We start from the raw sequence: 139,896 nt of genomic DNA, 5'->3' as shown, positions 1-139,896 counted from the left end.
ATAGTCTTTTGAATAAAATGTCATTTAGTTTTAGTCATAATTTAGTCACCTGAAAGGTTTTAGTTTTAGTCTAATTTTAGTTGACTAAATATCATATGTTTTTAGGCGACTAAATCTACAGTTGATTTAGTCAACTAAAATGTATTTAGGCAGGCCTTGATGGCATCATAATAATGCTGAAAATAGCATTTTTCAGCAGGCATCGGCTATTTTCAGCAGGCAACACTTGAGAGCAACCAAACATAAAATGACTCTCTTCTCCACTAGTCCCTCCCTAACGTTTTAGTCAAGTTTTTATTTTGTTGACGAAATTGTCAATATATATATATGTCTATATATATATATATATATATATATATATATATACATATATATATATATATATATATATATATATATATATATATATATATATATATATATATGTCTTAGTTTTAGTCACCACAGCTTAGTTTTTATTTAGTTTTTATTTAGTCTTCGTCAGTGAAAAAAACACAGTCGACAAACATTTTTCGTCATAGTTTTAGTCGACGAAATCAACACTGGTCACATTGTCAGCTTCACTCATGGTGTCAACTCCTGAAGAGGATGCCATCGTTAAAGGGCTCTTCAGCAGCCAATCAAAGACCTTCCTATCAGGTGACCGGTAGTATGAACTTCCTGCTTCAGAGGGTGTTCCACCACTCACTGCAACAGAAAGACAACAGACACCAAGACATTTTACAATGAGAATAGAAATACACCATGTGAAAACTCTTGGGTGGAAAACAGTGGTGTAAAGTAACTAAGTACTGTACTTAAAGCTATACTGTGTAAGTTGCTAAACTAGTGGTCAGTAGCGGTATTGCTTTTTTCACCCAGAGTCGTCGCGGACCACCGCAGCGGACCACCGGAGCGGCGCCGCAAACCACCGCGACCGATACGAATCCATGGAGGTGTAGAACGCATGGTAGAACGTAATTTTCTGGCCAGGATTTGGGGATTAAGAGGTTAAGAATCCTTCACCATGGTAAACACTGTAGCTGAGCGAGGCTACTTCCTGAAGACACGGCAGATAAGCTGTGATTGGCCGGTAGTGTATCATGTGTGTATGATCCGCGATGTGATTGGCCAACGTATACACAACGTATACAGATGACGCAGATGACGTTAAAACCGGACTCCGGCCAGGATCATAGAAAACATATAAAGAGAAGGCTTTAGAAGCTGAAAATAACGGAGTGGGTGTTCTAAAACTTTAGCGATTTAACAGTTAGGACAATTTTAAGATTTGTTTTATAAAAAAAGTTACATGGTATAACTTTAAGTACACTTTTGAGTTATTTGTACTTTACATGAGTAATTACAGTTTCCAATACTTTTACTACTACTCCACTACATCTACATTTGATGCTGTAATTATTACAAAACACACATAAACCACTTCAGCCAAAATGTATATTTAATATACATTTTGGCCATTTGAAAATAGCCGGTCTACAAGCTCACAATGCGTAGCTTCCACCCAAAAGTTCATCATCTCTTCAGGACAGCCTACTGATCATTCTCCCCAAGGTTCATGAAAATACAACACACACATGCACACGCACACGCGCGCACGCACACGCACACACACACACACACACACACACACACACACACACACACACACACACACACACACACACACACACACACACACCCACACACACACACACACACACACACACACAACTGATACTCACTACTAGGAGGATATATGTTTATGCTGTTCCTTCTCTTGACAGCTGGCAGGGTTGTTTTTTCTTGATCCTTCACTGCAAACTCCAACATCCTGTCTATCAGCTCCTGCTCTCTCTTCTTCCATTCTTCTTCTCGTCTGTTCCATTCTTCAGCAGTTGGCTTGTCTCCCACCTTCAGGTGTCCTGTGTCTCTGACAGACCTGTCTTCTCTTGAGTCTGAAGGTCTAAAGTGTCCTCTGTTCATCGTCACCATGGCTTGGGCTTTCTCCATCAGCTCCGTCACTTCTGAAATGTCCCTCTTGACACCATCTAGAACATGGTACCTGTAGCCGCATTTCTCCAGGAGCCACCTCAGAGGTTCTCCTTCAGACTCAATGTACTCCTCAACAAGTCTCTCTCCCAGCCAGTATCCCCACATGAACAGAACCAGAGAGTGTCTCCAGACTCGGTCCCCCAGCAGCTCCATGTGTTCCTCCACTGATCTCCTGTCAGCTTCAGAGAAACTGGACTTGACATCAACAGTCACCAGGACAGCATGGGGTCCAGGAGAACACAGAGTCACACCGTGTAGAAGGACGTCTTTGATCTTCTGTGATGGAGGTGTAGTCGAACAGTTTGGACAATTGACCACACTCACATTTCTGCCAGCAACTCGTCTCTCTTGTCTGACACATTCTGTCAGTTTAGTCTGGGTTTTAAACTCCTGCAATATAAGGTTTCCTGTATGTTAGTCAAAATAACCAAAACATTTGTAATATTCTGTCTGACTCCTGTTATCCTATCCTACTCTATAATACCCTTTCCTATCATGTCCTCTCCTATAGGCCTAGAACTCTCGCTCTTTCTCTCTCTCTCTCTCTCTCTCTCTCTCTCTCTCTCTCTCTCTCTCTGTAGAGATCAATATATGTGAAGCAGCCAAGCAGGTTAATAATCTCTATTAGAGCTACTAGAGCTACTCTATGGAGGTAAACAGAAAATCTACCAGTGACAGTTAGCTAACACACCTCACAGTGCAACAGATACTTTCACGTTATCAGAAAACATTTAGATTGATCTCTTTACTGTTTACTTTGAGCTCATTCATTAAAGAGGGGTCTTCAACGTTTTCAGGCCAAGGACCCCTTAGTTGAGAGAGAGATGAAGCAGGGACCCCCACAACCTTTTCAGAGATTCCATAGTTTCATTGTTTGACAGCACAATCGTATTTTGGATTCATGTCAATTTGTGTTTTCAGATATTTAAGCACTTGAACCGTCAATACTTAATATACTTGACGACACTTGACCTTTCACTCGGTACTTAGTCTGCTCTTTTTCCCCAAAAATAGCCGATCTACAAGCTTGTAGATCGACTATTTTTGGCTAAAGTTCTCGGAATATGGACACTAGGGTTCAAGTAGTTAATATAACAAAGAAGAAAAGAGTTTATATCACTCAAAGATTTGGAGGACCCCCTGTAGTAACTCTGAGGACCCCCTGTTGAAGACCCTTGCATTATAACATCACATTCATATCATATTACTTTACGGTTTACTTTGAGCTCATTCATTATAACATCACATTCATATCATATTACTCACCTTGTATTGGGTGTATGTAAACACATCCTGCTGCAAAACGAGGTTTCCAGCTCTGCTCCTGTCGGCCTGCTTTCCACCAGTCAGCATCAGCCTAATGTCTGCTAGACTCTGATGTTCTCCTGACACACAGGAGAGAAGGGAGAGACTTCAGCGAAAATAGAGCAGATCTACAAGCTCACAAGATGTTGTGTGTGAGCTTGTAGTCCGCTATTTTCGGAAAAGAGATTTGGTTTAATTAACTAATAAATGAATAGGTTTCTTAAACATCACCTTCAAACAGAGCTTTCAGAGCAGTTCTTCGTCTGTGTGTCTTGGTCATGAATGTGTGCACATGCTCCTCTATGTTCCTCTTCCTCTCTGACATCTTCTCTTCTCCATCGTCTTCGTAGTGTCCACCTGTGTTTCGTGACACCATCTCCTCTATTGTCTCCAGAAGCTGTGCGACATGAGTGACATCTCTGTTGAAGACATCATACCTGTTGCCACATTTGTCAACAAGCCAGCGGAGGTTTTCTCCTTCAGCCTCAATGTGCTGCTCAATGCTTCTGTCTCCCAGAAAGTCTCCAAGGGTGACTCCACACTCTCTCTGGCAGAAGTGTCATGTGTTCCTCTACTGCCACTCTCTGTGCTTTGGTGAATGCTCTATTAACAGGAACCGTCAGAAGAACAGCATGTGGTCCAGGAGGACAGAGAGAAACACTATTCTGGATCTCCAGTTTGTCCATGTCTGAGGTGTCCTGTCGTGGACTGTTGTACCACCAGCCTGGTGAGTCCACCACTGTCACGTGTCTCCCTGCTACTTCACCATGTCTCACCTCACACTGCACTGACCTCTGACCTGCCTGACTAACTTTAAAACCACTTCCTGTTAGAATGGTGTTTCCTGCTGAACTCTTCCCAGAGTCCTCCTCTCCCAACAACACAATCCTGATGTCAGTCAGTCCTGTCAGAGAAAACATTGATTACTCTCACTTTGATACTTTTTTATATAAACACTTATGATTGAACTAGCTATTTTAAAAACAAATAGTTTTCTAATGTAATTAGAGATAAACGTACTCATAAATATGCAAATTAGAGGCCACCATTACAGAAAACGGTTTAGTACTCAAAGGGGTCCATACGCATCCCCTTTATTTTATTTTCTACCTGTCTGTATTTTTGCCATCCTTAGGACATCTAACATATAGATCTAGACGATCCCATGTACAATTCCTGGGAAAAGTATACATTTGGTCCCTGATAACCAAAAATATATTGAAGTCAATGGATTGACATTACATTAATAGACTATGGGGAATTTTGCCTTTCATAACTCACTCCCGGAATGGGTTACAGCCACAGAACTGGTACTGACTTAAGCTTTCACTTCAGAACACTTCTGGGGTCATCCAACCTTTAGATATTTGATATTAATTTGATTGCAGGTGTTCATGCTGCATGGTGACGCACGCATGCACGCACGCACGCACGCACGCACGCACGCACGCACGCACACACTTAATGAAATATTCTTTCTTAAAGTAAAACAAAACATACCAACAGCTTTTGGAAGTCCAGTTGATTGTTTCAGAGCGTCTGCCCTCCTTTGTTCTGCTTTCCTTCTGATAGTTCTCTCCATCTCCTTCAGTTCCTCTGAGACGTGTTCTTCTGTCTCATAGTGACCATTAGTCACCATCTGCTCTACCTTCTGCAACAGCTCTGTTACCTGACTACTATCTTCTCTGTCACTAATGTTAAGAACATGGAAGTGGCCTTCACATTTCTCAGTAAGATATCTTAATTGAGGGTCAGATCTAATGAGATCAGGTCTCATGTTGTTTTTATCAGCTACAGTGAACACCACAATAGTGTGTTTCCACACTCTGTCACTGAGGAGAAATCTCACATGCTCATCTGCTGACATCCATGTTCCTACATCTGGGGCGTCCAGTCTTATCACTAGGACAAAGGCATGGGGACTTGGAGGACACAGACTCACACTCTGTTGGATTTCTAACTGGATCAGTTTTGGGGTCAGATCTAGGGGATGAGAAGAACACCATCCTGGAGTGTCGACTACAGTGACCTGTCTCCCTGACACTAACTCTTGTCTCATGACACTCTTGAGTGTTCTTTTGTTTGTTTTAAAAACATCTTTGCCCAGGATGAGGTTTCCTACTGAACTCTTTCCACTGCCTCCACCTACACCTCTTCCCCCGATCAGAACAATTCTCAGTTCTGACGGGTCGCTGTTCTTCCCTGGTTGGAAACATAAATATAATATTCATAAAGATCACAGCTGTGACTAAAGCAGTATCTGTTTGTTGGTTTCATGTGTTTTAATAGAACTCACTTCTGATGGAGGCTGAGGTTCCCATGGACATCCTGTCTACAGCTGTTGTTAGAACTGTAAAACAGTAACATTACATTAAGTCACAATAATCTGCCGTAATTATTGTTTTGTTGTCATTACTATTATACTATATATTATACATCATGATACAAAGATGCAAAACATTTTATTATTGCTGTCTTATTTACACTATTCCAAGTTGCGTCAGCTCAAGAAGATTACATTACTTCTAACGACGCAATACAATTGTCAACTTGATATTAACCTAATATCAATATCATTATATAAATAATAACATAATGGTTTACCCTGGGCCTGGGACATTATTGCGACCGTCAGGGAGCAGTTTACTATGAAAACCTCCACCGGCCGTCCGTCCGTCCGTCCGTCCGTCCGTCACACGTCACACCTTTGTTTGTGTACGGTGTGATGTCATATATCTTCAGTATGACATCACACCACATGTGTACACAAACCTTTGTGTACGTTGCTGTGGCAACAGTCTGTTGTTGCTGGTCTGTTAGTGTACGTTAGCAACCACCTTAGCAACCATGGTTTTACCCTAGCAACCAACTGTTTACCCTAGCAACCAACTGTTTACCATAGCAACCATGTTTTTTTACCCTAGCAACCAACTGGGCATAAAAGGGATTCTGTTAGGGATCTCCATATATGGGCATAAAAGGGATTCTGTTAGGGATCTCCATATATGGGCATAAAAGGGATTCTGTTAGGGATCTCCATATATGGGCATAAAAGGGATTCTGTTAGCTGTTAGTGATCTCCATATATGGGCATAAAAGGGATGCTGTTAGGGATCTCCATATATGGGCATAAAAGGGATTCTGTTAGGGATCTCCATATATGGGCATGAAAGGGATTCTGTTAGGGATCTCCATATATGGGCATAAAAGGGATTGTATCCCAGATGATGCCCTGTTAGGAGATCCACACTAACAGAATCCATATATGGTCCTACCGACAGCTGCTATAAGCCAACCCTGGCGATAAGGTCTGAGTCGAAGAAATGCTTCTTTCCTGGCAAGAATTGCCCCTTTATACTGTAGGGCTCGTTTGTGTATTGTATGACATCACGCCACATCATCGGCTGAGGACTGTGTGATGTCATCATATCTCCATATATGGAGACATAAGTTGCTCATGCCCAAATATGGGCTGGTGAGGTCAGACTTAGTGTGATGCGTAGGTTATCTCCATATATGGAGATTCAACTTCAATGAGTAACCATGGCAAACTGTCAACTGCCCTTATGTCTTGATAATTGGTAAAACAAACTTTTGGCCTATTTGTGGAGATAAGCGACCAGCGGTCGCTTATCTCCCGATTAGGGAGTCTTACTGGTTTTATTTATTGCGACCGTCAGGGAGCAGTTTACTATGAAAACCTCCACCGGCCGTCCGTCCGTCCGTCACACGTCACACGTCACACCTTTGTTTGTGTACGGTGTGATGTCATATATCTTCAGTACCAGTAAGACTCCCTAATCGGGAGATAAGCGACCATCAGGTCGCAGCGTGATTTTAGGGCAAAATGTGTAGGAGCAGTGTCCAAAAATGTGGTTCAAAAAATCGGCCTGATGGTGGCGCTATATGGGACATCCATATTGATGAGATGAGTGTAGACATACTGTGTACCGATTTGCGTGATTTTAGGGCAAAATCTGTAGGAGCAGTGTCCAAAAATGTGTTTGAAAAAATCGGCCTGATGGTGGCGCTATATGGGACAGATCCATGTTGATGACATGAGTGTAGACATAGTGTGTACCGATTTGTGTGATTTTAGGGCAAAATCTGTAGGAGCAGTGTCCAAAAATGTGTTTTGCAAGAATCGGCCTCATGGTGGCGCTAGAAGAGGGCCATGTGAGAAATGAGGGGTGGGGTCTCCGCGTTGCCTTGGCGGACGAATAGGTACCGGCCCCGGCTCTCCCGGACCCTCCTAGCCCTAGTTACGGCATTTTATGTGAGCTGCAGTGGAGGGGGTCCTCCACTGGGGGCGCCACCACTTTGGCATCCGTTCTGGAGCACCAGGAGTCGTGGTCCCCGGGAATTCCCTGTGAGCAGCCCCGTTGGGGTGGTCATTTGGTCATTTTTGCACATTTGGTCATTTTTTACATCTGGGGGTCCCCCAGGGACCTGGGGGTCCCTGGAGCTCCTTGGAGGTTGTAGTTTGGCAGCCAAGGAGCGTGTGTGCAAAATTTGGCATGGATCGGGGCAACGGTTGCGGAGATATGAGCAGGGCAATAGTGTGACGTGTGAGGTGTGACAGACAGTCTGACGGACTGACGGACTGACTGACTGACTGACTCACAGTTTGTGGAGGTTTTGATAGTAAGTGCGATCTGACGGTCGCAACCAGTAAGACTCCCTAATCGGGAGATAAGCGACCGTTGGTCGCTTATCTCCACAAATAGGCCAAAAGTTTGTTTTACCAATTATTACACTCTATGTGAACATTTACATCAACAAATCCCAAGTACTATGCAGAACGACCCATTTCAAGTTTTTAATGTACAACAATATTTAGAAAATAGATCTACAAGCTCACAATGCTACGCATTGTCCTCGTCCCTTATATTCCCATAGGTTATATGGAGATCTCAGTGTTTGTCAGTCCTTGTTCATGTATGCCCATATATGGACATCTCTATATCTACTGTAACAGTCCTTGTCCCTTTATGCCCATAGATGGAGATCTCTTAACTGTAAGTCCTTGTCCCTTTTATGCCCATATATGGATATTCCTGATGTCATCAGTATATGAACATATATGGGCTTTCTGATATGCCCATATATGGAGATCTCTTAACTGTAAGCCCTTGTCCCTTTTATGCCCATATATGGATATCCCTGATGTCATCCGTATATGCCCATATATGGGCTTTCTAATATGCCCATATATGGAGATCTCTGTATCTCCATATATGGGTATAAAAGGATACTTCAGGTCTGACATCAGGTTTGTTTATATTGGGTTGCTAGGTTTGACATCACAAACTCCATGGGCCATCTGACCTAGAAATCTATATTTGGGCATAGATGACTCATCGTGACCTCATCATGATTTCAATCGCTATAAAAGGACTCTCAGTGACATACACTCTCCACAGATAAAGCAGTCAACCAGCCTACCAGTCAACCCATTCTTTGATTACTTTGTACAACTAGATTAACTTTTCAATGGCATCCCCACTGGAATTGACCGAAATGTACGACAGACAATGCCGGTCTTATATAGGGGTCATTTGTGTACGGTGTGATGTCATACTGATGTCAGCAGTGTGATGTCATACTGATGCGGAGATATGAGCAGGGCAAAGGTGTGACGTGTGACTCAGGGACGGACGGCCGGTGGAGGTTTTGATACTAAACTGCGACCTTACGGTCGCAACTAAACTGCGACCTTACGGTCGCAATAAGGTCTGAGTCGAGGAATGCTCTCTTCCCTGGTGAGAATTGCCCCTTTATATAGGGCTTGTTTGTGTATTGTATGACATCACGCCACATCATCAGCTGTGGACTCTGTGATGTCAGAGTGATATCAGCTGTGGACTCTGTGATGTCAGAGTGATGCGGAGATATGAGCAGGGCAAAAGTGTGACGTCACACGTGTCACGTCACACGTGTGACTCAGGGACGGACGGCCGGTGGAGGTTTTGATACCAGTAAGACTCCCTAATCGGGAGATAAGCGACCGTTGGTCGCTTATCTCCACAAATAGGCCAAAAGTTTGTTTTACCAATTATTACACTCTATGTGAACATTTACATCAACAAATCCCAAGTACTATGCAGAACGACCCATTTCAAGTTTTTAATGTACAACAATATTTAGAAAATAGGTCTACAAGCTGACAGTCCTCGTCCCTTATATTCCCATAGGTTATATGGAGATCTCAGTGTTTGTCAGTCCTTGTTCATTTATGCCCATATATGGACATCTCTATATCTACTGTAACAGTCCTTGTCCCTTTATGCCCATATATGGAGATCTCTTAACTGTAAGTCCTTGTCCCTTTTATGCCCATATATGGATATTCCTGATGTCATCAGTATATGAACATATATGGGCTTTCTGATATGCCCATATATGGAGATCTCTTAACTGTAAGCCCTTGTCCCTTTTATGCCCATATATGGATATCCCTGATGTCATCCGTATATGCCCATATATGGGCTTTCTAATATGCCCATATATGGAGATCTCTGTATCTCCATATATGGGTATAAAAGGATACTTCAGGTCTGACATCAGGTTTGTTTATATTGGGTTGCTAGGTTTGACATCACAAACTCTATGGGCCATCTGACCTAGAAATCTATATTTGGGCATAGATGACTCATCGTGACCTCATCACACGTCGACCGCACGTGTGACGTGCGGTCGACCGCACGTGTGACCGACGGACGGCCGGTGGAGGTTTTCATACCAGTAAGACTCCCTAATCGGGAGATAAGCGACCGTTGGTCGCTTATCTCCACAAATAGGCCAAAAGTTTGTTTTACCAATTATTACACTCTATGTGAACATTTACATCAACAAATCCCAAGTACTATGCAGAACGACCCATTTCAAGTTTTTAATGTACAACAATATTTAGAAAATAGGTCTACAAGCTGACAGTCCTCGTCCCTTATATTCCCATAGGTTATATGGAGATCTCAGTGTTTGTCAGTCCTTGTTCATTTATGCCCATATATGGACATCTCTATATCTACTGTAACAGTCCTTGTCCCTTTATGCCCATATATGGAGATCTCTTAACTGTAAGTCCTTGTCCCTTTTATGCCCATATATGGATATTCCTGATGTCATCAGTATATGAACATATATGGGCTTTCTGATATGCCCATATATGGAGATCTCTTAACTGTAAGCCCTTGTCCCTTTTATGCCCATATATGGATATCCCTGATGTCATCCGTATATGCCCATATATGGGCTTTCTAATATGCCCATATATGGAGATCTCTGTATCTCCATATATGGGTATAAAAGGATACTTCAGGTCTGACATCAGGTTTGTTTATATTGGGTTGCTAGGTTTGACATCACAAACTCTATGGGCCATCTGACCTAGAAATCTATATTTGGGCATAGATGACTCATCGTGACCTCATCACACGTCGACCGCACGTGTGACGTGCGGTCGACCGCACGTGTGACCGACGGACGGCCGGTGGAGGTTTTCATACTAAACTGCGACCTTACGGTCGCAACTAAACTGCGACCTTACGGTCGCAACTAAACTGCGACCTTATGGTCGCAATGACATCAGTCTGTTGTTGCTGGTCTATTAGTGTACGTTAGCAACCACCTTAGCAACCATGGTTTTACCCTAGCAACCAACTGTTTACCCTAGCAACCAACTGTTTACCATAGCAACCATGTTTTTTTACCCTAGCAACCAACTGGGCATAAAAGGGATTCTGTTAGGGATCTCCATATATGGGCATAAAAGGGATTCTGTTAGGGATCTCCATATATGGGCATAAAAGGGATTCTGTTAGGGATCTCCATATATGGGCATAAAAGGGATTCTGTTAGGGATCTCCATATATGGGCATAAAAGGGATTCTGTTAGCTGTTAGTGATCTCCATATATGGGCATAAAAGGGATGCTGTTAGGGATCTCCATATATGGGCATAAAAGGGATTCTGTTAGGGATCTCCATATATGGGCATGAAAGGGATTATGTTAGGGATCTCCATATATGGGCATAAAAGGGATTGTATCCCAGATGATGCCCTGTTAGGAGATCCACACTAACAGAATCCATATATGGTCCTACCGACAGCTGCTATAAGCCAACCCTGGCGATAAGGTCTGAGTCGAAGAAATGCTTCTTTCCTGGCAAGAATTGCCCCTTTATACTGTAGGGCTCGTTTGTGTATGGGGCTGTTAAGTATGACATCATTTTGTAGGCAGAGGAGAATTTCTGCCCCCAGTTTCCGTGAATCTTTTTACTATTTTTACTATTTACACATTTTTCGTCTCTTTGTTGTTGAAAGGAAAGTGTTAGAATTATACTTTAGTCGTTATTCTTTAGTCGTTGTTTTTTGAAATAGCGAGGGACATAAAATGCTCTGGGGGCAGATTCTCCTCTGCCTACAAAATGATGTCACGGCTTAAAAGCCCCATTGTATGACATCACGCCACATCATCGGCTGAGGACTGTGTGATGTCATCATATCTCCATATATGGAGACATAAGTTGCTCATGCCCAAATATGGGCTGGTGAGGTCAGACTTAGTGTGATGCGTAGGTTATCTCCATATATGGAGATTCAACTTCAATGAGTAACCATGGCAAACTGTCAACTGCCCGTATGTCTTGATAATTGGTAAAACAAACTTTTGGCCTATTTGTGGAGATAAGCGACCAACGGTCGCTTATCTCCCGATTAGGGAGTCTTACTGGTAATAATGAAACATTTACTTGTAATATAGGGCCTGTGTCTAGCTGCTATACTACTTCCTACAACAATGTCAAATGAAAATAACCGATCTTCAACCTCACAATGTGTCGCATCCACAAAGCGGTGCCATGGCATTGGTCCGAAGGTTCATTAGTCTGAATCTGTTAAGAATACTATGCCTAACCCTAACCTCAGTAACCCTAACTAAATTCGGACTAATGAACCTTCGGACTTATGGGCAGTCCCCCCACAAAGCGTTGTGAGCTTGTAGATCGGCTGTTTTTGTTGCACAGAACAACGTTGTACAACAGAGCATGAATTAGGCATTAAAACTCCATCAACATGGTTGTTCAGTTCACTCGATTACACCAGCCAGCGTTACATAAACCATAAGCAATAACACTGTGACAGACTTAACGTCAACTTAATGTTGACGCTTTTGAACCCAAAATATTAGGTTTCATTCATATCAACATTCAAGTACTATAATGACATTTTGAAATAAATAACTTATCCCTCACCCAGTATACGCACGCACGCACACACACAGAGCAATGTGAACTGTGAATACCAGTTCCAGTGCACTGCCACACCTATCCCGGTGAAACATAGGATCTTTTCCGATTGACTACATTTGTTTTTAATTAAGATATTTTAAAAGCATCATCTTATACTAATTTACAATCATACAGTGATCTATTGTACAATGTAACACCACCAAACATGAGTACGATTTTCTGGTCATTACCTCTCTTGTTGTCGTTGTCAGTAGAATGAGCTTTGGTCTATTAAGTTGTTTTGTAGTTGCGCTGGAGTCTCACTCTGTCAGATGCAAGATTACTTTACCTGTTTAGAAAGAAGAGGCGTGATGGGCGGAGAGAGAGAGAGAGAGAGAGAGAGAGAGAGAGAGAGAGAGAGAGAGAGAGAGAGAGAGAGAGAGAGAAAGCAGAACAGAAATTCCACAGAACAGGGAGGGTGTCATTGAAAGACAATACCTAATATTAAAATGTTGCATGCATTTCCCCCAATCCTATGATATATTGATATATGGAACTTCACATAATTAGAACATAGCAGCTAGGAGCTGGCCTGCCAAACCCTCCTGGGTAGGGTTGCACACTTTTTGGTTTCTGCAAAAAGCTCTGCAGAAGACACATCATGATTCACACGGCCGGAATGGTTTACCAGGCTATAAAGGCCCATTCCCACTGGGCCAGATAAACATTCTCCTTTCAACGATGTTAAGATACAGATAAAAAAAAAATGTATCTGTCACAGATATTTTTTATCTGTATCTTACCATCCACTTGAATGGCGGTCGAGTTGGATGCGATTTATTTCATGACAAAAATAGTGTATTTTACAGAGTGGGTGGGGTGCTGAGAGGGTTCCCACCGCAGAGAATAGACTATGCAAAACTACTTTTTTTTAGGTGAGTAGCGAAGTAGTTTTGTTTATTTTGAATACTGAAGTTGAGCCCTCGTAGAGCAGAGAAATTCCTGGTCCTGTCTGTGATATGAGTCAACCGCCTGTCAGAGCGTTAGTGAGAACTCACTGACGCTCGGGAACAGAGCTAGCATACTGTCAGCCAGCAAACATATAGCAAACAAGCAGCCAACATACAGGCAGGCAGAAAACTTATCCTGAGGCACAGCCAGGGCAAGATAGTGAGTTCAGACAAAAACACAAGGAGAGCTTATCTTACTGGACCCGTAAGACTCCCTAATCGGGAGATAAGCGACCGTCACGTCGCATACACAAACTTTAGAAGGCAATCGTAGCCAATCAGGAGGGAATATGGGAAATGTGACATATCCATGTTGATGACATGACTTAAAGATACTGTGTACTGCTTTGAGTGATTTTTGGTCAAAATCTGTAGGAGCAGTGTCCACAAATGTGCTTTGCAAAAATCGGCCTCATGGTGGCGCTAGAAGAGGGTCATGTGAGAAATCAGGGCTGGGGTTTGTGGTTTGCCAGCCAAGGAGTGTGTGTGCAAAGTTTGGCATGGTTAGGGGCAACGGTGGCGGAGATAAGAGTAGGGGCAAAAGTGTGGCGTAAGGTGACAGAGAGGGAGAGACAGCCGGTGGAGGTTTTGATAGTAACTGCGACCTGACAGTCGCAACTATGACTAGTACTGATTACCGTTTCTGCTCTACTATGAAACATTACTGTACATGTTGTAAGTGTAACCTAATAGTCTGTCCATGACCGTCTCTCCACCTGTCTCTCTCAGATGGCTGCTGCTGACTCCACTCAGTGGTGTTACTGTGTTTTACAATTTAGGCATTTGGTAGACGCTTGGCAAATACTTCAATACATCACCATCAATACATCAAATGTATAGAAATAGTAATCTAAGAAAAAACATATAGGTAGACCATGCACCTATTCCGTAAAAACATTACAAAAAAACAAAGAAAAACGCTATCTAAATTACACGTGTACGGTCATTGAGGGTAGACAAGTGCTACGGTAGGTGCTATGGGCTAAGGTGGAGTCTGAAGAGGTGAGTCTTCATACCACGGCGGACGCTAGGGAGTGAGTCTGCTGTTCTAAGAGCAACAGGGAGTTCATGATACAGATTGGGGGCAAAGAGTCTAGGACGAGTGGATCATTGTCTTGGAATTTTTAAGCGAGGGTTCAGTCAGCATCCATGTGCTTTATTGTATTTTAAAAAAGAAGAAAGAATGTCACAGGTATAGAAACCAGAACAATTTGGGATGCAAAAGTTAATTGAACTGATCAGGCCTGGAATTTCAGCTGGTCTCTGGTGTAATCCGTTTTGTTTTATGAGGGCACGAAGGACGAATGCCAGGACAGGAAGGCCATCAAATAAAACAATTATTTTAAAGGCCAATGAAATAATCAATTGAATTTAAGGTTTATGGATGATTTTGTATTTAATATCATCCTTTAAGTCGAACGGGGGAAGAAAAAAAACGTACCACTGCAGTGATTGCTTACCCGTAATTCTTGTCTCTTGGTAACAGCTGTAGCCTACGTGCATCTTGTGAGATATTTACATACTGATTAAAGGCTGGGTGTTGTTATCAGATTTACAGACTGATTAAAGGCTACTAGGCTAGGTGTTTGTATCAGAGGAGTGAAATGTGCTCCAACTGGTTCCTGAGACAGGCTCAGGAGGGGAGGTTTATTTATGACACTCAACTGTTTGGAGCTCCCACTGGCAGAAATATACATCATGGCAATTTTTTTTAAATGTTATCCCACAATTTGTGTAACCAATTTTTCACCCGGTATCTAGCCTGACACTCAGCCTGAATTAACATTTCGTTTCACTTCATTAAACAAAAAAATTAAAGGGGCGTGGCTAGCGATTCAGGGTCTGGAACTAGGCTACCCGGTGTCAGTTGTCTAATGTAATCCTGGGCGCTACACTCCCTCTGCCAACCTGGGGACAGCAACGGACTGACCTCATGCTTCCTTCTATGCATGAGTAGTAATCCAAGCCGCTTCTTTTCACCTGAAATGGGGGGAGGGGGTTCCCCGGCTGGACGTAGTGCGTGGAAGGAACACGTTATTCCAACCAGTTCCGATCCCCTCCATCAGGCGTCCCGGCTGGCCAGGGGGAGGCAGTATACAGACCAGGATGGTGTTTTTTTTAATTTTTTTTATGAGAACCAAAATCACACAATTCCTGGTACGGTAAATTGATGTTTATTTGTCTGCATATAAAGATCTCTAATCTCAGCCACTCCTCATGTGTTCTGCAGAAGGTTTGCAGTAACCTGCTGCTTGAAACGGACCTGCTGGGAAGAGCTGAACAAGGTTCTCCAACTATTACAGCTGCTGTGATGAAGATGTCGCAATCGGTGTCTTTGACGCTTATAATACTCCATCTACAAGCTCAAAATGCTTGACGCATTTTGAGCTTGTAGATCAGCGATTTTCACTATAGGCCTATTTGTGCTGTGCATGACACAATTGTGTGACGAATTGTAGGCTAGCCTATGGTTAATTGATGTGTAGAACTATAACTTTTTTCAATTAAAATATGCACGCACGCACGCACGCACTCGTCTAGGACGAGTGGATCATTGTCTTGGAATTTTTAAGCGAGGGTTCAGTCAGCATCCATGTGCTTTATTGTATTTTAAAAAAGAAGAAAGAATGTCACAGGTATAGAAACCAGAAAAATGTGGGATGCAAAAGTTAATTGAACTGATCAGGCCTGGAATTTCAGCTGGTCTCTGGTGTAATCCGTTTTGTTTTATGAGGGCACGAAGGCCGAATGCCAGGACAGGAAGGCCATCAAATAAAACAATTATTTTAAAGGCCAATGAAATAATCAATTGAATTTAAGGTTTATCGATGATTTTGTATTTAATATCACCCTTTAAGTCAGTGATTGCTTACCCGTAATTCTTGTCTCTTGGTAACAGCTGTAGGCTACATAAGGGTTAAAACGTGGTTGACGTGCATCTTGTGAGATATATATATATTTTTTTAAACAATATGTTTATTTTCTTTTTCTTTCTTTTTTTTAAAGAGACACATAACAAATTCAAATACATGACAATGAAAATAAAAATACAAACTGCAATAAAATAACTTGAATGACACCACATACGAAAAAAAAAAAACATCAACTTACAAAAAATAAAAACAAACAAAAATAGTACATGACACTAACACGACAAAGATATTAAATAATTACTAAAATGAGCACGTATACCATTAACACCCACAGAGTTCTATGCCACAAGGCCGAACCAGTGTCTGCAGAGAGTGCAATTACCCCACTTCCGATTCCTCCATTAAGTGAGAAAGATCATTGCCCTTTATATACTGAATAAAGTTCCCCCATATTTTCTCAAACAGCTCTTGTTTGTTTTTGAGAGTGTATGTGATTCTTTCTAATGGAAGGCACAAAGACAGTTCCTTAAACCACTTACATACTGATTAAAGGCTGGGTGTTGTTATCAGATTTACAGACTGATTAAAGGCTACTAGGCTAGGTGTTTGTATCAGAGGAGTGAAATGTGCTCCAACTGGTTCTTATTCCTGAGACAGGCTGAGGAGGGGAGGTTTATTTATGACCCTCAACTGTTTGGAGCTCCCACTGGCAGAAATATACATCACGGCAAATTTTTTAAAATGTTATCCCACAATTTTTCACCCGGTGTAAGTTGTCTAATGTAATCCTGGGCGCTACACTCCCTCTGCCAACCTGGGGACAGCAACGGACTGACCTCATGCTTCCTTCGATGCCTGAGTAGTAATCCAAGCCGTTTCTTTTCACCTGAAATGGGGGGAGGGGGTTCCCCGGCTGGACGTAGCGCGTGGAAGGAACACGTTATTCCAACCAGTTCCGATCCCCTCCATCAGGCGTCCCGGCTGGCCAGGGGGAGGCAGTATACAGACCAGGATGGTGTTTATTTTTTTATTTTTTATGAGAACCAAAATCACACAATTCCTGGTACGGTAAATTGATGTTTATTTGTCTGCATATAAAGATCTCTAATCTCAGCCACTCCTCATGTGTTCTGCAGAAGGTTTGCAGTAACCTGCTGCTTGAAACGGACCTGCTGGGAAGAGCTGAACAAGGTTCTCCAACTATTACAGCTGCTGTGATGAAGATGTCACAATCGGTGTCTTTGACGCTTATAATACTCCATCTACAAGCTCAAAATGCTTGACGCATTTTGAGCTTGTAGATCAGCGATTTTCACTATAGGCCTATTTGTGCTGTGCATGACACAATTGTGTGACGAATTGTAGGCTAGCCTATGGTTAATTGATGTGTAGAACTATAACTTTTTTCAATTAAAATATGCGCGCCCGCACGCACACACGCACGCAGGGGGAGGCAGTATACAGACCAGGATGGTGTTTTTTTATTTTTTTTTATGAGAGCCAAAATCACACAATTCCTGGTACGGTAAATTGATGTTTATTTGTCTGCATATAAAGATCTCTAATCTCAGCCACTCCTCATGTGTTCTGCAGAAGGTTTGCAGTAACCTGCTGCTTGAAACGGACCTGCTGGGAAGAGCTGAACAAGGTTCTCCAACTATTACAGCTGCTGTGATGAAGATGTCACAATCGGTGTCTTTGACGCTTATAATACTCCATCTACAAGCTCAAAATGCTTGACGCATTTTGAGCTTGTAGATCAGCGATTTTCACTATAGGCCTATTTGTGCTGTGCATGACACAATTGTGTGACGAATTGTAGGCTAGCCTATGGTTAATTGATGTGTAGAACTATAACTTTTTTCAATTAAAATATGCGCGCCCGCACGCACGCACGCACGCAGGGGGAGGCAGTATACAGACCAGGATGGTGTTTTTTTTTTTTTTTTTATGAGAACCAAAATCACACAATTCCTGGTACGGTAAATTGATGTTTATTTGTCTGCATATAAAGATCTCTAATCTCAGCCACTCCTCATGTGTTCTGCAGAAGGTTTGCAGTAACCTGCTGCTTGAAACGGACCTGCTGGGAAGAGCTGAACAAGGTTCTCCAACTATTACAGCTGCTGTGATGAAGATGTCGCAATCGGTGTCTTTGACGCTTATAATACTCCATCTACAAGCTCAAAATGCTTGACGCATTTTGAGCTTGTAGATCAGCGATTTTCACTATAGGCCTATTTGTGCTGTGCATGACACAATTGTGTGACACACACACACACACACACACACACACACACACACACACACACACACACACACACACACACACACACACACACACACACACACACACACACACACACACACACACACACACACACAAACACACACATTTTATCTATTGTTGCAGATCAGATCTTGTCTCTATCTCTTGAATGGCTGACTGTCGGGATATAACATTAGTATCACTGCATTCCTTTAAATGCGGTGATACCAATGAAATCCCAGCAATGTTTCAACACTGTATCACCAACATACCTGTTTACCTGAATGGAAAGCGACTGACAACAAACTAAGTACTGTAGATATACCTTGCCAAACAAAAAACTAGTTCAGGCGGTACAACTTGATCTCCGCTTGTCCTCAAATACCACCTTCCTCTGCAAAGCCAACAACAATCTGTACACTATAATGTACCAGTAAGACGCCTAAGGGTGAAAAGCGACCAGGGCGAGGTCGCGCCATGGGCATAAAGGGGATTTGTTCCCCTGGCATCACAGGGATCTCCTGTGTTGCATAATGACATCAGGGATCTTCATATGGGCATAAAAGGGACAGAGGCGAAAAGCGACCGGCCACGTCACACTGGCCAAGACATGCCATGTCTTGGCCAGTGTGGCACAGAGTCACAGTGATTTGGACATCAGGGATCTCCATATATGGGCATAACAAGTATTTGGTTCTCCTAGCATCACAGGGATCACCATATAAGGCAATAAAAGGGATTTGGTTCCCATGACATCACAGTGATGTCAGAGCATGAGAGTCAATCAACAAAAAAGACAAGCGTTACCCATACGTACATACAGATACGGTCAAGATGTGACGGTATGTGACGGTTCTGATAGTAAACGGCGATAATGTAGAATATTCCTCTGAGTGATGGGGTCTTTGGAAATAATACAAATAAAATAATAATAATAATAAAAAAAAACATCCTTGATGGATGGAATGTTGAATATAGTCCTTTAATGCAGTGGTTCTCAAACATTTCAGGCCATGACCCCCCAAAATAATACTATTTGAAGCATTAGTTGTAAACCTAAATGTCATGCCCAAGGTTATTAGTATAATATAAAAAAATTGAAAATATAGGCTATTTTCAAACTTCTGAAAACATTTGACAAAACTTGGCCAATGTTTGACAAGTGTCCAGTACAGTTGACTGTTGATTACTATTGACACAATAATAGTCTAATTTTCTTTAACGACTTAAACAACTAAATGGTCAATTTAACTTAAATATTTTGTACCTCTTGGTTTGGATGAACTTACCCCCTAACCCTGGGCAAGATGAGTTTTTTTCTTTTCTTTGCTTTTATGCCTTTATTGATGGGGTTATTTTATCATTTTGATATTTGGAATGTATCAATATCATTTCAGTCTAACCACTAAGACCCTCTATACTTAGTAAAACGGATCTTTATAGTACAGTAAAGATTTACATAGGCCTATTTTTGTAACAAAATGATATAAATGGTGCAATAAAGTAATAATGTGACAAGTGTGAAAATCTCTCCTGGAATATAGCCTCAGGCTAAGTCACTGAATATGTGTATTATATTCTAACTAGGATCTTGCCAAGGGTGTGCACAGTATATGAGGGATTGAATGTAGGACTCAGAAGTTGGAGTTCCCGTTGGGCAGATCTTTATGCCCATATGTGGTGTTCCGTGTCAAGGCCTGTATGTGATGCCAGTACTATGACATCAGAGAATAGACAGAGTACAGACGGCAGACCGACAGACATTCCGTAATATGCCCATATATGGTGTTCTGTGTCAGTACTTTGACGTCCGAGTATAGACAGAGTACAGACATACGTACGGCGGACAGACATTCCGTAAATGTATAGCTAGTTAGATGGCCTTATTTGCACCACATAACCGATTGTATCCAAAGTAAAAACACTGTATGTTCCACATGAGTGCAACTTACCTGGAGATGCCTGGTGGATCAGCCAGTTATTACGTTGGGACAAGTCTTGCTTACGCAGTCTGATCCATCTCACATTAGGCTCCATCACCTCAGGTGTGTGTGCTTATGCCAGCTATACCTTGTGATATCAAAAACGCATATTTCTCTGTAGCGCAGGTGTATGATTATTGACTCATTCAGAAGAATGACATGACATCATTTATGATGGTCCCTCGGGAACATCGTGAACTCGGCAACATCTCTCTAACCTCTATTTTCAGGCCAGTTAATCCATTAAAGGAACACTCCACTCAACGTTTTGGTCATCAGTATGCAAGGTTGTCAGTGGTAACGAAGTACATTTACATCGCATGAACGTGCAGTAATTTCCCTAAAATAATTAAAATGCACGTGGCTCCTGCACTTTACAAAAACAAAAGTTAACATTACAATCACACAATCTCTCTCTCTCTCTCTCCCCTATTTTGTTCTGGTTGTGCTAAGGAAAAATGTAAAAGTGGCTTACTCACCCCATTCTCCCTACGAGGTTAAACAAAGAAATCAACGACTAGGGGACATTTCGCATATCGGATGTTTATTGTGTGGGAAACATTAGCTGTCCTTACACATTTAAATTAATGGTGCAACACAATATTTTACCTATACTTAGTACAGCAGTGCCTAAATTAAATATGTTACATCCATGTGTTTCAAGAAAAAACAACAAATAGTATTAAAAAGTAAAACCTTTCTTTGAAATGTAAAGCTCATCGGGCAGTGCGTTCCACCGGCGGCAAGCAGTCGAGTCCTCATCTCTAACAAGGAGGTCATTTTTGCCTTGTCCGGTTGTCGGTCTGTGACTGACCCATCTCCCCAAATAACGACTGGAATCGTTGATTTTGGTGACCCACACGACCTTTCCCTTTAGTGCCACTGTCAGGCCAAAGCAAACTAGCAAACTAGGACGTTTAGGCCTTGGTGGAGGACTGCACTCTACTGGGCGTATTCATGTTCCGCATTGGTCTCATATTAATACACTGAGCCTCACACTGGCCCTATAGGCAGTTATATATGCTATATATACTGTATATACACAAACAGAAAGGTTCTACAGAAGGATTTATACTGTCATACATAGCCTACTTAAAAGAGGTTTAGAAACAGAGAAAGTGCAATTTAGAAATGACGGCGACGACAAACAACCAGGGGCAACAAAGATACACACGTGAACAGTCGGAGGTTGGTGTCATGGCATCATGGGTGTTTTGTGGGCTGTGTGTGCGTGTGTCTGTCGGTCTACACATTTGAGTTTCCTCAGAGTTCAGGAGCACTGCAGAGCGTTAGGTTTAAGTTTCTTAGTAACTAAACCAAACAATGGATTCATACAGGAAAACGGAAAACAAGTGGAACGGTGAATGTTGACCCTTCTGTGTGGGACGTTGTCAGAACGTGATCAGAGGAAGATGTTAGGTGAGAGGAAGACTGCGAACGCATCCGTTTCACGTAACCACTTTAACCGTTATTTTTTCATACTTTGGCTCTTCAAAAATAGCAGATATACAACCTCATAGTGCGGCACCAAGTGCCGCGCTATGAGCTTGTATACTGTATCTGCTATTTTTGAAAACCCTGTGAAAATGTGTGCAAATCTTTGAATATATATATTATTCTTTTAACTCAAATTTTTGCTTCTGGGGGGGGGGGGGTCCCTGGAACAAAATATTTTGAGATGGGGGTCCGCGGTCAAATACATAAAATTCTAGGGGTCCTAGACATTAAAAACTTTGAGCACCACCGATAAAGAAACACATGTTTTTTTTTCAGAAAACCAGTAGGATTTAGAAGACAATATCAACAAGCTAAAACATTTGCCGCAACGTAAGACGCTTTGAGCTTGTAGATCTGCTATTTCCGCGGAAAGCCCCCCACCCCCCCAGAATAGGCATGCTGGGGTTCAAGTGCTTAATTAGAGTTCTCAAATTCTGCCCGAACCCGACCATACTCAAACCCGACCCGACATTTAGGGATGGGTAGGGCTTAAATGTATGCTAATTAGTCGGGCCGGGTAGGGCCTCGGGCTCAATGAAAAAAGAAAATATATTTGATTATTATTTTAGTACAATTACTCTGTAATAAGAGTTCTCAAATTCTTTCCAAACCCGACCATACTCGACCTGACGTTTTCGGGCCGGATAGGGCCTAAAATCTATGCTTTCTAGATCAGGCCTGTTGAGAACTACTATGCTTAATACATAATCTTTTCCAAGGTTACACAGCCGACACGATAGAGTATAAACGGAGCCCGAACAGAGAGAGCGGAGATGGAAAAACTGGCACTCTTTTACAACACAACAATACGTTGACTGCCTTCACAGACCGAGGAGGAGGGGTGGTGGTGGGGGTGGAGGGGGACACACGATGGTCCTGGCGGGCCGGGCCGGGCCGGTCCGGGCCTCACATGGTGACGGTGGCCGCTGAGTCGGACTCTCTGGGCCGGTTGCGGATCACGTGCTCCAGCTGGCCGGCGTCGGACACGTCGTAGCTGGTCTTGTACTTGGCCAGGATCTTCATCAGCGGACGCAGCTTCAGCCACCACTGCTCCTTGGGGATCCTATGGCTGTGAGACGACAGGAGCATGTCATCCATTAAAACAAGGGTCTTCACAACAGGGGGTACGGGAACCCTATGGGGGTCCTCAGAGTTACTACAGGGGGTCCTCCAAATCTTTGTGTGATAGAAACTTTTTGTCTCCTTTTTTATATTGACCACTTGAACCCTAGTGTCCATAATCTGAGAACTTGAGCAAAAAATAGCAAAAATCTTCTATTTTCAGCAGAGGTTTGGTGTAGAGGGGAAAAAGAGCAGACTAAGAACAGAGTAAAAGGTTTAGTCTAATTTCTCTTTTGGGTCTCGAAACGATTAAAAGGATTGTGTAACGCTGGTTTCTTTCCAGATTTAGCCTGAAAAAACATTTATCAGGAGATCAAAAGGGGGAGGTAAGTTTAATTTGTACATATACTGTAGTAGTGTTTGTATTTGCTGTATGGAATACAGTCCCCGGGACTCTTTTTGTGTTGTGATTGTGATTGTTGTGATATGTATTGATGTAGTGATGTGTAGTTATTCAGATTGACCACAAGATGGCAATGACAGCTCTCTGACACCTGACACTTGATACCTACTGTATATATGGTAAATGGTAAATGGTAAATGGTGCATTTATATAGCGCTTTTAATCCAAAGCGCTTTACATAGATTGTGCATTACATTCACCCATTCACACACACATTCATACACCGGTGGCGGAGGAAGCCATGCAAGGCACCAACCTACTCACCGGAGGCAATTAGGGGTTCAGAGTCTTGCCCAAGGACCCTTCGACATTAACTCAGGGGGAGCCCGGATTCGAACTGGGAACCCTTCGGGATTTATACCCTTCGTGCTCTAATACCAGTTTCTCTACCCCTGAGCTATGCCCCCCCTGTATGGGACCCCACCCCAAACCTTTCCAGATCCTAGTTTGTATAGAGACCTGTCGTATGCTGAGCTGTGATGCCACTCTGTCTGCTACCAGTCCTAAATAAATTAACTGAAAGAACCCGACTTTCTTCATTTAGATAAGAAACATTACACTTTTACAGTATGTCTTATTGTGTCACGTGCAGTTTACATTTCTGACTAATACAGTTAGTAAAAAAACAACATTTCAACATGATGATCGCTATACAAAAAACTGTATTTGAATATAAGTGTCTTAAAAAAAGAAGCAACCTTGCACCATTCATACGCTGGCGAAGAGTGTCTAGCGTAATCACTGAAAATCCAGAAATTACAGCAAGAAGTTATCTTGTCAATTGCAATAAATGTGTTAAAATAGTGAAACAACAAAGGAGGTATAATGGGATTTTTTTCCACAGTATGATTTAATGTATGATACCCAGTCATATACCGTAGGTTAATGCAGTGGTTCTCAAGCTGGGGGTCCCTCAGGGAGGTTCCTTAAGGGGGTTCTAAATGGACCCTTGCAGGTCGGTAACTCTGAGAGTATACAAATGAGGGTCCCTTTGGTTCCATTTGTATACTCTCACGAGTTATGGGAATCCTTGAAATCACTTTGAGAACCACAATGAATAACAAACGTTGTATCAGGTAAGAGTACACATTACCAGGCAAAACTACTGTAGACACACAGTCTCTTGCTCACACACACGCTAGGGCTTTCATCAAATATTCGAATATTCAAATGTCAAAGTCACTATTCGATGTTGTTCACCGAAGTCGAATATTCGCTTATTTTTATTGTTTTCTCTTTAAAAAATATATAGTTTAAAAAGCTTGGCTAGTCATAAGAATGAGTTATCAATGCCCCCGGTGAATGAATTCTTTAATGCTCTTTACCAGGGGTTCTCAAATATTTTTAGGCTGTGACCCCCAAAATAAACATATTTGAACTGGGGACCCCCACCCTGACAAGCACTTGGAATTGTAGGTATTACATTTACTGTGACTCGGTTCCGCTGATAAATATTGTGAAAATAGCAGATCTACATGCTCACAACGCCTCGCAACGCGAGGCGTTGTGAGCATGTAGATCGGCTATTTTCACAATGTTCGCCTCTTGCTTACTTAATATTTTGGCCAGTCCTGTCGAATATTCGACTACCGGTATTCTAATAGTTTGAGGTTCAATAATTCGAATACTAAAAATCACTATTCGTGAATGCCCTAACGCACGCATGCACACACGCGCACACACACACATAAATGTACTAGTTGTACAAAGTGATAATGTAACAGTGATACATACACAAAGTCAGTTTCGGGTTTGAGCTGTAGCACAGGCTGGAAGACCAGGGCTCTGCGACGCATTCCCAGTAAGCAGCAGGAGTCCTCAGAGTTGGCGAACACTCTGCCTACACAGGACAACACACACACAGCAGTGAGCGGTGGAATAGTGTGTGCCAGCGGCTACGTCATTGTAGTCCTTAGCGGCCATTTCTTGGGTCAAAACACAGGTGTTTCAATTATTTGATTGCATAGAACTAATGCTATAGTCTAATCAGAACACCTGTGTAAGGCTGTGTTTACCCAAGAAATGGCTCTTAGAACTACATTTGGCACACCCTATATACACATGGGACAATATCTTGGGGATTGTTCATTGGTGCTTTTTTCCCTGTTTTTTTTTAGTTTTTTTTTTAGAAGAGATCATGTAGATATGATATGACCAATCAGGTAGAGGCGTTGGGGTGGCCGTGTCAAGTTTAGATCATCCTGTCATTTTAACCGCAGCGGTTCTCAAAGTGGAGTCCAGGGGCCTTCCGATTTGGAACCTTAAGCCAATCAGAACGGGTACACTGTATTGTGTATTATTATTTTATGCTTTAACTATTGAAAAATAGCAGATCTTTGAAAAATTGTGAACATTGGAATTTTGACCCGATTCCATAAGTGTCTTTTGAATCCTTCTAAGTTTTTTTTGAACAACCTATGTTTCTGTGTCAGTGGTTCTCAAACCTTTCCATGTGAAGGACCCCCAAAATTATATGTATTTGGCCACGGACCCCCGTCTCAAAATATTTTAGTTCCAGGGACCCCCTCAGAAGCAAAATTTGAGTTACAAACGTTCGCTTACAAAAAGACATATATATTCAAAGATTTTCACACATTTTCACGACTTTTCAAAAATAGCAGATCTACAAGCTCGCAGCGTGGCACTCGTGCTGCGCTGTGAGCTTGCATATCTTCTATTTTTCAATAGTTAAAGCAGTCAATAATTCTAACCCTAAATGGGTTAAATAAAGGTCTGTAACTGAGAGTGCACAAATTGAACCAAATGTTGGGTTCCATTTGTGCACTATTATGGAGGGTCCTTGAAATAAGATAAACCACCGTTTTACAGTAATGCAGCCTTTCAGACCAGGAAAATATAACATTTAATCAGAATTAGAATTAGTTTATAGTTGAGGTTTGTTCACATAGTGAGGAATTTGACTGGGTTGCATTGGTCTTACGAGCTAAAGCATGTCCTTATATTATAACATCATCGCAGATTATTTCTAGTCTCATACTGATATATTGCCCAGCTCTAGAGATGGGACGATAAGCGATATTATCGTTTATCATGATAAAAAACACTCACAATAGTTGTATCGTGGAGATTTAATTTATCGTGATATCGGCCTCCGTCATGCACTGGGATCAATTCACTTTTTATTTGCCGAGCTGCATATCTGGTACCATTTAAACCCTCTATAATTGGTAAAAGGTACTTATAATTAAATATACGTACTTGATACAGTCTTTTTTTCACTCCCTATCAAATGTCTTTGCCAAAAAAATAGCAGATCTACAAGCTCACAGCGCAACGCCCAAGGATAATAGAATTTGATTATCGTGATAATATTGTACATCGCAATTTATTTTGTCACAATAATCGCGATATGACATTTTCATATCGTCCCATCCCTAGTCAACACCACCTACAACAAACCAACATTTTCCAGCAGATCTTCACATTAGTGGCTTTAGTTTTTTTGTATTTGTATTAAATAGCTCTATATTCCCATAGCAATTATTGCCATAACGTGTTTGTTCAATAAGTGTTAACATTAAGTTGATCATCTACAACCCAAAATAAGGTTGAAAACCACTGACTTACGGCACCTTTAAATGTTAGGGTATTCTTAGTGAATGCTCTGTGTTTAAATGTTAGGGTATTCTTAGTGAATGCTCCGTGTTTAAATGTTAGGGTATTCTTAGTGAATGCTCTGCGTTTAAATGTTAGGGTATTCTTAGTGAATGCTCTGTGTTTAAATGTTAGGGTATTCTTAGTGAATGCTCTGTGCAGTGAAAGCGTGGCAACAAAGACAGGATGGAAGTGGGGGGTGAGGTGATGTGCGACACAGGACTACGGATGCTTTGTGAACCGATGACACTGAGGGGCCTTTTGCACCGGCAAAGAACCGGTTCGGCTTCTTTCTCCCGCCTATGGGATAAACCAGAGGTGAGCTTTTCCACCGAGAACCGAGTTGGTTCCTAACCGTAAAAGTTGGTTCGCGTCGGGTTCGCAAGAATGAACCAAGGTTCCAAGAAAGTTGCCATCCCATAGGTGGGAGAAAGAACCTAAACCGGTTCTTTGCCGGTGGAAAAGGCCCCTGACAGTGGTCTATTGAGAGTACTGAATAACTGAGGTCAAAGCCACGTCCCCTGGTTCATAAAGAAATGTTCCCAATGAAAAATCTTTGTATAAACATTGCTTAATATAATACACAGGCCTGTCACGATTATTAATTTTTACTGATTAATTGTTACTCAGATAATTGTGATTAATTATTTAATTAAAGTTTTTTGGCTTCAAACATTGGAACATAAATAGAAATAGCATTTCCGTTTGGCTCTTAGGCTCCGTAAACAATAAATTGCACAGGGCAGATTATGACAAATAAATTCAATATACAAAGAAACAACAGACATATTTAATAACACAAATGTATAAATGATTATCACAAAAAGCCCAGGCATTTTACTCATGTTTACCAAGCATCAACTGACACTGGAAACTACAATTAGGGGAGAATCAAAAGTAGATAAACGATACAGGATACCTGCATTCATTTTATAGTTATTTTTGGAACACGGTCCTTATTAAGTGATTTTAAAAAGGTTGATGGGATTTTTGAATGGAAACATTTCTTTGTGACCAAGCAGGGAGCAGGCTCGTTTGGCTACAGTACGGTATTGTTGAATAAAAATGATGAAATAACACAGTTGTCAGGGTTCTAAACACTAATAATGTTGACATGATAATAGTGACATGAAGCAATATAGACAACACAAGGACAAGTGGGATGAAGCTGGTCAAATACGCTCATTTCCTGCTCACCCAATCCAAAACATTTTTGGATCTTTATGTGAAAGATTTTATTTGGAAACATACAGTATATGCTGCCAATCAGGTTTTAGTAATTAGGGTGAGGGCTTTGGGCAGGGGAGAGTGTTTTTTGCAGGTCTTTCAGTCCGAGTGATTCAAAAAGGCAACTGGGTTAAGGCAGCGGAAGCTTGTGATTGGCTGCGCGGAGGTGCCGAAAGTCGGGGGGGCAGAGATACACCTAAATCTAACCTTAACCCTAACCTCAGTAAGACGAACGCTGGGGAATGCTAACCTGGTGAAATGCTTACCTGCCGACGCTGGTGAATGCTAACCTGGTGAATGTTAAACTGGTCGAAAAACCAACTGTGCTTAACCCAGTTGCTTATTTGATACACTCAGACTGAAAGACCTGCAAAAAACACTCTCCCTTTGTCCAAACTTGACCAAAATAACAATAAGAAATAATATTGAAGCACATTTTGAAGCAGCACTAAAAAAGCAAGGAACAGAGCTGAATAAAAAGATGGTCATGGAGTCAGAAAACATAGACAAGTGATTTACCTTCATCTTATGTCATCCATGTTGCACCGAAAATAGACAGGAAAGAACAGGAAAGAGTTCCAACTTTAACTTTTAGCCTTTAGGTAAGATACACTGCAGTCTGGTCTTTAAACAGAATAGTTCATTTGCAATTAGTGAAATTAACCACTTAAACCCATTCGATTTAACCAGAGTTTCTTACTGTATTTGGAATCTTTCCCTCACCTTTCTACACCAAATCTCTTCGCCGAAAATAGCCGATCTACAAGCTCAAAAGACGTCGCTTCGAAACACGTTGCAAACTCATAGATCGACAATTTTTGGTGAATGTTCCCCCAGAAAAGGGATGCTGGGTTCAAGTGGTTAAAAAAGAAGATTGCTAAAGTAAAAACTGTTGTTAAGACTTTGAGGATGATTCCAGTAACATTCACAACATGTTACATTCACATAATAAAAATCCATAACCACTTGATTAAATTAATTAATTCTTAAAGCAAGTGACTCCATGACAGATCCAGTTAAGGATCACACATCACACACCACACATCTGAAGGGAGAATCTACTGTACAAGTCACAGCAACAAGCTTCTATATCCAACACCACTGTTGTTGTTCTACTTGGCAAGCGTACCGTGTCTGTATGTCTCCTGCAGCTTCTTAGAGATCCACTGCATTGCCTTCGCCGAGATCTTGGTCCCGAAGTTACGGTCGAACGGAGAAGGCGCTCCGCCCTTTCAAAACAACCACGCTAATATTAAGTTAAGGCAGTGGGGTCTGGTGGAGACCCACCAGGGGTCGTTGAGGAGGTCCCAGCAAAATGAGTTAAAGCTGCAGTGCCATGATTCTTTTCTCCTCTAAAACATGATGATCAGGTATTATGATTATACTAAGAGGAAGATTCTTTTTCAAAACAAGTGTACAGAAAGTGTTACATTTGTGTTTTTATGTGGCCACACCCACCAGTTCATTACGTATGCCTGGTTGTCATGGTGGGTGGTGACCCAGCTGAAGTTAGCCACACCCACAGTGCTGGGTGAATGGTAAAAAGGGAGGGGATGATTGTATGATGTCATTTAATCTGTGTTTTTCGACTGGGCCTTTTGAGGCCCAGTCTTTCAGCTTTCAGGAAGTAAACACAAATACATGGCTGGGGAAGACAAATCTGCACATTATAACCCCAACCGGTGGCCTATTAGAATAATGTTAACTTCATAGACACATACAAAACAGAAAAAGTACAAAACTATGGCACCACCTCTTTATTATGGCATCAAAGTCAGCTGATGTATATATGGTTATAGTGGTTAAATTTTGAGCTTGTATGTGCTTGACTGCTATTTTCAAACAATATCTGTCTCTGCTTTCTGTGCATGACATTTGCTCTAATTCTCTGTCGTTTAAGAGGTTGCACAGGAAAACCTCAGGGTCAATCTAACTCAGAGAGTGCATAAATGGAACCAGGTGGACCTGTACTAACCTGACCCTGCCAGATGGAGTCAGCATTGAGCACATGCTGACATCCAGCAAGTACTCAATGCTGAGTCAGGTTAGACCTGTACTGGTCCTGGTTTCATTTATACAATCTCTCTGGTTCCATTTCTGTCTGGCTTCAATAATTGTACACAGAGTAAACACTCTGGTATCATGTGTACACTACACACCACTCAGTATTAGGATTGTGTGGTGTGTCGACACTCAGTAATGTGTGTGTGTGCAGAACAGAGCAGACATTAGGGCATTCACCAAATATTCGAATATTCGAATATCAAGGTCACTATTCGACGTTGTTCACCGAAGTAGAATATTCACTTTTTTTTGTTTGTTTTCTCTTTAAAAAAAATATAGTTTATAAAGCTTGGCTAGATAGGAAGTCATAAGAATGAGTTGTCAATGCCCCTGGTGGATGAATTTGTTAATACCAGGGGTTCTCAAACCTTTTTAGGCTGTGACCCCCAAAATAAACATATTTGAACTGGGGACCCCCACTTGACAAGCACTTGGAATTGTAGGTATTACATTTAATGTGACTCGGTTCCGCAGATAAATATTGTGAAAATAGCAGATCTACATGCTCATCGGCTATTTTCACAATGTTCGCCTCTTGCTTACTTAATATTTGACAGTTTGGCCAGTCCTGTCGAATATTTGACTATTCAAATACTTTCAGGTCAAATAATCCGAATACTAAAAGTCACTATTCGTGAATGCCCTAGCAGACATACCTGCTGCATGTGTCCCAGCACATTCTTCCTGCAGTCAAACACTCCCTTGCCTTCCTCAGTGTACAGTTGGTAGATGAAGTCTGTTGTGTAGTTCTCGTTGCTGTTCTCGTTCCTACACAGGACATGCAACATTCATCTTTTAGCGTATTGCTGCTTTCCATTCGCCCTCACAGGCCCGGCATTCTTACATTTTCAGTGTTCAATTAACATGAGTTTCTGTGAAACCAGGGCCTGAAATTCTTTTTTTTTTTTTTTTTCAAAACGTGAGGGGAATTCCCCCCATGTAGGATTCACTTAAGCGGGGAATTACTGTAGGCCTATACACTTTGGGGGGGATACTAGAGATTAAGCTTAACTACAGGTCTTAAATTTACCGTTTTGTGCAATTCGTCGCTCTGCTCCAATTTAAGGGAGTGTGTGTGTGTGTGTGTGAGAGAGTGAAAAAGAAAGAGACAAAGAGAGAGACAGAGATGAAAGGAGGATATTGATTTTAAAGATCAGCTGAATTAAGCTGGATTTTCAAAATCTTGAATGATTTGTAAATATGGTAGCATTACAAACTACAGGACAATCTTATAAGATTCTCTTATAAGATTTTGCACACAGTACAATATCATAAAGATCACTCTCTACAGTATTGGATTAGTGATCACATGCAGAAGCTGTAGCAAATGTAACGACGAACAGAGCCGTTTAAACTTGAGCTGTTGATCGTGATATGCCTGGGAAGACACGTTATAGACAGTCGTGTCTTTCTCACAATCGTGCTGTTCCACTCGGACAGTAGTGATCATCCAAATAATGTTTGAATATTATCGAGACTCACTGTTCCCAACCCCAAATTTACCCGTTAAGTGTGAGTAGGGCTTTAGTTAGGTAGGTACTGTATGAGGTCTAACTCTATCATGCATTTCTGTACCTACAGTACATGTCTCCTGCTGTATTTTCTATGCACTAATTCTTGGAAAGTCAGAATACACGAGAGACAAAGTTCATAACTAGAAGAAGTGCTCTTCCGAGCACAGGTCTCCACCAGCCACACGTCCTGGTGGTGGTATAATAGGCCAATGTAAAAAGGGTGGCATGTGTTCTTCACCAATCTTAGGCCTTTCATGGCGCCACCATGAGGCTGATTTGAACATTTTGTAGTGTAATTTCTTCCTTGGCCTTTTGCGAATGTGCGTGCACAATTTCATTACAATTGCACGCTGTGTTTGATTTGAGGCATTTTGTTTGAAACGGATCAATCCTGCAAAGTTTGGAGGCCAATCTTAGCCAATCAGGATGGAATATTTACAGGACAGATCCGTCTTGATCATATGACTGTAGAGATACTGTGTACTGATTTGTGTTCATTTTGGGTAAAATCTGAAGGAGTAATATCCAAAAATGTGTCTTACATAAGTCGGCCTCCAGGTGGCGCAAGGAAAGGGTTTTTCCTTGGCCTATAGATGCCTTAATGGTCCACGTCACATTGATATAAACCAGCATGCGCACGCTGGTCGGCACCAAATGAACCCCACCGTTCATAGGATGCAATGGATGGCACTCGTGTTTAAAAATGCATTCCATCAAACTTTCAGATGCCGTTTTTCTCCCAGTATGGAGGAAGAATGCTTAGGATTTTTACTGTAAATTCTCACTCTTGAAATATATAATCCTTAGTTTCTGTTGATTGTAAACAATAATAGCGATCAAAACAGTTGTCCTTCAAACCCCACCTCTATTCACCGTCATCAGAACAGAGGGAGCGCTCCTCGTCCTCATGATCACCAGAGCGTCTACTGCTCGCCCAGCTGCAGTCCATGAAGCCTAATTTATGCTCCGTCCTGCGACGGTGTCGCGCGCAGACCTCCAAGCTCAGAGCGGTTGCATTGGTGACGCGATGTGAGTTTGTATATCAGCTACTCTTGACGCGGAATACCGTTGCGCAATGAAGTATATATGTCTCGATAAGGGCGCACCCATGGGAGCACCCCACTAGCACAAAAGAGGACGTTGAATAACCAGTGCTCCCCAAAGCAACAGGTTTGGGGATCTGTTGGGAATTGATTACATGATACAGTCAGCTGTGCATTCAGTCTCAATGTTTGTAAACAAATAATTGGCCTATAGGGAGTGCGCTTACAAAGTTAGAAACTGATCAGTGGAGTTATAGGTAAAACCACAAATCAGACTGTTATAGCGCCACCATGAGGCTGTTTTCAAAAATGTGAAGTGGCATTTCTTCCTCAGCCTAGTGGGAACCTGTGTGCGCGATTTCATGTTAATTGCACTCTGCATTTGTGATTTGAGGCATTTTGTCCAAAATGGACCAATCTTACAAACGTTAAAAGCCAATATCAGCCAATCAGGATGGAATATGGACAATCAGACAGATCCGTGTCGATCACATGACTGTAGAGATGCTGTCTACCGATTTGCGTGATTTTTGGACAAAATCTGTAGGAGTAGTGTACAGAAATGTGTTTTGCAAACATCGGCCTCATGGTGGCGCTAGAACAGGGCCATTTGAAAAATGTGGGGCAGAGGTTCTGCATTGGCATCCAGGGAGTGTGTGTGCTCATTTTGGCAGCGTCCGGACCAACGGCGCCGGAGATTAGCTGTACACAAACTCGGAGGACGCACGGACGCACGGACAGGGGCAAAAACATACTCTCCCCCTGCCTTCGGCTGGTGGAGACAATAATAATAATATGAAAAAATATATAAACTTCACAGAAACAGAGATGGATAGGAACTAAAGAACAAGGCACGTCGTACAACGGTAGCACTGAAAATAGCGATCAGCAAGCTCACAAGTCATCGCCATAGAGCAGTGGTTCTCAACTTGTGGGTCGGGAGGACCCCCAAATTATTTTGGGGGGTCCCCAGATGATTAGCATAATGTGAAATATTGTTTTCTCACTCAACAGTAAACAAACCAACATAAGAGTATAGGTATCTGCACATTTCTGAAAGTGAAAATCAGAAATTATGAAAATAGCAGATCTACATGCTCACAATGCTTCGGCGTTGTAAGCATGTAGATATTTTCACAATATAACCGTGTTGTACAAAATGTAATTCCTCAAGTCTTACAACTCTTAGTGCTCATCAGGGTGGGGGGTCCCCAGTTCAAATATGATTATTTTTGGGGGTCGCGGCCTGAGAAGGTTGAGAACCACTGCAAGAGCAGCGTATTGCGAGATTTCTGTATGATGAAGCATAAATATACAAAGCCAGCGGGGAGGGGAATCATTGTTGCCTGTAGACAGAGGCAGACGCTCTGGACAAGGGGAGACCAGAGCGCATTTGTATGTGTACCGCGCCAGCCAATAACGAGTTCTGCATTCATGTTGGCTCTGACTATATTATTAACATCGGTGGAAATGTGTGCGTCCCCCATTATAAGTGCTACATTTGTGAATCCATTAAAATATGCCGAAATTCAGGACCTGGAAACTCTCTTGCTGTGAGGTGAGTTGGGCTGAGCAGACCATTACCTGAGGACCAGTCCTCTCTGGATGCTGGTCTTCATCTTCTCTGTCAAGTGCTCAACGTTGGCCTGCAGAGATCACAATCACTGTGTTAAGATAAAGGTACCTGTGCATAAGGCATGGAACGTGATTCCGTGGTTATCTCCATAATTGTGACACAAAACCTGAAATGAAATTGTCAAGAATAGAAGGAATACTTTGAAAGAAATATACAAAAGGACCTCTTCTGTACAGGAAGCATAAAACGGTCTCAACCTGGTACAATTTTAACTTTTCACTCGATACAGTCGTCAAATAAAGAATCTACAAGCTCACAACACCTACGTCTTGCATTGCATTGTGAGCTTGTTGGTTGTTAAACTAGAGGCTAGTTTAACGCCAAAGCTCCACTGCAGCCATCCGGTGCCGCGTCAGCGTTGGACAGCGTGAAAAAAATAACCAGGGGGAATTTTGAGGTAGGACTCTGCCACCGAACACAGCGCAATTCAACGCAACGTCGGCAATGGAGCACCCTTCATTGATTAAAAAGGGAACATTCCCTGAATTGACGATGACGCAACGCCCGATGGCTGCAGTGGCGCTTTGCCGTAATGGGTCTTAATTGGCTAGTTAAGCCCATTTATACCTTTAAAACCGGTAAAGCATCTGTGTCATTTTAGATATCGTCATGTATATAGCAACAGGAATATTCCAATTTCTTAAAAAAAAAAAAAAAACAACATTTCATGAAAACTTAGGTTAGGATTTAGAAGGCGTTTTCTTTTAATCGGCCTCAGGTCTAAATGGGCAAGGAGAGTAATTTACCTGCAGGTCTCTGATGTCAAACGGCTCTTCAAAGATGTAGGCAGCATCTGCGCCAGCAGCCAGGCCCCCTACACTGGCCAGGTACCCACAGTATCCCCCCATGGTCTCAATAATGAACACACGCCGCTTGGTACCGCTGGCTGACTGCTTGATACGGTCACAGGTCTGTTATAGGCACACACAGAGGAGTACACGCACGCACACATACAGTAAATACACGCATATGCATTCACACACGCACCCACAAATTAACAACACATATGTACACAAACTACTACATTATGTGACTCTAAAATTATATATATATACGTGTATATATATATATACGTGTATATATATATATATATATATATATATATATATCGTCGTTGTCGTGTGGAAACCTTGTATGTCCAAAACCGTTCGTTTTTATCCTTTAAAAAAAATGTACTAAACTTGTGAAAACAGCCAATCTAAAAGTGGCGTTGTGTGCTTGTAGATCTGCTGTTTTCACTACTTTTGTGCGACAGCCTTGTCTGATGAATCGGGGCTTTACTTCGCGAAAAACGTACAAATTTGAAACTTGGAGATACAAGGTTTCTGCCCGACAGTGACGATATATATGTCAAGAGTATTTCTTTATGGGTGTCTTAGTTATACATATTTAGAAATGTGAAGGGTTTCATTAGTTCATGTTAGGAATATTAGGTTCATATATATCATGTTTGTTACATTGAGACCACCATAACATTACATTTGGTGCATCACGGTTTATATAAATGAAACATGCTCATTTCAAACTTAATAATGCAGCTTTCTCCAGATCCCACTGGAGTCCCCTCCATGAGGATGGGACAACCAGCTGGAAACCATTTGACATCAAGGACAGAACACAAAATTGACTTTGAGCTCAATATGCCATAATTTCATTACAAGCCTAATGTCAGTGAGCTGGAAACAGTGCTGGGCAATATGACTTTAAGTGATCTCACAATGTGTTAGCATCGATTTGCAAAAGCTTTGTTAATTTATTACTTTATTTAATAACTTTAAATAACAGAATTGCAACTTTAAATTCAAATGTTGTGTATTTAATGGGTGACAGAGGGATGTTTTGAATATATATATATATTTTATTTCTTTTAAGGCTACTCGATGTAACTTTTTAGTGAATGTTATTTTGACCAATCTGTACGGTAGAGTATGTTAATACAATATAACTAATACAACTGTGGGGGTTGTATTTGGTCTTACTGCTCTTCTATTGAGACTCTTTGATCCTGTGGTCTGGTAGGACCACAACTAGTTGACCAGTTGCTGCTGCCACAAAGTCAAAATGCATGCTTTTCATTACCGAGTAAGATTGTGTGCTCTATTAGCTCAGTGGTAAAAAACTTGCAGTCTCATATTGGACCTCTAGAAATACTGCCCAGCACTAAGCAGCACTAGGGAAACCACTGCACTGAATAAACAGAAAGCAATCAGCACTTGAGATCACATCATATATATCAAGGTCATGGAATTCATTTCAAGAACATCTCAAGCGGTCAAGCTGTGGCAGCGGCGGCGGTTCGGTCGGAACACCCTTACCTCCACGATGGCATTGAGGGCCGTGTCTGCCCCGATACTAAGGTCAGTGCCGGGAACATTGTTACTAATGGTGGCGGGCAGCATACACATCGGGATGCAAAACTCCTCATACGTAGCCCGAGCCTCATACATCTGCAGCAGACACTCAAAGGCCTGAAGCGGCAGTAACAGCACACACACAGTGAATGGGTTAGAAGGACTGGAGGCTAGCGCTGGGAGAGAGATTCCCAGGTCTCTCCCAGGGTTTCTGGAGCGTACCTCTGCCATTCAGACTACCTCCGGTGTGATAGAGGCTTTAGATTCCCTTTGGCAGAAAGCAGGGAGTGAGGGGAGGATGAGAGGGAGGTGATGGTGGCCAGTGCAGGGAATGAGATGGAAATGTGGAAGAATAGAGCCGAGAAGAGACTGGAAACATCGAAGAGAAGAGAAGAGAAGAGAAGAGAAGAGAAGAGAAGAGAAGAGAACAGAAGAGAAGAGAACAGAAGAGAAGAGGACAGGAGAAAAAAAAGGAAAGCAAAGAAAAATAAAGGAAAACAGAAGAAGAGCGGAAACAATGGAATGCAGATGACCAGGAAGATAAAGGTAGTTAGAGAAAGAATGAAGATGGCCTTAAAGAGAAAGACGTAATGGGGAGAAAAAGGAGATTTTGCTTTAGACTAGGAAGGTGTGAAAGAGAAGAAAAGAGGGCAGGGTACACGGTGTGTTCGTTTTCTGTGAGTGAATGAGTGAGAGTGTGTGCCTGACTGCATGTGTGTGTGTGAGCGTTCGTGCAGGCATTGGCAGTACAATGCCGTGACGCTGTATATGGAGAATGGCCTAGAAAGGATCACTACAATGGCAACATGGTAGAAAGGGTAGACTCTGGGAAGACTTGAACCGTTCACTTCCAAATTCACAGGAGGAGGATTATGATGAAGAAGATGATAGGAAGAAGAAGTTGGTCCAGCCATGACTTGGACTGGTTGTTGTGGGTCATCATATCACAGGTTAGTACATGGTGAATGGTCTGCCTCCTGTTGGTGGGAAGCGGAAGTCCCCTGAGAACAACATCCGAGATGGTCTGGTCTTTTTGCTCCGACTCCGCTTTGCCACAACAACAGACATGGGTGGTGGGGTGCTAACATGAATCTGAGCTTCGGTGGGATGGTCCCTCCAATGAAACCTTCGGGACATACTATCCACAAGTTTCCCCAAGTCCCATCGTGCATCGCGCAGAAGGTGTGCGGCAGTTTCCGGCGTCGCAGCCTAAGCTATGCTCTGTTATGTTTCTATTTACTGTTTCCCTTCTCTTTTTCCTGAAAACTAAAAAAAAAAAAAATTGCTATTGCAAAACCTCTAAACCTGTGATGTGACAGTTATTCTGAATCTGATGGTAAGTATTTTAACCCAAACTATAAATGAATATAATAATAATATGGGCTCTATCAGTCAGCTGCCTAATACAAATAAATAGACATATTGACAAACGTCTGTATTTATTCAGAAATCTGTCACAAAATCATATAAACTAGTACAATATTCTGAGTATGGCATTATATTATTAAAGTGGTATACTAGTATCTACTTTTCTATTTGTTAGCCTGGTTAGTACAAGCTACACTGCAATGCTACACCGCCACACTGTTGAGCACACTCGTCGTGATGTTAATGGAGGTGGGTGCAAGCGTGTTTGCGCATACACGCAGGCAGGCACACGCAGGCACACGCAACACACACACACACACACACACACACACACACACACACACACACACACACACACACACACACACACACACACACACACACACACACACACACACACACACACACACACACACACACACACACACACACACACACACGCGCGCGCGCACACAAACAAAACATCAGGAAGAGGGCACAGGAGGAGCAAACATGACAGCATGACCACATTTGCACATAACAGCATGCCTCCATGTCGTCACTCACCTACCTGACGTTGCACCGAGCGACAGACCAGTGAACTACTGGCACGTCACAGGTAGTATTGTGAGCAGGTGTGTGTGTGTGTGTGTGTGCATGTGCGTGAGTGCGTGCATGCACATGCATGTACTGTATATGTGCTCTCTTGGTAAAGCCACAGGCCCGATCACTTACACTAGTGATGGCGTTCAGTGCCGTGTCAGCGCCAATGCTGAGGTCTGACCCTGGCACATTGTTGGACACTGTGGCAGGAACCATGACCATGGGCACGCACAGCTCCACGTATTTCCCGCGCAAATCCAACAATTCCAGCAGTGAGAGGAAGGCCTACAGGGCAGAGCCAAGGGCTTTTAGTGGCTGGAGAGGGGGTGCACTGGTGGGTGGGTGGAGAGGTGCTACTAGCCAGGGGAGGAAGAGAACGAGGGGGAAGACATGAGAGGAGGGAACCACGCCTCAGGGAAGAGCCAGGTCTATCACAACGGACAGCAGCATGAAACAGACAGGTTGCCACTCCACAATACACCTTATCCTAGGAATGATCATTCTCTCAACATACATCAAGAGATAGATATACATCCAAAGCTGGTGAGTGTCTAAAAACAGGAGGAGAGAGAGCGTGAAATGGTTGGAGAAAAGCAAGCTGTCCTTGTTTTTTCCCAAATTGAGGCCAAATCAGTGCGGCTGAAGCGGTTTCACTTCCAGCATTGTTGGTTGGTTGGTTCACTTTTCATTTCGACAGCTTCAATGGCCCAACACACAGTACGGGATCTACTGTAGGTTAAATCACTGAAAATCTGCTGTAAACTAAATGATCAAACTTAACTCGTTGACTGCTTTGCGCGAGTTTGACAAGTTATAGCCAATGGTCCAGGCTGCCACGTGACGAGTTTGACGAGTTCCTTATTTTGACGCAGCTTATGGGTCAAAGATTATTTCCGGGGTAACTGTTGATGATGTCACTGGACCAAAAACAGTGTCAGCAGTCAATGAGTCAAGTGCATTCCCATTCCTCAGAAACGCCTGTAAAGCATCAGTCATGGTTTACAGACATTTCTGAAATAAATGAAGATTAAATAATGTTGCATGACTGAGCGTACATTAGGAATATGCACGAAGAAGCATGTAAATGTAACATAAAATGGCAGCAAGGTTGTGAAATTAACATATACAGTACCACTGTTCATTTTAATTGCTATACATTCATTAATAACTTAAATTAGCAATGCATAAATAGAACTGACATACAATTTATATTATAGTAACTACTTTCAAACTCACAAACTCATAAAACTCATGAAGCATATATTAAGCTTTAGCACTACTGTGCGACTTATCAAAACAATCGCCAGTCAAATTAACAGGGACAAACTAACGGGTTCAACATACCTCAAATCCACCAATAATTAGCAGCGCGTTTATGTTATGTGCTCGCATTTGCTCAGCGATTTTGTCGGCATGCTTCGCAGGGAGTGTTCTGGAGGACAGGAAGAAAGATATTGCAGGGGTCACTTATGTTGTGAAAAAGTATTTCACAAATTTACTGAAAGATGTGAATGGTTTCCGTCCAAGAACCATCTGTCTGAATGATCAAACATATGAGTAGGGCTGTCACAATCATGAAACTTTACTTGACGATTAATTGTGACATAAAATAATTGTGATTAACTTGCAAATTAATTGTGTTTGCCTTTGCAAATAAAGATTGCACAGGGTAAATACAGTATGACAAATAACTTAAATATACAATAAATACATATCAATAATAAAAAATATATAATGTAGTACTATTATCAAAATAGGCCATATTTGACCATTTTATTAATCTAATTAAATGTACTGTAAATGGACAATCTACAAGTTCACATCTTGTCGCATCGTGATGCGTTGTGAGCTTGAAGGGTTTGCTATTTTTAGTTTCCACTGTTTTTGGAAATGTTTGAAGATATGAACACTATTCCACGTGGAAACGATTCTGACGATTATGCAAAAATAATTTTGTGGGGTCCCCAGATGATTAGATTAATGTCATTTTTTTCCTCACTCAACGGTAAACAACCCAACAGACAGTATAAGTGTATACAGGGTATCTGCACATTTATAACGTGACAATTTAAGATTTTTCAAGATTTAATACCAAATTTAATACAAAACTGGCCAAACTGTTAATTATTAAGTACCTGTAAGCAAGAGGCGAACATTGTGAAAATAGCCGATCTACAGTATATGCTCACAGCGCCTCGTAGTGCAAGGCGTTGTGAGCATGTAGTTTGGCTATTTTCACAATATATCTATCTGCGGAACCGAGTCACATTAAATGTAATACCTACAATTCCAAGTGCTTGTCAGGGTGGGCGTACCCAGTACAAATATGTTTATTTTGGGGGTCACAGCCTAAAAAGGTTTGAGAACCCCTGGATTAAATCATTGCGACCGGGAGATTATGAAGTGATTGTGACAGGCCTTTACCTCTTGGTTCCCAGCAGGGATCCTCCTTGGCCTGTCCATCCGCCAACATCAGACCACTTGATCTCCTTGATCTGAGGGGGGAACAGCAAGCATCAGTGGTTTTATTGACTTTTTCCCCCATTTTAAAATAAAGAACATACAGGGGTATTGTACATAAAAAAACACAAAACAAACAGAGAAACAAAACACAACGTACAACAAAATACAGCAAGACAAAACAACCCTAACATATACCCACTAGAGATGCAATTTATGGCTCTTTGAAGTGAGCCAGAGCCATGGATCTGGCTCACTTAAAAGAGCTGTTCAAAAGACTGGCTCATTTGGCTCATTGTATATTTACATATTTTTAAGAAGCATTCGTTGAAACATGAATCCACGAGGTGGCACCACATTCCTCTGCTGACAGACAGTTGAGATCACAATTTTGTAGTTACCTATTTTATAAAACGTGTGTGTAAATTAAGCTACCTTGACTTGTGTTACTAAAAAAAAAACAAGCAGGCAACAATGAACTCGCTCCTCCCCTTGTTCTCTCTGTCTCACTCACTCACTGTACTCCGTGCAGTCAGTGCTCAGTGGAGTAGCAAGGAGGAGCTTTTGTGTTGAACCTCCCCACCCCCCCAAAGGAACGGCTCCCAACTCTGCGAACCGGATCCCATCGTTTACTTCAAAGAGCCGTTCAAAGATTCGATTTGTTCGTGAACGTCACATCTCTAATACCCACCCACCCACTGGCCCTGGGGGGGAGACGATTGAAAATGTAGTATATAAGATAATAGGGAAAAAAATAGGGGAAAATAAATATGCACACATACACTTACACATATACATGCATACACATACATGTGTATTTCCCTCCTGGCCCCCAAACTGCAGAATAAACTCCCTGCTACAGTTAGAACTACAGACTCACTCCTAGCTTCCGCCGTGGACTGAAGACTCACCTCTTCAGACTCCACCTAAACACATAGCACTACTGTAACACTCCCTTCCCTCGATGACCATAAACGAAGGGTGATTAACTGATTAGGTGCGTGGTCTAGCTATGCTATCGTTTTGTGCAGCGGACCTTTGGTGTGGCCTTTGAAATTTGGCAGTGAAGTCACGATTTAAGGACTTTTAAAACCTGTTTAATACCTCAAAGAATAAAATAAAATAGACCATTACAGCATCAAAAATAATCAACAAACTATATAAAAACTGGTAAAACATTGGCCATTTTTTAAGTTGAAAAAAAAAAAAAGTTAAGAACCAATTAACCAGTCTGCTTGAAAAGTATGCATCTGTAGCAGCTAGTTGACAGTGCAGAGAGACATAATTGCCTTCCTTTGATCCAATACAAGGGGCCATTACTACTTATTGGCATCAGCTGCCAGCTGGACACAGAGTCTGACACAATCACCTCCCCTCTGCAGGGCTCTGTGTCTGTCTCATTTCTCCAAAAGCCCTTGAATATGATTGAAAATGATTAAGGATTACTGTGATTATGGTAAGCTTACGTTTCATATCGCATTCACCTTACCTGTAACTTTCACTACTCCCAGAAAATATTTTTTTTAATATTTTTTTCCCAATCTCCGATCTTATAAAAATGACCATATCGGCGGCCGATCCGATCACGTGATCGGGATCGAGCAACACTAATTCCTATGCATTTGTTGTAATGTTGTATTGTTGATGTACTGACATATTATCTTGCTTATTATATTGATGTATTTACCTGCTTATTGTAAGTCGCTTTGGATTAAAAGTGTCTTCTAAATGCCTAAATTCTCTCAAAGTATGAATGAATGGACCATTGTAAAGCGCTTTGAGTTAGCAACTTGCTTAGAAAAGTGCTATAAAAATGCCATCCATTGAAAATGCCATCCATTATCTCAGAGATATCTTGTTTAATTAGACCCTCAACTTGTTCATTTAATATCTAGCCTCACGTTAATTAACTCATTCGACTCAAGTCATTTGCTGTTTGTGTGTGTGTGTGTGTGTGTGTGTGTGTGTGTGTGTGTGTGTGTGTGTGTGTGTGTGTGTGTGTGTGTGTGTGTGTGTGTGTGTGTGCGTGTGCGTGCGCGCGTGTGTGTGTGCGAGGTGTGAAGTTGCATGTCCAAGGCCCCTGCAGTATAGCATTTATACTCACCATATACTAGTCACCGTGGAAATGGATATTTCCATATCCATTTCCACGTAATCTTGTTAGGGCCAGTTACCCATGAATGCTAGCAGGCCGTAGAATGCCAACCAATCCCGGTGATTGGAGTTTTTTGACACAAGATACCTCCTGTGACGTATGGTAACATGTTATGTAATGTAGGGGACATTTAGAATAGAACCTGAAAGGGCAATGAGAACAAAGGAAAAGGCAGGAGAAACCAGTTTGCCAGGGGTCAGATTACAGTTAATGCAGGCTTTCAGCTGCAGGTAACTTTTTCCCCCCACATTCAAATACTAGTCCAGCGGTTCTCAACCTTTTCTTGATCAGGGCCCACTTGAAAATCTCAGAGCATGCTATTTTAATGATCCATCAATCCATTCAAAAGTGTTCATTCTGTTCAACATAACAGCTCATCTGCTATTCCATAATGTTCTCCCTCAGTCAGTAGTTTAGTGGGAGGGTTTTACTGCCCTCTGTCTGTGTGATGTTGTACTACGATACATTTGAATGTGTGTGTGTGAGTGAGTGCATGCTGTTTGTATGTTAATCTGGGTAGATTAGCCCTGATAGTGTCTCTGGCTCTTTGCCAGCCAGACGGCTAAAAACGATTGACTTTCGTCAGAAGCCAGTTCTTCAGATGGATTATGGACACGTATAGTATATACTTTTATTGTTCTATTTTTACTTATATACACCGGTTTCGGATTACTATTCCAAAAAGTAAACAGAACCGACGCAAAAAAAATAATAATAATCAAGTATATAGTATAATCAAGTATGATATTTTTGTGGATTAATAAGACTGAAATAGGGCTCTGCAATTAACCAAAAATATATAAAAAACGAAATGTTAGGTGAGCCAGAGCTGCCATACATACCTGTCCCTTATAGAATCCCTCAAAGCCATCGCTGACAGCCAGCATCCTGTGGCCCTCGGAGATGCCCACTCTGACGGCAGAGCGGACCGCGGCATTCATGCCCGCTGCGGGCGCGCCCACGTTCAGCACGGCCACGTTGAAGCCGGTCTGAGCAGAGACAACACAGGAAGGCAAGGTTAGCTGTGTGTTAGCTGCCTGTAGTAGGTCTACATGCACAATGACCAAGTCTTAATACATCAGAACAACCCGAGCCACAGCTTTTTTAAGTGGGACCAACAGGGGCCACCAATTGGAAAGGAGAGGACAATGGAGAATTTAAATGTATAATATTACTCTGATTATAACCAATCAGAGTAGCGCAAAGGTGATACGCCCGCCCTACAATTCACCCTTTGTCAAGTCCCACCCGTTGTCCCGCCCCTCTTTGCACCCATTGGTTGCTGACTTGCTGTATCTTGGTGGGACAAAAGTCCTTTAGGGCTCTATTATGAACCAGGTCTTATGCCTTATGCCTTAACTTCTTTGCCTTTTCTTTTTTACTATATAGACATATTTTTTTAATATTTCAAATAGATGATCTGCAAGCTCACAACGTGCAGATGTAGATCAGCATTTGAAGTATTTAAAAATGTTTTTCAAAATAGTAAAAAAAGGCAAAGAAGTTAAGGCATAAGGCATAAGACCTGGTTCATAATAGAGCCCTTTCTCTCCATTCACTACCATTGAAATTCAGTTGCTTCTTATTGTTATTTTGTGTATTCAATTCTCATTTTAAACTTGGTTTCAGTAAAAGGGTGCCTCTCATGTGCAGTATAGTGACTGGGCATGTTTTTAAATGTTTTTATTTCTCCAAAAATGATGTTTTAGCAAATTCAACATAAAAAAAGGCAGAACTAGGGCGGGACAAGGCAGAAAGAGCCTCCTGGTTGGTCAGTCAGGGACCAATTAGAAGGCTCACAAAGGGTGAATTGCATACTGGGTGCTGAGAAAAATGTAAATAGCTGAGCAAGGCTAGACCCTATCTGCTGCCTTTTGTAGCAATGGCAGATAGAGTATCGCTGCGCTAGGCTACAAACCACTTTCAACCGTATTTTGTCATCATTATCAAAATCGTTCAAATTGTTAAAAGGTTGTGAGTGTAAAGCAGATTGCAATGAATAGGGGGCTGCAGCCAGAGGATATGGTTATTTGGAGGTCCTTGGCACAGAAATGTTTGGGAACCCCTGACACATGCCACAGTGTTCACATAATAAATATTTAACTCCAAACATGCGTAATATTATTGTGAAATGTTATTTTGGTCTCCAGAGACAAATATACACACGACATAACTGAAATGGCTGCCATGCCTTGGGTGGGGCTTTCGAGCAGAGGCAGATGGAAGCGTGTGAGAGAAAAGTAATTCAACAGCAGTAGACAGGACACCGATAGCTGGTTTCTGCTCTGTTTGTTGCCACACGCTGGGCCTGCTGTGGTTATTAACTGAGATGGAAGGGAGAGCCAGCAACACAGCACGGAGCCTGGCCAGGTTGCTTCTTACTCCTCGCTGCTCTTGGGTCAACGGTAGCTCCTCCTGAAGCACAGCAGCAGGCTGACAGAGCTTCCAGAAAGGTTGAGCTGTCACCCCATGGTGGGGGCCAGGTGTCACCTCAATGCGGGACACTACATCTGAGCTACTGCTGCTGATTCAGTGCTGAACCAAATAGAACATGTCTTACAGACAGAGCTACTGCTGCTGAACCAAATAGAACATGTCTGACAGACAGAGCTACTGCTGCTGAACCAAATAGAACAAGTCTTACAAACAGAGCTACTGCTGCTGAACCAAATAGAACATGTCTTACAAACAGAGCTACTGCTGCTGAACCAAATAGAACATGTCTTACAAACAGAGCTACTGCTGCTGAACCAAATAGAACATGTCTTACAAACAGTGATCAGCCGGCGCTCGGGTGGCACAGTGGTAAAGTCCCTGCCCACCACCATGGAGGTTGTGGGTTTGAATCCACCGCAGTGCATACAGTATGGCTTTGTCGGGCATCAACCGCGTGAATCAAAACAGCAACGCGGTTTTCGACAATGGAAAAGGGGGGAGCATTTGTTTTCGGTGGATATGACAGAGGCACGCCGGCGTTATATTATAAACACAATCTGATCTAGCAATCACGACATAGGCTATTTATTATAATCACTAATTCACTATGAAGTGTCTTTAATTATAATTAAAGTAAAAATAGTCAAATAACAAACAAGGACAAATTGTTCTGCCCAACCTTATCAAACCAAAATGCCTAAACTATTGTAAATGTAGGCCTATTATAACTATGATAATGGTTCTTAATTAGTCCCAATTATTAAGTATAATACTTGACCTTATAAAGTGTTTATGATTATATATGTTATGAAACATCGCATAGTCGAGCGTTGCGAGTCTGCGACGGTCGCATGAGCCGACTCAGCGCCGTTACCGGCTTATGTGCCGTTATGGACAGAATAGTAAATCTTCATCCCCCCGAATTTCGTCACCTCCACGCTGTCCAGGCGAACACAACGGATCGCTCCCTACCTCCGGTTCAGCAAATCACAAGCTTCCACTGGCGATACTGCGTTGCTGTTTTGCTACACGCGTCTGTACGAACACAACTGTCCCGTGTTCGCGGGAGGGTAGCCGGAGCGGGGAGGATCATATTTATCATTGCATGTATTCCTACGGACTGGGGCGGCACCTGTTGGGCGGGAGGAGTAGGACGAAGGCTCTACGTCCTCTCGGTGGGGGCTGCTCACTGGCAGGTGAGCCAGTAGGATACAACAGCAGGGAAACAACACAGAAGAGTGTGTGGGGAAGAATTAACTGGCAATAAAAAGGGGGCAAAAAATAATCAGCTTTCCTACTGTCCCTTAGTTATGTAAATTAAGCCGGCAACTGCAACACGCTGTGATCTTGTACTGTATCTATTTTTCGAGAATCTTTTGCCTATAATGACGGTAAAGCGGGAAGTGAACTACCTACTCTGTTCTTGAGGAAACAATTCACCCTTTGTCAGCCTTCTGATTGGTCCCTGACTGACCAACCAGCAGGCTCTTTCTGCCTTGTCCCGCCCTGGTTCCGCCTTTTATAAAAAACATGCTGAGTCACTATACAGCCACTGAGCAGCTCCATTTTGCTGAAACCAAGTTTTAAATTAGAATTGAACACACAGAATAACAATACGAAGCAACTGAATTAAAATGGTAGTGAATGGAGTGTCCCACCAAGACACAGCAACCAATGGGTGTGAAGGGGGGCGGGACAACGGGTGGGACTTGACAAAGGGTGAATTGGTGCATTATGTCCCCACCACAAAAGGTTATTTTACAACCACAGCAAGGGATGGTTGTGTGTTACTACCCAAAGAAGGCTGCAGGCCTGAGACCGCTGTCTGCTCATAATATTAGAGGCTGCTGTAGCTGAGCAACGCAAGACACTATTTTGTACTGTCGGAGGAGAAGGGTGTCATTAAAAATGGAACATCCCAGAGAGGATGAGGGGGGTGAGGCTAATGGTATTCTAGTGTCAAATACTGTACACAATTCAAGTCACTGCTGTTCAAAACCGTTCCTTTTCAGGATTCAAATTCATAAGTCTCATGAGACACCCTCTGAGTTTGTAGATCGGCTATTTTTTGCTACTTTTGTGTGACAAAGTAGGGCATAATTTTACGTGTAGGGGACAAATACACAGACAGATATACACACGCACATTCATAATGTCTTTAGGTGTGCCAGTCCCACACAAGTGTCAAATTGTCTGCAGTCTACTTACACTGACAATCTCCGATGAGGGTTTATTGTGGGCCAGAAGCTTGTATGTCTTCAGGTTGTTTTCAAAGCTCCTGCAATAACACAACAAACACATCACATATGCATATTGGGCTTGTATATACAATGAATTAATGGCTATGCATTCAGGCCAAGGATATGAGATTTCATATTGTCTGTGCATATAGAGAATCCTCCATGTTAAACAGGTGATGTTGATCACATATGATTTTCTGAATATTCAATATATGTAAATTAATTGACTAGTAAAAGCTATATAATGTAGTTCACCAGGTCCCCTATCCTCCCCGGCAATCTACAAGCTTCACATGTCATGTCCTTTACAATAGCAATGGCCACAGTATTGCCATGTCTGCATGTAATTGCTTATGGACAACAAGAAAGAAAATGGTACATCATTTAAGCTGGAAGTAGTAACTATTTACATACACATTTATTTAATACACCCATGGGAAATTGAAATTTCCTTTCAAGATAAGATTAATTCCTAAGTAATTCATTGATCTTGTCGTTTTCTTAATAGTGCATCTGAGGGCGCAGCTTAATCATGACTGCGTGCGTGTGCGCACACACACACATGGGTTTGAGTGGTTAATCTCCTTTCTCTTTGCCACTACACACGGCGTCCACAGTAAGCCAAGTCACCCGGGCTGCAACGTTATTATCTTTATCTGACAAGGAACCGATGGCTTCCTGTCTGGTGACGGACTGATCCTTCTGTGACAGCACGTCCTCCACGTCCTCAGAGACCCCCTGGTACCGCTGCTCATTAATCCTACCACCAGGATGCTAATTACACCCACCTTGAGTCCATGTTAGAACTGCACACTCACTTCCAATCTTCCACCGTAATCTGAAGACCTCTTCAGACTCCACCTCAGCCCATAGCACTCTACTCTCCCCACACCCCCTTCATGCCACCTTTTGCTCGATGGATGCTAGCGACTGATGTGGATATGATGACCACGCAGACATACCTTAGTCATTTGTTCTGATGTTTGTTGTTACTTTCATTGACCAAAATGTTAAAAGTAATTTTTTTCCCTCGCGTCATCAGCACCCACACCCTAGGTGGGGTTGGCGAAAGGGCCTTTCTGTGTGGAGTTTGCATGTTCTCCCTGTGTCTCCTAAGGTAGATACCCTCACAAAAACATGCACTAATCCTGGTCTCTATAATGCCTCCCCCTGGCCAGCCGGGGCGCCTGATGGAGGGGAAAGGAATTGGTTGGAATAACGTGTTCCTTCCACGCGCTACGTCCATACCGGAGAAATCCCCCCTGTCAGGTGAAAACAAACAACTTGGACTACTCATGGATAGAAGGAAGCATGAGGTCAGTCCGTTGTCTCCCCAGGCACGACAGAGGAAGAGCAGAGCCCAGGATTACATAGCTTAGGCAATTGGCACTGTGGTGAAAAAATGGTTTACAAAATCGTGGGATAAAAATGAAGGAAAGTGTAATTTCGATAGCATGTTATTTAGACAGATGGTAGGTTCATTGTTTACCTGTGATCCTAGTTTACTGCGGCACTACACTCTCATTGCCGTGAGGATATTGCAAGTGGTCGCCCAAATAAATGGCAAATTTATCACTAAGATTGTAATGACAATATAAATATATTTTTATACAAATGTGTTATTTATTTTTTCTTGAAAACCATGAAGTTAGTTTTCATTGTGAAACCGCTAAATGGGAATTAAAAGTATACTAAATTAGTTCTATTAATGCAAGCCGTAAAACAATCGTTTGATTGATGAAATAAAAAATAAAAAATAAAACATGAAAATGCATGCAGCCTGTTCATCTGATCACTGAACACGGCAGCCAATAGATCACGTGTTAACGGTGGGTCTAACATACAGTAGCTAGGGGAAGAACTATAGACAACTAGTTAAAACCCATTTAGAACGGGTACACATTATTGTGTATTATTAATTTATGCTTTAACAATTGAAAAATAGCAGATATACATTACAAGCTCACAGTGCGGCACCGAGTGCCGCGCTGCGAGCTTGTAGATCTGCTATTTTAGAAAAATCGTGAACATTTGAATTTTGACCCTATTTTGACCCGATTCTATAAGTGTCTTTTGAATCCTTCTAAGGTTTTTTGAAAAACCTACAGTATGTTTCTATGTCAGCAATCTGGCTCGCCATCGTCAAAGAAAAGGTCCTTTTCACTTAACTGGAGCTCAGTTAGTCTGTTCTCGAGAGACTACTATGTCAGTGGTTCTCAAACTTTTTCATGTGAAGGACCACCCAAATGATATGTATTTGGCCACGGACCCCCATCTCAAAATATTTAGTTCCAGGGACGCCCCAGAGGCAAAATTTTAGTTACAAACCTTCGCTTTAAAAATACATATATTCAAAGATTTGCACACATTTCCATGACTTTTTCAAAAATAGCAGATCTACAAGCTCACAGCGCGGCACTCGGTGCCGTGCTGCAAGCTTGTATATCTGCTGTTTTTCAACAGTTAAAGCATTCAATAATTCTAGGCCTAAATGGGTTAAACCAAGAGAACCAGGTGAATGGAATCAACTACCAGGTAAGAGAGAAGACCAGTACTAGACATCATCCAAGGCCCAGTATTGGGCTCCGATGCTATACTGTAACGTGTAACCAGTCATCATACCTTCCACGGAGCTTGACAGCCTCCTCAAACTTCTTCTCGTCCATCGCCTTCTGCACCTCTTGAGTCTACGGAGGAGAGAAAGATCGGGTGAGGAGGGCGTCCGCTGGCCTTGCGGTCCAGGCGCATACCACATAGGCTCTGATGCCTGACATTGTGTTGCTGGTTCGAATTCCGATCCCGACAACTGTGTCGGGTGTCCCATGACCTCTTTTATTTTTGTTATTCTACTTGTTTTTTGTCTTTCTTGTATTGTATTGTAAAAAAAAATGTTTGAAAATCTCTGAGAAATAAAGAGTTAAATAATAATAAGCTGTGTCGATTGATGCAATTGTTTTTTTGGAACATGACACTTTGCTATCTGATCCAACAATACCCAGAATTTATTGTGAAGGCTTGGTTCTTGAAGCAGTTCTCAATGCCACTGCCCTGGGTGGCAAAGGGGACAGAACATTGCAGCACCTTTTTATATCTTGCACACACATGTCACCGTAAAATCTGTGGTGCTTTCAAATTTCCTGTTGTTGATGGACCATGTATTCACTACTACTCCTACCGATGAAGACATGGAAATAAGGTTGATCAACAGTTTGATTATTCATTTAACACATACCCTGCCATTTGACAATACCTTCGTACTCTCATATGCCCCTGTCTCCAAAGACTTCTATGTAATTCATAGTGCACGGATCATGCACACCCATGCCTAGATAATGCACCACGTGTGTCCACATTGCTCACAGCTTTCAAACAAAAAAATCCGAATGGAAATCCGTTCAGGCATTCATGAGTTAGCAGCCATTATGTTTTCCTAAAATGTAAACAAATATGGCTGCCATGTTTGAAAGATGGGGTTGCTATGGGGGTTAAACATGCAATTTCGCGATTGTTATCATGCCTACTACATTTTTTGGGGTCAAAAAATGTTTTTGAAAAAAAAAATCTTTGAAAAAAAAGAAATTCTCTGGACTATCGGGCCTGGCAGGGAAAGACATTGAAATAATCTCGGGACTATCGGGCCTGGCATGCAATGAGTTAATGATCTTCACAGCGTTCATTTTTATTCACTGCAGTTCTACTGGGAGTGTGGGGGGCCACAGTGAAGAAAACACTGATGTAACACTGTTCCCGTGTAGCACAGCAGATTGTGCGAAGTAGCAGTAGGGATTGGGCGACATGACTTCAAATCAATATCACGATTATTTCAAACTTTTGTCTTGATTATGATTAATGAACGATTATATAGATTTTTTGTAAAGATTTGTTTTTGGGCTTTTATGCCTTTGTTAGATAGGACAGTAGACTGACAGGAAATGGGGGGAGAAATGGGGAGTGATATGCCAGAAAGGTCATCCGGATCGGGAATCAAACTATATAGATAGATAGATAGATAGATACCTTTATTATCCCATGGGGGACATTCAGTTGCCCAGAGGTAGCACAGCAGTTAAGGTTACAAGTTAAGGCCACTTTTAACCAAACAGATTCGTGGCCGAATCGGCGGCGGATAGCGGCGGATAGCGTCTGTTGCCGAACGAGAGCTCATCGGTAGGTTTTCGGCAGCGGGTCGGGAACGCTATCGACGGAAAACTGGAAGACTGAACTTGCTCAGTTTTGTAGAGTCGCCCCTGGACGTCGGTGAGTTGTAGCGAGTTGTAATGGACCATTAGTTTGCTACTGCTGCAGCAAAACCAAGCCTAAATAAGCCAGAGACATTTTCCCGTTGCACATTTTAACTAAATATCATATTCACAATCTCAACTCTCAATTTCCTATACTAATCAACTCCAAGGCAACGCTAGTAATAGTGATGTGTGTTGTTTTGGTGTGAGGAGAAGAAAACACCGGACAGGAAGAATCTCCGCTTCTGCTCCGTGGTTGCCAGATTCTGTGAGTTAAACAAGCGACCAGGTCTATGAAAACAAGGCCTAAAGAAGCATCCAGTTTCACCTATTGAGCTCTATTACATTAGCTATTTTCTAAAAGAATGTTGAAAGCCAGGCCAAATAAGCAACTACAATTCCGAAACATGCCCAAACAAAAGTAACCCACAACTAGCAACATTACAGGAAAACAGGATCAAAGTCGCTTGTAACGAGCCGATATGGCAACACAGTGCGCATGCGCAAAACTGTACAGTAATTACAGTCGGCATACAGTCGGCTGGAAAATTCAATGTGCTTAGTTTTTTGCAGTTCTTTGCAGTTCTTTGCAGTCTGTGAACAGTTTGAACAAGTCTCCTGTAGTATTTTCGGTGTGGAGGCACCTTTACAGAGAAGTAAGAAAAAGAAAAAGAGTACTGTAGTGTACAGTCCAAAGAGCAAGCACAAAACAAGATAAATAAAACATAAAGTGTCAAAACCTATTGCAAAAAAACAGAAGAAGAATATATACATAAAGTGACCACGAAACATTCAATGCTCATAAGTGACATGTCACACACACACATAAAAGCTATACTCAAAGCATAACTTAACAAACAGTGCCAAACAAAAACAAAAGTACACATAACATAACATAACATAACATAACATAACATAACATAACACCAGTAAGACTCCCTAATCGGGAGATAAGCGACCGTTGGTCGCTTATCTCCACAAATAGGCCAAAAGTTTGTTTTACCAATTATCAAGACATACGGGCAGTTGACAGTTTGCCATGGTTACTCATTGAAGTTGAATCTCCATATATGGAGACATAAGTTGCTCATACCATAGCAACCATGTTTTTTACAGGGCCTGGGATTGATGACATCAGAAATCTCCATATATGGGCATGAAAGGGATTTTGTTTCTGGAAATATGTCTGTGGGGTGCCACATTTGGAATAAAACACTTACATCACACATCTGGATATCCATACAGCCCATCTAGTTTGCCTGTGTCCATTTATGCCCATATATCTGATGACATTGGGACAATGATCTCCATATATGGGCATAAAACTTATGTTAATTAGTAAAGCCTGGGGATCTCCATATATGGGCATGAGGGGTACCCTAAAAGGGCATCATCTGGGAATAGCAAATATAGTTATCCTAGAAAGTGAAAATCTTACATCAAAGGCCATAACTACCTACCTACCACCATACTGCATTCCTCATTAAACTACCTACCAGTAAGATGCCTATAGGGAGAAAAGCAAAGGGCGAGGTTGCACCATTTCTTGGTCTTCTGGCCAGTGATGTATATCGGACCATTTAACCATAATGGAGACATCTGGTACCCAAAGATATTCACAGATATGGGCTTAATATTGATGACATAAGGGATCTCCATATATGGGCGTAAAAGGGATTTGGTTCCCCTGGCATCACAGGGATCTCCATATATGGGCATAAAATGGATTTGGTTACCCTGGCAACACGGGGATCTCCATATCTCCATATATGGGCATAAAAGGGATTTGGTTCCCCTGGCATCACAGGGATCTCCATATATGGGCATAAAAGGGATTTGGTTCCCCTGACATTACAGTGATGTCAGTGGCTGGTTCTACAGAGGGGATCTCCATTTATGGGCATAAAAGGGAATGTATGTATGATGATGTCAGATATCATAGACGTCATAGGACTTTCACATAACGAATAACTGAGTAAGCATGTAAACCCGTAAAATCTATATTTGGGCATGGCTGATTTATGACCTCATCATGATGACACGAGCAAACACAGCTGAATTGTATAAATGATCAGTGCAGAAACCAACAGAAGTATTTGACCAAGACTCTTCGATTTAAACATCAACAAAGGTGTGACGTTTGTTGATGGTCACAAAGGTGTGACGGACGGACGGACGGACGGACGGACGGACGGCCGGTGGAGGTTTTCATAGTAAACTGCTCCCTGACGGTCGCAATAACATAACATAACATAACAGTCACTGCTAGTCAATGCAGTCATGCAACACAAGTATCACACCGCCATATCAACACCGCAATAATACACAGTACAACCAACACAACCCAATAGTGCAGGGCCAGAAAATAAGTGACCAAAGAATATATATATGTTTTCCTTTTTAAGCAATAATGGGAGCTACAGCAAGAAGCCACAGCAACCCTCTCAGGGAAAAGTATGTTAGATGTATATATATATATATATATATATATATATATATATATATATATATATATCAGTGATTGCGCTAGGATTTTTAACTGCCGGTCACCGTGACCGGCATGATTAAAATTTACCGGACATCTGAAGAATATACCGGACATAATCATTTTAATGCATACATTACAAGCAGGTGCACAAACAGCCAATAGCAACAGTTAAAGTATTAGGCTACTGTAGTTGGGACTGAAAACGAATTGAATGAAAAAGTATAGGCTAAAAAGAAAAAAACGCTTCAATCTTGCATAAGGGAATTAATTATATTGGACTAATCGCGCTGTTCGCGCAGGCTGTCTGCATGTGGCACACGCACACTGCTTTCACAACAACGTCTTTCTGTTGCATCATGTTTCATGCCAACAATACAATACCATGTCTTGACTTCAGAATAATGAAAAGGTTGATAGATTCATCTGGCCAGCAATTAATCCAATACTCACTGTCGAGTGGTGACAGTGCGTCCATGCGCATGTTATGCAACTTTGGGAGAGTTGAAAAGGCTTTGTTCTTCCTACTGTCTCCACTCCATCTCCTCTCCTCATAACTTCAATCAAGTGTATAATGTTTGTTTATGGGTTGATTGCTGACCGTGCGTGCATTCCTTAATTCCCATGGCTTTACATGCTGTGCGTGCATCGCAAACTAACACTGAAATGAGCGAGCGAGAGAGAAAGAGAGAGAGAGAACGGGGGAGCGCGCGGGCGAGCGAGCGAGCGAGCGAGAGAGAGAGAGAGAGAGAAAGAGCGAGAGAGAGAGAGAGAGAGAGAGAGAGAGACAGGCAGCCTGCGCAGAGGAGCAGACAGCGATAATAATAAATGACCATTGGTTTTTCAATCGGTCAGGATGTCCGGGAGGAATTTTATTTTTCGGTCTTGGCCATAAACAATCGGTCAAATCCGGCAATTCCCGGTCTAACGCAATCTCTGATATATATATATATATATATATATTAGCGTTGTGACGGTTTCCGGTTTTACCGGTTTGATCCGGTTTACTTGATGATACCGGTTCAGTTTATGAATACCGACTAAACCGAGTTGGAAAAAAAAGAAAGAAAAGTATCCAATTAAAATATATCTTACAAATGTAAACGTATACTGGCGGTGTCAGGTGTATTTTCCGACAGCATTAAATTCATTCTGTATTGTATTTATTATGTTTGTGTATATACTGAGTGAGTCTATAGTGGAGCGCAGATCTGCTACTGTTGACAGCTCACTGCTCAGACAGCGACCCTGCCTCCTCTCCCCCTGTCCTCTTCATTCAATAACAACTGGATACATGCGCTATTGTTTATAGATGTGGTGGACATTGGACAACGTGTTAGAAGCCACACAGGTCTTCATTGCGTCTTTACAACAATAGCGAAGATTAACGTCGGGGTGAACGTGGTCAAATAACCTTTATTGGCTAAACTACAACACTGAGGAAGCAAGCTAGCCTAGCATGTATGCTATCTGGATACAGTAGCATACATGCTAGCTGTTTGATTGATTATAGCGTTTTCGTGGCGGCGCCGTCCCTTTGGTGGTCCGCTGGGGCCGCGGACCACCACGGCCACCTGTGCCTTGCCCTCCCGTATCCATAGAGGGGCTAGGATCCTCTATAGGATCTGTCTAGGATCAAAACAAAAAAGTAGCCGATCTACAAGCAATCCCAATCCACTGGTTCTCTGTACAGCAGAGCAAACTCAAACACGGCAGAGAGCATTTCCCCCATTCCACAGAAGCAGTAATAGTACAAACAGGAGACATCTCACTGAGAAGATCCATATAGATGTATATAAAATAACAGGTGGCTGTTGATTATGAGGACTCTGTAAAAGTGCTCTACAAGAGTTATAATTTATGGCTAAATCGGCACCATAAATGTGTCCGCTTCTATCTGCGCCCCCAAGTGGTCAACATCCGGTATTACCGGTTCGGTCCGGTTTTTAATTAATTACCGAACCGGTTTAAAAAAAAAATCAAACCGTCACATGACTAATATATATATATATATATATATATATATATATATATATGTGTATTAATCTAAAGAGAAAGTGTGAAAATAGCAGACTACAAGCTCAAAAAGTATCACTACTGTATGTGTCACTACTGTATGTGACACATTGGTTGGATATATATTTTGGGTTAGTTGCCCAGCCCTAAGAAGCAGCCAGCCTTACAACAGAGCCTCTTTGTGCAGGCAGCCTAACATGACATCACTGCTGAGCAGGCCGAGTTCACCCACTCTGGCACATGCTTTGGGTTAATCGTTAACCATAACAATGCATCTCTCTCTCTCTCTCTCTCTCTCTCTCTCTCTCTCTCTCTCTCTGAAGATCATTTTGAACAGGGTGTTGGCTGTCGTCCTCATTGTAACTCTTACTGCCCTGCCCATTTCCTCTAAGAGTCAGCCAGCACATGCAGAGTCATCACTGTGTGTGTGTGTGTGTGTGTGTGTGTGTGTGTGTGTGTGTGTGTGTGTGTGTGTGTGTGCGCGTGTGTGCGTGCGTGCGTGCGTGTGTGTGTGTGCGTGCGTGTGCGTGCGTGTCATGTGTGTACATGTGGTGGATGTGCCTTTTTGCTTGGCATGCGCGTTTCAGATCTACAAGCTCACAATGTGTCCCGACGCGTTGTGAGCTTGTAGATCGGCTATTTTTTGGCAAAGATATGTGTCCGAGGCTGGTGGAAACGGCCAAATGTCGGCAATTTTACAAGGCAGAAAATGCGAAAATAAGATTGATTTAAAATTTTCTTTGTTTTTCGTTTTTGTATATAATTAACAGTTTGAATATAGAAGAGGGTTTTCATTCCATAAGATATCTTTGTTAAGGTCGGTATATGGCAACATTAGTGTAGCAAAGTTGCCTTCTTTGGGAGAGTTTTACTGCTGTTTTAGGAGGCGGAGAATTGAGCTCTTTAGATTTGCATAGCGATTTCACGGGAGCACGATTGGTTTAAGGAATGCATTGTCTCGTATTTCAGCACGCCCATACAGCGTGTTATCTGCTTGTAAACAGTCTACACAGTAACTAACTTCATCTCGCTAATGTTAACGGTTTGCTGAAGACAGTATTTTGGAAGGATGTATTTTTTTTATGTATACATCGTGATCTCAGTCGCTCTCGGACACACAAAGAAAACGTGGAAAATTGAAGCAGCATGTTGAAAACGCTATGTCATCATGAGTCCTTGTGCTGGCATTACAGGCGACACGCTCACTCGTCTGTAGTGAAAATAAAAGATACAGTTTCGCTACTCACCAAAACAAAGACGGATTTGGGGAGTTGAAAGCCTACTTTACTTAGTGGGAACACTCAGAGTTCCCAACATCGCGTCTAAAATACACTTTTTTATCCAGATAACAGAATATTTCACCGGAAGGCAAAATGTGCAATGGACATTTCTATTGACAAGATCTGTAGAGGGCGGTGTGGAGTAACTAAAACCTCCGGTGAAAAAGTTTATTCTCTGGTAAAAAAAAGTGTATTTTAGACGTGAGGTGGGGGTTTCTGAGTGTTCCCACTAAGTAAAGTAGGCTTCCATCACCCTTACGCCGTCTTTGTTTTGTTGAGTAACGAACCGTATTTTATGTTTATTACATGCAGACGAGAGGGTTCGCAGCCGTTCCTGCCTCGCAAAGGCTCATTGGTGACATAGCGTCAAGCGTCTCCTTGTTTCACTGGCTTTTAGCATTAAACTGCTGAGAGACTCTGAACTCACTTACTCAGCGTTTACATTACAAATCATAGTAGGCTTCTGCTTAACACAGTAGCCTACGACCAAGAAGAAGGGAGAAAAAGGAAAGAAAAGCTGCATTCTCTGTCCTGCGGGAAAAACCACAGATCTTCTCGTAATGGACAGCGTATCTCACATCTCAGCCTCTCGTTTGCTGCAGCCCATGAACGTTTCTCCGTTCTGTGTCCGAGCTAGAGTGCCCTAAAAAGTGTGTTTTGCAAGCCCGTCCGCCGCTTCCCACGTTCTTACTACAAAACGTGCTGCAAAAGTGCTCTGTGTTGCTAATGCTCCCAAGAAAGAAAACGTGTAAATCCATTGATCCAAACTGTAGAAGACCGTGCTTCACTGCTTCTGCTTTAGCTGTCTGCTTTATAGTCCAGTAATTTTAGGCCAAAATTAGGCTAAATCTAAAACAAATTGCAATAGTAGCAAACTCAACTGATTTTGTATCCTCAATATGTCCTTAGTGAGAGAAAAAAAGTCCCAAGGGATCCCATCAGGGGAAAGTTTTGAAAACGACCTACCTACCTTCACTTACTATACACTACAGTGTAGTGTATAGTACTATTGCAATTTGTTTTAGGTTTTTTCATAATAATGACTGGACTATTTGCTGTGTACAGCAGATGCTCCGCAAGCTTCGTAGCCGACGTTAAAGAGTACACTGTAAACACTTTCTTTTGTAATAGACTTTTTTTTACACTGTAAAAACTTTTTCTTTTGTAATACACTATTTTAGTGAAAAATAAAAACTACAAAAAGGAGAAAATGACAGGATGAGCATATAAGGAGGGGAGGAGGTAGAAAAGACCACTGGCCACTATTTCTGACATGGCTGCAAGCACTATAGCACAATATATTACCACAGGTCTACTACTAAATAGTAGTTTTAAATAATTGTAGTGGAATAAAAGTACATTTGAAGTTGACAGCTATACCACTGTGGGTGTGGTTTGACTTGGGGGGAGTGATTTAGGGGTGTAGGTAAGTACCTATTGTCCCTCCCATTGTCACACCCACTTCTGGCTACCTAGAGGTGTCAATGTTCCTGGCATTCAAATGGCTTTTTAAGCACTTTGGGGTTTATGGTGCAACAAGTTTAAAATGTCCATAACTTCTTCAAATATGCTCCAATTTCAACAAATGATACATCATATGAAAGCTTAGATTCTGTACTTGGATAATCTGTACAAAAAAGAAAAATGACCAATGCAGACATAAGGAACAAAGTACCAGACCCAGTCACATATTTGGTAGAGAGTGAAAAAAGGACTGTATCAAGTACATACATTATAAGTACCTTTTACCAATTATAGAAGGTTTAAATGGTACCGGATATGCAGCGCGGCAAATAAAAGGTGAATTGATCCCAGTGCATGACGGAGGACGATATCACGATAAATTAAATCTCCACGATACGATTATCATGAGTGTTTTTTATCACGATAAATGATAATATCGTTTATCGTCCCATCCCTTCTACATACACCAGTGGAACTAAGAGAGAGGTGTGAGGTTGCACGTCCAAGGCAACTAACTGGAGTATAAATATCCATTTCCATCGCTCCAGTAATACCGTTAGGGCCAGTTACCCTAGAAAGCCTGCAGACAACAGTGCACTGTGGAGGTGGATCTGCGGTTTAATACAAGTGGATGCTAAGCTAAGCCAGTGGTTCTCAACCTGTGGGGTCAGGACCCCCAGTGGGGTCTCCAAATTATTTTTGGGGGGTCCTCAGATGATTAACTTAATGTGAAACATTGTTTTCTCGCTCAACAGTAAACAAAACCAACATAAAGTTTAAGTGTATAGAGGGTATCTGCACATTTCTAAAGTGACAATGTAAGGACTTTAATACCTTTAGCACCTCTAAAATGACCAATTAAACACTGGCCAAATTGTCAAATATTCAAGGCAGAAATTGTGAAAATAGCCGATCTACATGCTCACAACGCCTCGCAATCAGCTATTTTCACAATAGAACCGTGTTATACAAAATGTAATGCCTCAACTTTTAGTGCTCGTCAGGGTGTGTGTGGGGGGGGGGGGGGGTTAAAATATGATTATTTTAGTTGAGAACCACTGATCTAAGCGGTGATAGGAGTCTTGGTGGAGTGCAGTTGTGTGTGCAGGTGTGGAGTGCGGCACCTACCATCTGAACACACTCCATGAGCGGCAGACGCACAGACTGGTTTCCAGACAGAGACACCACGCATGCTGGAGTGTTGGCGGTCGTCTCCAGGAGCGCCAGCACAGCCTCCACACCCATGCGACTGGCCTAAACACAAACACACGCACGTTTGTATAAATGTACTTGTGAGGACATGTACTTGTGAGGACATCAACATTTTAGTGAAGTGATTTCATGAATGCAACCGTAACCTGAATCTTTTCCTAACTTAAAAATAAGACATGCTTTTTTTTAGTCAAGCCCAGGAAAATGGAGTTTGAAGTTACAATGGGTTTGTATAGGAAAGGGCGTGTCTGGTCAAATGGATATCAACTATCTAAATGCTGAATCAAGCAACTTGAAAACTCTCTTATCTGGGGTGCTCACAAAAGCCAGAGTAGACACCTAACAACCCCAAATATGTTTGAAAGTGAAATATCCCATTAAGATATTTAGTTTAGAGCTAAAAACCTAGCAGAGCCCAAGGGAATCTGGTCAACTGTCCATGATGGAGACAGCTAGCCTCATGAGCTAAGGAATAAATCTCTTAATGAACTTAACCTAGAAGCAGTGGCCGTTCTCCTCTTTAGACTTCCATGACTAACACAGGATTACACACAACCAGCAGACTGCTGCTAATAGTGAGCTAACAACAACAACGTGGTGAGTGGTGTCAACATGAGTGTACCAACCAGGATGCGGTCTATAGTTACTGTATGAGTGTACCAACCAGGATGCGGTCTATAGTTACTGTATGAGTGTACCAACCAGGATGGGGTCTATAGTTACTGTATGAGTGTACCAACCAGGATGGGGTCTATAGTTACTGTATGAGTGTACCAACCAGGATGGGGTCTATAGTTACTGTATGAGTGTACCAACCAGGATGGGGTCTATAGTTACTCTATGAGTGTACCAACCAGGATGGGGTCTATAGTTACTGTATGAGTGTACCAACCAGGATGGGGTCTATAGTTACTGTATGAGTGTACCAACCAGGATGGGGTCTATAGTTACTCTATGAGTGTAACAACCAGGATGGGGTCTATAGTTACTGTATGAGTGTAACAACCAGGATGGGGTCTATAGTTACTGTATGAGTGTACCAACCAGGATGGGGTCTATAGTTACTGTATGAGTGTACCAACCAGGATGGGGTCTATAGTTACTCTATGAGTGTAACAACCAGGATGGGGTCTATAGTTACTGTATGAGTGTAACAACCAGGATGGGGTCTATAGTTACTGTATGAGTGTACCAACCAGGATGGGGTCTATAGTTACTGTATGAGTGTACCAACCAGGATGGGGTCTATAGTTACTGTATGAGTGTAACAACCAGGATGGGGTCTATAGTTACTGTATGAGTGTACCAACCAGGATGGGGTCTATAGTTACTGTATGAGTGTACCAACCAGGATGGGGTCTATAGTTACTGTATGAGTGTACCAACCAGGATGGGGTCTATAGTTACTCTATGAGTGTAACAACCAGGATGGGGTCTATAGTTACTGTATGAGTGTAACAACCAGGATGGAGTCTATAGTTACTCTATGAGTGTAACAACCAGGATGGGGTCTATAGTTACTCTATGAGTGTAACAACCAGGATGGGGTCTATAGTTACTGTATGAGTGTACCAACCAGGATGGGGTCTATAGTTACTGTATGAGTGTAACAACCAGGATGGGGTCTATAGTTACTGTATGAGTGTAACAACCAGGATGGGGTCTATAGTTACTCTATGAGTGTAACAACCAGGATGGGGTCTATAGTTACTGTATGAGTGTAACAACCAGGATGGGGTCTATAGTTACTGTATGAGTGTACCAACCAGGATGGGGTCTATAGTTACTCTATGAGTGTAACAACCAGGATGGGGTCTATAGTTACTGTATGAGTGTAACAACCAGGATGGGGTCTATAGTTACTCTATGAGTGTAACAACCAGGATGGGGTCTATAGTTACTCTATGAGTGTAACAACCAGGATGGGGTCTATAGTTACTGTATGAGTGTACCAACCAGGATGCGGTCGAAAGCAGATGGGGTCCCTCCTCTCTGGACGTGGCCAAGGATTGTCACCCGAGTGTCGAAGCCCAAGCATTTGACTACAAGCTGGGAGAAAAACGATCAGGTCTTAGCAAACGTTATGCTTTTAGGAGACAACACCAGTGTTTTCTTTTTTATTCATGAAAATGCCAACAAAAAATACATGAAAGGATGACTATACTTTTTTAAGCGAAATGATTCTAATGCATCTATTTTAGAATGTAGACAAATACAACCATCCACTCAGCCACAAAATATAAAAGGAAAAGAAAACACACGAAAGCACACACAAACACAGAGACAAGCTAAGGGAGACAGACAGCACTTCTCATGCAAACATTCCTTCTTATCTGGCACTCATGTTAATGGCGTTGCTTTTAGTTTGAATGGAAGTTGTTAAATTGATCCCGAGCCAGTAGAGAGAGATGCCAACTGAACAATAAAATATCCCAGGCACAAAACTAAAATAAACCTCACCCCAGTGTTTAAATCCAGGACAAAAAGTAGTGCCTTCTCATGGTTGATATATATATATATATATACTGTACACTGGGATAATTATTATTCAAATAAAGAGGGATTATTATCTATGATAGATTATCTCTACAGATACAGAACACACAACTTCTTTCCTTTGTCTTACACATGAAGCATTTCTACCTTCTATATTACTATTTTATCCATTGCTACTTTAACCATCAACCTTATTGGACTGTATATTTGATGTTGACTTTGTGCCTTCCTGTTATTTGGCTTCTATCTGTTTCTTTTTCTTTATATTTAGTATGGTTGCCCTAACAGGTCAACCATACAATAGTACTTGTTCAACATCTTTCCGGATAAACTTAATTTTGCCGCTCCGCCCACAGTTTTGTTGGCACTCACTTCAAATCGACCGGCTTCATTGGGACTCGCCTGCTTGTATTTTGCTAAGAGATACGTTATATAATAGTTAATTTATATTAATTTATTTTAGTTTATTCATTTTCTCCATTGACTTGAATGGGAAAATGCAAAAAATAAACTTTTCCCCAAAATATGGAGATGACTGCCATCATAGATGTCTGACATCATAGACCACATGAGACTGACACAGATATGGCCTTAATATTGTTGACATCAGGGATCTCCATATATGGGCATAAAAGGGACAGGGACGGAATGCATTTGCAAGTGTGACTGTCATCACGGCAAACACACTTGCAATTTCACAGAATTGCATCTTTCTAGTCTAACTCTTCCTTGAAACTTCAAAAACGTTGGTTAGCCTACTCACAGCTACGGTACATTGAGCTACATTGAGTTGTGAAAGCTGCCCTTACCAAGCTACAGTGTGACAGAGCATTCCAGAAGGCACAGTGACAAGTGAGTCAAAGCCACACCAGGGCAATGCACTGTACAGTGGAGTACTAGAAGATGCGGGAGGCAGCACACTGACAGTACACTACAGCACAGTAGTAGAAGTGTTGCAGGAGGCAGTCAAGAGCTGTGCCGTTAACAGTGGGGGGCCGCTGCCATTCTTTCCACATCTAAGCAGCTGTACTTACATTCTTAATATATTCACTGGTAATGGGCTTGTTGTTATGATCAATCGCCCCTTCGGCTACAATTATGATATTGAGCCTTTTCATCCCGGCTCGGTTCTACGATAAAAAACAGACAGATTGAGACAGCAGTTTCTCTTTTGGTAACGCAGGGACCTCAGAAGCACGGAGCCCTGGGAGCATGAGAGCTTGTTCATTCGCAATGAAGCCGAAATGTCATGTACAGTATGCACTGTGTAGTCAGCAATATGCCGTCTACCTTGTTATAATGCATAACCATTGCTTCTATTGCATCCGCCAACTCTGATCAGAATGGCGAGAGTTCCTTGTGGCAATATTGGCCTCATATATTATTGAATGAATAAATTGATCATTGTACAGGTGAATGGCATTCATAAAAAGCCATGTCTATGGGGCCCTTGTGGCTCCTAAATCAGACCTTGTCCGTGCTTCTGGCTTCGCCTGTTGAAGAGTTTTCAGTGTACTCACATCCTTCACTAAACTAGAGGTAATAGGCTTGCCGTGCTTGTCAATGGCTCCTTCGGCGACTATGATAATGTTCAGTCTCGTACCCCGGGAGCGGGTCTGCACCACAGAAGGACAAATATGTTCAAGTAAGGCCAGATTTGTAATTAGCTGCGTTTAAGCAACAAGGTATATTAAACCTAGGGTTGGGATCCTTTAGGATTTTAATTTGAACCATTCTGGTACCTTAACGATTCCCTCTAAACGGTTAGATTCCTTATCGGTACTCTTTAATTATTCAAACAATTTGAAAAAATCCACATGATTTTGGCCATGATTACTTATTTCGGGAAACCAACATTCTGTCACATACTAGTGTATAGCATGCGTAGTATTTTAGTGGTTCTTAAAGTGAGGTCCAGGGACCCTCTGGGTTACTTGAAGCGGTTCCAAATGGACCCTTACAGTTCTGGAACTCTGAGAGGAACCAAATCCCATTTGGTTTCATTTAACCCTCTCTGACTTACATAGTTTGAGAACCACACTGGTATTGTAATTGTATAGCAGACGTCAAGTCTACAACCAAGCTCTGACAGTGTGATAAACCGCTTCTGTGAACGTTGATGGAACCGATTTCCGGATCCTCAATGTTGCATCCGGTTCATCTGGTTCTGGATCCCAACCCTAAGCAAGCCATTAAGGGATAATCAAATGCATAATGTCATAATGCATAATGAAAAGCATACTTAACTCTGCAAAGAGCAGTGCAGTTATCTTTCGAAAAATGCACAGCTCAAAGTTGATTATCCTGCTTATGCCATGGCCACTTACTGACTATTGAACTGTAGTGTTTACTCATATTTTGGGGCAATAATTCTCTGTGAATGGTAACTTTGTGTTGGTGCTATCTGTTACAAACCATGGATTAAACATTACATTGTTAAGTGGGAGAAAAAGTATTAAAGCTTGTTTTCACACACAACTTGTTCAATTAAACAAAAGTTATCTTTGATAATAATATTTCCCTATTAAAGTCTATTTTCATTTGTGAGTGTCTGCCCCAGACACAATGACGTAGGCACCGGAAATTAGGCCTGTCCTCTAAAAATGTAATCGACACGTCGTTTTAAGCCAATTGTTTGAGTCGAGCCGTCAAAAATATATAATTTTTTTATCACACCAGTTACTGTGGTGCGGTATGAGAGCGCTGGACTGTGACTGTCATGTAATTCTTATTGAGTCCATACTTAAACTAGACTTAAAAATAAAATCAGTTCACGTGACTTGAAAGTTGCCTTGATCATATGACAGGGAGCTCTTATTTTGAAGTTTACCGCTTGGAGAGGAAATTCGTCGACGTGTTATTATTCTACTTGGAACTAGAGCTGGCCAAGAAGCAGCAGCGCGCGCGATGCGCTTTCACTTTGACTGCCGTGGGTGTGTGCCTGTGTGGTGGTCTCAGGCTGAGGAATAGCGATGGGCGAACTGTTTTCTTTTTATTATCTCGCACCAGATCGGCAACATAGCTCTTTTGATACAGCAGCGCTGTGCTCTGAGAAAATACAACTTGTGGAAAAATACACAACATGCTGTCTAAGAGATGCATTATTCTCTCCTCCGTTGTTCTACTCTGCTCCACAATTCACAATTACGCACGGCTGGACGCAATCTTATCGTCATTAATGTCCAGTTGTCCACCGCTACTATGTCTCAATATGCACGGTAGTTCATGGATCTAATTCACTTTAAAAGGCTTAAAGCAATGTTCATATTACTGTTTTATTGTATTATGTTGACGTGGTTTAAAAGCTTAATGCACCCCTTTCTTTTTTCTTTTTTTTAAATAAACCGATTCGTCGACGCGTCGGATTAACCCCCGCGACTCGAGTCGACTTGATAAATCCTGAGTCGAGGACAGGCCTACCGGAAATGTGTCGGGAAAATGTTACATATACGTTTTGCAGAACATAAATAGCGGTTCTGAGAACTTATTGTGTTCCAAAATATCATTGGGCGCAAGGACCCTGCAGCACTCCCTTTTGAGCGGCACTTAGTTCCATATATAGACAAACGCTATAATGCCATTAGAGAAGTGACGCCAAAAAGACTACTAAAATGTATGTTATGCAGTATATAACACAGTAATTAATCATGCATATTACCAGATTCTCTGCCAGGGGTTTATGATTTTGGTAAATAAGTTCTGAAGAAGGAGATCTCCGTCTTAGCATTTTTTATTTATCAGCATATTAAGATCGCCGTTGTGCACTGTTCGATCGCGCTACAGCTGGTAATAGTTGCTAGGAGACCAAATAACCCGGAAACAAAACATCCGTTCCCCATTCGGTCCCACTTAACTGCCGAAGAAGAAATGCCCTTTCCTCACCGTTCTAGGTTTCGAGGGGGGAAAATGGCCCCGCCAGCATGAATTTGCGCTTTCGTCACACAGAGTACATTTAACAGGGAAGCGAAACCACTGCACGCTCACACACAGCAAGGGTGTAGAAATCACCGCAAGCAATCGGAGACCACGCTCCACGCTGTGTGTACGCACAGGATCGTCCTCCAAAAACAGGTAAAAAAAACAAAATACCTGGCACCTAACTAGAAAAAAAGATAAGATAAGAGATCTTCCCCTAAGGCAGATAATGTGTTACTTTAGAGTGGTGATGAGAAAGGTATGCTGAGAAGGATTGCTAGATATGTGAGCAATCTAGCAATCTGAAATTAATGCAAACCTTATGACCAATGACAAGGGAGTATTCTCAGTGGCCATGGTATAATAAATAACAGTGACAAACACCCAGAGGAAAGTCTCACCGCTTCTAAAAGCATGATTGTCTAACTAAGGACAAATTAACTCTCAAATACCTGGAACGAGCCCGAGTCGTGTTAGATTTTAACCACTTTAACCATTATTTTATGCTTTAACTATTGAAAAATAGCAGATATACAAGCTCACAGCGCGGCAACGAGTGCCGCGCTGCAAGCTTGTAGATCTGCTATTTTTGAAAAATCGTGAAAATGAGTGCAAGTCTTTGAATATCTTTGACCCGATCTTTGACCCGACTTCTAAATCCTTCTTCTAAATCATGTTGTTCTCAAACTTTTTCATGTCAAGGACCCCCAAAATTACAGGTATTTGGCCGCGGACCCCCATCTCAAAATATGTTGTTCCAGGGACCCCCCAGAAGCAAATATTTGAGTTACAAATGTTTGCTTTTAAATAGATATATTCAAAGACTTGCAAAGAAAAATCATGATTTTTCAAAAATAGCACTCGGTGCCGCGCTTTGAGCTTGTATATCTGCTATTTTTCAATAGTTAAAGCAGTCAATAATCCTAGGCCTAAATGGGTTAACAATGGACAAGCAACTATATATATTTTTGTATATCATGCAAGACAAACCGGGCAAGCAGGAAGGCTCGTCTGGGTTGGTTTTGTTTATAGAAGGAGAAAGATGACATTACCGCAGACAGTTTCTGACACATCTTGTCCTCCCAGCCGTCCTCTGGGGGCATTTCGGGAATCAGTACCCAGTCTGCCCCGCACGCCAGGGCACTCACCAAGGCCAGGTAACTATAAACACACACACACACATACACATATACAGTCATGGAGACATGTAGTCGATCTGCAGTAGACTGGCATGTAGTCGATTATTGCCGTGTTTGTGAATGTACTATGAAGTTCCTTCTTACCCACAATGTCTGCCCATGACCTCCAAGACAAACGTCCTCTGGTGACTGCAAAGACACAAACACAAAGTCACACTTATCATTCCATTCCATTTCTCATTCCTTCAGACAACCGGCAGAGGCGGCAATTTGGAAGACTACCCTCCATGGAACAGAGGGCTGCTTGAACGCCGAGTCACGTTATCATTCTCAGTATGCCGTCTGTATTCACTGAATTTCTTTACTGTCCTGATGTGGAGAGATCATATAGCATGGAGAAAGAATATACCACATGTATACTGTGTAATTCTCCGCTGATTGTGGAAATGTCCGTGCTAAATACACAAAAGCCAAGGACACTGGCACACGCTCATAAGTCACAATATGTTTACATTAGATGTTGACATCATGGGAGTAAGAGGCACAGGTCACTTTACGGCTTCTGCATGCTTCTGCTTGCTCATGATATGTTTACATTAGTTGTTTATAACTGACTAGGTTCTAGTCAGAACCTAGCGTCCAAGCGCCGTAAGCGCCAGGACAATGGACAAAACTCTTGTTGTGTACACACCAGTTGATGTGTATATATGTTGATAAAAAAAAATATATATAGGCCTATATATATAATAATAATAATAATAATAATAATATATTATATATATATATATATATATATTAAGGATGGGACTTTAACTGATTCATTGCGATTAATTAATTACAGAAAATTAACGCGATTAAAAGAAAATAACACATTTTAATCGCACTGTAATTAATTAGATTACAATTTTTAATCGCATCCCAGCCCTAATATATATATATATATATATATATATATATATATATATATATATATATATATATATACTGTGTATTAAATAATGGCTTGTTTTGTTATTAACCCTATCAGTGCCAGCTTTCACCACTAGAGGGCGCCCAGTGGCCAAAGAATTCATCATAAAGATACACTGTTACATGCACAAGCCCTGCGCAGCCATGATGCACCAGAACACTTTCCTCTGTTCATTTACAGGAACAGGATGAGGTTAGCTTGAAGTTAGCTATTGGCTACCAAGCATTTTAGAAGACCTATTTTCGGCGATTTAGCCATGATTAAACCTTGCACACCTCATGGATATGCATGGAACAGAGAAAATGAGCTCTAAAGATCCTGGATTGCATTGGAGTGGATGGTAAATATCGGCGGCGCGACGCTCTCGCGGGCCGTGTAAACAGAATATAGTGGGGTTCCAAAAAAAAAGTAACTAGTTCGGGATAGGCACTCAGGACGTTAATACGGCCCAAATTATCCCGAACTAGTTCGGGATAGGCACTGTATGAGTTAAGGCCTTTTTTTCTTATTTCTTTCTTACAATTACTTATTCTGCTACAATGCCTAAGGAGTCGAACAAACATAAATTGTACTCTTATGTACAGTACCTTGACCTTTAGGTTAAAAATTGGCAAAGTGTTCCTTTAAAGCTGGCCTTACACCTGCTGACTTTCAAATGATTTCATGGTCAGTCAAGTCGTAAAAAAATAAAGACGTGTCAAGGCTCGCTCCCGTCGTTGCTCAATCATTAGGTATGAGGTGGTACTGTAGTTTGACCCGGTTTTCACCCCAACATGAGATTTCCGAGAATAGGTTTGATATTCTCGCAAGTCAAATCTTTGGAGGCATCGAACATCTAAAGACTGAAGTCTTTGAAAAAAACATTATAAAATCTTACAGGTTGAGAGGGTAGTCTTTTAAAAATCTTTCCAAAATCTTGTCAAGGTCTTGTAGTGTATGGGAGGCTTACGGGGGCCACAGAGAACACCTTCTGAGTTGGCAGTGCCAGCCTAACGGTCTTCCATGTATTTCTATGGTAAAGACGCACTGGTGCGCTCCTCTTCCCAGCGCCGGCCATCACATTTTCCTCAGCGCCCGCTGTTTTTTGGTGCAGCGCCCTGGGCGCTTCAAGTTGAAAAAGATCACATACTGTAAGCTCACAACAAGACGCGTTGTGAGCTTGTAGATCTGCTATTTTCAGAGCGCAACACCCGAGTGCAACAAAACATAACATGACCGATTTTACTTCTCCACTAGTCCCTCCCCAACATTTTAGTCTAGTTTTTATTTGTTGACGAAATTTGCCGAGATATTTATTCTTAGTTTGAGTCATTATAGCTTAAAATTTCGTCAGCGAGAAAAGGACGTCATCCTCACCTCTGTGCAGTGGTCATGATGGCGTCCACCACCTCTATGATTCTGTGCAGCGCCGAGTCGGTTCCGATTGTCATGTCCGTTCCGCAGAAGTCATTGTCAATGGAGCCCACCATGCCCACGATGTGCAGGGCATCGTACTTCTGAACCGCCTCCTCATCGATCAGACCTGGTTTTAAAGAAAAAAACACCAGTAATACTCAGTGCTTAATTTGAGGGGGAACCGGATCCGGCATCAATGAAAATAGTGCTGTTTGGTATGTGTTCATCCTTCCAAATAGAGACCTTTTTGGCTGCAGCATTTTTCTTTACAAGTTTATATTTTCATGTTTTTGTTCAATTTCTTGTAATTCTTCTAATGTGGTGCTGTGACAGTGACACACAATACATGGTGTCAGAATTCTGTTTAAATAATAAAACTATATATGTTTTTTGTGCCAGTTATTCAGATTGAACGTTCCAAATTGAATTGTAAGAAGTGAATTGTCGCACGCTCGACAGTTCCCGCGCATGATAGATAGACGCACAGAGAAGAAGAAGAGAGGACAGACAGATATGGAGATAGCCAGACAGATGACCAGACAGACAGAGCCATGCTGTGTAGAGCCAAAATGTCATCTCTGTTGGATTTTCACTATATATACAGTACATACAAATACTGCACATTAACTATGTTTATGCAGTGAAATATTTGCCTTTACAAAATGGTGTTTTGTATTTTTTCTTACATTACATTTTGACAATGAGGGATTATATGTCCATGAAAACCAAGTGTGCAAAAACACTTCACTGACAAAAGTATTTCTCACAATGAGGCCTACTATTATAGTGGACTGTGCTTTGTTGCCAACTGTAATATTTACCTGGAGGCTCGCCGTGTTATTAGCGTCATCAGAACCTGAGCAGCTTGACTCTATGAGTCACACAAACACAAACAGCTGAGGTCAGCTCTGTCTGTGTACTGAATGGGAACCGTCTCATTAACAGCAGAGGTTTTGGCTTGGAATGAAAATCTAACCAGATTAAAACCTTTATCCTTTGAGAGATGGTTTAGTTTCGTGAATCTAGTCACGACTAGGGCTGTCACAATATGACATTTTATATGACGATTAATTGTCACTCAAATAATTGCGATTAACGATTTAATTGTGTTTTTGTCGTTGATAATTACATTTCTGTTCGGCTTTAGGCTTTGAAGTTGCACATGGTAGATATGACACATAACCTAAATATACAAAGAAATTACTGACATATTTGACGACGTTCTACTTAAAAAATAACATTAATAGTGGAAATAGCCGATCTACAAGCTCACAACGCGTCGCGATGCGACGCGTTGTGAGCTTGTAGATCTGCTATTTCCACTATTTCTGAAAAATGTTTGTAAATGTATGAACATTTTTCAACATTCACGATTATGACGATTATGACAAAATATTTGCGATTATGTCAAATAATTGCGATTAGACGATTATGTAATAATTGTGACAGCCCTAGTCACGACACAGAACAATAGAAGCCTGGTGGGAAAGGATTACAACGTCCTGTAACAGGAAGACACCACGTTCAATCTCTGACAATCCGTTAAATTGTACATAACAAAGTGCTACGGCTGTCTTGTCATGAGTCATGAAAGTCGCATAGTTTAATCAATTAATGCATCTAAATAAACAGTTTTAAGTTAATCTCTAGACTAGAGACTAGAGAAACAATCATTCTTGGGGCCTCGAGTCACCATACACCCGCCATAGGTGAAGTCGATCGGACGAACGTTTCTTGAAATATGCAAAGGAGAGAGACATACAGTACAGATTTCTTGAGTTTATAGATGGAGGCTCATGTTTTAAGCCACCTGCTTCTATAATAAACTAACTGATGTTTTATGTTGCTTCTAGACTTCAAGAATTCAAGCAGGTTTTTTTGACAAATGATGTCCCACACCAAGGCCTTAAAGGAGTAGTTCACCACCAAAATGACCTTCTTTCTATTGATTACTCACGCCATGAAGACTTGAGTTGAATAATATTTTTAGTTTTGTGTAGCATTCCTAAGACAAAAAATGTACCCCCATTGATTCCGGATGGGGACCCGAATGCATTTGGGCTAAATTCAATATAATCATTTTTTTTGTCTTAGGAATGCGACAAATACAAAAACATATTATTGAACTTAAGTCTCCATGGCGTGACTAATTAATACTGTAGAAAGAAGGTAATTTTGGATGTGAACAACTCCTTTAAATGCAGGCTGGCCCCAGGGTTTTGACCTGACCCCTCCGCTCTTTATTATGTATACAAAAAGTTGCAGGACTTGTCAAGAGGCCAGTTGTGTCTTCTCCGAGTCAGATCATGAGTATGTGTGCCTTACATGCCTTCCTCAAATGGTATAACTTCCAGGACCATAAAGAAGGAATTACTTGATTTCAGACATACAGTAATGTTGATACATTTTCTTTTTCAGGGTCTGATTGTATAGGGTAAGTAGGTGTTTAGCAACTACTGTCAATGGCTCTGTGGCGATGCAGTCACTTGCCCCCTGTTAACATCTGAAACAGTGTGTGGTTGGTAATGGCTCTGATTTTTCATAAGCTTGCAAGCTTTTCTGACACGTCTGTCATAATACAGTATGTCATGTATGGAAGGACGCTTGCACCCGCTGATGCGCTCGCTCGGGTGCTTGCATGACCCTCTGCAATGCTTTGCGATTGAGGTCAGTACAGTTATATAAGCATCCAGGAGCAGTTTTGATGTGAACAAAAAGATGCTTGTCGAGCGTGGAGCTTAACACTTTTCTTGTCTGTGAGAATATTGTATGCATTTGATTTGATCAAGTATTCATGGAAAGTCTGATTTATTTGCTGGCTTAATGGGTTGTCTGTGAAGGAAAATCATAGCCTAAATGGCATTGTGAAAGTCTGCTCTAGAATAAACCAGCAAAGAGACCTGCGCTCCCTTTGGGAGAACTGGTGGCCCAGAAAGCAAAAGTATTTATCAGCCAACCTGGTATCATTCATTGATTGATTGATTGATTGATTGATTGAAGACTTTATTAGAAGGTCAAATAAAAAGGATACCTCAAAAAAGCTTTTGGGCTTGTTTCAATTGGGGTCCATTTTTAACTCATGTAATGTCCAATGAATGCACTGTAATGTCCTCAGGTAACGTCCTCAGGCCGGTGTTATAATGTGTCTTTGGGGACGCGTCGCTCCAGGCGCAGACGCTTCAGAATAGGGCTGTCAGTCACGATATGACATTTTACATGATGATTAATTGTCACTCAAATAATTGGCGATTAACGATTTAATTGTGTATTTGTCGTTGATAATTACATTTCTGTTTGGCTTTTAGGCTTTGAAGTTGCATATGGCAGATATGACACTTAACCTAAATACACAAAAAAATTACTGACATATTTGACAACTTACTACTTAAAAAATAACATTGATAGTGGAAATAGCCGATCTACAAGCTCACATGATGCGACGCGTTGTGAGCTTGTAGATCGGCTATTTCCACTATTTCTGTCATTTTTCAACATTCACGATTATGACGATTATGACAAAATAATTGCGATAATGTCAAATAATCACGATTAGACGATTATGTAATAATTGTGACAGCCCTACTTCAGAATAGCTTTGGCAAACAGAGGCTCTGTCCACAGCCAGGCTGCTTCTTTTTTTCTGGGCTGCCAGCGCTACTACTGCTGTATTTGGTTAACTCATTCTGTGCCAATGACGGTTTTTGACGGGTTTTTTTCAATAGCCCTGGGTGCCAATGACGGTTTTGACGGTTTTTGTGTTTTTTGTATTTTTTTAAATTTCAAAAAATTTCAAAAAAAAATCAAAAAATCCTGGCACAGCTACCTTGGAGCCATTTTGGCATTTGGCACAGAAAGAGTTAGAGGTTGTGCCATAGTTTTGTACTTTTTCTGTTTTGCATATGTCTATCGAGTTAAGATTACTCTAATAGACTCCCAGGTGTGGTTATAATATGCAAATATGTCTTCCCTGTGTATTTTTGGTTTTGTCCTGAAAGCTGAAAGCCAAAGCCAAAAGGCCCAATTGAAATACTCTGCTTTATAAAGTATAATCCTAATACCTGCTGATCATGCTGTATGGGGGGAAACAAATCTTTTAAAAATCATTGATGAAAATATTGTAACTTTAAAGTCTGAGAATTTAAATTGATTGAATTTAGGCATTTAGCTGACAGTCTTAATCCAGTGCAACTTACAGTAAGTAAGTAAAAGAAAAAGGCTAGGAAAACGGGACACACGGCACAAGAGAGGATTTATGCTCTGTCGCATGGTGCCGTCGTTCGCCGATGTACAAACCCACAGCGCGTCAAGATGAGACACATTGTGAGCTTGTAGTCAGCTATTTTCTGTGTATTGTTGCACAACAAAGTACTGATCAGGCTTTAGGAAAATATACAACTACACCAAGTCCTTCATTCAATTTAAAATGACTGTTGCTTGCATTCCTTGATCTCGGTTGTTTACATAAACTATAGCAAAACGTCTATGTTACTGTATTTTTATAGTTTATTCTACTATGTATGTTTGGTTCTGCTGCTGCTCGTTGTTTCCATGTGTATTGACCTGTGTGTTCATCTGCTCTCCTCTGTGGAGTGGACTGTACAATGCTCTGAACTGGCATTTGACATAAAGGGCTCTATTATGATCCAGGTCTTATGCCTTTTTTTTACTATTTTGAAAAACATTTTTAAATACTTCAAATGCTGATCTACATCTGCACGTTGTGAGCTTGCAGATCAGCTATTTGAAATATTAAAAGAAATATGTCTATATAGTAAAAAAAGGCAAAGAAGTTAAGGCATAAGGCATAAGACCTGGATCATAATAGAGCCCTTAAGAGTCAATAGCCCAAGTTATTAGCAGTTTATGATGATGTTTTGGCTGGTTGGCCCGGCCGTGGCTGTCTGTCTGTCGGCAAAACCGAGAAGAATCAGAGGCTTGGGTAGACACAAGCGATAACAGCAACAAAATCATCATCACGTGGCACACTCAGGTTGCCAAAAGTACTTATTGTTGGAGCTCGCAAAACCCCATCCCGTAAGTTTTAACTACACAGACAATAGAACAGGCACAAAATACCTTCTGCGGATGAAGAGAGCATTACTGATCAAACAGAAATTGATGCATTTGCTGAATTTGACAGAGAACTCACTACCGATATGTGTGCTCAGCTAGAGGGCGATTTACCGCTGGCACCGACCCTGGAGGAAGCAGATGCTGCTTTCAACGCCAGCCCGGAACCCCGAAAAAACAAGCTCCCAACACACCGCATCCCGATTAATATGCCAAGAGGAAGAGACCAGGCATTGCAAAAGGAGTTTAAAAACCTCAGTGGTTCTCAACCTTTTCAGGCTGTGACCCCCCAAAATAATCATATTTGAACTGGGGACCCCCGACCCTGATAAGCAACTTGGAATGTAGGAGTTGAGGCATTACATTTTCGGTTTCAGAGATACAGAGAATATTGTGAAAACAGCTGATCTAAGGTTGAGAACCACTGATGTACCTGTCTGCCGGACCTACCTTGACCCAGTAGCTCGGCCAGCAGGCCACTCCACTCCTCCCTGAAGAGGTTGGCTCCGGTCAAACTGCCGTCTCCACCGATCACACAGAGGTTGGTGATGCCATGCTGCACCAGGTTGTGGGCGGCCTTCAGGCGGCCCTCGTGGGACCGGAACTCTTTGCAGCGGGCGCTCCCGATTACTGTGCCACCCTGATGACGGCACGGCCAAAATTCAGATGCAATTATTGCAAAGAAATACTTATAATTTGATTTTTTTTACTGGGCAAAATTCTGATTAGGTTTTAAGGTTATTTAAAAAAAGGCTAGTTCTACGGCCTTGTTCTCCTTAAAGACCGGCTGACACGCCCAGAAGTTTAACATTATGATACAGTAGGTCACGTGGTCTTTCTCCAAACAGTCTGAAAAGGAGACAGGGCCGTATGCATCAGGCAGTAGTGAATGTATACTTCGTCCGTCGTGCGGTGCCGCGCACAACGTGACGCGTATTGTAGCGCCGCACCAAACGGCTATTTTCGAGAGCTAGTGTGTGTGTGTGTGTGTGTGTGTACACACACACACGCACACACACACACACACACACACACACACACACACACACACACACAGTGTATGAGCCGCAGACTTCAGTGCATGCTCCGGTGTTCTAGGGGAAGACAGCAGGAGATGGCTGCTAAAAGGGCTCAGAGATGGGGAGGAGGAGGACGTTGGACCTTCGTTACTATTTCGGACACCTTTTTGGTAGAAGACTTGTACTTTGTACGCGGTTAGGGTGGATTCTATAGCAGATTCTATAATATTTTTACACCTAGAACAGCTTGTTTTAAAATTAGTTTTATGAAGTCGCATTTTCTCCTCCTCGCACAGTTCTGTTGGGGTAGTTTCACAAGATAATGCTCAGCGCTCAACTCCGCCCCCTCCCGTCATATTACCCAATCAAATTAATTTATTTCAGTTATTGTACAGAAAGTACTATTTTCAGTACAGTAACTACAATAAATTAATTTGATTGGGTAATTTAACATGGGGTACATGACATCATCAAAAAAGTATGATAATTTGATAGCCTTAATTAGCTGTTTTGGCCGTGTCAGCCGGTCTTTAAGGATTTCCAACAGCTAGCCTGGCATGGCCAGAATAATATCACTGCATAGATAATCTGGAATCTTTGTATGGAACCTGCATTTTTCTGCCCATATTTGCATAGTGGGCCCTGATTGGTCCCTCACTACTTCGGAGGGAGATAAATCCAATCACAAGAGAGGTGCCAGACCGAATCTGCTGATTACTTTTTTTAATGGCAGATTTGTCTGGTTCCAGGCTATCATTGACCATTTTTTATTTTATTTACCCTTTTAAATAAAACATTACATATTTATTTTGTGGTATGACTATTTTGTCTTTACCATTTTATCTATTGCTGAAAATATTTCATGATCACATGCAGAAAACACAAAATGCAGTGGGACATAAAGTATGTAATCAGCTGTTACAACTTCTAGTAGCTCTTGTTGGCCGGCATATTGGTGCTAATATGATATGATTCACAGGATCATCACTGACACTCACCACTTGTAGCATGCTAGAAACACTTTCCCAAGTGGCTTCCTTTATATTGTCCCCACCATCCACCATACCCTGATATCCCTGTGAAGGAAAGAACAGAACGTAATTGACTTCTCATATACCCTTGCCAAAAAAGGTCAGTATATGGACCTGAAAATGGTTCTATGAACATCGCTTCACATAATACCTTCTAACAAGCAATGTTCAATAGGTAAATCCATTTAGAACCAGAGGTTTGACTATGAAACCCTAGTTGAGGGTAGAAATTGCGATTTACGATATTATCGCGATAATCAAAATACCCCCAACATCCATTATCCTGGAGCGGAACATTTGCCAAGAAATTGCCAATCTACAAGCTCACAATGCGTCGCAGTGAGATCGGCAATTGTTTGGCAAAGAGATTTGATAGAGAGTGAAACAAAGACAATCAAGTACGTTATTTCCAGGTCCGTTTTACCAATTATAGAGGGTTTAAATGTTACCAGCAGTGTTGGGCAAGTTACTGAAAAATAGTAACTAGTTACCGTTACAAGTTACTTCATTTCAAAAGTAACTCAGTTCCTTTACTGATTACTCACACCAAAAAGTAATGCGTTACTGTGAAAAGTAACTTTTCAGTTACTTTTTAGTTTTTAGTTTAGTAGCTAATTTTTAGTAATGACCTGGGGATTGGCCTGGTTAAACTTTATAGCTTGTAACCCAAAAGAGAAATTAGACATTTGCCCTAATAGCAGATCTACAAGCTCACAACGCATCACTTTGTTCTAATTTATGGAATTTCTTAGAAAGTTGGTAAAGCACAATGCCCAGTGCGTCTCAGCGCGGCTCTGTCTGGCATTCGTGTCGTTGTCTCCCCTCCCCTCTGCCTGCTTGTGAGTGACAGAGAGGAAGATTCTGCTCAGCTCTAGATGCATAAAATAACGCAAAAGAACGGAGTAATGCACCGTGTAGTAACGGTAACTGAGTTACTCAATTTAAAAAAGAACACGTTAGAGTACTCGTTCCTGAAAAAAGTAATTAGTTACTAGTAATTAGTTACTTTGTAACGCGTTAGTCCCAACACTGGTCACCGGATATGCAGCTCGGCAAATAAAGGGTGAATTGCACGATGGAGGATAATTTCACGATAGATTTAAATCTCCACGATACGATTATTTTGAGTGTTTTTTTTATCACGATAAGCGATAACGATTATCGTCCCATCCCCAGTTGAGGGGAAAGCAATAATGTGGATGGGACAATACACAGCAACGTGGAATTGGCTCAGCAAAGTGATGTGTCAGCCTAGGGAGGCCACATTATATGTAAACAACACAACACCCCGGAACTGGAAAATCTACAGTAGTAAAATAAATTAGATGGCTCTTTAAGCTTTGGCCAAGGGATGCTGCCCGAGATCAGCCAAAAAACATAGATCGGATCGATCGCAGCGAAAATGACCGATCATGGATATGTGCATTTGTTTGTGTTATATGTGATTGTACTTATTATTTATATATCATATTTCCTCTACAGTATATATATATATACATATAATCAAATATGTGCTATATCGGATCGGTATCTTATCTATATCGGATCGTATTGATGCTGCCATATCGGTAATCTGATCGAAAGTGAAAAATCAAGATCGCAGCACCTCTACTTTGTCCATGAGCAACATCCTGAGCTGCTGATACAGACACAATGCCACGGTACCTGTCCTGCATGGGAGGGGATTGTCGTGCGAGATATACACCTGCTAAAGCCTCATGTCTGTTATGTAAGGTACACAGCTGCCCGGTGGATAAGCACTGAGCACTCTGAACATCCTAGAATGAGCAAGCACTCGTTGACCCCTGGGCATGCTGAATGCTGATGCAGGAAACCACTGTGCACTCCTCACGTGCTGTCAGGGACCACACCCTGCTCACATCTGCATACAGATCATAAGCATGATGGGTTTTGTAAGCCTACACACGGCAAGAGTACACTTATGGCTACACGGAGCTGGATTTTTCATATATCCCGGCTTTTCAGATATCCACATAGAAAAATATCTAGGTCCACACGGAGTTGGGTATTTCATATATCCTGGTTTTTCAGATATCCACATAGAAAGATATCTAGGTCCACACGACAAAGATATCTAGGTCTAACAAGCACACACACAGTAAAGTCTTCAGAGATATCCGGGTACCGTGTCTACACGGATCCAGTGAATCGGATATTTTTCAATGTCTTCACTTATTTATCCGGTTTAAAAAATATCCTGCTTTGTGTGGCTGCAAGCCCCAACAGCACAAAAAAATGTCTAGCTTCAGAAATATCCAGCTCCGTGTAGCCATGGCCTTAACATTGCATGTGTAGCATTAGGAATCATTTGTTGAACTGCTGTCCATGGAAACCACAGTGACCGTGACACCGCATTGATGTTTGCTCAGTCGTTCTCTACCTTCGCTCACCCAACTACAAGCTCAAATTAATTTTCACAATTAAATGCTACCAATAGCAGAGTGTGACACACATCTCTGTTGATGTCCGGCATTTTAATGACTGAGTAAAGCCCTTTGCACACAGGCGCGTTTAACCGCAGAGATAAAACGGACAATATAATTTTTTGAAAAGAAAACAATGATTCTCTATGACCTCATGCACACCGGCTCCGAATTAGCCGTGCGACGAGTGGCTGCCGCCGTGCGTTTTTTTCTCGATCGAACCCAGTTCGATTTGTGCGTCTTGTCGCATGCGGTAAAAAACTCATCACTCCTTTTATGACTCCTTTTTGGATCCGCAGCGCCGATTCCGCACAGCCTTGCACACCAAATCCAATGCGTTTTATTCATGCCGCAAACGAAAAAAACGCAACTGTCCTGTGTGCAAAGGGCTTAAGGACTGTGACAGGAAGGCGTTGAAGTGTTGAGGGGAAGGACACAAAAAGTCATAAATGGACACTGTACTCAGAACTGACACTTTGTGGCAGAACTTACCTCGCGAATGAAGTAAACTTTGGCTCCCACATATATTCCCATTCGAACCACGGCACGCACAGCAGCATTCATCCCTATGCAGGAGAAAATAAACAAGAACAAAAGCAATAAGCAACAAGTGAGTTGGGCAAGTTAAGCAACACACAGATTCCAGAGCAGATCATCTCTTTTTCAGTCATTTTACTCAACCTGGGAAGTCTTGAATTCATGGAGATGTTGTGTTTGTGTTGCATTCCCGCGATTAATGAAAAATCCAAAAATGGCCCTCTTTCATGCATGAGACTGTTCACACCTAAAGTGTTTTAATTTCTAAAGTTTCAGCTAAAATATTGTGTTTTGGAAGTCTCCCTGAGTCCCTGTCTCTCCAGCTCTTAAAAACCTCTTAAGCCCCAGGGGGGTCCAGGGGAAAAATCCACCTAAAATGTATGCCCAAATTGGAACAGTTGTGGACACAAAACTACATTGATTGTGGCTAATTTTGTCCCACCAAATGTCAGCTAACCCCTGAAAATTCACAAATGCAGTGTAAAACATCACATTTCTCTTACCAAATTGTCCTGCTGTGATTATTTAGCTAGGAAAAGAGGATTGAAAAAGACCTCCGCCTATGGAAAATTTGCCTTCTGAATAGTGAATGAGCCTCAAGACCTCATTGAAAACATAAATATTGAATAGAGAAATTCTTCACCAAGGTGTCATCAATTGATAGGCAAAATTGTATGAATATATTCCAAACTATGTAAACTCTACAGATGTTTTAGTGAGAGTAGTGCTGTAATATTAGTAATGTTAAAGTATAGGGTGAAAAATGACAAAAACGAGTAACAATAAGTAGTAATAATACTGTAATATGAGTAATGTATGGATGAAAAGTACAATGGCAGCTGATTACTATACTGTAGGACCACTGTAACAATAATCAACAATGAAATTGTACTTTTATTTGGTCTCTATTGATTTATTGACATTTATTGACAGCTGTTCAGAGGTCAACACCTTTTGCCCCCGCCGGCGGGGGCAATGGGGTTCAAGAGGTTAACTCTTTTGATGCCAATAATAAAAAAGATTTGGTCTGGCCCTGCACAGTTATTCAAATATTTCAGGGCTCACAAGTCGTGAGGAACCAACCAGGGCCCCAGTATGCAAATGTATAGGTATAGGGAGAGCTTATCACCTTCCGCACAACTCTGATTGGGTACAACTAATAGAGTCCATTTGAATCTTTTTGTAACAGCCTCTTGAAAAAAAAAAAAGAGGAACCAACCAAGGCCCCCAGTATATGCAAATGTAGAGCAGTCTTTCGGTTGTGAGGAACCAACCAGGGCCCAGTATGCAAATGTAGGGCAGACCTATCACCTTCTGCGCTACTCTGATTGGTTGTGGGTCTAACTAATAGACTCTGTTTGAATTTTTTTGTACCCGCCCATTGGAAAAACAAATAACACTGAGAAGAAAAGCCCCTTCTCCCCTACAGGGCCGAACCAGAAACCGAACCAGAACTTTCAAGAACCTTTGAAGTTCCGGGACCAAGTTCTGCTTAAGTTTCCATCGAACCAGACCCAACCAGGAAGGTCCAGAATCGATAGCAGCAGCCCTGCTGGCCCCGCCCATGAGTTCCCAGAACTCAAGTTTAGTACTACCTCAAGAGGAGTACCTAAAAAAGCTTCCCAGAACTTTGTCTGAAACCGGGCCGTACGCTATGAAAACAAAACCAGAACAAAAGAATTGGTTCAGGTTCTGGAAAGTTCTGGTTCCAACTTGTGTGGAAAAGGGGCTTAATATGCACGCAGTGATATTGTCTGGCTACACAAGGCTAGGTGTATTGTTGTGCACACACCATACTGTATGTGCAAGTGTGTGCAGTATTTAGGTGCATTGTTGCTATTCCTTTCTTATACTGTCTGCTTGGCCAATGGCCAACCTTTTTCTCTTCTCCACAGAGAAATGTAAATGCTATATTTGGGCAAAATGTGCCTGGCTCCTCTCACAGGCTCTCTAGTCCAATAGATACTCAGTAGCACTGAGATCTTTCACTAACTAAGAAAACATAGTTCTGTGCCTTGAATGCCAATGTGCCAGGCTGGGCTAGTCTAACTTTGATGAGAATAAAGGATAAAGGTTAGTCCACTGGGGGGTGCAGGTTGGAACTTGGCTGACTGAGGGAGAGGAACTGAAAAGGGGTCAAAGAAGGATTTGGTTTCCTAACCATGCCACCACTGCACCACATATTCAGGCCGGGTACACATTTTAGTGTATGGGAGGGGCGCTTACAGTACATGTACAGTATGTAGCAAAAAACATGTTTTTGTAGGCTAATTTCTGATTTAGGCCTAACTATAGGTTAGGCCTAAATGGGTTAAAGAGGTGGTGCCATGATTTCCCCCCTCTAAAACATGATTATCAGGTATTATGATTATACTAGGAGGAAGATTTTTTTCCAAAAAAGTATACAGAAAGAGTTAAAATTGTTTTTTTGTATGTGGCCACACCCCCAGTTCATTAAGTATGCATGGATGGCATGGTGGGTGGTGACCCAGCTGATATAGCCACACCCCACAGTGTTGGGTGAATGGCAATTGGGGAGGAGTTGATTCTGTGACACATTTAGTATCTGTGTTTTTTAACTGACACTTTTGACCACAAGGGGCAGCCTCCAAGAGAAAACAAACAAATACTAAGAGAATACATCATTTCTCAAAAAAAACACATCAGGGGGTCTAATGAAGTACTTTCAACCTCCTAGACACATGGAAAACAGAAAAAGTACAAAACTATGGCACCACCTCTTTAATGAAAGCTAGCTGTATGGTAGCAGACCTGTTGCCAAGCAACAAAAGAGGTATACCGTATGTGTGTTCCTTCAAGGGTGCAGAAAAGAAAGAGGCAAGAGGAGGAGGAATGGTGAGAGAGGACACAGTGTACAACAGCAGTGGTTCTCAACCTTTCTCATGTCAAGGACCCCCATATTAGACTGTATGTATTTTATTTGGCCATCTGAAAAGATGCTGTGCCAGGGACCCCCTTAAAAGATGTGTGTTGTGATTTATGTATGTTGTATTTATTTTATAAGCTGATGTACTTATAGTATATATAGAGTTAAAGGGGTTCAACTGATTTTGATTAATTTGATGCTATTGTATCAGGGTTTCCTGCAGGCTGCAGCACTTTATTGGCCAAGCTAAAATCTGTAGCACCCGGCCGCAAGAGTCTGGTGAAAATTATGCTAAACTCCTCCTAAATGTGCAAAACACACTATACTTTTAACTTGTGTTTGTGTTTGTTTAAGCAGCTTCTCCTTTTATGTTGAGGGCAAAATATAACCAGTAAGGCTCCCTAATCGGGAGATAAGCGACCGTAGGTCACTTATCTCCACAAATAGGGCAAAAATGTGTTTTGCCAAAATCTTCCTGATCCATGTTGATGACATGAGTGTAGACATACTGTGTAGTGATTTTCGTGATTTTAGGGCAAAATCTGTAGGAGCAGTGTCCAAAAATGTGTTTTTAAAAATCGGCCTGGAGGTGGCGCTATATGGGAGAGATTCATGTTGATGGGATGAGTGTAGACATACTGTGTACCGATTTGCGTGATTTTAGGGCAAAAATTGTAGGAGCAGTGTCCAAAAATGTGTTTTGCAAGAATCGGCCTCATGGTGGCGCTAGAAGAGGGCCATGTGAGAAATGAGGGGTGGGGTCTCCGCGCCGGCAAGGCGGACGAATAGGTACCGGCCCCGGCTGTCCCGGTCGCTCCTAGCCGGAGTTACGGCATTTTATGTGAGCTGCAGTGTAGGGGGTCCTCCACTGGGGGCGCCACCACTTTTGCATCCGTTCTGGAGCACCAGGAGTGGGTGGTCCCCGGGAATTCCCCGTGAGCAGCCCCGTTGGGGTGGTCATTTGGTCAGTTTAGCACATTTGGTCATTTTTTACATCTGGGGGTCCCCCAGGGACCTGGGGGTCCCTGGAGCTCCGGGGGTCCTTGGAGGTTGTAGTTTGGCAGCCAAGGAACGTGTGTGCAACATTTGGCATGGATCGGGGCAACGGTTGCGGAGATATGAGCAGGGAAAAAGTGTGACGTGTGAGGTGTGACAGACAGACTGACGGACGGACTGACGGACTGACAGTTTGTGGAGGTTTTGATAGTAAAGTGCGACCTACGGTCGCAATGAGTCAGTAAAGTTAAAAAATGTGTCAGCGAGCGCACCAGAGTAGCCTACCACCTGGTCAAGCCTTTTTCCTGCAGGAAACCCTGTGTATATTAACTCATTTTGCTTGTGATGCCCTGGAACCACTTCAAGGACCCCTGGGGGTTCCCCGGACCACACTTTGAGAAGCACCGGTGTAAAGGCTAGAAAGACTAGTAGGGCTGTCACGATATGACATTTTACATGACGATTAATTGTCACTCAAATAATTGGCGATTAACGATTTAATTGTGTTTTTGTCGTTGATGATTACATTTCTGTTTGGCTTTTAGGCTTTGAAGTTGTACATGGTAGATATGACACATAACCTAAATATGCGACGCGTTGTGAGCTTGTAGATCTGCTATTTCCACTATTTCGGACATTTTTCAACATTCACGATTACGACGATTAAGACAAAATAATTGCGATAATGTCAAATAATCACGATTAGACGATTATGTAATAATTGTGACAGCCCTAAAGACTAGTAGACTAACTTCACTGGAAAGAAAAGACGGAGATAAATGTTGACTAGTTTGCTGTTTGCTCTCATGTAAACCAAAAGTCATAACAATGGCTCCTGCAGGGCCCTCTGAGTGGGGCTGGGATCAGCGACCATACTCATCACCTTCCAATCCGACAGCCTGTGGTCCATGCCATGACTTACATAACCATGAAGCACATGAATGGCCCAGTGTTATTTACATTGAGTGAGGGACAGAGAGAAAGAAAGAGAGAGAGACAGACAGAGAGACAGAGATGACGGTAAGCTACAGGCATCAACTTGTGCAACTAGCTTGCAGATCTAACTCACTGGTTCCAAAACACTGGGTCGGGAGACTCGGGACTCATTTGTGGGTGGTCACGGACCAATTTATTTGGGTCACGACTCACGACTCAAGTAAAAATCCCATTTTCTTTTCCTACATTAGAAAAATATATACATTTAATTGTTAAAAATCATTTTATACATTTTAAAGCAAACAAACAAATGTAAGAAATTCCATAAATAAAAAAATATATAATAGTAGTAGTGAAAATAGACGATCTAGAAGCTTGCAAGCTTGTGCGCTTCTAGATCTGCTATTTTCACAAAGCTTTGGTCCCGGGCCAAACGTCTAATCTCTCTTTTGGGTCTCAACCAGAAAGATGTGGGAACCACGGAATTCTAAGTCATGACAGTGACTTTCCAGGCAGCCCTCATACAAGAGCAAGCAGGGGCGTCACAAGGGGGGGAAAGAGGGACTGAGTTACAAGGGCCCAAGGTGGAGGGAGGGGCCTTAATTATTATTTTATACTTTAGCTATTGAAAAATAGCAGATATACAAGCTCACAGCATGGCACCAAGTGCAGCGCTGCGAGCTTGTAGAGCTGCTATTTTTGAAAAGTCGTGAAAATATGTGCAAATCTTTGAATATATGTATTTTTAAAGCGAATATTTGTAATTCAAATTTTGCTTCTGGGGGGTCCCTGGAACGAAATATTTTGAGATGGGGGTCCGTGGCCAAATAGATATCATTCTGGGGGTCCTCCACATGAAATTGTTTTTCAAAAAACCTTAGAAGGATTTGAAATATTCAAAGACTTAACTACTCTAAAATAGCAGATCTACAAGCTCGATGTGAGCTTGTATATCTGCTATTTTTCAATGGTTAAAGCACCCAGGGCCCAGAATTTGGTGCAACACCCCTGAGAGCAAGTGAAAGAAGTAAGCCAGGTTTACACAAGGCTTTCTGACAGCGACCGGTCAGCCTCCCTCACGCATGCCATGGTTTCACTGGTGTGTTTTGGGGAGAGCTGAATGCACGCTCTCTGTGTGTGTGTGGTGGGCGTGCAATATGTGCATGCATGCGTGAGCGAGCGAGACAGAGAAAAAGGGGGAGAGGCCGTTATAATCTGTCTGCGTTTGTGGGTCTCTCTCTCTCTCTGTGTGTGTGTGTGTGTGTGTGTGTGTGTGTGTGTGTGTGTGTGTGTGTGTGTGTGTGTGTGTGTGTGTGTGTGTGTGTGTGTGTGTGTGTGTACACGTGCTAGTAGCCTTACGGGCACAGCTAAATAATATTGAACTGGCTTTCTAAAGCCACCCACACACGAGATCAATCCATTTCCCCTAATCTGAAGTGGACCATAACGATAATCTGATGAACAATGACAGCATACACGAAACTACAGAAAAGGGACAGTCATGTATTATGCTTGGAAAGTGCCTTTTTGGATAGGGAGAGAGAGAGAGAGAGAGAGAGAGAGATTAAGTTCCTTTTACATAGTGTTTGGAGTGTGTGCGGGTCTCTGTCTTTCCTATAATTATTATCTATATATCCATTTGTCATATCTTAGATTTCTTTATCTTTCAATAAAAATGTAGTATTATCTTGTGTATATTGTACTGCTGTCTTGTGGACGACATGATGCAACATCATTGTGCTGCTTGTACCTGTATGAATGAGTCTCAAATAAAACCAGACTTATTTATTTTTAGTTTTTTGTCTATAGGCTCCAATGCCATAACATTATTTGCTGATGGATAAGGAAGCTAAGGAATTTTCTCTTTGAGTCATACAGCAGGGCGGCTGGGCAGTGGTGGAAAGTAACCAAGTAGATTTACGTACTGTACTTAAGTACAATTTTACAATGAGGTATTTGTACTTACTTGAATATTTCCAATTTCAAGGTCAAGGTCAAGGTAAACTTTATTTGTCCACGAGGGAAATTTGTCTTGGGCTTTCACCCTGCTACAGCCACACACAAAACATCAGTAACAAAAGACAAATAGAAATACATAACACAAACTTCAAGCCAGCAATTTGACGATCTACAAGCTCACAATGTGTTGCAATGTGATGCATTGTGAGCTTGTAGATCTACTATTTTAAAATTATTTTGTAAAGGCCTGTATTTCTATACATCTGAAAACTTGTGAAATGGGACATTCTGTACAACGATTACTTTCTACTTTTAGTAGGCCTACTTTAAGTACATTTACTTAACATGTGACTGAGTAGGTTTTCCATCCACTGCATGCATGGGCAGTGGGCAGAGGGAGCATGCCGCATGCCTCACTTGGGGGTTTCCTTTCTGACGCAATGCACAGGAGAGAATGCAGTTGATCACGTACACACACAGTCATAGGATGATGAGCATCCCTCGTTTAGCTTGCGGCACTCTCATCTTTTGACCGCAACCATACCCTTTATCATGTGTAGCAGCCGTGATGGACCAATCAAACCCTTATTTGTGACCGCCACGTTTTTTTTAATTTATATTAGCAACGATCGTTTATTTCCCTCGATCTGCAACTTCCTGGTTAGCCATTCGCCTGGAATGCAAGCAGGGACTTGATAGGCTGTACAGTCATTTCATGAGTGTATTACAGTATGTAAAATATATCAAACACGAGGCGATCGGGACAGAATGTACACCAACACCTGCAATGCAGGGGAATGGATGAGTCCCGTTGCTCAATGTCACGAAACATCCACTGAATAAATATTATGAACAGCAGAACAGTGTAAAATATCAGATGATCAGGGTACATCATCATCATCATCATGTATCAATTTATGGTAACCTAAATTATTTATTTGGCAAAATTTTAAACAGACAATGTCAAAAAGTCAATGAAAGCCAGGGTACTTCTCACATTATGTTTGTGATTTATGTTGTTAGCCAGAGAGCTAACCGGCAGGATTCCTGCATAATGGAAGATGCTAACGGAACAGCTGAGGACACATTACATAACGGAACTGAACGAGCCTCCACTTGATCAAGTACTCGTATTTTTTTACTTGAGTAAAAGTATCAATATACTGCGATGTAGAAATACTCTAAGTAAATGTACTTGAGTAAAAGTATAACAAGTATTGGCAATGGCATAAAAATGTACTTAAAGTGCCAAAGGTAAAAAATAAAATAAAAAAGGTAGACTACTCGTGAAGAATCTTCCATGTCATGTTTTCAAATATATAACCATCTTTTTAAAATAGCAGATCTAATTTCAAAGGGTCCATTCTATTTTCAAATGGTCCATGTATAATTTTGAAATAATAATTGAAATCTACCACGTAACTAGCAGTAACTAAAGTTTTGAAGTAAATGTAGTGGAGTAAAAATAAATAGCCTACAACATTTCGATCTGTAACGGAGCAAAAGTAAAAGTAGTCAACTGAAAAAATGGAAATAGGCCTACTCAAGTAAAAGTACAAATACCTCTAAATTGTACTCAAGTACATCTAACTTTACACCACTAGTAGATCTACTTTACACCACTGGTTTCCACGGCCCCGTGCACAGACAGATAGATGATAAATAATGCACATCGCAACAAATGCTCATACAATGTCACACAGGCTCAGCTACAACAGGGACTGTCTCAGGGTCACCGGTTGGTTGGTTGGTTGGTTGGTTGGTTGGTTCACAGTCAGTCAGTCGGTCGGTCACACCACCAGGGTACCCACCTTGAGCATCCCCTCCGCTCGTCAGCACGGCGATGGCTTTCCCCGCTCCCGACAGGTTCTCAAAGAAGACCTTCTTGCTCTCCGGCGGCAGCGCCATGATGTTCACAGCTTCTATGATAATAATGTCCCCTTCGATTGAAATATGTACAATGTTGAAGGGCTGGAATCTGCAGCCGCCCCTTCTCTTCTCTTCCCCAGCCTAGTGTGCCTGCCTGACTGTGTCTCACTGTGTGTGTCACTGCTGTTCCGCATGTACTGCGCTGGGTGTTTATTTTTTGCATACAGTGACAATTATTTGACCAAAGAAGGATGGACGTGGCCGTTGGCCAATGAGCTTTCGGCTCACGTGTCCACTTCGCCGTCGCCCACCCAACCGGAGACTGCCCCTGGGGGATGAGTGGGAGGGACGAGCATCGTCTGATCTTCCCAGGATGCCACCACCAGCCTAGCCTTGGAACATACATTGAAATATCATGGATCGACCTCAACGGATCTTCGAGGAGTTTGGCCAATTTGCCACGTACGTCTATAAAAACGTACACATTTCAGAAATAAAGTGCTTACTAAAGGCTCACGGATGTTCCAATATGGTACGCCTAAGCAGAATTACCCGTACCTTCCATATTGTTTAATAAAAAGCATTTTAATTCGATCGGCGGCCATTGTCTGGGATTTCTCTCAACTTTCAATTACGCGACCCGATCGGATTGGAGGTGTACTGCACTCTTATACAGCTAAACTCTTTTTTTAAATGGCGGCTAATCGGATTAAAATGCTTCTTATTAAACAATACAGAAGATACGGGTAATTCTGCTTGAGCAGACCGTATTGGGAATTCTGTGGGCCTTTAGTAAGCTCTTTATTTTTAAAATTTGAACGTTTATGTAGACGTACGTGGCAAATTGGCTAAACTGCTCAACACCAGATTGATGTCGATCCACGACGGTCGTGAGATACGACCATCATGATTCAGGGCTACCACTAGCCGGGCAGGCCCCTGCCCCTTGCGGAACATTCAAACTATACTGTACTCACTGTAAATGCTTTTCTTCTTTTTTTTTTAGACATTTGCAAATGTCTTATTTGAATCAGTGTGTCAAATTTAAATTTCTTTGCAAGATGTTCACCTTATCCTTAGGTTACCTTTTTTGAGCATTTTTAACTATCTTATGGAACGGGAAAATAGTATTACTGCATTTAATTGTCTTAAGTGGGTATTTGTGACAAAGTATTGCATATTTGTTTTCTATTTGAGTTTATTTCAAAAGAGACGATTTCTGTCATCGTCCAACTGTCTCCATCTAGTGGCCTGCAGCATAAACTACAGACGAGAAGCTCTTGAGCACGCAAGGGTCGTGATCGTGAATTCGTGACTCTTGACCATCTGGAGGCTGAGCCTGACTCGTGAAATACAACACGTAAGCAAGCAGAGGTAGCCTAAATTATTTATTTATTTATTGTGTGGATGATTCTTTTATTTATTTATTTGCAAATGTCTTATTTGAATCAGAGTGACACAATTAACTAAGCCAATCTTTTGTAGGCCTACCCACCCATAGAGTATATAAGGGGCCTACCCAACATTCTACCTAGCCGAATCAGGAAAACATGTTTAGTTATTTTGTGACCATGGGGTGGCGCTATGCACTATAAAAAGGCCAAGTTCATGGGCACCTGTGGGAGGTTTTGACCCGGAAGGGCAAAGGTATAAGTTTGCTGTGCCGCGAATTGTTTGTAAATGTTACATTCATTCATTAATGTGACCTGCTTGTGGAACCCAATGATATCTGCATGGTCGGTGAAGTAAATAAATATACCTTTATTGAATGAAGAAGTTGCCTGCATCTTGAACATGGAACACACAGCCAAGTTGAGCGAATGGTATGGTATGACAATAGAATAATAGATCTACCATCGTCGCGAGTCAACCCCGCGGTAGCTCGGTATGAGACCCCTGGCCTACAGTCTATGTATGAGACCGAACTCTTTTAATATCTATGTTTGTGTACCACACCATAGTTTACTGGCTATGAGGCCAGCCAGGTGAAGCTCATTAAGGATGGAGAAGAATCAACAAGCCCTGAGTCTGCAGTGCTCAAAATGTAAGTATAGCCTAGGGTTGCCAACTCCCAGAGATTCAAATGGGGGACACCTCTTGGCCGCCCGCCGAAACTTTTGGGGGGTTTTAGGTGTGTCAAAACCCCTGAAATGTCTCAGAAAACTGCATGTTGGCACAGACAGTTACAACACATTACAAACAACACAACAGGTCTTACACCTCCGTAGAGCATCGCAGCGGAAGTGGATTCCTGGGGTCACTTAATATTCCCCATTCATTTTCGCCATAGACTTTTACAAATATATTTATAACAATTATGTTAAGCCTCGAACCAAGCCATCCAGGATGGAGGTGAATCATGATCATATAACCTTTGATCCTATGTGAAAACATATTTTAATATTACATTATTTGATATACTACATTTAATAACTACCCTTTGTTTAGCGATTTTCAAAATGTTCTTTTCATAGAAAAAAAGGTTATATGATCATGATTCACCTCCATCCTGGATGGCTTGGTTCGAGGCTTAACATAATTGTTATAAATATTTTTGTAAAAGTCTATGGCGAAAATGAATGGGGAATATTAAGTGACCCCAGGAATCCACTTCCGCTGCGATGCACTCTAAGAAAGAATTCTTTGACCGAGTAAATAGCACTATTAGAAAAAGTTATATTTACTCAATAAAATCACTGAATATCATGTATGTGATTGTTTGAGTAGGTCACACCAAACAAAATGAGTAAAAATCCAACTGTTCTTTTTGAGTTAGATGTACATATATTATTTGAGTTAATTTCATGAGAATAAATTAGTATTTGACCAACTGATTTTATTCATGAATTATACTCAATTTGTTTTGGTAATTTTCCTTCATAATATTTGAGTATGGAGTACTTATATGGATCAATTTAAAAAGACCCTTAATTATTATTCATTCCAACTTAATAATCTTTCATCTCTCACAACAACTTAAACAATTGAGTAGATATGACTAAGATTCAAAATTGTACACAAGGGTTCATGGGAAAGTTCTACTGGAACATTCTGTCAACAAACAGCAGCAGCACACATCTTCTTCAACAAGAAACCTGGAGAGTGTTTGCAAATATTGGTAAGTAGATTTACTGTATCTTTGTGCATATAGGCTACACAAATGTATTGGGTATAACTTATGTTCTTTACAAAGGTTTGCAGCTAGTTAAGGTTACAGTGAGGGGAATGTGCAAGCCCTCTAGTCATTGTGACTTTTTGCATTTATTACAAGCTATGCACAGCTGCATACAATGGTGTGTACAATGAAGATAAAATGCACAGGTATAGGCCTACATTATTATCTACATGTCTTCTTTTTGAGCGGTGGTCACACCGTCTCCATAGCGTGGCCGTGTGTGTAGGTATGTTTGTATGTATGTGGGTGGGTGGGTGGGTCTGTATGTAGCCTCAAGCCTGTGGTGTAGTACCTTTTATGACCACACATGTTAAGGGAGGGGCGCTGTTTTCAGGCCAGGCCAGGCCAGGCACACACACACACACACACAGGGGGGAAGGGGGGAGGGGTTGGTGGGTAAGAGGGTGCTGTTGACTAGCCTGGGGGGGGGGGAGGGGGGGGGCGGGGGGTAGGTGACAGAATTCATAGATCTAGAACACATCGAATTCATAGATATAGAACACAGAATATGTACAGTACAGTACAGTTAGGTACAGTAGAGTACAGTATACAGTACAGTTAGGGGTTGGTGGGTAAACCACCGCTCAGTTCACACGGGTGTGATTTTTACTCTCTTCCCCTCATCTCTGTCTTCCAGGTTAGTGCAAAGTTCAGGATGATCACCACACTGAATCTTGAGCCAAAATGTATGACAATGTTGGACTTCTATACCCCCAAACTACTGTCCATGTTCCAGTCCAAGAAGGGCAGTTTGGGCACAAATGAGTATTCTACTTCAGGTATGAAACTTTCATTTACTCTAACTGCTTTAATTATATTTCACCTGGCTAATGACAATAATTACTATATTAATTTATGCTAAACTCATCTTTATCCCCTGCAACTCTCTCTCCTGATTATTCATTTCTAAATGTATGTCTTAATAGCTACTAAGGACAGTCTCCCAGCTTCCGTTGCTAAAACTGGGTTGTGGAAACAATTGTATTGCCAAAGTTTATGTTAGTTATGAAAGTGCAGTCATACTTTTTCTTTATTGTTCAAATAATTATTTTTCTATTCTGCAGAGAGGAGTCCCCAATCAACGAACACGAGAGGTCATCATCCGATGTCTCATCGACCATCTGGATGAAGATAGTGTCAAGATCAAGGACTTTCAAGTTAGTAAAATAAATGTTTTGACGTTTTAATGTCATCGTGGATGAGACCATCACATGCAAAGGAACAGCATAGTGATGTTCAGAGAATGAGGTTGTGACATTGGCTGAATGGCTGTTGCATCCGTTGCATGTCTGGTCCAACTGATTCAAGATTATGCCCAGGGCTGCATGTGTGGAGACAGCTAGGATTGCTCAATGTGTGTCTGTGTGTCTTGTAACATTTAGCCTGAAAGTGAGCTCTAAACAATTATCTTTACAATGTGTGCAGGAAGGAAGCTGCTGGTGCACCTGTCAGAGTAGAAGAGAAGTTGACAGAGGAGGTGATGATGAAGATGAAGATCTACCTGCTGCAGAACCAAGAGGACTCAATGAATGAACCTACTGATGTAGGTATTGTGATTAAGGGCATCACTGCCCTCAACAATCTTGGGGGTCTGCTGCTATCTGTTGGGACTGTTCTATGCCTTTAATCTGAGATACCCCAAGAACCTCAGATATGGTCTTGAGATGTTCCAAAAAGTACTTGTTGAGTTGGATCCTGGACACCTTTCAGCCAAAGTTCAGACTGAAAAAATGTCTGCTTGCCGACTACTGTTCAGCAAGATGCTCTCAGAAAGTGGGTATAACCTACTGAAAGTGGATTTATTGTCAAAACAGCATTTTTGCAATGGTATTTGTTGCTGATAGTAATTAGTTAATGTAAAGTGTTTGTTTCTGGTGCATTCGAGTCATAATGCAAACAGGTCAGTTTAGCATATAGACATTACACGTGTGCATAGTCAATATGTTTAAATGTTGAGCTACTGTAAATGCTTATTTATTATTTCATATTCCAAGTTGTGATTTTCTTTCATGCCAAATGGCCTCTGACTGTCTTCTTTAATGTATTTTGTGGTTATGACTTACTGTTCATTTGATGGGCTCATTGTTCTTATGGTGCATAATGTTTGACAGACTGCTTACTTACAGTATGCACAGTTCAATTAGAGGTACTTATATACAGTATTGTGAACACACACTGCTCTTTAGTAAACAGAACATTTTAAAAGTGTCAGGGATACCCCTTTCCTGATCATTATCTTTAAACATATTCTTTTTGCAGGCATTGTTGCATATCATTTACATACTAAAGTATGTTGAATGTTCATACTTTATGTGGTGTTACACTGGTCAAAATTAGTTGATTAAAAACCTAATTATCTGCATAATTATTTCATGTGTATTCATTTGACATCATGTACTCCTGGAGTAAAAGGTAAAGTAAATGAAAGGGGTAAATGGTACTATATGAATTAAATCAATAAAAGTAAATGAATAGAGTAAATGTGACATATTTGTTTTGTTAAATCATACTCTAATATTCAATTAGATCTACTTAATATTTCAATGTATTTACTTGTAGTCTTTTGTGGCATTGACTGAATAATTTAATTATATCTACTCAATTTCTTTAGGTCATTGTACTCAATTTTAGTTGTTAATAAGTACGTAAAGGTTTTGGTTACTTTTACTCAAATTAATTGAGTATCATCTACCTGATTTCATAACAGTAATATTTACTCAATATTTTTGAGTGTAAAAATGTTTCACCAATAAAATTGAGTAGAGCCTAGTTTTTGTTTTTAGAGTGTGCTCTATTAGGCTACTCTGCATTGTACTTACTGTAACATGATTGCAACAAGTCATATTCATACCATAAGATAAGGAAATGGAATGCTTCAACCATAAACTAGATGTCTATAATAAGACACACTAACCTGAAATTGATCAATTTAGTATTTGAGTCATATGCTGCTACAGAGAAGGGGTGGGGGGGACAATGAATCTGCTGTGAGCTCTTAAAACTTCAAGACATTTACACACAGAGGCAGCTCACCTTCTGCAGGAATCTCTTTCTTTCAAAAGAACGTTGGCTGTTATCATCTCAGCCTTGGATTGTCTTTGCAGTATTTGCATCATTAAGTGTGCCTGCCATGCAATGCAATGGCAAAACACTTATTGTAATCCGCCATACTTATATAAGTAAGTAATGTCGCCACAAATTTCGGCACGTAATAACTGCCGCACATTTTACGCCACCTCCGCAATATATACATCTAAACGTGCGGCTCGGCCGGGAATGGTGTGCTATTACTTTACTTTCCGATCCGCGTTACCGCGGTGACGTAATTTGTAAAAAACTACGCGCAAATACCCCCATTGACTTTGAATGGGGGACTCAGAAAAACACCCAGAAACTTTGGCGCCACATAACTCTGCCATACTTTTGCCTAGCAACGTGATTTAAACTTTAAAATGCCCACACAACTTTGGTCTTTTTCCGGCCAATAGGGATGAGCTGTAATTGATTAAGCCCCGCCCCCTCTGTATTCCTATTGGCTGTTTTTTAAACAGCCACTACTACAGTTCACAGCATGGTACCATCTTGAAACTTGGTGTCTGGACTTAAACGGCCAATAGGGACTTATTACTTAAGCCCCGCCCCTCTTAAGCCCCGCCCCTATCTTCCTATTGGCTTAGCTTTAAACAGCTATATCTTCAGTTTGCAGCATGGTACTGTCTCTAAACTCGCTGTGTGTTCTTACATGGCAAATAGGAATTATCTGTAATTGCTTAAGCCCCGCCCCCTCTGCCTTCCTATTGGCTGGGCTTTAAACAGCCATGTCTCCACTTCCCAACACGTTACTCTTCTCAAACTCGGTGGGTGGTCCCACAGTCCCAACGGCTAACTGCTAATGCTAATGCTAAAAAATGTTAATGCTAACAAATGCTACTGCTAATGCTAACAAATACTAATGCTAACAAATGCTAATGCTAACACATGCTAATGCTATGCTAACACATGCTAATGCTAAAAAATGCTAATGCTAACAAATGCTAATGCTAACACATGCTAACTAACAAATACTAATGCTAACAAATGCCAATGCTAACACATGCTAATGCTATGCTAACACATGCTAATGCTAAAAAATGCTAATGCTAACAAATGCTAATGCTAACACATGCTAACTAACAAATACTAATGCTAACAAATGCCAATGCTAACACATGCTAATGCTATGCTAACACATGCTAATGATAACATATGCTAATGCTAACACATGCTAATGCTAAAAAATGCTGATGCTAATGCTAAGATAAGCTAATGCTAACAAATGCTAATGTTAACACATGCTAATGCTAACTATTGCTATTGCTAACACATGCTAATGCTAACAAAATGCTAACACATGTTAATGCTAACAAATGCTAATGCTAACAAATGCTAATGCTAACATATGCTAATGCTAACAAATGCTAATGCTAACACATGATAATGCTAATGCTAACAAATGCTAATACTAATGCTAACAAATGCTAATGCTAACAATATGCCAACACATGCTAATGCTAACACATGCTAATGCTAACAAATGCTAACATATGCTAATGCTAACAAATGCTAATGCTAATACTAACACATGCTAATGCTAACACATGATAATGCTAATGCTAACAAATGCTAATGTTAACAAATGCTAATGCTAACAAATGCCTAATGATTAAAATGCTAAAGGAACAAATTCAATGATAATGCTAAAGCTAATGATATTAAAAATGTTAATGTTAATGCTAATGTAAAAATGCCAATGTAAAAAATTCTAATAATGATGTTAATGTTAATGCAAAAATGCTAATGCTAACACCAACTGCTATGCAAGGTTGCACACACTTAGAGCTGCAGGCACACTTAATATTTCGTAGAAATTTTCTTTTCTAGTTAAACACACTGTTCAGCTTGTATAAAGCAGTCGGTGTTCAACTATGATAAACATAACCTCACAGTCACACTGTTATGTTAGTTTGTTAGTTGCAACATTTATTTTGTGTCGCTGTCGCCTCGCTCTTGTGTCGTTTATAATTTTCCTCTGTCGCACCTGTCTGACACGTATATTTCCCCCCCACAATCACTGCCACACAAGCAAGCACACACATACGGTGCTGTGTTCTACCTGTCACGCAGGTATACACAGTATGCTGTGAAGACTTTTTTTTTTAAAAAGAGGATGCCCTCGTGAACCTTTCAAAGTAGCGTATCTGATAGGCATTATGCACTGGCGTATGCGCTGGCCACACGAATAGCCGCGGATCATAGATTATAGTATGCCCTAAAAAAAAAATCTAGAACACACCACTGCATACTAGGGCTGTAATCTAGCCCTGTTTTAGGGATTCGAACTTCGGGGGGATTTTCGGAACGAACCATCGAACCTTCGATGGTTCGTTCAATTGAATAAAAACCGAACGTTCGGACGTTCGAACCATCGAACGTACTGTACCTTTAAACAGTGTAGGAAACTAGGAAATGTTTTAAATGCGCTGTTTTATCCATTGAAAACGCGTGGATGCGTGGCCGCATTAACACCTAGGCTAACACTTGGAAAATCCAACCCAATCGGAGAAAATGTCGCACAGTTTGTTGACGAACAGGCTCAATGTATAGCGGAGTTGCACGGATGATGATGATTAGACTTGGTGACTGCATCGGAGCTCGTCGCGTTCGGGCTAAACTGGTCTCGATGTAACAACCCCATACATCGCATTGATTATAGATCCTTTAGGGGGTTGCAATGAAATCCATCTTTGCTCATGCTTAGGAGAAAGGGATGTTTAATCTTTGGGTGCGTGGATGGCTGGGTGTTCGCTGTTCAAAGCACACACGTCTCTCTCTGCCCAGGACAGCTGCTCTCACTCACTGTCAACAAGCGTGTGTCAGCGAGGCTGATTCGCCACCCGGTTCGCGGCCCCAAATAGGAGCGCAATTGGAGCGGAGGACGGTCCTTGATCGCTCCAAGCTGTTCTGGTGCATTTTATAACTACTATAACGGTCACCATTAACTGTTAGTGTTTACAGGTAGGCCTAACTTATTTCGTATCTGGCTATCTCTACTACTGTGATATTCTGAATAGGCCAATCACATTCTGATAATTATTTTTCGTGTAAAAAAAGAAAAAAAAAAGAAAAAAACCTGAACCCATTAATTTCGAACTTCGATTGCCAACGTAACGAACGAACGTTCGAACCTCCGAAGGTTCGCTTGTAGCCCTACTGCATACATACACACGCATGCATACACACCCAGGGTCCTATAGCGCCCTTCGTATACAGCACACAAGCACACATAGGCAGGCAGAGACGGATGGATGCATTCTTGGTGCACGTACAGAAAAATATATATTGTGCATCATTCCTTTACAGGGACAAATGACGTCCCGTATGGGACACGCCTCTTTTGGTCAGAATACGGGGCGTCCCGGCTAATAGGGGACGGTTGGCAACCCTAGTATAGCCTATAATGAAGTTGTTAATTGTATTCATCAGTAAGATGCACTAAGGGCGAAAAGAGACCAGGTTGCGCAGGACGGAATTCGCACAAACAGAATTAATTTGCAAGTGTGATTTGAGTTGCGGTTGGTTGTTTAGGTTGGACAAAATGTGGACAACATATTCTCCCAAATATGGATATGACTGAGTCTGACATATTCACACAATATATGTGCACATATGGGCATTCCAAGCTATGGGCTTAATGTTGATGACATCAGGGATCTCCATATATGGGCATACAAGGGACAAGGAATTCATTTGCAAGTGTGACTTGTGTGTTGATGCAGCCACTGACACAATATGTATATATATATTGGCATTCCCAGATATGGGATTAATATTGATGACGACAGGGATTCTCCATATATGGGCATAAAAGCGATTGTGTGTCTATAGACATTGAGGAATTTGTAAATCTGTCTTGACCATATATCGAGCGTCCTGGACATATACTGTATGGACATTGCCAAATAGGGGTAAACAATGTGATGTCACCACAGGTCAGCTATAGACTTTGAGGCGTTAAGCTGCCTTGGTCATTGAGTCAACAATGTGATGTCAAAACAGGTCAGCTATTAGTGTTGTAGTAGAGTCCACCTAAAGCGAGTCCAAGTCAAGTCCAAGTCCTATAAGTGGTTATATATTTGTATGGTTAATCCTTTTGAAGACAGTTTTGCTGTGCTTGAAATATACACCTGTGTTCTGTATGACAAGACAACTGACATTGAAAATGTCAATGATCTAAGGAAGGATCTATTGCTCAAAATTGTCTCTCAATGGAAAGCATTCCTCCCACTGCTATAACATTCCAATCGAGCAGTTTACCGATCTGGAATTTGGTCCAGAAGCCTGAAAGCTTTGGCATCTCTACCATCTCCTGAAACATATGGATGGATTAAAGTCGCTGATTCGCTGACACCTTGCTAGAGGCTGCCAAAGATGGTAGAGAACTCCATTGTGGCTGCAAAGCTTAGCCCCTCTGTTCGAGAAAGTGTAGATGCTGGGATGGCTGGCTGGGTCACCTTGCATAGGATTATGCCAATGTTCTGGTAATTATGAAATGGCACACATGAATAGTTACTAAATACTAATCACAAAACAGTAATGATCTAGAATAGAGAGAAGATAGAGGGCATACCACACTAACAGAATTCATATATGGCCAAGACAGCCCATAACTGTGTGGCTGGATCTACAGACAGGGATCTCCATGTATGGGCATAAAAGGGTATGATATCAGATGTCATAGACATCATAGGACTTTTCACAAATAACAAATAACTGAGTAAGCATGTCCGGGCTCTCACAGCATATCTCCATATACAGTACATGATTCTCCATATATGGGTACCAGCTGGGGTCTCCATATATGGGTACCAGGGGTCTCCATATATGGGTTACTGGTCCGATATACGTACATCTCTGGCCAGATAATCCATCAAATGCATAGAAATAGTGATCTAGGGCAAAATGTAGGTCAAGCACCTATTCAGTAAAAAAAAAAATGACCACCATCTCCTGCCTCCCCTCCTCCAGCTGCGCGTTCCTCACCAGGATCTGGTTCACCTGCGCCACCGCCTGTCGAGCCGCAGTCAGCTCCTGAGACAGCGTCTGCATCTCCACCTTCCAGAAGGAGCGAGTGCATTCTCCAGCAGCAGAAACAGGTAAACTGATTTAAGATTTGTTTACAAGCTCACAACGTGTTTCGGCACACAGTTAAGTATAAATCAGGCATTTTGTCACTATCAAGGTACGAATTGTAGATTTAGACCGTCTAAATCTAATTAAATTAGACGACTGAAAAACTAGACTTAAATTAAGCTCAGTACCAGGCCAGGTTTGTGCCTATGACGGATAACTACCAGCAGAGGTCACTCATGTCCACAAATCAACAACCCAGTGGCCCCAGGTTCCCAGAGGAGAAGGCCTTGTTGGCTGCCAAATAACATGTCTTGATGTTCTTCTTCCTGATGTTATTCCACATACCTTAGCTTGTCTCTTATTGCCCACATCCTGGTTGTATTCCCAAGGGAAATCACATGCCAAATTGAGTCAACTTGCAGCTCATATTGATTTTCTCCTTATTGCCTGGTGGTTGTCAGTCGGTGCTGTATTTGAGACCGGCAGCTAAAGCTAGACCAGGTCAAGACAGACATCGAAGGGGGGGCAATGACCGAGTCAAGATTTTTTAAGAGGCAATAAAGTCCATAGATAATGAATGACCAAATAATATATATTTTTTTTAGGGCATATCCGTTTTGTTTAGAGTGGTCCTGCTGCCTATACTGTATGGCCGTATGGGGTTTGTTTATGTTTATGATTGAGTCAAAGTGACGTGGCTGTGGTCTGCCGGTCCTCCCTTACGGCAATTTTAACATACAGTAGTATGTTTAATGAATTTAACTAAATACATATTAGCCTACTCTATAACGGAAGGCAATCCTTTGATCTGAAATTGTATTTTTCTGACAGAATTGTGTATTACAAAGAGTGTCAAACATAAAGAAAAATAAAATCTTACTATTGCTACTACAGTGGCTGTAGCTTAGTGGTTAGAGAGGGTGTCTGACAATATGGATCTTAAATATGTTTCATTCTATATACTGTAAATATTGTTCACTCTATATAAATATTGTTCATTCTGTACACTATGATAACCATAAACAATTAACTGAAATGTGAAATCAGCAGCATGTGAGTGTTTCCCTTTACGAAGCAACACAGCTGTAGCTGACACACTGGCAGAGTTGTGCCAAGGAGGATAAAGATTTGAACCATATTTAACTATTATCACTGTCATTAGAACAGGTGGCCCACATTTACGAGCCATGGACTCAGTTGCAACTGCAGTTTGTCTGTTATAGTATGTTGGAAACAAATGAAAATAAGTTATTCAGTATTACTGCAATCAGTGGTGGAATAAAATAAAATAGCCGATCTGCAATCTCAAGGCGTTACGTTGTTGTCAGTTTGTAAATTGGCTATTTTCATCACTTTTGTGCGACACACGTATAATGAAGCAGGGCATTAATTAACAAAACACAAAAAACATGTTTCTAACAGTGCCAGACAGCAATGATGTATTGTGTCTATGCCATGGGGAAAGCCCCCAACAATTTAAAGGGATATTTAGATATTTGATGTAAATGTTATCAGGCCCTCCTCCGCCAGGGCCTCTCCCCATACACACCCATTGTAACTTCAAACTCCATTTTAACCATGATAGATTAATTAAAAACACCCATTATTCTTTTCTGGTGACTCGTACTACCCTCCTAATATGTGAGCAGGCTGTGTTATCTAAATATTTAATCAAGCAAATTAAACATTGAAAATGAAATATCCCTTTAAATAATTCCCCAGTAAACAACTCAAACTCTCAGGCACACCTTACCGCTGATCACTTTTTAAGTGTGGAGTGGCAGTACAGCATCTTGCAATGGGCCTGGTGTACGAGATACACTACACCACTAATGCCTCTATCAGAGTCCAGGGTGAAGAGCTATTCACTCCACCGCAGTGTAGTTTCCTAGCTATCACCTAGGCTTTGTTATGTATTTTTAGGTGATAGCTAGAAAACTACACCGCGGTGAAGTGAATAGCTCTTCACCCTGGACTCTGATAGAGGCTTAAGATACCTAAATTCATTCTCCTGCTATGCTGCGAAAAATACAGAAGGCCTATAAACACTCTGAAAAGTCACTTACAGACGGCTGCTACTCGAAACTGGTAATAAAGACAAAAAACTATACTGACCTTTCTACTGTAAATACAATGTATTCTTTATTAAAACTAGTTCGGCTTTATTATCGCATCCCAGAGTGCCAATCCCGAACTAGTTCGGCTTTTTAATTGAAAAAAAAATTTTTTTCAATTTTTTTGTTTTTGTCCTCTGTTTACAGAGGACGATATTTGCCGATATTTGCTGATATTTACCATCCACTCCAATGCAATCCAGGATCTTTAGAGCTAATTTTCTCTGTTTTTTCTCCCATGCATGAGGTGTGCAAGGTTTAATCATGGCTAAGTTGACGAAAATCTAAATCTAAAATGCTTGGTAGCCAATAGCTAACTTCAAGCTAACTTCATCCTCTTCCTGTACATGCACAAAGGAAAGTGTTCTGGCAAGTCATGGCTCCAGGGCTTGGGCATGCATTACCAGCATATCTCTATTATTCTCTGTCCACTGGGCGCCCTCTAGTGGTGATAGGCTGGCATTAAATGAGTTAATTAATCTTGTTACAGTAGTTGCTCAATGCTCATCCTAATGTAACCTTTCCTATGCAAACCTCTAACAAAAAGTCTTTAATCAATCGTCACTGATAAACAAAGAAAAAGTATTTTTGCTTGACTTCACTGGTGTGTGTGTGTGTGTGTGTGTGTGTGTGTGTGTGTGTGTGTGTGTGTGTGTGTGTGTGTGTGTGTGTGTGTGTGTGTGTGTGTGTGTGTGTGTGTGTGTGTGTGTGTGTGTGTGTGTGTGTGTGTGTGTGTGTGTGTGTGTATGAGTGTGTGCAGCATGGGTCACCCATGGATTCATGTGTCCGTTACATAGATCAGGGGTTCCCAAACTTTTTTGTCTCAGGGCACCCCATGAATATTTTTTTAATCCATTAACATTATAATTTTGACTCCCAGCACCTTATATTTATAGCATATCGTCGTTGTCTGGTATATATATATTTATATATATTTATATTTATATGTCCAAAACCGTTCGTTTTGTATCATCTATAAAATGTACTAAACTAGTGAAAACAGCAGATCTACAAGCACACAAGTTTTGTGCGACAGTCTTGTATGATGAAGCATGCAGGGGTTTGCTTTACCAAAAGACGTACACATTTGAAACATGGAGAGAGAGCTTGTCAGAGATATGAGGTTTCTGCCCAACAGTGACGATATTTTAGTGATTATGTTGCGAGGAAAACGTTGAGATAATAGCCATTTTGGTTAGAACTGACTGAAAATAACTTTGTACTTCCAGTCTAAAATGATACTAAATATTGTTTCAAGTGTCCAAATGAATTCCAAATATTATCGAATTATCTCGCGGCACCCCTGGACTTCCGTCACGGCACCCCAGGGTGCCCCGTCACCCACTCTCAAAAACCCCTGACATAGATGTATAATATATCGGTCAATTATGATTTTGAACAGAGAAGTCCCTCCATCATACTGGAAACAGAAGGACCTGACAACCCCTGATCCAGCATGCAGCCCAACCAAACATTCCTGAACCTAAGGAGGTCAAGAATGGACCAGCGGTTTCTGGAGTCGGCTGAAGTCTGGGCTGAGCTGCATCACTGAATAGTAAGAACTGCACTGCATCAGGGTTATTATAGTTATATATTCCAAATATAATATGTTTACCAAAGCTAATAACAAAAACTAGAATTGGAAGGAGAAAAAAATGCATTTTTGTTAACTGAAATATAAATTGTAATCTTGGACAGATAAGAACCGCTGCAAGTTCAAGAGAGCTGTTTAATCCAGTGCTTCGAGTTTTGGGGACTGTAAACAAACCAGCATAAAGTTTTAAGTGTATAGAGGGTATCTGCACATTTCTAAAGTGACAATTTAAGGACGTTTTAATTCCTCTAAAATGACAAATTAAACATTGTCCAAATTGTCAAATATTAGAGGCAGAAATTGTGAAAATAGCAGATCTACATGCTCACAACGCCTCGCGTTACAAGGCGTTGTGAGCATGTAGATCTGCTACTTTCACAATAGAACCTTGTTATACAAAATGTAATGCTTCGACTCTTAATGCTCGTCAGGGTGGGGGGTCCCCAGTTAAAATATGATTATTTTGTGGGTTACACCCTGAAAAGGTTGAGAACCACTGGTTTAATAAATTGAGCAATGTTTCGGTCGTGAGACCTTCCTCAAAACTGAAATAAAAACGAGGTTTTACACACAAACGTTGACAAACTGAAAATGCATGGAGTGTTTACATAACTACCATAACTAAAGTCAAAGAGAAAACGCCTGATCTTTCCAATATTATATCCTGAACATTGCCGACTTACAAGAACACAATGCATCGCAAAGTGATACGTTTTGAGCTTGTGGCTATTTTGAATTAATTACAGAAGGATTATTGATAAATATGTATTACTAGTATATTCATAAATACTTAATTAGTTGAATAATTTATGTGTAAACTATATATTAAATTAAAGACATTTTGCTTATAGGCTTTATATTTCAGATCTTCCCATGTGTAATGTACTACATAAGCTACTTTGAACACAGTCCATTAACAAGAATCAGTGCTCTTTTGAGCACAGTTCTCTGTCAGGTCAGGTAGGTTATTGTGGCCTCCTGGTGGCGCTATAATAGGCCAATGTGAAATGGGTGCCATGTCTTCTTGGGCCTTTCATGGCAATCGGACGCAGCATGCATGATTTGAGGCATTTTGTTCCAAAAATGTATTTTGCTAAAGTCAACCTGCTGGTGGCGCTATAACAGACCAATGTGAAAAGGTTGGCATTTGTTCCTTACCTTGACCTAGTGCAAAACTTCACAGAAATCTCAGGCTGCGTTCATGATTTGAGGCAGTGTTCAAAACGGACCAATCCTTCAAACTTTGGAAGGCAATTATATGACTGTAGAGATTTGCATGATTTGTGGACAAAATCTGTAGAAGTAGTGTCCAAAGATGTGTTTAGTGTTCAAACATCGGCCTCATGGTGGTGCTAGAATAGGTACAGATATATTGATGATGTGTTTTTCATTTTCTCTGGGTCAGTTCAACAGTTGGAGGAGTTCAAAGTATATATCAACTCCAGAATGGAGTCCATAGCTTTTACTCTAGAATACAGCAGAGAGTCGGTAGCTTTCCTGGATGTGTTGGTACACAGAGACGAACACGAGTTGAGCACTTCAGTCTACAGAAAGCAGACTGACAGAAATAATTACTTACACTTTTCAAGTTATCACCCTTCGGGGTTAAAGCGAAGTCTACCTTATAGCCAGTTACTGAGAACTAAAAGGATCTGTAGCTCAGACCAAGCCTTTGAAAGGCAAGCAAGTGATCTATGTGAACGGTTTAAAACCAAAGGGTACAGTGACGAACTTCTAAACATGAATGTAGATAAGGCTAGAGTTAAAGATAGAGCCAACTTGCTGGCCCCGAAGCCAGCCAAAAGAGGTGGGTCTAAGATGGTTTTATCCACAACCTTTTCCCCTTTATGTGTCCACATTAAGAATGCTGTGAAGAAACACTGGCATGTCCTTTCTAGTGACCCGACTGTCGGGCATGTGTTCAAGGAGCCCCCCATTTTTGCACACAAACGTGCTAAAAATGTTAGGGACACCCTTGTTAGAGCAGACGTTTATGTCCCCCCTAAACATTTTATGTCAGATTTAACTACGGGAAATTTCCCATGCCACAATTGTGTGCACTGTAACGCAATGATCAAAAGTGATCACATATTACACCCACATTCTGGAAAGAAATATGACATCAAAAGCATCATTACCTGTAAAACTAAATGTGTAGTATACATGCTGAAATGCCCGTGTGGCTTGTGTTATGTGGGAAAAACAAAGAGAGAACTTAAAATCCGAATCTCTGAACATAAAAGTAATATTAGAAACAAAGATGAGAAATCGCCGGTGGCGAGACATTTTAATGCAGTGGGGCATAAAATTTGCGAACTAAGGTTCCAGGGTATTGAGCTTGTAAACCCCCTTAAAAGAGGAGGTGATCGAGAAAAACTACTCTTACAAAGAGAAGCCTGGTGGATTCATAACCTACAAACGGAACACCCAAAAGGGTTAAATGAAGAGTTACTACTGGGATGTTTCCTATAAGCTTATTTACTATTTACTATCTTGTCTATTTACTATATTTACGATTTTGTCTATTTACTATTTAATATTTACTATTTACTAGTACTATTGTTGTTCTGCGGTTTACACTACAAGAAAACAGAGCTTCTCTTTGTATTGGAGTTATTTGTGGCTTCTACAACACTACGGTGTTGATACGAATTGTTGTGAAACACACTTTTGCTGTACTACTTTAGAAAAGTCTGAGTCTGTCTTTTATATTGGGGTCTGGGACCTGCACAGACTATGATTCTCTTTAACAGTAACTTTTCTAAACTGTTGAAAAATGTATTTGATACTGGTTTTATTATTGTTTTTTATTTTTATTCTGTTCTTGGAATGTGAAAAATGTAAAAATGTAAAAAAAGAAGTGATCTAAACGGATGTTGTATGTCGCTCGGACCGTTTTGTGTGATGCACCCAGGTCCCCTTTATAAGTGACACTGACACTAGTTAACCTCAGATACACGCTGAGGAAGACCCACCCGGGTCGAAACGTTCGATTGTTGCTGCTGCTGGGGCATCTTGTAATAAAAAAAGAAAGATTTCATTCTAAAGTGAGTGCTGGCATCTCTTTTCTAAGCTTTTCTCTTTTCTAGGTGCTAGAATAGGGCCACGTGAAAAATGTCTATGGTGTTTCAGTATTCCTTTTCTTAATGTGAAGCGACTTTGGCTACTTAGAAAAGTGCTATATCAGATTTAACTTAAATAGGTCAATAATTATGTTTTTTCTAAAATATAAAGGGTCAATCCTTCCTTGACTTCTGTAGGAAGGGACTGCCCTCTACTTTGGGAGAAAACAAAACGAAACAAAATGGTCCAGTGTACATTTTTGACAAAGGTGGCTTTGGGCCCTTCTTATGGAGACAAGGGGCAGGTGACTCCATATTTCTGCACAATTTCTTGCACTGTCCTGTCCTGCACCTTCCACTCTGAGTGGATGTGCAGTCCAGTTGAATTCTGTTTTTCCTTTTGGAATATTGACAAATAAATTGTGTTTGAGCCCTCTCTATGATATCATACCAATGCATTTATGGACTTATCGTCTTGGACTCGAATAGGTTCGAAAATTATGTTCTTGTCTTTACTCGGTCTTGGTTGGTCTTTCTTTATAGAGTATGGTCTCCAATACAGTGCAATGCAATAACATTAACAGAAAGCATCAAAGCTATACACTCTTTAGAGTCTAGACTCTATAGCTATACAGTACAAGTCAGCACAATAGACAATCTAAACAGACATTGTTCCAAAGCACTGTATGTTCTTGCTAAACCTGCAGTTTACAGTACAATACATACTGTACAACATAATGGTCCATAAAGGGTGACAACAGAACTATATCCATATGATCCATGGAAAGTGCATTATTGTACTAGTCATGCATGTGTGCACAGTGATGTGAAGCCTTGTTTAGGCGGATGCATTGGAGCCATTACATTATCACTTTGACACGCTCAGTGGCATTTCTTATTTTACTGTTGATTTTAAATATACAAAAATCCATTGTATTTCTTATCACAATAATCTCCCGCGTTAGGCCATATGCAGCAAAGGCACACTTATAGCCTATTTAATGGTTATCAACAGGTAGATGGTCTCGGCCTGGGGTTAATTGAAGCCACGTTTCAAAGTGCCATTCTTTTTCCAGTGCCCATGTCTTAATATCAGAACAAGAATACGATAAGGGTGAGCAAAGAAAATCATAAAAGGTGTATATATAGGCCTTATATAATGGCCGATAATGAGGCTGAAGGTGGTGAGTTCTTGCATAAGCTGTCTGATTGCCACAGAGGAACAAATGGCTGTTGAGACCATTATGCCAGTCGGCCCACTGATTTCCAGCCACCAGGTTGGTGATTAATGTTAATCGTTCCTGTCAGGCAGAAGCCTTGTATGTCCATATTTCAGCCTTTCGTATCCCCCCTGAAATTAAAGCCCTACTTTGATGAACAAGTAGTGAAAATAGCAGATCTACAAGCTCACAATGCGTTGCGATGCGACACATATGAGCTTGTAGAGCTGCTATTTTCGCCATATTTGAAAACTTGAGTGAAGTAGTAGTTTGGCCTTTCTGTGTTTAAAAAAAAAATGTTTTAACCAATGAAAAGTAGCTTGGTAAATAATAACTGCATTGGATCCATTGGAACCAGGGGGCCAGTTGTCCGGATTTAAAGCCATACTGTGTAAGATGCCCAACTAGTGGTCATTAGCCCTATAGCAAACCGCGGTCGCGTCCGCGTCTTTCGGACGTTTTTCGTACCTTCAGACCCCCGCGTCTGCCTCCACCTCGCTGAGATCTATCTTTTAAGGGGTCCCTTGTTCCTGTGCGTTCAGTAATTCCAGAGATACGGACTCCTTCACCCTGCCTGGTAGGCGAAATTACCTAGAGAAGGGATGGTACAAACGGGCGACAACAAATATGGCTGCCATAGCGACCCCACTTCAAGATGCGCTGTGATTGGCCGGCAGTTGTATAACCCTCGCTGTGATTGGCCGGTAGTGTGATGACGCAATTTTGGCGCGAGATCCGGTCCACGGCAAGGATCTCAGTTTACATACAGAGAAGGCTTTACAGGCTGAAATTCACGGCGCGGATCTTCTAAAACTTTTGTGATTTAATAGTTAGGAGAATTTTAAGATTTGTTTTATAAAAAAAGTTACATAGTACAACTTTAAAATGAAGCAAACACGGAACTAAAAGTTCCTATGATTGGCCGCTAGTTGCGCTGTTCTGGTACCAGAAACAACATGTTCTCCATATGATTCCTTTCCATTTACATTTGATTTTCTTTCCTTAATAAACATTGTCATAAATACTTTATGGTTCCCGTCGCTAGTTTAAAGCCTCGTTTCAATCACCATGATATGCGTTTTGTCAAAATATGGTCCAATTTATGTTATATTTGATGTTAAAGCAGGGTAAGCTGTAGGAGGAGATCATATTTGTGATGATTCTTTTTTGTGTGTTTTATTCTCGGCAAGCTCAACACCACATTCTCCCAAGTATCCCTGCGGTTGCACGTGACCGTTGGCAGTCAATAGCATTCGAGATGGTACCATTTCTACCAATGAACGTCGATTTCTACAATGATGGCAGCACCCGTACAAGGGCCAAAAAAATATTTTTGCAGCACAGAAACCAATGGTTTCCGAACGTCCAGATTTTTTACAGGGCCAAAAAAACATTTTCGCAGCATAGAAACCAATGGTTTCCGAACGTCCAGATTTTTTACAGTCTATGTTTGGAAGGTTATTTTTTTCCACCCTTTTCTGACATACAAGGTTTCTACCCGACGGCGACGAAACGGCTGGAGGACAAAGAGAGCTGTCTGAGTGGTGGCACAGACTATACCACAATCCTTTGCCGCTTTGTCTGATTGGGCTAATAACCCCCATTGTGCATCAACTTTTTTTCACTTGAGGAAGAAAAAGCACAATCACTGTTTAAAGGACTCCTCGCCCTTTTTATTCTGGTCCCCCGTTTATTTTTTTATTTTTTTTTACTCGTCCCATATTAAAATCCTGCACCATTACCTCCATTTTTCCCATCCATCTAGCTCACTTTAATGGCAGCCTCATAATTATTTAGATGATTATGTGTTGCAAGCCATTTAGCATGCTCAATGACACATGTTTAATTTATTTGCGGCTGCGTGCCGTTAGCAGGGAAAAGGAATCTGAGACGTGTACTGCCGCTGCGGCTGCTACTGCGGCGGCGTGGTGTTGCCAGTGGAGTAAATCAGTGGGGAAAATTGTTTGATATATTGCAGCTGTTGTTATAATAATGTGTGTGATGCTGTTTTCACGCGGGCTACTGTAATACAAATGAGGTGTGCTTTGGGGCAGCGCCGCAGAGTAACGTTTGCTCGGGCTAATGGCACGTCTCAGGGCTGACTGGTGAACCAGTGCACCGTACTCCTCCATTGAGCAAGCTAGTAGGCCATGCTAATGGGCCCAAATGCCTGATGGGCAGGCACGTGCACACATAGACATCAAAGGGGGCTGGAGCCCCTGCCCTTTTATCTGTCTGCAAAAAGCACCCTCTCTCCAGACCACGAATGCAGTTTTCACTGTGGTGAAAGAAATGCAAATGTCCTCTTTCCATGCCATACCTGAAGGCAGCATTCAAGAGAATTGCCTTGTCCAAACTCTCCTGAACTTGAATGCAGCATCTTATGTTGAAAGGATGTCCCTCTCTGTGTAGAAATCCATGCCGTTACGCCACATCTCCAGTATAGAGTTGATTATGCTTAGTTTAGTGTGGTATCGCGCACTGAAAATAGCTGACCTCCAAGCTCACAACGCGTCTGCTATTTTTGATATTTCCACCAAAAAGCCCTTTTAGAAGTGTCAGCCCCTGCCTCTCTAACATTCTCTGCACGTCCCTGCTGATGGGTATCAGTGGCGGAGGAAATACTCGGTTGTACTCAGAAATAGCAATACCACAATTGAAAAATACTCTTGTTACAGTCCTGTCTTCAAACGTATACTTGGGTAAAAGTAGACTATACAATTAAAAAACATTGGCATCAAATATTCTAGTAGGCTAGTAGCCTACCAAGTAGTGTACAAAGTAAAAGTACACAAATTCTCCAATTTTGTTAGACTTAAAAACAATTGCATATCTACAAGCTCACATCACATCACAACGCGTTGTGAGGTGGTAGATCTGCTATTTTCGGATATCCCAGGTATAAAATAGGGCATCATTGGTTAATGTGTTTTGTAGGCCTAATAATAATAATAATAATCTAAATTCAAATTAACTATAACTATATAAATAATTGTAGTTGAGTAAAAACAGTGTAAAATATTTGTCTAACGGGGCAGAAGTATAAAGTATTGAAAAATGGACACTCTCAAGGAAAGTAAAAGCACCTCACACTTTTACTTAAGTAGCCTACAGTAGCTACTTGAGTAAAATTAGTAAATTAGTTACTTTCCACCACTAGGCCATGCCATATCTTTGGATATTCTACTGTTGGACTGATGATAGGTTATTGGTTTACTTATGATCCTTGTCGATGTATTAGCCTACCTTGTGTTGTCCCTGCTACTGTAAATTGCTCTGGATTGAGATTAGGCACTGCTACATGCCTAAATTGTAAATGGTGAATTCTTATATTCTCTTAACTACAGCCACATGGCCACCAGGGGTGTTTTCAGCTCAGAGTTTTTGCAATGTTGATTAATTGCCTATATAATTAGTAGAATAATTGACTCATTGAAGGTATTTAGCAGCAAGCGATGAGCAATAGAATGTCAAATTAGAAATTGCTCATAAAATACATTGTTGCCTGAGGCATTTGGACAGATTGTTCACCCCATTCCTATGCTCCAAATCAGGGGTTTTCAACTTTTTCTATTTCTAGGTTTGGTGTAGAGAGGAAAAAGAGCAGACTAAGTACAGAGTGAAAGGTCAAGTGTATTAAGTATTGACAGTTCAAGTGGTTAAATATCTGAAAACACAAATTCACATGAATCCAAAATACCCTGATGATTGTGATGATGAATTTCTGAAAAGGTTGTGGGGGTCCCCGCTTCTCAACTAAGGGGTCCTCGGCCTGAAAACCCCTGCTCTAAATAGAAATGTGTCTTGTTGCAGTTGGGTGATATGGCCACTAGGGAGTAGTACAACATCACTGATCATCACCCATGTCTTCATAGCTAACAAGCCTATACAAAAAATATTTTAAATGTTTCATTACTTTTACTGTAGCCTACATTGTATCACATGTTTATATGTTTAATTCTAATGTAATTTCTTATTTTCTGTGTACACTGTTGTTGAATCAGATTATTATGAATTACATTGCAGAATAAAATAAGATATGGTTTAATAGTAAAGCTGAATCAATGATGGTTCTCTCATTTATCATGGGTTCATACCTAGCAGGGTTCCCCAATTAGTTTTCCCCAAGGGCCGAATCATGTCTAGGGTACCAAGCCGAGGGCCACAACATTGCAGGGGGCGACGGTGGCGTTCCCGCTACTCCAGCGACTGCGACAGTTCAGATATCGTCGTTGTCGGGTGAAAATCTTGTATTGTCAAAACCATTCGTTTTGCATTTATCATTTTAAAAATTATTTAAACTAGTGAAAACAGCCGATCTACAAGCACACAACGCCTCGCGGTGCGAGGCATTGTGTGCTTGTAGATCTGCTGTTTTCACTACTTTTGTGCGACGGCCTTGTATAATTTGCGAAAGAACGTACAAATTTGGAGATACGAGGTTTCCAGCCGACAACGACAATATACTAGTGTTGTTGCTGCTCTTATACCACCATTATTACTGGGGTTGGTGTGGGCCAGACAGTAGCTCCCCGCGGGCCGCAAATGGCCCGCGGGCCGCCTATTGGGGAACCCTGCGATACAGTATAATACAGTTAAAGCAGTTGTGTTTGTGTAGGGCTGGGCGATATGACTTCAAATCAACGTTGGACTCTTTCAAGTCTGCACTTCTTCACACAGGCTTATGGCAAATTGTTTATTTTTATTGATGTAAAGCGTCCTTGGATTTTTGAATGGCGCTATATAAATTCAAGTGATAATTATTATCATTAATCAATATCATGATTGTTTCACTTTTGCCTCGATTACAATTAATAAACTATTATTAAAAATATAGTGAACATAGCAGAGCTACAAGCTCACAATATGTTGCAATGTGCCGTCTTGTGAGCTTGTAGATTGACTATTTTTGCAGCCACCATACAACAATAAAATTATAGTTATAAGCACTCATAAATACATAATGATATATTAATAAGCATAACACATTATAAACCATTTAGCCTACAATGACACTTCCTAATGCATCAGATGTTAATTCTCGTAGTTGCAAGACATTATGCTAATTTTATAATGCTTTATAATCACTCTTATAATGCAGTATAATCACTGTCACTGTAAATCCATTATACTGTCATTATAAGTCACTATAAATGATAATATGTTGTTTTATGAAAAATATAAAATCTATGCAAGATTATAGAGACAATTATAACAACACTTTCTTCTTGATTATTCGGTTAACCTACTGTACATGACCAAGGTTAAGTCAGTTCAGTTATTGGTTCTAAACATCAATCTCGATATATTTCTGGTGAATTGCTCAGCCCTAAATGGTAAATGGTGCATTTATTCAGTAGCACCTTTGTCCAAAGCGCTTTACAATGTGCATTTAATTCACCCATTCACAAACACATTCATACACCGACGCCGGAGGCAACCATTCAATGAACGAACCTGCTCATTGGGAGAGGTTCAGTGTGTTGCTCAAGTACAATACAGAGGGAGCCTGGGATCGAACCGGGAACCCCACCCCCCCCACCTATAATTTGTGGTGTGCACGGGACACAAAGTAGTAAAGTACTGAAAGCTTTTACCCCATATGTCGTTGAATATTACAGCAGACAAGTGAAACAGCGTGTGTGTGTGTGTGTGTGTGTGTGTGTGTGTGTGTGTGTGTGTGTGTGTGTGTGTGTGTGTGTGTGTGTGTGTGTGTGTGTGTGTGTGTGTGTGTGTGTGTGTGTGTGTGTGCGCGCGCGCGGTTGTGGTTTGACGTACACTGTGCACTGAAGTCTGTCACTGTGTGTTGTTCCCACGTTGCACTGCCATCTCCAACATCTGCTCTGACTTCTGTTTGTGAAGCTTCTGGAACTATCAAAGTTCTCTGCTTGTCAGCACCTGGTGTTCCATGCAACAGCATCATGTCCTACAGTACAAGCTTTTTCCTCTCTCTTTCAAAAACAGAGCGCACGCGCACGCACGCACGCACGCACGCACGCACGCACGCACGCACGCACACGCACGCACGCACGCACACACACACAGAGAGAGGTATACGGCCTATACATTGTTTCTGTTGGGCAGAAACGTTGTCTCTCCATCTTTGATCTTTTCATGTTTTTTTTTCCTGTACATCAATTCCCTATAGTCTAAGACAGTGTATAGTGCAAAAGTAGGGAAAATAGCCCATCTTCAAGCTCGCAACACGTCGCCATGAGACGCGCTGTGAGCTTGTAGATCTGCTATTCTCAGATTATTTTGAAAGTGACAGTGGTGTGCCTGTGTGTTTTATACACATTGAACCAGAGTATTAGCTGACCGAGTAACTAATAACTGTGCTAAATAATAAATAACTGCATTGGATCCATTGGAAGGCTGTTCTCTTTTCATTCCAGCGACGAGCTAATATACCATATGCTTTTCATCGTGCACATATCTTGGCATGCGCATTCAGCTCAGAGATGCACTTGCAACATAAATGGAACTGCAGTGAATATCGTTTGTTAGCGATAACAATCCATCATCACAGAACGTGTAGTCCTTGTTGTTCATCCGCGTGCTTCACGTGGTGCAGCTGCGGTTGTCCCTGCATTCACCATGCTGACAGTGATTACAGTCAGCGTCACAAAGACAGGGGAGAAAGAAGGAGCAATTAGCTCACTCAACCATATCTGCATATTAATGAGTGCCTGCCTACTGTATAATGACCATGTTGTGATGCTATACAGTATGATGTTAGTATTATAGTTATTGTAAATGTACAGGCTAGCCACATGTTGATACGTTTACATCTACATAATCTATATTTTTGTTGACTGTGTATATAAAACCCTGCATAGTTGACTTCCGGCCGAATAGATTTTAAGGCCGAATAAATATTACCGAAAATTACTGAATACCGAATATTACCGAATACTGAATTCGACTATTCAATATATATTTTTTTAAATTGATATTTCTTTAATATGCAATAATTCAACTGTATGGCATGCTAATATTTTGAGACATATTGTTTTTTATTACTAATTTACTACACAATGAGTACATAAATAATTCTACACAATAAATAAATATATTTAGTTTTAAATAACTGATCTCAATATGTACCCTTATAGGTTTTGCCATAATCATGTAGCTCTACTACAGAGGCACAGCCATGACTGATTCGGCCATTCGGTATTCGGTTTCCTATATTCGGTATTCGGATTCGGCCAAGAATACTCCATTCGGGGCAACCCTAATATAATATATATTTACTTATAATTGATTTTTAATCTTCTAACACACACACACACACACACACACACACACACACACACACACACACACACACACACACACACACACACACACACACGTATATACTGTATACAATTGTATATGGTATGTTTACTGTATGTATATTTATCATAGATTGTATGTCTAAAATCCCATATTAGAATAAGATATAGCCTTCTGTAATTTGCAAGAGAGTAATTTCCCCAATATTCGGCCAGAAATGGGAGGATTTTAAGTACCTCTCAAAAGACAGAACTAATTAGAGATTGTTACCATGCATGTAATAGAGGTCCATCCTCATAATTCTGAGATATTACTATTAATATTATTTTACAAAATGACCCTGCTCAGTGGCAGATAAACTCCAAACAATCAGGAACCGTACTTATCTACTGTAGATATCTTCTAAATAACCTTTTGATCAAAAAAGGAAGGTGGAACTATAATTCTAAAGAAGCAACATCTTAGGTAAAATGCAAGGAGAACTAGCTAGTATTCTGACTTAAGAAAGAGAACACGTTGTGCTGTTCTGTGCGAGGTTTGCTCCGGGCCCCGGCTTTTCTCTTCAAAGGGAATTTGAATTTGCCTCACTGTGCGCAAGGAGTTAGGGGGAAACTACTGGCCTCCTCCTCTTCATCATTCAGCGGCTCAGAGGTGCACTCAAATCTCCACACCTTAAAATAGAAACAGAGCAGAGGAGGGAGGAGTGTGGGCAGAACGCAGGAGGAAAGTACAGCAGAGGTCATTCACCTTTTGAATCGTGCGCGGCTCACCTTCAATCAGGGGCGTCACAAGGGGGGGAAAAGTGGGACTGAGTTACTAGTTGTGTGGAAATAGAAAAAAAGTTCCCCCCCTTCTGTGTTGCCTAGAACTGGAATATTGATTTTGGGGTTTGTATTGTAAAGTACAATGGTGTGATGTCATCAAGTTGCACTTTACAATACAAACCCCAAAATCAATCCTCCAGTTCTAGGCAACACAGAAGGGGGGGAACTTTTTTCTATTTCCACACAACTCCTCTAAGGTATATTAATGACACAGTTCAATATTGAAAATGGGTGGTCTTCCCCTTTAATTATTGTATACTTTAGCTAAATGTGTGCAAATCTTTGAATATATCCATTTTTGAAGCGAACATTTGTAACTCAAATTTTGCTTCTGGGGGGTCCCGGGAACCAAATGTTTTGAGATGGGGGTCCGTGGCCAAATGCATATCATTTTTGGGCTCCTACACATGAAAAGGTTTGAGCACCACTGACATAGAAACATGGGTTTTTCAAAAAACCTTGGAAGGATTTGAAATATTCAAAGACTTGCACAAATCTTCACGGTTTTTCAAAAATAGCAGATCTACAAGCTCGCAGCGCGGCACTCTGTGCTATTTTTCAATAGTTATAGCCAGGGCAGGAATTTCAGGGAGGCCATGAAGGCCATGACCGCTGTTGCCCCTCAGTTTGGCCTTGTGCCCCTCAAACCAATGGCATGACCTGAGGCCACAGTGGCCTTAATGCCCCAGCTGACTGTACCACTTCATCCTCTGTCTCTTTCTTGTCAATCTGTAGACACCAGTGTCTCTTTCTTGTCATGTAGAGATTCTCAGCTATATCTTTATCCATGCCTTACCCCTTATCGTTATAAACTTCTTTGCCTTTTTTTCTTATTACGTCGGCACGTTGTGAGCTTATAGATCAGCTATTTGAAATTCAAAAGAATAAAATAAAATCGTTAAAAATGTCAAAAAGGTTTAGGGATAAGGGGTATTATGGAGCTCATTGGAATGAGCTCCATAATGTGATTTTAACTTAGCAGTTTGGTTTCTCAAATGCCCTTTGAAATAGTGTAACAAAGTCATGACGTCACACGCTCATTCCCTGGTTTGCAGAAGTAATTTCTCTATGGAGAATATAACATTGAGTCATCTTAAAATCATCTCATATAAGCATTGTGGTCCAAAAATAAACAAACTGTCTCCACGATATTGTCGGATGGGCTCTGTATGGTTTATGATAGTCAGTCACTAATATTTGATACAGTCTATATCTGGCAAAAATGGAACTAATTTGGCATGTCGGCAACAGTAACATTAGCGTTTTCTCAGCATCAGTTGATTCTTCATATCCATATGAGTCAAACCGCTGAGATAATTTGTTTATGTTTGGAACAGAGTTCTTATATGACGTGATATGAAAAAACTTAAGTCTATTGGAATTCAGAATGGGGTGAAAAAAACAGGACCCAGGTAGGATGTGTAAATGACGTAAAACTTTGCAGCTCTATTAACACTGACATTAACACTAATAAAGAGCAAGGGTTTTTTTAAGCAAATGAATACTGACCGGTGGATGACGTCAATGTGACAATTCTTCTCACTGTCTCTAATTATCTTTTGTGCTTTGTAAAGTTCAAAGCCATCATTTGGGAAAACGTAGAAAGTGAAGAAGGTAAGGAAGTAGACAAAATAGAGATGGCCATGGAAATAATAACAATAATTACACTTGACTTTTAAAGCAATTTTGGAAAATGGGTTATAAATTGCTCTCTCTAAGCCTTCCCTCTCTGCTTTCGTACTTACCGGTACTTAAAAAAAAGAAAAAGTTCAAAGGGATGACAAAATCTCCCTCTATTTTATTCATGGTAATATTATTGACCAGTCCTTTTGTCTGTGGCAAAAATATATTTTCAAGCCCAGGGGTTGATGACCCCTGATCAATGATGTAAGTTTGATTTGTGCAGTGCTGAGATTCTTTTCACTTCAGTCTACATTTCAAAATCATCCTTCACCCTTAAATTCAATTAATTATTTCAATGGACTAAACCTTGTTTTATTTGATGGCCGTCCTGCCCTAGCATTTGGCCTTTGTGCCCTAAAAAAATTTACACCACCCAAGGCCAAATGGCCGTGCCCCTAAAAGGATGAAATTCTAGGCCTGGTTATAGCACCCAGGCAGGGCCCAGAATTTGGTGCAAAAATCCTGTTTTTGTTTTCTTTTGTTTTTGCTCGCCAATGGGTTCAAACTTTCAGTGATCTGCTGTGTAGTTAGGACATGCACAGTAGACCAATAGCAACTCTCATGAGAACTTCACAAATGTTTTTTTATATATATAAATATTGAGCCAATAGAGAATAACTACTTGAGGTTTCCATTTCCTGAAAAGCAAGTAGGTACTGTAACTGTTTTGACCAGTGATGATATATTGTTTCCATGAGATGGTAGGTATATTAATTCAGCTGACAGAAAGTCTTTTATATACAGAAGGCAGGATGTGGTGTTGCCATCTTCCCTGGTTCCCCCTTCATTCATTTGCTAACAAGTTCATTCATTCACATTCCCACAAGAGCAGTCTGTCACCTCACGTTCATTCTCATTGGCTGAAGCAGAGGTGCGTGCACAACTCCAACTTGTTTCAACAATACTAAGCTTCTTACCGGGTGCACGGTCAGGAAATGTAACTTTACAAGAACAATCTCAAAGAGAACACCAGCACTCACAGAATAGTCCTTAAAGGCTCTTTTTTATTTTATATTAATGCCGGCAAGATATGCTGCAGAGCAGCCAGCAACAACGTTCTCATTGGCTACAAGCTAATTCTCCGTCTCCTCCAGGATAGAATACAAGGTCTGCCTCCTCACCCACCAATGCATCCACGGCAACGCTCCTTCATACCTCAAAGAACTCAAAGAACTCCCAACCTCCACACGCTCCCTCCGCTCCGGAAATAAGAACTCACTCAAGGGAAAATTGACCAACCTACGCACTATGGGGGACCGGGCTTTTTGTTCAGCTGCTCATCTGCTGTGGAATGCCCTCCCTGACCACCTGAGAGCACCACAGTCAGTGGACGCCTTCAAAAGGGGACTAAAGACCTTTCTTTTTAATAAGGCATTTGCCTAAAAGGACCTTTTTGGTTGCCCTTGGTGATTTTTAACCCCCTCATGGTGATCATAATGTGCTTTTAAATTTTATTTGAGCTGTGTATAATTGGTGTGCACTGTTCCTAATTTTCTGATTCAACTGTGTTGTACCATTTTAGTCCTTTTTATTAATCTTTTTGTTGCTTTTGCTTTCTTTTGCTTCATTTATTTGCCATTTTAATGTAGCACTTTGAGATTTTGTTTCAAGATATAAAGTGTGTTACAAATAAATGTATTATTAATTCTCATACGCCCTCTTACCCACAATGCTTCTCAAGCGGTCTATTTAAGAAGTTCCCTATTCTATGTTCAATCTAGTTGTTTAGCTGTTACTACTGGTTGTGCAGCAGGTTCTCCACCTCCCCGGCCTCCTCCCTGTGAAATGTAGTTACTTATGTTAATATCTATTGTTTACGGATTGTACTGTGTTCTATGGATTATGATTTGTGATATCTTAAATCATGCAACTGAAGGTTAAATGTTATGTGCATGTAATCTGTATATCATGCCTTGCTCTGGGGGGTTTGTGATATCAGATCATGTCTCATGTTCGAGATAATCTGTTTCATCACAGCAGAGCTACACCGCCAAACTAAATGCAATATCATTGCATAAATGCAGTGACGGTTCTAGGATTCAGGTGGTCCTATGCCAGATTATTTTAGGTGACCCCCCACTGATGGATGTGCGCATAAGCGCGCATCCACCTAAAATAATCTGCTGCACCAGATCGAAATGTTCTTTTGGAGGCATATTGACTTGCTCATGAATCAAGTACAGGCAGCCAGTTGGGGATTATGGGGAAGGAGGAAGGGGGAGGGCATATTCAAATAATAACGCTAGTTTTTGGATAGGGGATACATAATCTGGGTTCCCAGAAGCTTCCCATTTTCGCCACTAGGGGGCGCTAGGGGATACATGACATAATGTAACAATATGTTTAAAAAAATATTCTTCCTGTGATGTGGCTCCCTTATTGGTTGTGGCCCTAAGCGACTGGTTATATTGCTTATGCCAAGAACCAGCCCTGCATAAATGGAAAATATCATTGCAAATAAATGGTATGGTTAATTTAAATAAATGATGTGGCTAATCCTGAGCTGAAGTATATAAAAAAATTACATACATATTTAGATCATTTAGATGCACACATTGTCTACTTGTTACTTTGTAGCACATGCTTGTGTTATTAGCACCTTTAATTCCTCTACAGATCACCCTGTTGCCTGTACAGACTCTGACCTTACACTTTGTAAGTCACCCTGGATTAGGGTGACCATATTTTCAGCCACTCAAACCGGGACGCAAAACACTGTTGCCTAAAACTGGGACCCTAAAAGCAATGCGCACGTTACCGTGCACGCGCGTGCCCATTCTCTAACGTTCGTGCACGTGCACAGACTGCACACACGCACTGCAGGGTTGCAAACAGGCAGTGAGTGATTGACAGCCTCAGCGTTGAATACAGACACACAATGAATTTGTTCCTTTTTTCTGATTGGTTAGGTGAGCATGTTTTCATGAAAAGAACATGATAAATGTCTATGCAACCACTGAAAACAGCTACTATTATTTTAATTCTGGCGAAAACCGGGACAATTTTGCAGTGAATGTTGAAAACCGGGACATATTAGTGTTTTAGAGATATTTGTCGGGACACCGGGACACGCAGCTTGAAAACGGGACTGTCCCGGGTAAAACGAGACGTCTGGTCACCCTACCCTGGATAAGAGCGTCTTGCTAAATGCCGAAATCTTGATTGTAAATGTTGTTGTTTTTTCTGCCTGCTCTCTTCCAAATCCGGACGAGGAGGCCGCGGCGTTGTCACATCCCCTCTTCATCACTGAGCTCAGTAATAATAACACAGTGACAAGGGCCTCCTAATGAACAACTAAATGATGATTGAGGCTTTGCTCACCTGACTGCTTATGGGGATGGCGGGATGCCGCTACCTTTCTGATTGAAGTCTCTCAATCAGCCGCTTAAAGTCGGTAATCAGCAGCTTGATTACAATACAGCAAGGCATACAGTGCCTCTCCCCCTTCATCCCCTCGTTTGTTTCAATTAATCACATTGTGATGTTAAGCAGACATTAATAATAGAACAACCCCCTGCTGTCTGTCTTCTTCTCCTTGTGTTGTTCTGCCTCTCTGTCTATCTCCATGCATCCACTCAGGGGTGTCGCATCAAATTCTGGGCCCTGGGTACAAGGATTCACAGCGGGCCCCCCATGAATGTTCTTCATAGGGGGAGGGGGTTTAACCCATTTAGACTGGGAACGCATTATTACACTTTATGTTGTGCTTTATCTATTGGAAAATAGCAGATTTACAAGCTCACAGCTGGGCACTGAGTGCTGCGCTGCGAGCTTGTAGATCTGCAATTTTTTTCAAAAATCTTGAACATTTGTGCAAGTCTTTGACATTTTTGTATGTTTCTATGTCAGTGGTGCTCAAACCTTTTCATGTGAAGGACCCCCAAAATGATATGTACCGTATTTGGCCTCGGACCCCCATCTCAAAATATTTAGTTCCAGGGACCCCCCAGAAGCAAAATTTGAGTTACAAATGTTTGCTTAAAAATACATAGGGCTATATTCAAAAATGTGCACACATTTTCACAACAGATCTACAAGCTCACAGCGTGGCGCTGTGAATCGGTGCCGCGCTGTGAGCTTGTAGATCTGCTGTTTTTCAATAGCTAAAGTATAAAATAATGAAGGCCCCTCCCTAATCAGTCCCACTCCTGCCAACCCCCCCCCCCCTTGTGATGCCCCTGCATCCCCTACATCAATACCCATACTGAAAAACAACAACATAAGACTGTATGCACGCACCGCGTACATGCTTGTTTGTCTCTGTGGTATTAACAGTTTCCCAGCCAAAATAGAATTGTTGTTGGTAGATTAGCCGTGACATTTCTGTTATTGTATTATGATCTGAGACATAATATTATGTTTATAAACATGAGCCCGCCACCCCTCCTTTTTGGACTGCAGCGTTGTTTTTTTCTTTTTTTTCAATCCCACGGGGTTTGCTCACCATGAATGTCTGGATCTCCATTGACATAAAGTGGAGGTTTTGGCCAAGGCATCTGCTCCCCGTGCGTATCGCGTGCGCGATCCGTGTGCATATAATCCCAGCATATGGTCCAAGTATGACTGAACGGTCGATGTGAGCATTTTGGCTAGCTTAGCCTTTAGTACTCCTGCTATGCTAATGTAATCGTCTAAACAGCAAGTGGACGACAGCAAGGAAGGCTGAAGAAGGAATGGAGCTGACGTCACTTCTGCTTCATCTCAGAGCAGCCATGAGCTATCGATGGACGAGCGGTGACTAGGGAAGGTTAGACGATCGCCGATTTTCGGATAAAAATAATTTATTTCGGTTTTAATTACCTAGTCCGGAAAAAGAAGGCGCAGCTGAGACTCCTTGCTCAGATGTACGGTATATTCCGGTTTTAATATTAACAATTTTGCTGCCATTTTAAACATAGCTGTAGTAAGCAGCTGCCAAATTGTCCTTACCTTTTAACGTGGGCACGCGCACGCATCGTGCCCAATCTGTGCGCGACTCATCTAGTAGACTGTAGACTCGGTGACAAGCTTTCGAATAAAAAAACCCCCATTGAAATAGACATATCCGTTGCCAGGCTGTATCCCTGCTTATCCGCCAGTGTTTACATGAAAAAACATTGAAAAAAGCCAACTGTGCGCTATGGTAACAAGTGGACACGTTCGCGCACAAAACGCACGATATGTGCAGGGATCATAATCCAGGCGTGTAGAGACTGGATCAAAGTTTCCAAACGCAAAAATCCGATTGAAAAACGAGTGTTCCATCGCCGAGTAGCTTTCTCTTCTGTTACACTGTAAACCAACGGAGGCGGGACTATGGCCCAGGCTCAGACCGGATACGGAAAGCTAGATCCGGTCCAGACCGGAAATGACCGGATAAAGTTAGGGGGGCGGGCCTAAAGAGCCAGAATCAGCGAAAATCTGCGATAATACTTTTAATCCTTTCATAATGATTAAAGCTAATTAAACTTCCGGGATCGACGGGCATGGCACCGCGGTACAGCGGGAAATCTACGGTTTCTACGGGGATCGCCCAGAATGAGTTAAGGGGCTCCCCGTGGCTTGGAAAGGGTTAATATAGTGAGTAGTGACTAAACATTTTAGCTCAAGACCCAATGAGAAATTAGATGTTTGTCCTGGACACAAACTAATGAAAATAGCAGATCTTCAAGCTCACAACGAATGGCTTTGCACAGCGTTGTGAGCTTGTAGATCAGCTATTTTCACTACTTCTTACACTTTATGGAAATTATTCATTTTATTTATGAAATACTTTGAAAAATGTTGGAATTTGTTTTTAATTGATGAAAAGCTGTGATTCTCTTGTTTCAACTTTTTAAAATATGTTTAAATCTTATTTTTAGGAAACTGAAAAAGAAAATAGACATTTACTTGCGACCCATAAGATGGGTCCCAGCCCACTGTTTGGGAAACAGTGATATAGTGGGCGCATGCTTGAAGGCATGCGCCCACTATATCGCTCTCTGATGCGATGTTGATGATGGTTATTGAACTCTCCTATATGGAAGGAAATACAGTATTTTCAGTGTCCAACTATCTAGACTGCAAGCTACATTGCAACTGTGTCACATTGTGAGCTTGTACAGCTGTGTGCACGAGCGCGCAGAGATGGGCAGTATTTGAAATACATTTATTTGAAATACGTATTTGAAATACTTTTTTTGTATTTTGTAATTTGTATTTGGCTGGGATGGAAAAATTGGACGTAATTTGTATCAAAATACTTTCAGGTCTAGTATTTTCTGTATTTGAAATACAAAATACATTTTTAATTTAATTTAATTCTCAAATGCACACATTTTAAACATTCACAAAGGTTTAGACTGTAGGGGTAAAGATACATTTTATTTCAATGTAATTTGCTGGTGGTTCATGTGTGTGTGATACAGCCATAGCACTGATTTGCTTCAAATGTAACGTACTTTATGATTACAATTTACAATTTCGAATTACTTGTAGTACCGCGTTCAGCTGCGTATGTATGTAAGTATGTCTGAAGGTAGGTTGGTAGCGCTGTGTTTAAGCCCGTAGCCCAGGGATATTCAACTACCAGGTAGGATGGGTAAATGACATCAAACTTCACTGCTCTCATAAACATTTAGGCTGTCTGCTCTAAAGATAAACACTGTCAATTTATTCTTAGAAATTCTGACAGGCAAATAAATTAATACAATCAATCTATGAAATTACTAATCATTGCATACATTTTTATAAAATGTATTTTCATGTATCAAAATACTTTTCAATGTATTTTCTCCCATCTCTCTGTGTGTGTGTGTGTGTGTGTGTGTGTGTGTGTGTGTGTGTGTGTGTGTGTGTGTGTGTGTGTGTGTGTGTGTGTGTGTGTGCACGCGCGCGCGCGCGTGCGTGCGTGCGAGCGAGAAAATACATATTTCTTGCTTGAGCGACAGAGTGGTGCGACTAGATCAGTGGTTTCTCAAATGATTTAATTTCAAGGATCCCCAGAACTCAGAGAGTGTACAAATGGACCCATAAGTGTCCATTTGGTTACAGAGTTACAGACCTGTATGGGGGGTCCATTGGTATAAATGAAACCTCACCTGACATCCCCCAAAATCCAACCCTGCCAGTGGATTGCATTGGGGGACAGATGCGGATTATAGTGAAATAGCGATTACCTGACAAGAAGAGGCCAATGAGCGTATGCCCAGCGTTAGTGGATTCTTACCAAATCTGAATTGACAGGGTGGAGGTGGGTGGTTAAGTTCAATCCACTATTGCTGATGAGACGAGGCTGATTTCTATTAGCCTGCAGCCTTCAGATCAAACACACTATTCTATTCTGCTGCATGGAGAGAGAGAGAGAGAGAGAGAGAGAGAGAGAGAGAGAGAGAGCGAGCCTCTGCCACCAAACTTTTATGACACAGACTGTCTGCTTAATGGACTGGAGGATTCTTCCCATTTAGCCCTGTGCGGAAATAAAGGGAACCTGGTCGGTGCTCAGGAAAAATGGCTGCCTCCAGTTAAGTCCCCCAGTGGATTGGAAATTAGGAAATTATCAGCACAGTGATCAATCTTGGAGAGAAGTATCTGTTCCCATGTGAAACGCCCCAGTATTTCACTAGATGGGGTTTCTGAGGCCACTGTGTTTGTGTGTGTGAGCGTGTGCGTGCGCACGCGTATGTGTGCGTGTGTGCGTGCATGTGCTTACATTTCCGTGTGGATAAAACTTTGTCTGAGCAATTATCCTAAGTATATCACTGCCTGGCCCATTGCTGCAGCAGGTATGACATATTTTTGCACATGAGTCACAGATATTAGATAAGTATTAATACTAGTAAGACGCCTCAGGGCGACAAGCGACCTCGCCCTGTCTTTGCCATCTGACCAGTGATGTATATCGGACCCATATATGGAGACCCCGGTACCCATATATGGAGATCCATGTACTGTATATGGAGATATGACAGCACAAACATGCTTACTCTGTTATTCATTATGTGAAAGTCCTATGAAGTCTCTGACATCATACATACAATCCCTTTTATGTCCATACATGGAAATGTCTGTAGAACCAGCCACACAGATGTGGGCTGTCTTGGCCATCTGTCTTGGCCATATATGGATTCTGTTAGTGTGGTATGAGGCCGATGTGTCCTCCATATATGGGCATTCCCATATGAAGTCCTGTTAGATATGGGCTTAATATTCCCCTGACATCACGGTGAAGTCAGAGCATGATGTCAGAGCGGCAAACCCATTCTGTTAGAGTGGTTCCCCTGACATCACAGTGATGTCAGCATGATGATTTCTTACCCTTTACCTTAACTCATTGACTGCGATTTTGAAACCCTTCAAATGTTCCACTCCAACGGGATGTTGTGTACCTTTGCTTAACTTTGTGGGTTCGCTCTACGATCCAGCCATGGTAAGCAACAAAAAACAACAGCCCTCCATAGTCCATAGCTATAGTGTATGCATGCCACGTGGTTGTTGCGTAAACGAGGAAGTGAATGCGTTCTGAGACAGGATATAGAGGGTTGTTGTCCCGCCCCCTGTTTCCGGTCTGGGAACATCCGGATCCGTTTTTTGAAGCGGTGAAAGTCGCTTCCAAGGTGTGGCTTTGTCTGTCCCGTACATGTCCCGTACATGTGGGCCATCTGATTGGTCAATTTTGTCTGTCCCGTACATGTCCCGTGCATGCTTGAACAATTGAGGATTGGTCAAGCTTCACATGCCAATTTGGCCCTCCAGACAAAATCATTCATTCATTCAGAATTCATAAAAATATAGAACTAAAGCACACAGAATGTATAGATCTAGAACACAGATTTCATAGCTCTAGAACACATAGAATAAAAATGCACCGCTTCACTTCGAACCAAGTTTTTTTTATTTTTATGAATAGTGCCTCTCCATAGGGCAGCTGAATTCCCCCCACGGGATAATAAAGGTATCTATCATCCCACAACCTTAATTAGAATCGCCCCAAAAAATAGTGTGTATGTTTGTCCGTTTGTCCGTCTGTGACTCCACGTTCAGCAGTTGTTCAATTGTCTAAAAAACATAATACAAAAATCAATAACGCATGTACCTTGCCCAACATCAACTTTATCACCTTCAAATGTGTCTCTACTTCTCATAATCCCCAAATGTTTAAAATATTTTCCCAAATTTTGGCCTGTAGGCGGCTTTGTCCTGTGATGCGATTTACATCACAAATGGGCGTCACCAAGCAGCGCACTCCCAGTCTGGGGGCAATTCCAGAGAGAGCAACATCACAGTCTGTCTGCTTCACACCAAGGGGGACTAACAGGTACACACACAAAGGGGCCAGGCCCCCGCAGGTGGCTGTAGGCTAGTCTATATTATATATCTAATTCATGTGTGTAGCCAAAGCATATTCACCTTCTCGGCCACCTTACCCGACCATTCACATTTGAAAACAATAAATGGGACCATATTTTTGAGGATTATTATTGGCACTGCATTGGGCTGTTAAAGGCCACCGGCTATGCACCAGGCCCTGACGTTAAAATAGACGTGTCAGAAGAGCGAGTCTCATCAGATTGGCACTTGTCTCCCAGCTTTCCCCTGGCTGACAGTTTGAGAAGCCAGCAGCATATAGAGAGTCTGGGCCCCGGGGGCACAGCACTACCAACAGTCCCAGCACCAGTGGCGTCACAAGGGGGGGAAAAGTGGGACTGAGTTACTAGGACCCAAGGTGGAGGGGCCTTAATTATTTTATGCTTTAAGATCTACAAGCTCATCTACAAGATCTACAAGCTTAGATCTACAAGCTCACAGCACGGCACTCATGTTCAAAGATGCTTAAAATATACATATTATGTATATTTTAAGCAAACATTTATAACTAAAATGTTGCTTCTGGCCTGGGGAGTCCCTGCAACTAAATGTTTTGAGATGGGGGTCCGTGGCCAAATACATATCATTTTGGGGGTCCAGTTCACATGAAAAAGTTTGAGCACCACTGACGGCACTCGGTGCCGCACTGTGAGCTTGTATATCTGATATTTTTCAATAGTTTAAGCACAACATAATGCGTAATAATGTGTTCCCAGTCTAAATGGGTTAAACCCCCTCCTTCCCCTATGAAGAACATTCATGGGGGCCCGCAGTGAATCCTTGTACCCAGGGCGCAGAATTTGGTGCGACACCCCTGCCTGTAAGTGTCCGTATAGACGGGTTTCTGGTCCACGTCACACTGATGGGTCGGTACCAAAATTAGCCAATAAATAGAAACCATGCAGCGCTCGGGCAGCGCTCCCCAAAACAACAGGTTTGGGGATTGGTGGGAATTGATTACATGATACATTCAGCTGTGCATTTAGTCTCAATGTTTGTAAACAAGAAACCGGTCTATAGAACCCACTCAAGGAACCCGCAGGTTCCCTGAACCCCACTTTGAGAACCACTGCAATAGAGCCAATGTATTAGATAGTGACGAGCTCTTGTTATAGTACTTTTTATGATACTTTATAACAGTGGTTCTCAACCTGTGGGTCGGGACCCCCAAGGGGGTCGCCAAATTATTTTGGGGGGTCCCCAGATGATTAACTTAATGTGAAACATTGTTTTCTGAACAATAGAACTCCTAACTGGTTCAGTACCATTAGGAGAAGGCACGCTCTCTGCTGGAGTCTTGTGGAGAGGTCTGTAGTTTCTTTGGGTGCAGATACTAGTAGAATTCCAGAATTCCTCAGCGTTTCAAACTCAAGGGGGGGGAAAGTTTGAAACGCTGAGGAAGGCCAGTAGGCCGAAACGCGTCCGTTTCTCTAAATAGACTGCTGCTGCTGTGCATGCTTAAATAAATAAATAATTTTAAAAAGTCATCATTCAAGAGAGTGCGGATATTCCCTTCATTCTAAACATTGTTTTCTCACAGTGTATAGATAGAGCATATCTGCACATTACTAGTGACAATTTAAGGACTTTTTTAATACCTCTTAAATGACAAATTAAACATTGGTCAAATTGTCCATTATTAGAGGCAGAAATTGTTGCGAGGCGTTGCAAGGCGTTTCACATTGCGAGGCGTTGTGAGCATGTAGGTCGGCTTTTTTCACAATAGAACCGTGTTACCGCTATACCAAATGTAATGCCTCAACTCTTAGTGTTCGTCAGGGTGTGGGGGCGGGGTCCCCAGTTAAAATATGATTATTTTGGGGGTCGCAGCCTGAAAAGGTTGAGAACCACTGCTTTATAACATCCACAGACTTAAGTCTGTGGAAGCTATGAAGCTGTGAACTTGTAGATTGTCTAATTTTGCACAACACGTGTATGACAAAGTGTGCCATTCATTTAAGGAAAAATCGCACCCAGTGCGAAGTGAGCGGTGCTTTTTATGAGTTGATTTCATTAAGCGCGTCCCGCGAAGCTTGGCCAATGGCAAGCTTTGTAAGTAACTGATTCACTGCCGATGCACTGAAAGTCACGTATTGCATGGGGCAACTATCCACCGCTCAAAAAGAAACGTTTAAAAGTTTAAATATGGAGATACAAGGTTTCTGCCCTGTCAGCAACAATGTGACCTCCAGCAGCACCAACAGGTGGTATCTGATAGACCAGGGGTCTTCAACGTTTTCAGGCCAAGGACCCTTTAACTGAGAGAGAGATAAAGCAGGGACCCCCACTAGATACTGTAAACAATTGTGTTGCAGATTATCATCGATTTTGTGAAAGCACTGTCATCAGTCTGTGGCATTTAACCACTTAAATCACGGATACTTAGTACATTTGACCTTTTCACTCTACACTAAACCTATTTGCCAACAATAGCAGCTCCACAAGCTCTCAATTCCTCGCAGCACGAGGAGTTGAGAGCTTGTGCTGCTATTGTTGGCTAAAGTTCTCTATATATAGCATAGCATGTCAGTGCAAAAATGCAGAGAACAATGGAAGCCAGACAAAGGCTTTCCCCCCAAATGGAATGAACAGGAAGTGAACGGTGGAAGAAATCTTGCAATCACGTTATCTCCTGGTTCCCTGTGTTTCTGAGGATGAAATGGTAACTCATATGTTAGCGAAGTTGGGTTGTGAAAACATGTGACAAGACTTGATTGGTAGTTTTTTTTTTTTTTATTGTAAATAGCAGCAACACCCAGCACAAAGTTTTTATAGAGACTCTTTTTGTGTGTTTACTCTTGTGCACTTTATACTATTTTTCTTTTCTTTTTTTTGCACTTTTGTAGTCATTGGCTGCAAAGCTTTATAAAGTTTTCCAGTGATTCATTCATTCTACCGTTAGTGATGATGACAATGGGATTTTTTTTAGGCATCTGAATGAAATGACAAATATGGAGCCGGTACGCAGTGCGCTAGGTTAGACCAACGTAACACACCTGCCACCATCGGCGCCGCTTCATTTTTGTGCGAAGAAACTGTCTGACAGGACCTGATGGATCGGAACCCTGAAATAGTTTATGAAGTATAGTGTATTGATGGTTTTTGCTGAGGAGACGGTGAGCCAGAGAGAAAGGAAGAGAATTAGTGTTATGAAATGGGCTCCCTAAACCCCGGGTCCCTGTGATGGAAGCTGCATGGGCAGGAGAATCTTTTATATAAATTGTCTGTGTGCAGGGGCGTCACGCCAAATTCTGGGCCCTGGGTACAAGGATTCACTGCGGGCCCCCCATGAATGTTAACTATTGAAAAATAGCAGATATACAAGCTCACAGCGCGGCACCGAGTGCCGCGCTGCAAGCTTGTAGATCTGCTATTTTTGAAAAATTGTGAAAATGTGTGCAAGAAACCTATGTCAAGGACCCCCAAGATGATATGTATTTGGCCACGGACCCCCATCTCAAAATATTTAGTTCCAGGGACCCCCAGACGCAAAAATTGAGTTAGAAATGTTCGCTTAAAAAATACATATATTCAAAGATTTTCACACATTTTCACAACTTTTCAAAAATAGCAGATCTACAAGCTCGCAGCGCGGCACTCGGTGCCGCGCTGTGAGCTTGTATATCTGCTATTTTTCAATAGATAAAGTTATTAGGGCCCCTCCAAACCTTGGGCCCTAGTAACTCAGTCCCACTTTCCTACCCCTTGTGACGCCCCTGTGTGTGTGTGGTGGGCCGGGCGGCTCAGCCAAGAAGATGAGAGGCGGAGAGAAGGGAGTAATGGCCACAGCCAGGAGATGTCTGGTTAGGGATGGGGTCACGGGGTCGACCAGAGCGAGGGGGAGAGAGAGAGGGACTGAGACGGGGGCAGAGGGAGGATGAGATTGGAAGACAGAGATAGAGAGGGGCAGTGGTGTAAAGTAACTAAGTACATTTACTTACTGTCACTTTAAGAATCGTCTTAAAAAACAAGTTCATATTTTTATGATGTCATTGTGGGGATGCGCAATTATAAGCCAATCAAATTAATTGTCTGTATAGTGTGTGCCAGCGGCTACGTCACTGTAGTCCTTAGCGGCCATTTCTTGGGTCAAAACACAGGTGTTTCAATTGTTTGATTGCATAGAACTAATGCTATAGTCTAATCAGAACACCTGTGTAAGGCTGTGTTTACCCAAGAAATGGCCGCTCTTAGAACTACATTTGGCACACCCTATAGCCTGTATAGACTGTATGACTACTTACTGTACTGGTCAGCTTGTTGGGGGGCGAGGGGCAGATTACACTGTGACATGAGCTTCAGACTGTTTCAGACCGTTTTCAGAGAAGCTCATGTCAGTGTAATCTGCCCCTCAACCCCTTTAGGTGACAGTACCCCTTTAAGTACTGTAGGCCTACTTAATTACAGTTTTGAGGTATTTGTACTTTACTTGAGTATATCCAATTTCCAATCATTTTACTTTACTCCACTATATTTTGGATTCAAATATTGTACTTTTACTCCACTACATTTATTTGGAAACTTTAGTTACTAATTACTTTGTAGATTTGGATTATTATAAAAATAATACGCATTAGCCACTTCAGCCCTATATATATTTCAGCCATTTGAAAATAGACGAGCTTGTAGATCTGCTATTTTCAAAAGATTTGTACAGTATACATTCGAAAACTTCAAATAGGACATTCTGCATAACGAGTACTTTCTACTTTTGGTACTTTAAGTATATTTTGATACCAATACTTTTGTACTTTTAATCAAGTACATTTTTAATACCGTACTTCTACTTGTAGTTGTAACAGAGTATTTCTACATTGCAGTATTTATACTTTTACTATAAAAGTAACAAATGTGAGTACTTTTTCCACCACTGGAGAGGGGGGGGGAGGGGGGGGCAGAAAGGGGGAAAGAGGAGAGATCGAGATAGAGAGATGGATTGGGAGAGAGGGAAAAAGAGAGAGAGAGAGAGAGAGAGAGAGAGAGAGAGGGAAAGAGAGAGAGGGAGAGAGGCTATGGCCTCCACAGGGACTGGCGGTGGCGGCTAGGTGCTGATCATTCATGATGGCACCTCTGAGGCCATCCTGTAAGGAAGAAAAATGAAAACTATTAAAGGCTCACTGGGCTATGTTGGCTTTGGCGTGTCAGCAATTATTAGCCAGGGACACCAGTCTTTAGGTCCTCAGATATAGGAAAACGGAGAGGAAGAGAGGGGGGCGCAGTGGAGGGCTTGGGGTGCACACAGCCATCACTGTCGCGTATACTATCGTCAGTGTCGGGCAGAAACCTCATATCTCCAAGTTTCAAATGTGTACGTTTTTTGACTGTCGACACAAAACTATAGTGAACATTAGCAGATCTACAAGGTGCGAGGCGTTGTGTGCTTGTAGATCGTCTATTTTCACTATTTTTAATCAGTTTTAAAATGATAAATACAAAACGAATGGTTTTGGACACACAAGGTTTTCACTCGACAACAACGATATACCGGCATATACCTTACATATATATGTATACTGCGTATACTGTGCATGTGTGCTGCAGAACTTTAGTGAGTGTGCGGCGCCGGGGTCGTGTCTCCTTACCTACTACAAACAAAAACAAATCTGTCATGATTTAAGCTCTCCAACAATACCAAGACAAGGCATCAGAAAAACATGCATTATCAATCACATACAATTAGGGACGCACCAATTAATCGAACTAATCAATTGATTCAATTATGAAAACATAATATAGCCTAGATTTTAATAAAAAATAATCCAAATATTAAAATCAATGCAATGCAATTCGTGGTGAGCTTGTAGATCTGGGTTGGTTGAGAATGAAAAGAAAAGACGGTAGAGCAGGGGTCTTCAACATTTTCAGAAAAGGACCCCTTAGTTGAGAGAGAGATGAAGCAGGGACCCCCACAACCTTTTCATAGATTCCATATAGTTTCATCGTTTGACAGCACAATCATCAGTGTATTTTGGATTCATGTCAATTTGTGTTTTCTGATATTTATCCACTTGAGCCGTCATTACCTAATAAACTTGAACTTTTACTCTGTACTTAGTCTGCTCTTTTTCCCCTCTACACCAAACCTCTTTGCCGAAAATAGACGATCTACAAGCTCACAACGCCTCGCAGTGTGAGGCGTTGTGGTTGTAGATCTGCTATATACTGTATGTGCTTGTAGATCTGCTATTTTTGGCTACAGTTCTCAGTATATGGACACTAGGGTTCAAGTTGTTAATATGAAAAAGATTGGAAGATTTGGAGGACCCCCTGTAGTAACTCTGGGGTCCTCAGCCCCTGTTGAAGACCCCTGCGGTAGCACATTATATCGTGTGTGGACATTGCCTTTTTTTCATTCCCTGCTTGTTCCTGGATCCAGCACCGTATACAAAGTTGTGGGGATGTGCATATTCTACTCCTATGGTCTATGAGCTTGTAGATCTGCCCTTTTTGCTATTGTGTGACACTGATGTCATGTGATTACGAATCACACGGCCTACTGTACATACAGTACAGTCGGAGGCAAGGTCGCAGCGGTGCGGCGAACAGTGTATCACCTACCGTGCATGTTCACACATTGCCTTACGTACGTACATAGCTGCTGGGCTGAACGCGGTGTCCTTGCTGCTGTGGTTTTGCTCTGGCTGTGAAGACAGATCCTCTATGGAGTAACTCTCATTACTCATTACAGTCTTTGAGGAGCGCGGCGGGGACCACCTGAGACATGTATAAATGACTAGCTGTGTACAGTGTGCCTGGGGCTAGCGCTGTTGTTGGGCCTGACCAGATGGCCTGTGATCCAGGGGCGTCACAAGGGGGGGGGGGGCAAGGTGGAGGGGCCTTAATTATGTTATACTTTAGCTATTGAAAAATAGCAGATCTACAAGCTTGTAGATCTGCTATTTTTGGAAACGTTGTGAAATTGTGTGCAAAGCTTTGAATGTATTTTTTAAGCGAACATTTGTAACACATTTTGCTCCTGGGGGGTACCTGGAACTAAATATTTTGAGATAGGGGTCCGTGGCCAAATACGTATCATTTTGGGGGTCCTTCGCATGAAAAGGTTTGAGCACCACTGACATAGAAACATAGCTTTTTTGAAAAAACCTTAGAAGGATTTGAAATATTCAAAGACTTTTGACGATTTTTAAAAAATAGCAGATCTACAAGCTCGCAGCGCGGCACTCGGTGCTGCGCTGTGAGCTTGTATATCTGCTATTTTTCAATAGTTAAAGCACAACATGTGAGTGAATCCTTGTACCCAGGGCCCAGAATTTGGTGTGACACCCCTGGATCCACTCTCATACAGTGCAGCACGCACGCATGCGCACACGCGCGCTCGCACGTTTGTATTACCATGCTTGTGAGAACATGAACATTTTAGGGCGCTGATTTCATGAACCCCAAAGCCGAAGTGAGCAGATCTACGAGCTCAAACCGTGCCACGCTGCCACTTCTTTTGAGCTTGTCGATCTGCTGTTTTCAGTGCATCATGAGTTCATGACACACTGGCGTGCAACTGAGTATACGTCTGTCATAACTATAACTCTGATCCCTAAACCAAACCTCTCCATCAGGGGTCTTCAACAGGGGGTCCGGGACCCCTAGGGGATCCTCAGAGTTACTACAGGGGGTCTTCTAAATCTTTGAGTGATAGAAAGTTTTTCTTTCCACTATTTTATATTAACCACTTGAACCCATAGGGTCAATTTTCTGAGAACTTTAGCCGCTGCGAGGCGTTGTGAGCTTGTAGATCAGCTATTTTCGGCAAAGAGCTTTAGTGTAGAGGAGAAAAAGAGCAGACTAAGTACAGAGTGAAAGGTCAAGTTTATTAAGTATTGATGGTCCAAGTGGTTAAATATCTGAAAACACAAATTGACATGAATCCAAAATACACTGATGATTGTGCTGTCAAACAATGAAACTATATGGAATCTATGTACAATCTAATAGATTGTGGGGGTCCCTGCTTCATCTCTCTATTAACTAAGGGGTCCTTGGCCTGAAAATGTTGAAGACCCCTACAGACTAAATGTCCTTTTCTCAGTTTACAATACTTGTGGGGACGTATGGCCTTCAACAGCATAGTAACACACACACAAACAAACACACACACACACACACACACACACACACACACACACACACACACACACACACACACACACACACACACACACACACACACACACACACACACACACACACACACACACACACACACACACACACAGTGTGTCCATTGCCCAGGGACACAGTTTACCCTTTACACACATTGCTGTCAGACAGAAACATTTTATCTCCGTTTATCAACCTTTTATGTGTTTCTTTTGTAAATTCATGTGTTATTTAATCAATGAAAATTATTAATAAGAGCTTCTGACTAAACAGTTAATTACTTTTATCCATTGGAACAAAGGTTCTGTTTTTCTATTTCCTGAAAAGAAATGTTTTGAACATACAAGGTTTCTGGCCGATACATGATTAAGGTGTAAGGATTGACTGTTTCCATGACATCATGTTATATCAGGCCAATTATGATTTATCTGATGTGCTGTTATTTTTATAACACCTTCTGCATCAAGATTTCAAACTGCTCTAAAACTGATTGCTAATTATACAGAAATAAGTAACACTTGATTAAAAGAATGTGATGAATGCAGAAGTACGTAATACAAATTAAATTCCCTGTTTTTAGATACTGAACCATGGTGTTGTTTTAGACTGTTTTGGGAAAGTATATTTAATCATACTTCTTCGTCTAAAATGTTCATTTCGTCAGTTCACAATCCATGGACTCCTACCATCTCAGTGCAGTGTAGAGATTTTAAGCGTACATGACAAACAAAGGCAGCGTGCAGAAGTCGTGTGTCTGTCACAGTTTTTGACATTAATCCCTGGCAGAGTGGGAAGGTGACGCAGGGAGGTCAGAGAATGTAAACGCTGGCCGGCTATAGCAATGGTGTTAATCCCCCGGGCACGGCCACTGAGCATGCATCAATCATGGACGTGTGTGTCCAGGGGTGAGCCGACAGGCATTAACCTTGAACCAGAAGTCAGTGCCTGCCTGGCTGTTTTGCCACCCAACCGCCCTCCTCCCACCCTGCGTCCCCCCACCGTGACCACAAAAGACGGACCACCAAAGAGCCTGCCCACTCGCTGCTGAAATACAAGCCTCGACAAGAGACCAAGTTGTGTTTGGAGAATTGTGTCGGTGCAAGCAAGCCTCCGGCTGCTGTTTGCAGTAGTGTGGTAGGGTGTTAATACAGTAGTTAGAGTTGGGGGTTAGGGTTAAGTCTAATTAATGTACTGGTTGCAGGTCATTGGTGGGAAGAGTTAGCTAGCTAACCAAAGTCCTCACTGTTCTCATACAGTTATAGAATCATTTTCTCCATGCATCTTATTGTTTAGAATACCTGCTGCAATGTCCATGCACCTTGTGTCCAACCTCATGTACATAGCTGTAGCTGCTGGATATGTGCGTAACTGCGTATGTATTATGTAGATATATTTTTGTTTGATTTGTCTTTCTCTTGCTGCTCTCCCTGTCCACCCCTATTCTTTCTGAAAATAACAAAAACTATGGAGTTGCACAAAAACTTTCACCCACTTCTTTAGAACATGTGACAACAATGTGACAATAAAGTTGATTTTGATTATTATTTTGTTTCATGAATGTAGAGATTTCTTTTACACATTATTCTGGAAATGATTCAGTTGACTCGTATTTCCAAACGTACGTTGTGACGTAGGCGACGTCGCTGCTGATTGGATGTTGTTCCAACGAATCAGAGTAGGGTTAGGGTAGATACGTCATCAGCCAGCCAATACACACTGGTGTATTTGTCCCGCCCTGCACCACAGACCAATAAGAAGCCACGGTTGGATTCCACTCGCTTTCTTTGTCCCACCTCCCCTTGGAGATACGAGGCTTTCCGGACTGTGATGCGGAGAGACAAAACAAATCGCGGAACGGAGCAAACAGGCTGACACCCAGGCTAAGTCATCATGCCAATTAACCCTCCTCCCCACACATTTCTGTGATGCCACTGGTGTTGTACCCATAGGTACAACACCGCCTCCTTCGGCTCTTGGGTGTCCGTCTTGGAGGATAGGCATTTTTTAAGGCAAGCTTCCACGCGGGCGTCACAGAAGGGCACGCTCGTTGGCCGGTAGGCCAATCAGATGCGGAATCCTTTTTCACTTCCTCCTATCCTTTTTGACGGGTCGATCCAATGAACTCCAGCAGCGAAAGAGGTATCTAGCTTTTTATATCTATGGTTGTACCCTACTGGCTCACCTGCCATTGAGGAGCCCCCACCGGGAGGAAGTAGCACCTCAGTCCTACTCCTCCCTTGGGACTTTCTCTGCTGACGGGTTCCGCCCCAGCCCATAGGACCATGTGCAATGACAAAGATAACCCCCTCCACATGGCTTCCCTCCCCCGAACACACCACATACCAATCGTGTTTGTCTACCAGTAAGACTCCCTAATCGGGAGATAAGCGACCGTCAGGTCACAGCGTGATTTTAGGCCAAAATGTGTAGAAGTGTGGAAAAATGTGTATGTAAAAATCGGCCTGATGGTGGCGCTAAATGGGACAGATGCATGTTGATGAGATGAGTGTAGCCATACTGTGTACCGATTTGCGTGATTTTAGGGAAAAATCTGTAGGAGCAGTGTCCAAAAATGTGTTTGAAAAAATCTGCCTGATGGTGGTGCTATATGGGACAGATCCATTTTGATGACATGAGTGTAGACATGCTGTGTAGCGATTTGCGTGATTTTAGGGCAAATCTGTAGGAGTAGTGTCCAAAAATGTGTTTTAAAAAATCGGCCTGAAGGTGGCGCTAAATGGGACAGATCCATGTTGATGACATCAGTGTAGAGCAAGTGTGTACCAATTTGCGTGATTTTAGGGCAAAATTTGTAGGAGCAGTGTCCAAAAATGTGTTTTAAAAAATCGGCCTGAAGGTGGCGCTAAATGGGACATATCCATGTTGATGAGATGAGTGTAGACATACTGTGTACCGATTTGCGTGATTTTAGGGAAAAAATTGTAGGAGCAGTGTCCAAAAATGTGTTTTTCAAGAATCGGCCTCATGGTGGCGCTACAAGAGGGCCATGTGAGAATTGATGGTGGATGTTGTGGTTTGGCAGGCAAGGAGTATGTGTGCAAAATTTGGCATGGATCGGGGTGCGTAACTGCGTATGTATTATGAGCAGGGCAAAAGTGTGACGTGTGACGGAGGGACGGACAGACGGACAGACGGACAGACATACAGCCGGTTGAGGTTTTGGTAGTAAGTGCGATCTGACGGTCGCAATTAGATGGTTTGTCAAACCAGATGCGCCGCGATGGTTTACTTTGGGCAGGTACTTGTCCCCTGTGCCACTTGAGTGACCAATCTCATTTCATTATCTTTTTTTTTTTTATTCAACACAATGCATGGGTGTACAGTGAGTTTTCAGTACGTCTCCCCACTCCCAAAATCATTATCAACTCATTAACCTAACTTGAGAGATGTCACCATATATTTTATCTCAGACATCTACGGCTGTACAGGGAGTGGTGCGTTTGCCCACAAAATCTTCTGCTGCTCATTGCGTTTAGTTGGATTTTCTTTCTTCTTTTTTCCCTCCTCGCAGCTATTTTAGGACCGAGAATGACT

The 139,896-nt window shown here is 41.6% G+C and overlaps 1 protein-coding gene across 1 annotated transcript; it reads right to left on the bottom strand.

Moving 5' to 3' along the window:
- Window positions 1-21,262: 21,262 nt before the first annotated feature.
- LOC308307101 (ATP-dependent 6-phosphofructokinase, platelet type-like) lies at window positions 21,263-89,909 on the bottom strand. Its single transcript, XM_080752236.1, has 22 exons — window positions 89,720-89,909; window positions 81,086-81,159; window positions 78,117-78,194; window positions 76,550-76,739; window positions 70,991-71,156; window positions 68,809-68,853; window positions 68,578-68,686; window positions 64,645-64,740; window positions 63,071-63,163; window positions 61,031-61,156; window positions 51,039-51,103; window positions 48,385-48,454; window positions 44,583-44,729; window positions 41,550-41,620; window positions 40,470-40,557; window positions 37,140-37,292; window positions 35,571-35,735; window positions 34,773-34,834; window positions 31,288-31,399; window positions 29,697-29,796; window positions 25,460-25,565; window positions 21,263-23,269 (listed from the first exon to the last, which is right to left on the bottom strand). The coding sequence occupies exons 1-22, from the start codon at window positions 89,814-89,816 to the stop codon at window positions 23,107-23,109; spliced, it is 2,376 nt and encodes a 791-aa protein (XP_080608362.1). The 5' UTR covers window positions 89,817-89,909; the 3' UTR covers window positions 21,263-23,106.
- Between the last annotated feature and the right edge of the window lie 49,987 nt (window positions 89,910-139,896).

Source organism: Nannobrachium achirus, assembly GCF_963921795.1.
Source record: "Nannobrachium achirus genome assembly, chromosome: 21".
Taxonomy (NCBI): domain Eukaryota; kingdom Metazoa; phylum Chordata; class Actinopteri; order Myctophiformes; family Myctophidae; genus Nannobrachium; species Nannobrachium achirus.
The sequence above is the reverse complement of the archived record's forward strand: the minus strand, read 5'-3'. Positions and strand labels throughout refer to the sequence as shown.

Bases quoted from the DNA above. Each gene is read 5' to 3' on its own strand.
- LOC308307101 (XM_080752236.1), bottom strand. From the start codon at position 89,816: ATGGCGCTGCCGCCGGAGAGCAAGAAGGTCTTCTTTGAGAACCTGTCG. The intron at 71,157-76,549 runs GTAGGTCCGGCA...CTTTAAAACCAG, and splicing joins GGCCGAGCTACTGGGTCAAG to GTCTGATCGATGAGGAGGCG. The intron at 40,558-41,549 runs GTAAAGGCCTGT...CCTGTCCTCCAG, and splicing joins TCCCTGCTGGGAACCAAGAG to AACACTCCCTGCGAAGCATG.